At 35.1% G+C, this 105885-nt stretch overlaps 8 protein-coding genes, 2 long non-coding RNA genes and 2 pseudogenes across 14 annotated transcripts; 4 read left to right on the forward strand and 8 right to left on the reverse strand.

Annotated features, from left to right (window-relative positions):
* Positions 1-3952: 3952 nt before the first annotated feature.
* On the reverse strand, positions 3953-4749 carry LOC147490750 (putative ripening-related protein 1). Its single transcript, XM_086565679.1, has one exon. It carries the CDS (start codon positions 4687-4689, stop codon positions 4096-4098), a length of 594 nt encoding a protein of 197 aa, XP_086421805.1. The 5' UTR covers positions 4690-4749; the 3' UTR covers positions 3953-4095.
* A 1773-nt stretch (positions 4750-6522) lies between these two features.
* Positions 6523-8060, forward strand: PSAN (photosystem I reaction center subunit PSI-N, chloroplast, putative / PSI-N, putative (PSAN)). Its single transcript, XM_086566255.1, has 3 exons — positions 6523-7116; positions 7658-7783; positions 7880-8060. Exons 1-3 carry the CDS (start codon positions 6829-6831, stop codon positions 7967-7969), a joined length of 504 nt encoding a protein of 167 aa, XP_086422381.1. The 5' UTR covers positions 6523-6828; the 3' UTR covers positions 7970-8060.
* A 1267-nt stretch (positions 8061-9327) lies between these two features.
* ARP7 (actin-related protein 7) lies at positions 9328-13010 on the forward strand. The gene is made up of 8 exons (XM_086567023.1): positions 9328-9407; positions 9622-9707; positions 9787-9999; positions 10643-10784; positions 11104-11348; positions 11882-12065; positions 12308-12375; positions 12702-13010. The coding sequence occupies exons 2-8, from the start codon at positions 9624-9626 to the stop codon at positions 12852-12854; spliced, it is 1089 nt and encodes a 362-aa protein (XP_086423149.1). The 5' UTR covers positions 9328-9407; positions 9622-9623; the 3' UTR covers positions 12855-13010.
* Positions 13011-14350: 1340 nt separating this feature from the next.
* LOC147490753 (basic blue protein-like) lies at positions 14351-15748 on the reverse strand. Its single transcript, XM_086566599.1, has 2 exons — positions 15369-15748; positions 14351-14683 (listed from the first exon to the last, which is right to left on the reverse strand). The coding sequence occupies exons 1-2, from the start codon at positions 15691-15693 to the stop codon at positions 14484-14486; spliced, it is 525 nt and encodes a 174-aa protein (XP_086422725.1). The 5' UTR covers positions 15694-15748; the 3' UTR covers positions 14351-14483.
* A 16406-nt stretch (positions 15749-32154) lies between these two features.
* On the forward strand, positions 32155-35478 carry LOC147490754 (uncharacterized). Its single transcript, XR_015199115.1, has 2 exons — positions 32155-32398; positions 34765-35478. It is a non-coding gene; the product is annotated as an uncharacterized LOC147490754 (long non-coding RNA).
* Positions 35479-43850: 8372 nt separating this feature from the next.
* Positions 43851-44966, reverse strand: LOC147490755 (basic blue protein pseudogene; annotated as a pseudogene).
* A 1408-nt stretch (positions 44967-46374) lies between these two features.
* On the reverse strand, positions 46375-49123 carry LOC147490756 (carboxyvinyl-carboxyphosphonate phosphorylmutase, chloroplastic-like). Its single transcript, XM_086567838.1, has 7 exons — positions 48751-49123; positions 48585-48658; positions 47981-48063; positions 47872-47896; positions 47652-47671; positions 47412-47567; positions 46375-46894 (listed from the first exon to the last, which is right to left on the reverse strand). The coding sequence occupies exons 1-7, from the start codon at positions 49011-49013 to the stop codon at positions 46529-46531; spliced, it is 987 nt and encodes a 328-aa protein (XP_086423964.1). The 5' UTR covers positions 49014-49123; the 3' UTR covers positions 46375-46528.
* Positions 49124-49261: 138 nt separating this feature from the next.
* On the reverse strand, positions 49262-51368 carry LOC147490757 (E3 ubiquitin-protein ligase RZF1-like). Of its 5 annotated transcripts, none has more exons than XR_015199501.1 (3): positions 50066-51368; positions 49658-49763; positions 49262-49533 (listed from the first exon to the last, which is right to left on the reverse strand). XR_015199501.1 is itself a non-coding variant. In XM_086567837.1 (3 exons), exons 1-3 carry the CDS (start codon positions 50962-50964, stop codon positions 49419-49421), a joined length of 1164 nt encoding a protein of 387 aa, XP_086423963.1. In that variant the 5' UTR covers positions 50965-51368; the 3' UTR covers positions 49265-49418. The 5 variants fall into 5 exon arrangements, 3 of the variants coding, with proteins under 3 accessions (XP_086423963.1, XP_086423962.1, XP_086423961.1); XM_086567837.1 differs by having other exon boundaries at positions 49265-49533; positions 50022-51368; XM_086567836.1 differs by having other exon boundaries at positions 49265-49533; positions 50019-51368.
* A 2064-nt stretch (positions 51369-53432) lies between these two features.
* LOC147490758 (uncharacterized) lies at positions 53433-54446 on the forward strand. The gene is made up of 2 exons (XR_015198134.1): positions 53433-54267; positions 54321-54446. It is a non-coding gene; the product is annotated as an uncharacterized LOC147490758 (long non-coding RNA).
* A 4571-nt stretch (positions 54447-59017) lies between these two features.
* LOC147490759 (heat shock protein 90-3 pseudogene) lies at positions 59018-60233 on the reverse strand (annotated as a pseudogene).
* Positions 60234-67765: 7532 nt separating this feature from the next.
* On the reverse strand, positions 67766-68316 carry LOC147490760 (uncharacterized). Its single transcript, XM_086567104.1, has 3 exons — positions 68226-68316; positions 67944-68147; positions 67766-67870 (listed from the first exon to the last, which is right to left on the reverse strand). The coding sequence occupies exons 1-3, from the start codon at positions 68241-68243 to the stop codon at positions 67766-67768; spliced, it is 327 nt and encodes a 108-aa protein (XP_086423230.1). The 5' UTR covers positions 68244-68316.
* Positions 68317-89185: 20869 nt separating this feature from the next.
* Positions 89186-89577, reverse strand: LOC147490761 (histone H2B-like). Its single transcript, XM_086567107.1, has 2 exons — positions 89429-89577; positions 89186-89369 (listed from the first exon to the last, which is right to left on the reverse strand). Exons 1-2 carry the CDS (start codon positions 89575-89577, stop codon positions 89186-89188), a joined length of 333 nt encoding a protein of 110 aa, XP_086423233.1.
* Between the last annotated feature and the right edge of the window lie 16308 nt (positions 89578-105885).

The raw sequence follows: 105885 nt of genomic DNA on the forward strand, positions 1-105885 counted from the left end.
TTTACGAATCACTAATTTTTTAGCAATTTTTTTTTATTTGATCAAATATATAAGAATTGGAAATACTCTCAAACTCTCCAAATATAAGAATTATAAATACACTTAAACTCTTCAAAGAGGTTCATGTAGGTGGGACTATTAGAAAATACTATCTTTCATATTAGAGTGCCACAGGATAGAGAAAAGGCTAACTCTCATATTAGAGTGCCACATAGGAGAGAGAAAATCCTCCTTTAAAGGTCTCTGCTTTAGTATATAGATAGTAGATTTAAGGACAAAAGAAAAAGGCCCCGTGAAGCTCTTAAAAACCCACTATAGTATTATAAACCCAGACAAAAGCCCAAATTTTCAGACTTTGCATTGAGCCCTTTGAAATAAAAGGCCGACCTTGGTGAAAGGGGCGTATTCAATTATGAATAGGAGTAGCTTATGAACTTGCGTGTCTTTGTAATTTTGATTGGAAATGAATCTCACTGGATTCTGTTTGTAATCATCCCAGTGACAGTGTAATCTTTTTGCGGAATCAATCCGTTCTATATTCTGGATGGCAATGCTATTTTTCCAAGGGAGGACAGTGCGACGATAATTAATTTGGAGATTGGTAATTGGATTTATGACGTGATCGGTGTACTAATTCCCAGTATGTGAGGGAAACAAGACATATTTCGTAGGTGTGTTAGAATTGAAGGAAAAGTTACTTTGAGACAAAGTGGTATTCCTAGCTTTTTGTCCTAGAGTAATTTGGATAACTATTACTAGGTCTATTAAGTACTACTAAGAGCATTCCCAATGCAGATGAATATCAAGGGGATGTAATAATATTCATCTCCAAATGGTCAAAAACATTTGTCCAATGCAAAGGTGAATATCAAGATGACTATTTTCCCAAGTCAAAACGAGAGTGAAATCTTCAACCGAGATAGTAGCTGAGTTGTGAATTTCGGACGGGATGTTGGATTCCATCACGTGTTTTTTTTTTAAAAAAAATTGATTTTTTTTCCGGACGGAATGTTTCATTCCAACCGAAAAAAAAGTCGAAAAAACACGTGAGACGGAATGATGGAATGAATTCTAGCTTATATTCCTAGTCTTTTTCACGGCTCTCAAAACCCATTCCGTCTCGCGTGTTTTTTTGACTTTTTTTTTAAATTTCAGATGGGATGTTTCATCAAGTCTGGCGCGTTTTTTCGATTTTTACATTTAGACGAAATTCAATATCCCGTTCGAGATTAATATTCACATTTGCATTTGGCAGCCTCACTTTGCTTTTCACCAAAACGGTGGAAAAGAGGGAAAATTGAGCCTACGTAGAGGTGAATAACATTGACATGCATTGGGAATGCTCTAAGGGTTGCAGTTACCCCTCTAGCTTTGTAGTCCTTGTGATTGTTTACTTTATTATATGTTATACCGATAAAAGAAATAATGGCGATAGAAATGTTGACACATTTGTATTACGTAATGTACGTACTACTTTTCATAATCAAAACATTGTTATTATACACAAGCGAGTATATACACAAAGATACATATGTTTACAATTGAGTGTATTAACTGTTTAACCAGGTGGGAAGAACATGAGCCAAGTCAGCAAGAAGTAGTAGTGGTTGAGAGAAATGGATCAGAGTAGGATTATTGAAATATCTACTCAGGTAAACCATGTTATGCAAGATGTGGTTTTGGGAAACAATATGCCTGGTAAGGAAAGGGGGGTTAGTGCTATGGGGCCTAGTGAAGAGAGTGAAACTCTTTAGGTCGATAGTGCAGTTAATGTTCAAGTTTTGGAACCAAACTTCATGGTTCAAACCACTGACGAGATTGCAATGGCAGAAATAATTGGTCCCCTATCTATAGGGCAAGCTATAGCGGTTTCTCATAAAATACAAAATATGGAGATAGTTGAGTATGTAAACAAAGAACAGAGCTCACGTAATGAAGTGGAAAAACATAATGAAAAACACAATATAACAAATATTCCCGTTAATACTGATCTTGCAAATACTGAAGGGGTTAAGTAGTATTACCACACAATATAACAACCATCCCATCTGAAGTTTAAAAAAAAAAAAGTCGAAAAAACACGTGAGACGGAATGATGGAATGAATTCTAGCTTATATTCCTAGTCTTTTTCACGGCTCTCAAAACCCATTCCGTCTCGCGTGTTTTTTCGACTTTTTTTTTTAAACTTCAGATGGGATGTTTCATTCCGTCTGGTGCGTTTTTTCGATTTTTACATTTAGACGAAATTCAATATCCCGTCCGAGATTAATATTCACATTTGCATTTGGCAGCCTCACCTTGCTTTTCACCAAAACGGTGGAAAAGAAGGAAAATTGAGCCTACGTAGAGGTGAATAACATTGACATGCATTGGAAATGCTCTAAGGGTTGCAGTTACCCCTCTAGCTTTGTAGTCCTTGTGATTGTTTACTTTATTATATGTTATACCGATAAAAGAAATAATGGCGATAGAAATGTTGACACATTTGTATTTCGTAATGTACGTACTACTTTTCATAATCAAAACATTGTTATTATACACAAGCGAGTATATACACAAAGATACATATGTTTACAACCGAAAGTGTATTAAACTGTTTAACCAGTGGGAAGAACATGAGCCAAGTCGCAAGAAGTAGTAGTGGTTGAGAGAAATCGATCAGAGTAGGATTATTGAAATATCTACTCAGGTAAACCATGTTATGCAAGATGTGGTTTTGGGAAACAATATGCCTGGTAAGGAAAGGGGGGTTAGTGCTATGGGGCCTAGTGAAGAGAGTGAAACTCTTTAGGTCGATAGTGCAGTTAATGTTCAAGTTTTGGAACCAAACTTCATGGTTCAAACCACTGACGAGATTGCAATGGCAGAAATAATTGGTCCACTATCTATAGGGCAAGCTATAGTGGTTTCTCATAAAATACAAAATATGGAGATAGTTGAGTATGTAAACAAAGAACAGAGCTCACGTAATGAAGTGGAAAAGCATAACGAAAAACACAATATAACAAATATTCCCGTTAATACTGATCTTGCAAATATTGAAGGGGTTAAGTGGTATTCCACACACACACACACACACACTAGATGAGAAATTATGAATTAGGGTCCCCCCCCCCCCCAAATGTGTCTGTGGAGAGACCCTAATTTCTCACCTAGTGTGTGTGTGTGTGTGTGTGAAGTGGGTGGGTAATACTAGTTAACCCATATTGAAGTGGATGTTGCTTCCAATTCAATCAGGTGGATGATGCTACAAATGTTTTCTAGTTGATTGGTGAGTAGGATTGTGCTCCCATTGAACAAAAGACGAGATATAAAATACAACCTATCTCTCCACCTGGTACAAGGTCTAGAGTTCAAAAGGAATCTCAACCTGAGGAATGGACTACAGTTAGGTCAAAGAGAGCTAACAAAGAACCTTCTCCAAGTGTGGTCAGGGGACGCTTAGCTGGTGAAATTAGTCCTACCTTAGTTATGATTAAGCAAACTTCCAAGGCAAGATATAAAAGTAATAACCTTGATGGATACATCAAGGAAATTTCAGATGATGCTCTTGGTCTAACATATGCTTGCTGTGAATGTGAGACCTTTTTCTACAATTTTGAGAATGCGCAGAAACATCTAAGGAATGATATTTATCCGGTCTTAAGGGATAAATGTTTGTTTGGTGGCAGGCGTTAGATGTTTCTATGTAGTTATTTCTGTGTGTGTACCCGAATTGACTATGTTCATGAGTTTTTTCATGATTGTTAAGGCTTAGAGCCTAGTGTTGTTGTACTGATAATTCTCCCTCTAACGATCATACTCTTAGGGAATGTAACTCTTTGAAGTTTTATCAACATGCCGGTAGGGGTTTGCCTCAACCCCATCACCTTAAAAAAAAAAAAAAAAAAAAAAAAAAAAAAAAAAAAAAAAAAAAAAAAAAAAAAAAAAAACTGTTTAACCAGGTACATGTTTGAGAATTTGATCGACCTTAGCTTATTGTTCATTATTTTGCGCTTTATGTGGCGTAAACTACTCGAACCAGCCTTGTATCTACTGAGGATCTAGGTGCATCATAGTATCAAATTCTGAAGTAAACAAACTTTTGTGACAAATTAAACTTGTAATGTATCATTTGCGGCATCAGACCAAACAACATTCAACTCACCCCAATCACCCTGTTTCACACCCAAGGCTTTCCACACTGCTTTTGAGCCATCAACAATATTGTGTGGACATGGAGGTTGATAGTCATGTTCAGAGTCACACCCTTCTGTAGAATCGCACTCATCAACCACCATAGCATTCACACTCTTTCCATTCGCTCTTATAGTTACATTTTTAAAGCATCTTGATCCTTTATTATACCACCCTGTTGATAGTGCTACAATTGGTATGTCGTCAGAGTGATAGCTATTATCACATTCAGATGGACCGCCACCATCTCTGCCTCTCTCAAAGCTGTTTAATGTTAAGCGTGCGCTGGTGCTGTTAGACACAGTTGGAGAACATTTGTAGACTGTGTATAGTTTTCCTTCTACACAACATTCTGAGTCATTGACAGTGTTGCATTTTCCCGGTGGGGGTTTTTTCCCTCTCACTTTGCCACTCGGGTTGCAAGGCAGTGAAGGCACGGCTTCTATATTTATGGAAAATGCAACAAGAAGCACAAGTGTTAGTAACATACATAACTTTGAATTAGCAACCATTTTCCTCTCTTTCTGAGTACTCTTTTTCTCTCTGTTTCTTTCTGTGGCGAGAATGAGTGTGTGCGCTATGGTGATTATATAGAAGTCAGTTCAAGTTCACAAATGCCGGACTTTGGGCAGGAGATGATTCTTAAGTAGCTCATTCCTTATAAGAATCACATACAAGCTGTAGTATATTGGCGGCTACTGTTTCTTGGTGATTATATTCGTTAGTCATATTTATGGTCGCATTAGTACCTTCGGCCAATGCCTTCGTCACCTACAGGCCACAGCAGCTCGTTTGGATTACACCACAACCAAAAGGGTGAGTTCATATTTTAGTGTTCTTGTCTGCTATCTCCTTGAATCCGAGGTTATTGGGAAATGCTGGCCCAGTGGCTCGCCTAAACAGGAATGGGCCATGGGGGCATGGGCTCTTAGACCTCGGGACTATGGCCGGCAAGGTTATATTGCATTGGAGGTTACATTTTTACGAAGTACCGTCATAGTAAACACCATGCCTAATTTGAGATATGACACGTAGATTAGTAATTGTCATTGCGGTTTATGAGTATGATAGTTTTGGCATATGATTGCAACAGTATTTCCAGTGTAAATTAATTGTTTGTAGCTTGTATCCTTTACAATGAACCCTCTCAATGATACCGAATTAGCTTATTCAGAACCAGCAGCTATAGATGACATTGAGGTGCAAGGATATATGGATCTTAGCTGCTGTATTATCTACGAGGTCTCTATCTTAAGAGCTGTTTATGTTTTGTCTATAATAACAGCCATGGATCTTTCAAGTGTCCTCATCTCAGAAAATTAATACTACTGCAAAGGTTGTGTAAATTCCAAGTCTAATGACGGCACCTAACTGATGTGAGACTAAATTAACCCTTTTTTGTTCTCGACGAATAGACCCTTTCACTACAAGAAAACTCTGAATTTTCTGGCCATGCGCTTTTCATCTCCAGCACTCTTGCCAAACAAACTAAATGTATCGAGCAAGTGAGCAACGCAAATGCATTGTATCTTATTGTATATTTGTATAGAAACAGAAAATTGTTCTTAATTTTGTGCCTCGTAGTCATTCCCATATATACAAGTTTTCTTTATTCATATGAAAGATTTTCTTAGCTAAATGTAATTTTTAGCTCCCAGCATGAGGTGAGGACTGGGGACCTAAACCACGGGTGCTAGAACAGGCCAAGCTGCTTTAGAAACCTTCATTAAGGTGCACAAGGATTCCAACTAGTTTTCTTGATGAAAAGAGAGTTTGAAAGAGCGGAGGGGGGCAATAAAATAAAATCTGCACAACACATGGTTTAAACTTGTAATAAAGAGAAAGAGGTTATCGGCCACTGCATAGAATTGGAAGATAAGAGATCTGAATATCTGATATTGTGGGATTTGTGGCCTTCATTGACAAGCATAGAATACTCCCCAAGAAACTTCTGTTTGAGTGCATCATAACAAAATGGATTTGGTTCAAGACTCTAGACAATATATTTAGGATCAGATTAGGAAATCATTTTCACAAATAGTATAATTTGTTACTGGTTTTTTATCAACCAAGTCCACATCATCATCCAAATAATTTATGAAGAAAAATTTGTTGATTGGTCTCATGGTATGTACAAAAAGAAGAAAGACGCCGCCACACCATGGTGGCCCAAGGTAGACTAGAAGTCGAGGCTTAATAGTCATTGGGCCGAGCTTTAGTTCAGCCTTTTGTATTGTTTTCTTTTTCTTTGTCCACTGGACTGACCTATAGTAGTTTAGCCTTCAAGTAATTGGACGAAGCCTAAGTTTTGCCTTAACACTCACTGACTCGCTCGATGTCTCAATGCCACACACATTTCTGTGTGTTCATAGTTCCAAATTTCCAATTGGTATTGGTGAACCACATAATTTTGTTGTGGGGGCATACTGGCATAGGAAAGAATTTGCTTCCAATAAGCGTGAGGCAATCTCACCTTATCCACACTCCCACCACAACATTTTGTTCACTCATCATCCACATTCTGCCACATCATCAACAGATTCAAAAATACTAAAACCGAACTCAATACTCAATACAACCATACCTCTTTAGTCCATTTTCTGTTTACATTTTCTCCTTAATTTTTCTTTTCAGCTGATTAGATATAGGCAATGGCGGCTGTGAATTCTAGTGTATTGGCTTGCAACTATGCAATCACAGGAGCATCAGATTTAAGTTTCAAACATGCATCTACGGCATCAGTTGCATTGCCAGTTGGAACTAAATTGCCAATGATCAAGGCCCAACAGGCTAGAGTTTCAGAAGGGAAAGGTAGTGATGACGGAAGAAGAGCTGCACTTCTTGGATTGGCAGCTGTTCTTATCGCTTCTACCGTGTCTACCTCCTCTGCCAATGCCGGCGTCATTGATGAGTATCTTGAGAAAAGCAAAGCCAACAAGGTTTGTAGTTTTCATAATATTTTTTTTGTGCGGAATGCTTCATCTATCTACAAAAGAAATTTCGAGGACTCACAGGTCCATTTAGAATAACTTCACTGATGTTGAATAGTTTCAATAGCGTTCATATATAACAACTGCTTTGTAGATATTAGACAAAATGGCTTTGTAAATTCCTTTTGTCAGAGTACATACATGTAACAAAGTCGTATGTATATATTCCATGTGAATTTTTCTTAGGTGAACTGGAAATCATCCTTAAAGCAAGGAATATTTAACTAGAAAAGAAGTATTCTGTTAAATCTTCGTGAAGTCCATTGGCAATTTGGCATGTCTTGTTGCATTTTAAATTCAGGCTACACCCACGTTAATATTTATTTCGAAGAAGTGAATTGAAACATTGATTTCTAAGCATCAATTCTTTTAGTACTTGTTAAATTTTTAAGTATGAGAAACTAATAAGTGATCGGAATTCTTGTTTAGGGATGTTTACAATCTGATAGTTCCTAAATGCTAATTAGCAAACATGATATGTTCTTTATAGGAATTGAATGACAAAAAGAGGTTGGCCACAAGTGGAGCTAACTTCGCACGGGCATACACAGTTCAGTTTGGCACATGCAAGTTCCCTGAGAACTTCACCGGCTGCCAAGATCTCGCCAAACAAAAGGTTTGTCAGCTCAAATAAACTTATGTACCGTTATTGTTGTTGATTATTTAATTTGCTCAAGTTTGTTTAATTTCTTGTTTGGCTTGGGTGATGCAGAAAGTTCCATTCATCAGTGAGGACTTGGCTTTGGAATGTGAAGGGAAGGATAAATTCAAGTGTGGTTCTAATGTTTTCTGGAAATGGTGAACAGTTTAAGAGGAAATTTACCTTTTGTATTTCCGAATTGTATCTAATGAACTCATTATATTTTCCTTTACATAGCTAAATTTTGTTGTAATTGTCTTTCAAGACTGTATAACTCACCGAGTCATTGATCTCTTCATCAAAGTAGCTAATGAGTTAGATATAGGTGCTTATAAACAATAGATCATCAATGAACTGAAGTAGCTATATCCAGGCATCCAGCTATGATTGGAAGGACATTATTCATGTTGCAAGTGAAAATTTCACGGTGCACCCCAGTACTCATTCTTGAGGAAATCAAAAGTGCATCCAAGCAACACGGATTTAGGCTGGAAGTAAATCTTACAAAAGTTAATCCATACAAATAAAAATAGCGACAATGGAAGCAGCGCTTGTCACTTTTCGTGCTATTCAAAAGGGACTCGCCGCACAATTTGGGACTTGCATCGCAATCTATGACTCGCGTCACAGTTTTGAGAAACTACGTAGTAACTAGCGAGTAACACACACTTCAAAAGTTCTTTATTTGCAACTAACGCATAGCAAAATGCAAATCAACGCAGGCCTGTAATTCCAAACAGAGCCGTTACTTGCAGTTAATTTGTTGTGAAATCCAATTGTAGAACTACTACAGGCCTGCTTTGATGCATTTATTGATCAGGGCTAGTTTTTACAAGGATTGCGGCTAGTAACTAGCAAATATTGATTGTGTTATTTCGCTGGCATGTTTCCAGGCTAAAACATTATCTTGAAACAAAATAAAAACTTACACCATTTCTAGGCGGTGGTAGTATACTCTTTAAATTTGAAGAAAATGTTTCGAGAAACTGGTCGCAAATTTTGACCAATTCTAACTGGTCGCAAATATCGACCGCAAATGCGATTATAGACCATACCATGCGCGCCCAGTACTATTGTCGCGCGACATTACCACTGTCGCCCCCAAGTTGAAAAAAAAAAACTCGCGCGACATTTCCACTGTCGCGCCAAATGGAAAAAGTAAAAAAAAAAATAACTCGCACGACATTAATAATGGCGCACGACAGTACCACTGGCGCGTGGTGCTAGTCAAAGTCAAAAAAAAATTGGGGCGACATTTGTAATGGCGCGCGACATTACCAATGTCACTCCGCATCCGTATCCAAATTGACAAATTTGCGAACAAGAATGTGAACGAACATATTATACGACCGAATTTACTATCACCTAAAGTTGGAATTCCGGAAAATTATGAATTATTTCTTCAAATTTCAAGATTTTGACAGGTGATACTACCACCTAGAGATGCTCTTATATGCCAAATGTCACCAGAAAATTTCAAAACTTATCGGCACATTTGATATATATATATATTCCAAATATGCCAATTCGACTTTCAAAACAGTTTTCGCTCTTCAGTCAGAGTTGAGTCTACCTCTCAAAATCCCTCTCTCTTTCTAAGGTAAACGATATTCTCTTACCATTTATTTACTTGTTTAATTAAAGGGTTTAAGGTACAAGATTATTTACATCTTTACTACCTTAAACCCTAAAACCCCATCAGTTTTTTTTTTTTTTTTTTAAAAAAAACTGCACTAATAATAAAACCCCACCATTTGTATCTTTATTATTTGCGATGGAAGCAGTGGTAATTGATGCTGGTATTATTATTGTAGTAATGGCAATGGAAGCAGTGGTAATTGATGCGGGTTCGAGGCTTCTCAAAGCAGGCTTCGCTGTTCCTGATCAAGCTCCCACAATGGTAATGCAACTATTTTTTATAATGCCCGCCATTTTTTATTCGGTATAGTGGTTTATTATATTTGGTAAATGTGGTTTAGATTATCCCTACGCAAATGCAACGGACGCTGGAAGACGGGTTGTCTGATAATACTTCAGTGGAAGAGATATTTGTTGATCCAGTTGTAAGGGGTTTTATTAAAGATTGGGATGCTATGGAAGACTTGTTGAGTCATGTGTTGTATACTGGTCTTGGATGGGAGATTGGTAATGAAGGACAAATTCTATTCACAGACCCACTTTCAACTCCCAAGGTTAACAGAATCTTTTACTTGTATTCATTGAAAAGCATGATTTTTAGGTCTTTTAGATATGTATGTTGTGATTGTTCTGTTCTGTTGTAAGTTTTGTTAAATGAAGATGACCTAATGACTGTGACTCAATAAGACGGGTTTGAGTTTTTATGAGATATGATTATACATAAGATTCTATTAGAAGTCCTTGGGGCGTTTTAATAGTTTGGTAAAATATGGTTGTAATAGAAGGCGAACTCTTATTTCTATCAACTCACTATAGCTAGCTGCTCATCTACTTTTAGGAGTGTTATGTTCTTGCTGTAGTTAGGCACTCTATTTTGAGGTCTAGTTTTACATTGTCCTGTATTCACGAATTGTCTTCTACGCTACAACACTATAATTAGAATGGACATGGTCGGCATGACTGCTGGGGGATGGATAACTAGTTCCTGATCACCTGGGCCAAGTGGAAGGCATGAGGGTAGGAGTGCTGTGTGTGGTAGATTAAAAGAGGGTAATTAAACCTTTGGGAGTAAATCTTTACCCAACATTTAACCCTATTTCAAAATTGTTTGCTGCAAGTTAATTTCACCAAGATGATATCTTTAGATTTTGCTACATGAAAGGCTTACTCGTTTTTTTCTCTTAATTGGTCTCACAGGCAGTAAGAGAACGTTTGGTACAATTGATGTTCGAAACATTTAATGTCTCGGGCTTCTATGCTTCTGAACAAGCAGTACTGTCTCTTTATGCAGTAGGACGCATCTCAGGCTGCACGGTTGACATCGGGCATGGAAAGATAGGTATTGATTCCTACATACAGTATTTCTGGTTTTGAGTCCCCCATATTCGCTCAACAGTTACCTCTGGTTTAGAATGTTTAAAGGTATTGAATGGACAGCATGGAACTTTTTTTAACTTCTGATGACTGTCTATTTAAGTTTCTAGGCTATTTGGTTTGTCTGGTGCAGTAGTTACCGCTAGGTGTTTCAGAGGGTCAACTTAAAAAAAATAAATTTATCGCCTACCAAAGTGCTTAACTAGGCATGGACTTTAATGTTAAGTATCTTCATCTAGGTGAAATGTTAGCTAAACATTAGATGCTTCATTATCTTGTACCAGATATTGCACCAGTATATGAAGGTGCAGTTCAGCACATTGCCTCAAAGAGATTTGAAATAGGAGGTATTGACTTGACTAACTTACTAGCTCGGGAGCTCCAAAGTTCTAATCCACTTGCAAATCTCTCCACCTCTGATGTTGAGATATTAAAAGAGCAATATGCATGCTGTGCTGAAGATCCAGCTGATTTTGAGGAGACCATATCATCATGTCAAACAGAGCAACATACACTTCCAGATGGACAGGTTTTTTCTTCTATTGCAATTTTAGGTTTTGTATTGTGATTTAGAAACTTCAGTATATTGGAGTAGGCTAATGCTAGTGATGATTGTCATTGTTGTTTGGGAATCACTTGGTAGCGGCGCCTATTGTGGACCCTCCAGCATTTGAGCCAGACAGGGTTTAGTAGAGTTTTTAATCATATCTGGGAAGTGCACCTGCACCTTTCTTCTCTTCCCTCTTAGCCACGAAGTTTCCTTAATCTGTTACAGTAATCATCATTCATCTTGTATTCTATTGGATATCTGAAGAGAGATATAGAATATGCTATGGATAAGAAATTGATAGCTGAATAATGGGATAGAAATATAGAATGTTTATGTTGATCTGGCGTAGAAGATCACTTAGGTTAGGATCCATATCAATGCTATTTATTCTTAGACTGTACATCGTCTCACTTAACTTACTTGATATTAGTCATTGGATTTACTGCTTACCTTGTGTTGAGTTTTCTCTTTGAGCATGCAGCATGCTTAATGTTGTGTGTTGCATTGTTCAGGTTATAACCATTGGGAGAGAAAGGTATGTTGTTGGCGAGGCTTTATTCCAGCCATCTATATTGGGGTTGGAAGAGCATGGGATTGTTGAGCAGCTTGTACGAAGTATCTCAAGTGTGTCATCTGAGAACCACCGACAGCTATTGGAAAACACAGTGCTTTGTGGTGGTACAGCATCCATGATCGGTATGTCTCCTGTCAGAAGCTTGATTGATATTTTCTATTTGATGGAGCATTGACATGGTTTGGCCAATGTCCATGCATTTTGATATCAACCACTGTCCATATCAAAATTCTGAAATCTATAGAATGGATGCTTAGTAATAAGATTCAAGTGGAACAATATGATCTAGAAAATTTTGATGGGTTTACTTAAACAGGTCACGGAAGTTTAGCTGCTGACTCCAATTTATTGGGTTGCTGTGTAGGTTTTGAAGAAAGGTTTCAGAAAGAATCGAATCTGTGCTCATCTTCCATCCGACCTTGTCTTGTTAAGGTATCTGATTTAGTCTTCAGGAAATGATATTAGTACTGTTTAAACTAAACTGAACCCGTTTCCTATCTATCCAGTTGATAGTCAGCTCAGAATTGGTCCATTAGAAAACTGTAACATCAACTACCGAGACCTGTTGCAACGAATACATGTTTCCCTGCATTTGATTTCACTATTAAAGAGTACTGATGTAGAATCTTGATCATAAGTTATCTCTTGTTCAGAAGAGAAATGCATTTGATACATTTGGAAACAAAGAATAGTTTTTTTTTTTTTTTTTTTTTTTTTTTTTTTTTCATTTTTGTGCTCTGGATTATATCTTGTTGCAGGCTCCAGAGTATATGCCAGAGAATATGACAAAGAACTCAGCATGGATGGGAGGTGCCATACTTGCCAAGGTGGTCTTCCCACAAAACCAGCACGTGACTAAAGCAGACTATGACGAAACAGGACCATCAATTGTTCACAGGAAGTGCTTCTGAAAGATGGTCTTTATAGCTTATTCATGCCTTTTACTTGTCATATATCTGATGGCTTCAAACAAACCAATTTAGGCTTTTGGATGTGGAGGATCGTACATGCCTCCAACTTGTACTGTAACCAAACTTCTATATGAAAAATTGCCACAGTTCATGTAATCTTTTTGTACTTTGGTGTTGTATAACTGTTTATTTCTGTGAAATTCATGGCGAACTGATAAAGCATAGTGTGTGTTTCAAATCATGCATAGATTGCAAAAGTGAACCAGTATAAGGTCCTAGTATCATCCATTTAGAAGAATGTAGGAACATGGCGTACTTTGACACTGTCTAATATGAGCATACTTTGAATCTTTGGTTCAAACCTTGTCGAAGCGTCGGACGCTATTTCTTTTTCCTTTTACTGTTGAAATTCACATTAGGAAGCATAGCAGACCTATAGTCCTATATCCACTAACATTTGGTTGAATAAAAGTAAAGGAAAAGGAAGAAAATAGAACTCATCTTCCATCAGTTCCATGGAACCCAAAAATTCCAATAAGGAGAATGAATATAACACGCAATTGGTTTTAAAAGTGGTGCAGTTACCAGTCCATGGGAAGTTTCTGATTAAGAAAACAATGGTGGTCTGGATAGGCTCCTAGGCCTATAACCAACCAATCAACCATACATCATCCTTGAGACCTTGATACACGTCACAAGGTAAAGATACTACAACGTATCAGATCCCACGATTCAAGGGAAATCAGATGTTGACTAATATACTCACATGGGTTATGAATTAGAAGTTCTTATGATAGAGGGGGGTTTGTGAAAACTATCACCTAGTTGGGTCCAAAAGCACTGTGCAATGCAGGGTGATAAACTCGGTGATAGTTTTTCCCAGTTCAAAACAAAGTGAAATCTTCCACTGAGTTTTTCACTGACTTGTTAACTTCGGACGGGATGTTGGATTCCCTCTCGTGTGTTTTTTTTTTTTTAAAAATGGGTTTTTTTTTCGGACGGGATGTTAGATTCCGTCTTGCATGATTTTTCGATTTTTTTTTCGGTTTTTTTTAAATTTCAGACGGGATGTTTCATTCCGTCCGGAGTGTTTTTTCAATTTTTACGTCCAGACGGAATCCAACATCCCGTCCGAGATATTTTTTTTATCACCAGATTGATTGACGGAACAGCCTTCACCTTGTTTTTCACCGGGTTAGTGAAAAGAGGGTGAATAAGTGATGAGGTGGCGGTGATAAAGAGGGGGAAAACTATCACCTGCATTGCAAATGCTCTTATATGTGCTCTTGCATAGTCGTATATACTCGGCACAACATTGAAGTCGCATAAAGAAAATGTAAGATTACATTATTGCCGCGTAGTATTTTATAACAGTAGCCGTTGAATTATATCTAGTTTCTTCATTTTTCTCTTTTCACTGTTGAGGTGTGGATAGCCACATTTTACCAGAAGTTTTTCTTTCACAGGTGATACGAAAGTGCAGTACCATGGAAAAATGATAGAAGCTCTAATTTATTTACTTTATAGTCACTCCTGTTACATCAGTCTCATTCTATGAAAACTCAGGGTGCTTGTTCCAGTAGTAATAATAACTAATAGAGCTATATAAAGTACAGCTTGAAACTTCACTCATATTGCATTAACAGTGATCTTCATCCCAGACTCACAGTGCCCAGTATAATTGCAGATAAAAGAGTTGAGACCCTTTGCCAATCTGATCCGATCAGTCCCACTCTTAAGCACTTTTGCACCCCTTGGAGTCCGGCATGTGTTGTAGCTCCTCGGGTCAACGACAACCACGTTATGGAATGAAGGGTTGTACTTGAAAACTACACCATGAACACACGCTTTAGCATGTATGTGAATTTTAATCTAAATGAGTCAAGACACACAAAAGAGCATTTTCAGAATGCAGTTCCCCCTAATTACGTTTGATTTCATCTTATTATAATAATAATATTAAAGTGCTAAAAAACAAAAAACAAAAATGTTTTTATGTGAATATGGTCAATACCTATCCATTTTCATTTATATTTTTTCAGATATGCTTTTCATTTTTCTATTTAGCTAAAACACTTTTGCCCAGTACTTATAGTATGGCAGTTGTGGCTCGCTCTTGTTTACTATTTAATTTTTCACAATAAGGCCCTAAGTCTATCAACGCTAGCTCCACTGGGTAATCGAACAATGCAAGGTGCCAGTACTGGCTACTGGGAGACTTGGCATAAGGCTCATCAGTTGTGATTGAGCACTTGGTTGTAAGAATCCGGAATCTCAATGCATATACTCCAATAATGTATTTCAATGAGAGTCAGATCCTCCAGCGCATCACCAATAAAGCCCTCACTACTAAGGTACTACCTAGTGGGCATTGTGGGCAAAATTTCTATTTGGAAGAAATCTATCGAATGACATATTTCACATATTTTGGCAGGGGACAAACATAATGCCGGGTGGTGCTACAAGTTTTGGGAGACTCAGCTGGATCGTTTAGCTACCAAAGATCAAACTTACCAAGTACATCACCAGCCCTGAACGTCTTTCCCGTAGGCCAGCTTACAGTGTTAAAGGTCCAGCCACGAGCATCTCCAACTGTGTAGATTGCTGCATGAGCAATTTCACAATGAACCAGTAGGACTAGTAGTGTGACTGCAATGGTCACAGCATGATTTGCACTGCCTGTTCCCTGCACCATCTTAAGAAAAACAACAACTATAAGTGAAAGATGAAAACTGAAAACTGAGAAACTTGAGGTTTTGTGGTGATGGACTTCAACTGAGGAGATCAACTTATATAGTGGTAGTATGATAACTTTGAAGGGGGTAGGGGCCCTATACATTGAAAATGGAGGAAGCTGAGGGAGTCCAAAGTCATCCCTCAGTGAAGACTTTACTGGAGTAGTGACAGAAAAGAATTAAAGCCCATTAAAATGGGCTAGCCAACAACCCACAGAAGACATTAATTTTGACCATCAAAGTTAGCATAGGTCGCACTAAGCTTTAGTGGAGGAGTGCTATCTGAATCTAACTATATAGAAAGAAAATCGAGTGTACCCTTTACTCCTTTAGGGTATATATTAATCAAGCAACTGTGTATTCACTCCTTGTGACATTTGGCACATATATTGTGTATCGATGTTGGTAGGTGGGATGGCTTTCTTGTGTGTGTTCGTTTGTTTTCTGAAATAATTTCATAATCTACATTTTTAGTTTATCAATGCCTGGGATGCCCATGGCTATTTTGTGCATCCATGGACCATGGTTACTGGTCCTAGACTTTATCTAATTATCTGGGTAAATGGACTCCAAAATAAAGTTCCGGTGACTATACATATTTTAGTTGTAGTTGAATACTTGGATGACAGGAAGGCCGAAGGTACAGTAATATTGGAAGTGCCACAATACTAAGAGCATGGCCAGAAGGTCAGCTGGCGAGAGTGCGAGACCTTTGAAGGTTGGTCCGAGTGACGTAGCTATAGGTTTTCAGTTTGAGCTCATATAAATGAATCGGAAAGGAATAAAATACGAAAAACAAATGTTAGAAAAAGAGAGTGAAGATAATGAATCTGCTTTGATATACATGTGCTGATTTAACGAAAATCAAGTTTGGATTAAGGGGATATATATGGTCTCAAACTCAATCATCTCTAATCTAACGCAATCTATTTTAGGTCCTGTGCCTGACAATTGGATAAGCTTCCATACAACAGCAAGCCTGATTCTAGAGCTTGAGAATAAGTTGAGTGCTGCCAGTGTTCAAGATTCCGAACGGAATGTTGGAATTTCAGAGGATATTTCGATTTTTTTAAAAACCGAAAATACAACATAGGGTCGAAATATTAATTATTTTGAAATTTTATCGAAATCAAAATATAACATAGGTTGAAATATTATCAATTTCGGTTTTTGGATTTGTCGGAATTCTGAGAATTCTGAAATCCCAAACTATGAGTGTTGTACATAGTTCAAGATTTCGAAATTACAGGAATTCCGAGTTTTTCAAAAGCCGGAATTCCATAGGGTATTTGGAGTATATTCCTAGCATATTTTGAAATTCTCAATATTTCAACCCCTCATATATAATTTTAAATTTATTTAAAACCAAAATATTCGACGGAATTCTTAAATTGCGATGCGATGGAAATCACAAACTATGGTGTTTTATCTTAACATCAAAGGAACTTATTGTTGCTACATACTTATACAGTTTCACATGTATAATAAATTGCTCATAACAATCCTAAATAGGAACTGAAAAGTGAAAATCACCAATATCATTAATTTATCAAGAAATTGGTCCAAATCCCATTTTCGGGTGAAAATTACTCTCAGAATCAACGTTTTTTTTTAATCACTCTCAAAGACAATTTTCGGGTGAAAATAACCTGGAAAACCAATTTTCGAATAAAAATAACCCGTAAAGATAAATATCCCAGATTTAAAATAAATATTTTTCAATTTTACCCTTTTTATCGTTTTGGTATGATTGTTTATACCTTACGCTGTTATATGAACAATGACAACGATTGTTCATACCTAAATAGGTGAACATAATTCATACACTATGTTAATGTATGAACAATGATTGTTCCTAGCTCATGTTGAGGTATAAACAACCTCAAATATGTATGAACAGGGGCGGATGCAGGATTCAACAATAGGGGGGGCTACTAACACTAATTCTCACTTTTTTTTTTTTTTTTTTGGAGTGAATAGTTACCACTGTACTTTTGGGTTTTGAGCAAAGTTAGGGGGGGCTACAGCCCGGGTCAGCCAACTCATAGATCCGCCCCTGTGTATGAACAATTAATACTCCAATATGTGTTCTTACTGATTATACATTATGTTAAGGTATAAACTTATGAACAATGATTGTTCATACCCCAAATAGGTATGAACAATGATTGTTCATACCTCCATAAGTGTTCTTACTGACCATACATTATGTTGCATACAATGAGTGTTCATAACTCAAGTTGAGGTGTACAACCCCCCCCCCCCCCCCAAAAAAAGTATGAACAATCAGTATAGGTTTATATATGTACGCACAAAAATCTAAGCAATTGATTTTATAGTCGCCACTAGTTTTATTAAGGAAAAGTTGAGTAAAACATAAGTAAATGACTAGTCCCTCGAACTAGATGATTATTGGGTTCGGGAGTCAATTCAAAATACTGACCATACATTATGTTAAGGTATGAACAATGAGTGTTCATAACTCAGGTTGAGGTATATACCCCTCCCCCCCCCCCCCCCAAATAGGTATGAACAATCAGTATAGTATAGGTTTGTATATGTACGCACAAAAATGTGTACCTAGATCTAAGTAATTGATTTTATAGTCGTCACTAACTTTATTAAAGAAAAGTTGAGTAAAACATATATGAAGGATTAGTCCCTCGAACTAGATGATTATTGGATTTGGGAGTCAAGGTACGATGTGGAAAGGTGTTAGGCACTCCACACTCGTCTGGTGAAACCAGCCTTATTTCTATTGAGGTGTAAAGTTTTGAGATAGGCGAATAAAGAAAACTTGAAATTTAACTACCAAGTTGGATGATCTTCGCTAAATTATTTAAAGACTAATAACTATATGTTATGATAAAACTAAAAAATGATCTTAATTAACATACAATGCTAATTAAAATAAAAGAGAAAAGAAAGATGTCACCTTGTTTAGAATGTTGTTTCATACTTGATTGTCGATTGATGATTCATTGATAATCTTGATTGATTGTTGATGAATGATGATGATGAACTTGATCTTGAATTGATAACCTTGATTTTTGGATTGAAACAAGTGATTTGGGAGAAAAAACAACTTTTAGTGAAAAGAAATTTCTACTCAAAATCGAAAGAGGAGGAAAAAAAAACTAAAGACGAAGAACACAAAGAACTTGATTAGAACAAACTCAAAGTCGAAATTTTACCTTCAACTCAAGATTAAACTAAAGAAACTCTACCCTATAATGATAAACTAGAAAAGAAAAATGAAGAACACTCAAGAAATTAAAGAAGGCTACTAGGCTATTAGCTCTCTGAATAACTAGTTGAAGATTATTAGCTTTGAATAACTAGTTGAAGATGTCTTTTGGTGGGCGAATGAGACCCCTATTTATAGTGTTTAGGCATAGATTTTAATATGGTAATGGAAAATATCAAATGGATGAGTATTTATTAAGAAAAATCCAATGGCTTAATATATTTCTGAATGCACCTCCCTCAAATAAAGCAAATTTAGCCTTTGATTCAAGAGGTGGGATAAAGGGTGAAATCTTGACCGGTGATTTTTAGGTTTTTGTAGATAGATTAGGTCAAAAAACAAACCTTGAACGTCCACAATATGCCCACAATCTAGAGTTTCCAAATATGGCTCTGAAATGGCATATTCTCTGGAATATTCTTGATTTTATGGATCAAATCAAATAAAACAATTATGGAAGGTTTTTTAGGGTTTTGAAGGCTTGAAAATAGGCTAAAAACCCTAATGAAAAGGTCATGAGCACAGGTCCAAATCTAACAAAAAAGGCTCGTTTTGACTATTTCTTTAACACTACAAATTCCTTTTGACCGGGTCAAAATTAGGCAAACTCTCCTTCACAAAAATTGATCCTTAGCATGTTAGGAAGATCCATGAACTCTTAAAAATACTCTTGGATCGAAATCTTGCTCCAAAAATGTATTGCACTTAACAGCGTGCACAACGGGCTGAAACTGGATAGGACAAGATTAGGGTTTCTGAAATCCAAATGGAACCTAGGAAAGTTTGTACTCATTTCGAAGGATTTTTTTAGGGGAATCCATATATGAAATAATATCATCCACAGAAAGAGCGTAAAATTCGAAATTTGGGGTCCAAGGGTTATAAGGGTATTTTGGTCATTTCAGTTCAAAATTCATAAAACAATGAAACTTCAGCCATAGCTAGAACATGATGAGGAGAGTCTAAAGACGCTAATAGAATATTGAAAAGAAGAAGTTTGATGTAGAAATGAATACTCGAGAATGAAAATCACCATATATGATCAAATTTAATTCAAATCAAAATTGTGAATGAATTATGCCTGGAGTGCAAAAATAGGGTGTCTACATTATCATACGAACAATGATTATTCATAGCTTATTTTGATGTATGTACAGTGATTGTTCATAGCTCATGTTGAGATATGAACAATGATTGTTCATACTATATACACTGAATTGTTTCAGTTGGGCCGGATCGTTTATTATTTCGTGTTAGGAGTGTACTTGACTTTTCATCTACCTCGTCTTTGTGAGTGATTAAAAAAAAATTGGTTTTGACTTTTGAGAGTTATTTTTTGAGTCCGAATTTGTGGACAGACTTGTCCACAAACATCAAATTTCTATTGGTTAAATCCATTTTCGGTCAGTTTAACAGTGTTTTTGGGCAGTAACACAGTTTTTTTGGGTAGCCACTCCACCAGTTAGAAACTGAGGTCTTGTGGACAGCAAACAGTTGTTTGTCTACAAACTTATTCTGTTATTTTTTCTCCAATCTGTCCTGGAGAATCACTCCCTATTAATTTATATATTCAGTAGTATTTCGATTACATATCATTCTTCATTTTTTTTTTTTACACGAGGTTCATGTAAGTAGTCATAAAATTATGTTACATTTAGAGCATGGCCCAAAATATCATCGAGATATCCGATATCTCGCCGATATATCTCGGTAAATTAGTACACCGATATCGATATTTCCGACATATATCTACTGAATATTGAATCCCTTTTTTTCCGAGATATATCGGAATTTCCGATATGAAACTTTATATTGCCGATATAATCGATATTTCCAATATAATCGATATATATTGGTTGACTTTTTGACCATTTTTAAATATAAATCCGATATTTCCAATATATTTTCGATATTATATGTCTGATATTTTAAATAGTTTAGACTGGTCACCAAAAAAACCGATATATCTGATATATCTCATTTTTGGATACACCGATATATTAACCGATATCAAAATTTTGGGACTTGATTTAGCAGGATTTGAGTTTAATCTCCCTAGTTAACAATTGGGTCCATTAAAACCCCCTCAATTCGTAACAACTCACAAAATCTCCCTCCTTTTTATAAAATATAAAACTGACAAAAATACCCCCACTTAACAGACCCGTGATTCATTCTATTTTCTCTCTTCCTTCTCACTTTCTTCTTTCTAGCTTTTTATATCTAAAATATCTTCTCCTGCCAGTCTAAATTCACGTAGTACATGACAATAAAGTGGACGAATCATCAACAAAAAATATGAAAGCAACAACAGAGAAAAAGAAGAACTCGATCTACAATTTCGAAAAAACTGAAAATCCAAACAAAAAAATCAAATATTTAAGTTCTAAACGAGATGGAGATGAAATTGAGAAGATGGCTGTTCCAAAAACTACAATGAACAAACCAAATCTGGTGAGAATCTTCAACCTTTAATAATATTTTTATAAATTTGTATGAAAAATTAAAATAAATTTTCATGAGTTAGTTTGTAAATATGAATTTACATTTGTTTAGTGATTTTACTATTTGTTTAGTGATTTTACTATGTATTTTATAGTTTTCATAGTTTTGCAATTTCAGGTTTGGATTTATTAAACATTTTTAAGTTTGTGTATGTAGTAGTTTTAGTATGCATTTTTATATTTTTGTAGTAGTTTTTATTCTGCATTTGTAAATTTGCGTAGTATTTTTACTATGCTTTTTTATGTTTATGTAATGTATGGTGATAGTTTTACTCTGTATTCTTTTAAATTTGTGTAATAGTTTTACTATGCATTCTTAAATTTGCGTAGTAGTTTTACTTTGCATTTTCATGTTTGTGTTGTAGTTTTACTCTGCAATTTTAGATTTGTATAGTACGTATAGTAGTTTTATTATGCATTCTTATATCTGCGTAGTAGTTTTACTGTGCATTTTTAAATTTGCGTAGTAGTTTTACTTTACATTTTCATGTTTGTGTTGTAGTTTTACTCTGCAATTTTAGATTTGTATAGTACTTATAGTAGTTTTACTCGATCTGCATTTTTAAATTTGTATAATAGTTTTACTCTGCACTTTTAAATTTGTATGGTAATTTATTTATGCATTTTAAAGTTTGCATAGATAATCTTTGTTATTAATTGGTTTTTTCTCATTGTAACAGAATGTAAACGAGCAGAAGTCATACAAGACCTTTAGAGCTTCCGCATTACCTACGGTTGGTCTTGTGGCAGATTTTGAAAAAAGGCTTGGAGTTGATTATATATATATCACAACAAAGAAAATGAGATCCAAAAGAAGAATGCAAGAAATGAGGAGTTGATTTTTGTTTAATCAGTTCTTGGTGGATTTGTTAGATCTTTGATATAATAACTACAATTGTTAGAATTATGGATGTAAAAAGGCTAATTTGGCTTAATGTGTGTTGGTAGATTATGTAATGGGAATCTGTTTTATCTTTTTAGTTGGTAAAATAGTTGGGTTTGTTCTGTTTAAGAAATATATACCGTGTAAAAATAATTTTGCAAATGTTATAATCGATCTGTTTTCTCTATGAAAATATAACTTTTCATAGGTCAAGTTACTGTGTAAATTTAAATTTACATAGATCAGTTCTGTCGGATATCAGTTGTAGTAATCTACTGTGTAAAAATACATTTTAACATGTCGTATAAAATTACATGAGTTCATTATATCAGATGTTAGATTAGTCAATTTCAAAGAAATGTTATGTGAAAACAATTTATCATGCATAGTTTCTTATTTGTTTGCAGACTTGTAAACACACTCTTCTAAATTTAAATTTTTATAGATCAAGTTACTATGTAAATTTAAGTTTTCATAGCTCCAGTGACTATGTAAATATAGTTTTACATATATATGACTATGTAAAAATACATTTGCATATATTCTGTTAGGCGTCGGAAAATTTTCAATTCCAAAAGTTACTATGTAAATTTAAGTTTTCATAACTCCAACGACTATGTAAATATAGTTTTACATATATATGACTATGCAAAAATACATTTATATATATTATGTCAGGTGCCAACTGGTGTTCCCAATTCATTCTCTATAAAAGCTCGGCTTTTAGGTAAAAAAAGGGGACTCTATCCTGCAATATCATATGAAAACCACTTCAAATTACTTGAACAAAATCACGATAAGACATACCAGTAATTTAACTACAAATGATTGTGGTTCATACAATTGTATTCCACATGAGCATTTCCACAAATACACTACCAGCAATAAGTAGATTCAACTTCTCCTCCAAAGTCCCCACTTAATTTTGTATCTATAAAATGGTTATCTATAAACCATTTTTTGTCACAATGAAATCGGTGTTCTTTTTAGTGTAAGGATGAAGAATCTTTGTTGTTTGTCTGCTTTATCAGAGAGGTGTTCTTCAATGTAAGGATCTCCAGTTAATTTAAGGGTTTGATTTAATGAAAAGGGTAGAATGGGAAATAGAAAATTTCAGGAGATAAGAATTAGACCGCAAATTGCTCATAATCTGAAAAACAGGGAGGTTAATTAGCAAGGTGTAAATAATCTTTATATATATATTATAGCTCTACCCTTTTCAATTGAGGAAGCGTTTCTAGAGTGTCCACGTGTCATGGCTAATTAAGAAAAAATAGGAGATAAAATATGAAACAAATATTTATCTTTATCTTTAGATATATATTATAACTATACCCTCATAGAGACTCCAGTTTTTCCTAAACTCTATTACTAAATATAAAAAAGTATGATATAAACAAGGAAACAATCTCATCTAGAGTTTCACTGACTCTTCAACTTTTCCTAAACACTATAGCAGCTATACCCTCATAGAGACTCCAGTTTTTCCTAAACTCTATTACTAAATATAAAAAAGTATGATATAAATAAGGAAACAATCTCATCTAGAGTTTCACTGACTCTTCAACTTTTCCTAAACACTATAGCTAATTACGAAAAAACAATCTCATCTAGAGTTTCACAGAATCTCCAACTTTTCTTAAACAATATTACTAATATAATTACGAAAAAAAAATAGGAGACAAAAAACTAAATTGCTAAAAACAATAATTTCCACTGAAAACGATTTTCCTAAAACCCTTTCGATTTGATGCGTCATCCACTGTGTGATTTAGACATTTATTCAGTTAAGGATTCAAAAAATCACAATTACGACCACAATAATTATGACATATTTCAATTCCTTAGATATATATTATAGTTATACCCTCACCAATCTATTTTTTGGAACACTTGTAGGGACTCCAGTTTTTTCTAAACTCTATTGCTACTTATAAAAAAGTATGATATAAATAAGAAAACAATTCCATCTAAAGTTTCAGAAAGTCTCTAACTTTTTCTAAACACTATAACTAATTATGAAAAAAAAAATCTCGTCTAGAGTTTCACAGAGTTTCCAACTTTTCCTACACAATATAGCTAATTATGGAAAAAAAAATAAGATAAAAAACTAAATTACTAAAAGCAATAGTTTCCACCGAAAACGATTTTCTTAAAACCCTTTCAATTTGATGTGTCATCCACAATGGGATTTAAACAATTATTCATAGTTAAAGATTCCAAAAATCACAATTCTTGCCACAATAATTACGATATATTCCAATTAAATTTATAAATTTATAAATATATATATATATATATATATATATATAGGCGAAATAATGAGATTCAGTTAAAGTGGACGTTGGGCTTAAATAAATTATATATCAAACCAAAACAAATTACATGTGGAAAATTAAATTATACAAAAAATAACATCACAAAATATATAATAGAAAAAAAAAATAATGGCAAAGCAATAATGACAAATATTTTAAAACATATATAATACTGAATAAAACTAACGTCAAAGATCGAACAATTAATGGGGAACCAAAAATTGGATGCATTTGCATCCATCAAACTAACCTCAAATAATATTTAGCAGAAAATCGGAAACTGGATACAAATGCAAGCATTAAACTAATCTTAAAAATTAATTAATAGAAAATCAGAATATGGATACAACTGCATTAAACTAACCTCAAAAAATAATTAACGGAAAATCAAATCAAAAGGATGTGCCAGTGTGCCACATTCTGCCTCCATTTTAATTAGGTTAGGTTAATTCTACGATGAATAAAAACGGAGGTATATACTGGGCTGTTCGGTTTTTGGAATCCTTAACTATGAATAAATGTTTAAATTCCATTGTGGATGATGCATCAAATCGAAAGGGTTTTAAGAAAATCGTTTTCGGTGGAAACTATTGTTTTTAGCAATTTCGTTTTTTGTCTCATATTTTTTTTTTGTAATTAGCTATATTGTTTAGGAAAAGTTGGAGACTGTGAAACTCTAGATGAGATTATTTTTTTGTAATTAGTTATAATATTTAGAAAAAGTTAGAGACTCTCTGAAACTTTAGATGTGACTGTTTTCTTATTTATATCTTATTTTTTTCTAAGTAGTAATAGAGTTTAGAAAAAATTGGAGTCCTTGTTCCAAAAAATAGATTGGTGAGGGTATAACTATAATATATATCTAAGGAATTAGAATATGTCGTAATTATTGTGACCGTAATTGTGATTTTTTGAATCCTTAAATGAATAAATGTCTAAATCACACAATAGATGACGCAGCAAATCGAAAGGGTTTTAGGAAAATCGTTTTCGGTGAAAATTATTGTTTTAGCAATTTAATTTTTTGTCTCCTATTTTTTTTTTTTTTTTCGTAATTAGCTATATTGTTTAGGAAAAATTGGAGATTCTGTGAAACTCTAGATGAGATTGTTTTTTTTCGTAATTAGCTATAATGTTTAGGAAAAGTTGGAGAGCGAGTCTATGAAACTCGAGATGGGATTGTTTCCTTATTTATATATTACTTTTTTATATTTAGTAATAGAGTTTAGAAAGAACTGGAGTCTCTATGAGGATATAACTATATATAATATATATCTAAGGATAAAGATAAATATTTATTTCCTATTTTATCTCCTATTTTTTCTTAATTAGCCATGACACGTGGACACTCTAAAAACGCTTCCTCAATTGAAGAAGGTATAGCTATAATTCATTATTTATATATTACTTTTTTATATTTAGTAATAGAGTTTAGAAAGAACTGGAGTCTCTATGAGGATATAACTATATATAATATATATCTAAGGATAAAGATAAATATTTATTTCCTATTTTATCTCCTATTTTTTTTTAATTAGCCATGACACGTGGACACTCTAAAAACGCTTCCTCAATTGAAGAAGGTATAACTAGATGAACAACCAACAGTCATAATCATAAGGTGAGTATCAACATAATTTACTCAGCAGGTGCAGATAGAAAAAAACAAAATGATAAAACAAATCCTAAGACCTCAATAATTCTAATCAGTATCTAAGCCAAGCAACAATTACATGCTTTTGCATCAAATCCCAACCCAAGTAATACACAAATTTTACAGATACACTTTCAAGAATTCTCAAAAGTCAAATATGAAGTCGTCACCATGTTGTGAATGTTGTCCTTCCATTGTTGATCCAAGTACCGTTTTATTTTTCCCCACATAATCATATGTTTTGCATTGAGTTTTACAGTTTTACACAAAGGCAGAGGACAAACACCATCACCGTAAAGCGTGATGCATTAAAAAACACGGACTCAACATCCCCAGAGACCCAAAAAACAACACCACCACATGCTACAAATGCTAAGCAAAAATGTAAATGAATATTAAAAGAAAGAAGAACCAACCTGAAGAATGAATGTTTCCGACTTTTATTCTCTAGTAGTAATTTCAGATTCTACACCTGTAAAATAAATTAAAAGAACCAACCAGAAAAATTAACCCAAAAAGAATCCAGAACTAAAACCAATTAACCCCGAAAAGAGTAGCAACCAAAAACTCGAAGCTTCGCCGGTTGATTGGCACTTAGTCAAATTGAAGTGAAAGTGTAGGGCGCTAAGAAATATATGCAATTGAATCTTTATTCTAATGGTTTTTCTTTTGGGTTTTCTTTCCGTCCTTATGCTCAATCGCCCCGCCTTTTGCCTGGTGTTCATGACGCGCTACAGATAACAAGGCCACCTTCACAACCTATTATTGACAGAGAGTACAACGTACTATGAACACCAACAAAATTCAAAAGGCTCTTTTACTATCTCTGTTAACTGGGTTTTCAATATGGTGGGCGGCAAAGAAGAGAAAAAGATGAGAAAAATAAACCCAATTTAGGTTTTGGATTTTACTTTTTTATTTTTGGTTTTTTTGGGAGCCAAACAAAAAAAATAGGCCCCCATAAAAAACCTTTAGAAGAAATTAACTCCCGCCCATAAAAAGCCCAATAGCAACACTTCTCTAGCTGCAACACATACTACATCCAATAAGACATGGACATTTACAAAAGGTTTTTACAACGAAAGTGGCGTCACAAATGATTGAGTTAACTTTAACAGCAACAATGGCGTGGTAAATGATAAAGCCCTCTATAAAAATTGCATTTTCTGTTTTTTGAAAAAAAAAATTATAACTATTTGCCACGCAAGAGGTGTCACAATAAATAAATTTATGCACAGTTAAGCTAATAGCACAACAAACCTTTAGCAGCCCCATATGGCGTTGCAATAGGTGACCTTTAACAACAATTTTTTGGCGTTGCAAAAGAGTGCGCTGCAAAAGACCCCTTTTGTTGTAGTGTATGGGCCTAAACAAATAAAGTTTGATAGATTTAATGCATCATCCACTTTGGAATTTAGACATTTAGTTATCGTTAAATATTTCAAAAACCACAAAAATTACGACATATTCCAATTAAATTTCAGAATTTATAATTTTTTTTTTGTCAACATCGATATATATATATATATATATATATATATATATATATATATATATATATATATATATATATATATATATATCTATTAGTATAGTATACCATAATTAACATGGACCTTTAAATTAGACCAAACCCTTTTTCTACCATAAAATGCCCTTAATAAAAAATTAAAATCAATTATTCAATGCCTTTAAGAAGGACTACTTCGTCATTTCAAAATTTCATACCATTTATACCCTTAAAATTACATAGTACTTTAAGGACGTATATGTAAATTTAAGTTGGAAATCAACTACACGCCACTATGGAATTGTTCGCGACTTAACATTACATTAACTACCAAATTATTACCAATTTATACCGAATTTAAATGAAAAGAAACCAACCGTCTCTCTCTTCATCTTCTTCTCTTATTATGCACCCATTTCTCTCTCTCTCTCTTAAAAGCTAAAATCCAAAAAAACTAAAAAAACATATCACAGACGTCTTTCTCTTTTCTCTTTTATGAGTTTTATCTCTCTCAAATCTCCCCTCATTCAGTTATCAAAAAAGAAATCTCCCCTCATTCTCTCTCTTAAACCGGAGATCCCCTCTCTACTCCACTGCTGATTGTTTGTAAACAGGAATGGTTAAAGGCTTAAAGCAAGTGGGTGCGAGATATAATAGTAGTTGACTGTGAGTGTTGCACAACATTTGCCATCGAATTATCCAAAGCCCAATAAAATCAGCGGCTGTTTGCGCCCAAGAATGCACCCAACTCACTCACCAGTCAGTCAGCACTCATGTGTGGAATCAATTAACAAAGGTTGTTTTCTACTACAATGAAGCCGATTCCCTCTCCACTGGACACTGCATCATCGAAAGCGGCTTGCTCACCAAATTAAAGTGTACGTACTCTGTTGCATACTGTTTTATGGAATTTATATTAATTCATACCAAAGCAAATACTCTCCTTCCTTATTCATCTGCTTCTTAATTGGTTATATCTCTTTGTTTTGTCTGCATTCTAATCTTCTTCACTTGGACTAGCAAGTGGACTGGTAGCCCATGTTGAGCACAAAATCTTCACTCTCTTTTCTGCATCAGAGTAATAGCTCTTGAAACTTGATCTGGAAGAGTTATGGGTGAAATGATGGCAGAGACTCTCAGAAACGAATTTGAGGTAAACCCATATCTCCTTTGTATGATATATGCAATACCTTTGTTTAATTTGATCTCAGTATTATTTTCTGAACTTTCTTCATTTTTCATACTACCTGCATGAGTTTTGATTCATGATTGTTGAATTCTTATATTGTCATTCTCAATTGAATTTTTAGATGATGTTCATTGTTTTTGAAAATTGTTGATGGGTTTTGCACTGAAAATGATATAAGCAGATAGAAAAACCAATTGCCTTTGATCCTAGATTCAAGTAATCGGTTTCATTTGGAAGATTTGATAACGATTTATTATCTTGGGAAAGATGGTCATCGTTTTCACAAAACAAGTACTTGGAAGAAGTTGAGAAGTGTTCAACCCCTGGATCAGTAGCTATGAAAAAAGCTTACTTTGAAGCCCATTACAAGAACATTGCTGCTCGAAAGGTGGAGATCATGGAAGAAAAGCAGAGAATGGGAGAAGATTTATTCAGATCGGATACTCCATGTAAGTAAAATTCCATTAACAATGATTATGGCACGAAAGTTGAATTCGGTACATTGGGCGTCAATGGAATTACTTGCTCAATGGAATTTACTATTTCTTACTTATAAACAAAAAGCTTTTGATTAATGTATCCAGTGTAAACGCCTTTATAAAAAACATATAAATTGTCCGTGGTATAAGAAGGATATTGCATAATTGGAATTGACATGACATGGTAAATTAGCAAATGATCTTGACTGTTTATGTGCTATGACAGCATGATGGGCATATATTCTTGATTGCCTTCAATTGCTTACGAACTTTAGAGTCGCATGTGTTTTTACTTACCCATATGATCACCCCTCAAGTGGGTACAAACTGCCTGGTAATTGAAACATTGAATTGATTTCTTCAATTCGTAAATTCGTAGAAGGAGAGAAAAAAGCTTTGGCCTGCATGGAAAGTTGAAAAATGCTTCAATTCCACCGTCGGTCAGTTCTATTATCTTATTTATTACTTTGTTGTTTCGGGTTTCTAATGTCAAGAGAATCCTCACGGTTTCTCGATTTTTAGGCGATGTGTAATCTTCTCTTCTTAAGGTATGTGATTTTAATTAGTGTTTGGTATTTTTTTAGTTACATATTGTTTGATGAAATGCCTCTAAAGATTATCACTCATTCTCAGTTTTTCCAATGGTGTTTATGGAGCTTTTTATCATTAGGTTTTTCCTTCAATCCAGTCCAATGTTAGTTAATGTTGTTTTATATCCTCTACGAGACTATAATTAGCACTATTACATTTTTCTTTAGCATTATGGAAATGCAATTCTCAATATTTTTTCCATCAGTACATATTTCCATTGCAAAATATGGAACTGAACGTCCATGGAATTTATCAAGTTTTGCTAACAAATGTGTTGCACTTAAAGTTAACATCATATAAAGAGGGTCACTGACCATTAGTGTATTTGAAGTTCACGCGGAGATTTGTTGTTACGTATGAATTTGACAATCCCCAGTCAACTTTGCCCAAAACTCCTTAGATTCGAAAACCAGTGGACAAGAAAAGTGTTATATATAATAGAATCTCAACTGGATTGAGTTACTTGAACATTTATGTAGCAGACCAGTTAGTGGTGGCTGCTTGGAATTGTTTATTTTAAGAAATTAATGGTGTCAACATTGTTGTTAGGAACTCCAAGTAACACCACAAGCATAATTAGTGCATCGTAATGTGTTTATCAACGCATGTTCGTGGGCAGTTATATTATGATTAGTTATCCATGGTTGATTTATTCCATGTTATTTTAATTGTAACATATATTCAGTAATCATTGCACTGAGGTTACAGTTGTGAAGCTTCATGGATTGACTATTGTTTATAATTTCATGGCAAAGTGCACAAAATCTAGGCTATTGAAATGGCTATTATATTGTTAATTCATCGACTACATCACCTGCTTTCAGGACGATGTTTCCAAGAAACTAAAAGGGATGCGACTTTGACGGCATGGAGGACTCTATCCTACTGATTTTGTTACATATATCAAAGAGACTTGGTCTGGTGCTATAAGTAGATCCGATACTATTGGTATGAACAACTTTTTCTTACGAGCTTTAGGTTATTGGAATAGAATCCGAGTTTTACAGTTTGTGACTGTGTTGTAATGGTGCTAAATAACTTGAGCATACTTCTCTAAAATTTATCTCATGGTGCTTGATATAGATTCAAATAACTTTAGTCTATGGAGTTCTACTAATCTGATGGAATATTCGCGCTAATGATCGTTTCGAGGGTACTCTTCCAGCTGATATTTGTAATGCAGTAAGCCTACGGAGGCTTATTCTTAGTAACAATCAGTTATATGGGACCTTACCCAAGGAGTTTGAGAAGCTCACTTCACTTTCAGATCGTCGTTGAGTTCGAATTCTTTCGAAGGGGTGATTGGTGATACAAGCTGAGCTTACTGATTGCATTGCTTTGACACACTGGATCTTGGAAATAATCATATGAATGGTTTAATTCCACCGGGACTAGGTGAGCTTGCCAAATAAAATACAAGTGAGTAGGTATCTTAGTTGGAATAAAAGAATTTTGGGGATTTTTTATGGTCGATCTGATTCGTGTATATTGAAGAGTGTATAACATATGAAAATTTCAAATGTTATGATTATTGTTTTTTATGCTACTCACGTAGCAAGTACCGAGTCCAGGGAGACTTCATGCTCTCAATCACACAATCTACGGGTAAGCTCATAGTCTTTGTTTGTTCGTTACTTCTCTAATTTTCAAAACTTCAGTTGGCTTTTGGAATAGTTGTAATCATAGGAAATTATTAAACTTGGTTTTTATTGATTATTAGATTGTTGAATTATAAGTTTTATCAAATCTAAGAATTGTTTACTATCCCAATGCTCTTGTAGGAGAAGGTTCTTTATGTGACTAAGTCAGAGAAAAGAAATGTCCTGTCTAAAGAGATCTTATATTGGAAATTCTGCGCAAAGAGGAAACATTGTTGGGTTGTGCTTTAGTTGGTTCTAACGGTATTACTCCAAGTGAATTTGCTTTTTGGATGCTATTGTATTTACCATTCAACAAGTGAGAAGATATGTATGCATCTCATATCACTATAGTTGTGTTCTAAATTTTGACGAGTATTTTGTTAAAGAACCAATTGCTTAGAAACTAATATCAAACTTTGAATTTCATAGGCAATCACAAGACTTTCCCCTTCTATTTTAGAATCGCATTCGACATTAAGGCCGCCCAGATAATGTTTTGCTTAAATGCCCCTCTCTTATGAGCGCTCATTGTTAGTGTTTTGGATGGTCTTATGGAGCTTTTTATTTATTTTGTTAAGTCCCTTAAACACTTTCAAACACATTTAATTTTATATTCTCTTTGTTTAAATTAGTTTCGTTGGATGTGATTTGAAACTGCTTTTTCTTCTTGAGCATTTTTGGTCTATCAGTACTTGGAGACATAAAGTGCAAGCTTGGGTTGTTCGGAATAATGTTTCATCAACACTAATGCTCTTACGCTAAGGCGAGGGTTCCCATCCTACAATAATTAAATGGTATGTGTTGGTTAATTAGTTTGTTATCCTAATAATTATGTATTACTTGGTTAATCAAATTGGTTATGCAAATAATATTATGGATTCATAATGTTATACTATCATATGTATACTGCCATATAGAATATTGTAATACTTCACATTTGACAAACTTCTATACCTCTGTTGGTTTTCATTTCCTATGGAAATTTTATCTGACATTATTTGTCCAATCAAAATGCATCCAAGTCAATATGGACTATTTAGTAACTGATTGGATGTTAGGAGACTTTCTAGCAAGTCTTTATGCCAAATTTGTAGAGTAAATCCAAACCATTACTATGTTTATTGAACTTAGTTTTCATGCAATTATTATTGTTTTCATTAAATTTCTTAGTTTGTTTTCGTTGTGTAAAATAAGAAGTTTTATCTCATATCTATCACAAATTTGACAAGTTTGTCAAACCGTTGGTTTATCTACATTTTTTGTATTGATTTATAGGAAGTTTATGGGGACATGTATCATGGTTTCAATTATCCATATATGACATATTTGTCGGGGATCTCCACTTCCTACTATTGATGTGATGGTCGAGTTATATGGACCTTCGGCAGCACCAACATACCTATTACCTATGGCCATCCCCTCCTAATGAGCTTTGCAATCCTAATCAAGCCCCCACTATGCAAAGTATTCTATCCACTTCCATCATTGCTGATAAGTCGACTTAGTCAAATTGAAGTGCCTAATGAAATTATGGAAATGCCAAAGGAAGTGCGAGTGGAATCAGTATTGGGTTAATACCACTGAATTCAAGCCAGCCAAACTCATCTCTGAACTGAAATGGTTTGTACGGGTGATGGGGTTTGAATTATGAAGGCATCCCTGCCTGTTTCTGGCTATTAAGACCCACAATTTAGTTTTGATAGGGTGAAGTCGCGTGTATACCTCAGTTAGATGGCCCAGCTTATATTGATTGGGAAACGTAGACCATGTCACATATGACACCTATTTTATGTAGTATCACATGCCAACAACATTTAGGCTTGAAGAAATCAGAATCTTCGCTTGCTTCTGAATCTTAAGGTAACCATTACTTCTCCGCCATATTTTTTTTATGTTAACTTTAATGTGAGAGTTGAGATTTTGTGCGCATTTGTTATGTGGGATGCTCCATTTTTTGTCATTCTACCTGTTGGTTGGGTGTTTTAGGGATAGCTTAGATTATGTGTTTGAAGTATATTTGTGAATTTGAGTGGTTTGATTCGGAAGTTGGGTTTTCGTTGAGATATATATTTACCAGTAGAATATAGATGTAAAAATATGACTCATTAGTATTGGCTGCCTATCGTTGATTATAGAATGTATTCTTGGCTCAAGGGATGCAGCCAATATGTTAAAACACTCATTTTTTTTATGAATGATGTAGTTATGAATGTATGCAAGACACAACCCAATATGTAAGAGAAGATAGTTATTAATGGTGATATATGTCATTGGGTTATAACTTGTGGTATTGAGTTATGTGAGCATCACTAACAGTCCCCTACGGCCCTACTCCTAGAGGATACAAACGTCACCTTTCTTTGAGTTTGGTCATGATGTTCTCTATAGAGCATCCTTCCGAAAACACAGGTCTTAGAGGCTTCGCTAAACCAACCATCTACAGTTGGGTTGCTACATAAGGGGTTACCTTCCTTGACCGTTACGGACTGAAATTTTACGTCCTTCATTCGTCTTACCTTTTGATGGCTAATAGTACGGTTTCCCATGTCGGTAACCATGGTAGTCGTCATGAAGAATTTTATCATCAACAAGGGCAGAGTCAAGGGGCGTCAAGAGTGTGCAGTTGCTTAAACTGAAGTTTAAAAGTACAAAAATCTATGGGTCTACCTTTTTAGTTGCACACGTGCACACCCATGAATCCTAGCTTCCTTTTCTATTCTTTATTAATGTAAATTGGCATATTTAAGTAAGCTTTTTTCTCATTCATGAAAGGGTGTCTTTACTTGAAAGATCAAAAAATTTCCAACTAGAACAAGAAAGACTGTTTGACTCTCACGCCTTGCTAAATAGGAGAGAGAAGTGCACGAGCGGAAAACATGAATGCTTGAGTAGGTTAATTTAAGAAAGAGTCGCCGGATTCAAAACCCAAGATTGACAAGGAAGAAACAAATTAGAACTTAAATTTGGCCACCCTTTCAACTAGGTAAGAGGTGTTGGTTTCTATTTCTACGTGCACTTAGGATAGCAATTGTGGGTGTTTGAATATCACTAACACTTGCAGAGGTGCCCCGACAAGCTATCTCCTCTTTTATTTTTTGTTAATTGGATTATTGTTCTATTTGGAAGCATATTTACACAGTGAATCCTTCCTTGCTATTAGGCTATTAGTATAAAGGAAGCAATGCTTGATAAAAAAAACAGGAGTTACTTTGCGTGCAGGAAAAGCTTGCTAAATAGCAAGGAGCTTGTAAGTGATTCTTTTTAGGTTAACAATAATATAGTCACATTGTTTTACTGTATCCCATTGATACTTATGTTTTGATAATTCAAACCCTGGGAAATATTGTGGTTAATGATAAGCCACACAAGTTGAGGTTCAAAGTTGATGGCTAAGCATGAGAGATGAACAAATTTGAACTAGAAGCAGAGATGGAGCAGAAACTCATATCAATGAAGGATGAGACGGAGAAGAAAAGACGGGGTTGTTAGCTAAAGGCCGGGAGGTTGATCCTTGATTCCGGAAATGGAGCAGGAGACCGATTTACAATTAAGAGCTCTATCTGAGAAGGAGATGGACATAACTGACAAACTAAATTCGCTCCAAGAAATAGAGAAGAACCTCCCTGCAGCCAAAGAACCTATTGAACTAGAGAAGCTTGATTTGAAAATTGTCTAATGCGTGCAAACACTCAGATAGAAGAGTTCAACTTCTTATTTTTTTTTATCATATTCTCCTTTGATTATTTAATTTCTTCAACAATCTTTTATATTTTTATTCTTATGTGTATATTCCACCAACACCATTGGATTTGTATATATATTCATGTAATAAATTTTAAGTTGGCTAGGTTAATGGAAACCAAACTTTTCTTGATATATTTTCTCAAAACTGGTACATATCAACGGCAAAAGATTGTTGTTGGTTTTTTTTCCTAATGTCTAATATTATCACATTGCGAATCTTTTATGCTTTGCGTTATTAACTTTTAAATGTCATTGTTTAATCTTTGTTGTCAATTTGTTGAGTTATTGTTCCCAGTTACTTCATGTTTTGTTTATTTTGAAATCTACTAAATCACAAATAGGATGCCCCTCTCACAAATGTTGAAACACAGGGAGGCATGGAAGGAATCTCTGAATTTCTTTGGTTCTAGATACACTCATTCTGTCTAAAAGTTTACTAGATTCTTAACAATTTGTTGTCTTTGGGGCAGAGGTATTACAAAAAAAATTCTTTATAATAATTTTTCATGCGAATGTATTGGTTGTCTTGATTGTCTTGAGGCCACTATTGCATGATGGACTCGGAACCTCTTCTTAGTCTGTAGTGTTCATGTAGCACTTAAGAAAAAAAGAAGTATGTAGTGTTCACGGAGATCCAACACATATTGTGGTTGCAACCTTTGATGGTGACATATACGTGAATGACCGAATTTCTGGTGATATATATATAAGTAGGAATCCATTTAAAGGAATATGTATTACTGCTTGGATTGCAATTTGTGTTTGCTGATCATGTAAACCTTTGGTAATCCACAGTTTTATTTACACCGTCAATTTTTTTAATTACAACTTGATATCGGTGGTCTATCTATACGGATTTGCATAATCTTTTACATGTGCAGAGCACGTGCATTTTAGCTAGTATATATATATTATACCAAGCCAAAACAAATTACAGTAGAAAAATAAATTATACAAAAAATAACATCACAAAATATATAATAGAAAATTTTACATTCATTATAATGCAAGCTCGCATGTATAATAAAAAATAACAACAACCAATAATGACAAATATTTTAAAATATATATAATACTAAATGAAACTAAGCTCAACGAACAATTAATGGGAAACCGAAAATTGGTTGCAAATGCATTGAACTAACCTCAAATAATATTTAACGGGAAATCGAAAACTTGATGCAAATGCAAACATTAAACTAATCTAAAAAAGTAATTAATAGGAAATCGGACTATGGATACAACTACATTAAACTAACCTCAAAGAATAATTAACGGAAAATCAAAACTTTGATGCAAATACATCGAATTAACATAAAAAAAAAATTGTCATGAAATCAAAAACTGGTTGGAAATGCATTGAACTAACCCTCAATGATTAAATTAGTGAGAAATCGGAAACTGAAGGCAACTGCATTGAACTAACATCAAAGAAAATTTAACTATAAATTGGGAACATGATGCAAATGCGTAGAACTAACTTTAAAAAATAATTAATGGGAAATCGGAAATAAGATGCAACTGCATTGAACTAATCTCAAAAAATAAACTGGATGCAAATGCATTGAACTAACCTCAATAATTAATTAATGAAAAATCGGAAATTGTATGCAAATTCATTGAACTAATCTCAAACAATAATTAATGGGAATCGGAAACTAGATGCAAATGCAACATTATCGCGAATAATAAACGAGAAATAAAAAAATGGATGCAAATGCATTAAAATAATCTCAACGAATAATTAACGTGAAATCGGAAATTGGATGCAAATACATTGAACTAACCTCGAAGAACAATTAATAGGAAATTGGCCGGATGCAAATACATTGAACTAACCGCATTGAACTAACCTCAAAAAATAAATAACGGAAAATCGGAAACTAGATGCAACTGCATTGAACTAACATCAAAAAATAAATAACGGAAATGAAAATAAAAAACTGGATGCAAATGCATTAAACTAACCTCAAAACATAGTTGTGTTATATGTTGTGGGAATGTCTTGATAAGTATAGTTTTGTATTTAAAATAATGTTTATTTGATCTCTTTTCGTATGATTGGGAGCGCTTTGCTATTCAAGTAGCTTCAATATGAACTTCGCTTTAAGCAATATCACAAAACTTCAATCAAACTTCTATTATTAAACAACAAAATGAAGTTGAAGGATTTTATCGATCAAGGGTGATTTTTTATTATTTTTTTTTTATTATTATTTTTTTTTATAATGGATAGTGGGATTTCCACATTATAAGAAATTTAGATGAGTGATCATTATAATATTCATATATAATAGTTCTGCACATATAGTTGCAAATATTTTTCAGAATAATTAACATAACATCACACGTTCGTAGATAATTTTTGAAGATCCCACATAGTGAGTCATGTATAATTTAAAGAATAATTAACGGGAAATCGGGAACTGGATAAATTTTTATGATCCCACATAGTAAATCAAATGTAATTTATTTTTATGTCATGTTTTTTGATAATCCCACATAGTTGATATTACACACCACATTAGATAATTAAAAGGAAATTGGAAACTGGATTATGGATTCAAATACATTGAACTGAGCTCAAAAAGTAATTAACAAAAAATTATAAACTTTATGCAAATACAATAAACCGAGCTCAAAAAGTAATTAACTAATTAAAAATCGAAAACTACATTAAACTTACGTCAGAGAATAACTAAAGAGAAATTAGAAATTGAATGCAAATCCTTAAAAAATATTTAACGGAAAATTGGAAATGATATGCAAATACATCAAACAACATTCAAATAATAATTAACGGAAAATCGAAAACTGGTTGCAAATGTATTTAACTAATATAAAAAAATAATTAACAAAAAATAAAAAAAATAGAATGCAACTGCGTTGAACTAACATCATAGAATAATTGGCAGGAAACAGAAACTAGATTCAAATGCATTGAAATAACCTCAAAGAATAGTTAACGAAAAATCAGAAACCATATGTAATTGCATCGAACTAACATCAAAGCATAAATAATCAAAAACTATATGCATATATATTGAACTAACCTCAAAGAGTTATTAACGGGAAGTCAGAAACTGTATGCAAATGCAATGAACTAATCTTAAAGACTAATTAACGAAACATTGAAAAATAGATGCAACTACACTGCACTAATCTCAACGAATAATTAATAGGAAATCATAAATTTGATGCAACTACATTGAACTAACCTTAAAAAATAATTAACGGGAAATCGGAAACTTGATGCAAATGCATTGAACTAACCTCAAAGAACAATTAACTATAAATCAAAAATTGGATGCAACTATATTGAGCTAACCTCAAAGAATAATTAATGGAAAATCAGAAATTTGATGCAACTGCATTAAACTAACTAAAATAAAATATTAACTAATGATAAATTAGAAATTAGATGCAATATCTTGAGGAATATTTAACAGAAAATCAGAAACTTGATACAAATGCATTGAAACAACCTCAAATAATAGTTAACTAGAAATTAGAATCGGATGTAACTGGTCGAACTAACTTCAAAGCATAAATAACAACAAATTTGAAATTAGATGCAAATGCATTGAACACCGAACTAACCTCTACAAATAATTAACTGTAAATCAGAAACTGGATGCAAATGTATCGAACTAATTTGAAAGAGTAATTAATGAGAAATTGGAACCTGGATGGAAATGCAATTAACTAATCTCAAAAACGAATTAATGGAACATCGAAAACTGGATGCAACTACACTAAATTAACCTTAATGAATAACGAGAAATCTTAAACTTGATGCAACTGCACTGAATTAACCTCAAAGAATAATTAATGGAAAATCGAAAACTTGATGCAACTGCATTGAACTAACCTCAAAGAATAATTAATGAAAAATCATAAACTAGATGCAATAACTACATTGAACTAACCTCAATAAATAATTAACAAAAAATCGAAAATTTTATGCAAATACATTAAACTAACCTCGAAACACAGTTGTATTATTTGTAGGGAGAATATAATGTCTCAACAAGTATAGTTTTGTATTTTAAATAGTGTTTATCATAATTATTTTATTATGATTGAGAGTGTCTTGCTATTCAAGTAGTTTCAATATCATTTTCACCACATTGAGCATTCTCATAAAACTTCAATCAAACTTCAATTATTAAACCTAACAACTAAAAGAAGTTGATAGGTTTTATCAAGGTTTGATGTTTTATTTTTATTGAGAGTGGTGTAAAAAATTTGAATGAGTGATTAATATAATTTTTATATATATCTCATAGCTCCACATATTTGCTAATATTTTGTAGAATTATTTAATATAACGGCACCCGTTCAGTAGGGCCGGGTCGAAAAACTAGTTTAAAAAATTGGTAGACCGACTAGGCGGGGCTAGGCGGCCTCTAGGCAGTCTAGTCAAGTTTTTTTTTTTTTTTAATGATTAAATGTCGAAAATTAAAGGCCCGTGTCGACTTGAGATTTGAATGAGTTTAAAAGACTAAAATCTAATGTAAATTATATGTCACTATAACAAATAATACGTTTTTATATAAAGTTGATATTTTTCAACTATTACACATTTTTGTAATAAGTATCTTTGTCTGTGTTTATTTTTTGAGTTATGATAAATGATTTTATTCATTTTTTGTAGTATAGGTGTGTATTACTATAGATATTAGGAAAAAAAAACTGCCCAGTGCCTAGTCCGTCTAGGCACTGCCTATAAGGCTTAGGCGCTAGGCACTCTCCCACCGCCCGACTACTGCTTAGCGTTTTTTAGAACACTGCTCATGCTTAAACAACGACACTCACAGACTGCTTTTCTAGTATACTGCATAGCAGTGGCTAGTGGGGGCGTGAGCGGAGAGGGAGAGAGAGGAGGGCGTGAATATTGGAGAGTGGAGAGGGAGAGGGAGACAAAAAGAAGAAAAATGAAGACAAAAACAAACCAAATCACATTTTGGCTACATACCCCCCTCGGCCGAGAACGTTTGCTCCGCTCAATTGATAAGTTTAATAGTTTTGGACAGAGTATACTTATTTGTTAATGTGAAAATCATTATTTGCAAAAATCCACCCCAATAATATGGTGTGGCATTTCATTTTGATTGATATTTTTTATTCTTCAATAACCTCTATTCGTCGAAGCATATCCAATTTAATCATGTCTATAACATGTTATTGTGATGGAAAGAGCTAAAAGACCAGCTGATCAGACTTCCAGTTAGGGGTGGGAATTTGGCCCTAACGACTCTAACCCGGCCCTGACCGACCCGACCCTAAGCCCTATAAAGCCCTCACAACTAAAGCCCTCACAGAGTTTAGGGCCGGGCCGGCCTGGCCCTAATGCCTTATAGGGCAGGGCTAGGGCTAAGATTCTAAAACATAGGTCCGACCCTAACCAAGCCCTAACCGGCCCTGTTTCATACTTTCACTATAAATACACATTTCGTGAGGGAGGAGTTTATATATAACCGGACTGGATTGAGGGGGCTGACGCCCATTTCTTGCTTGATTTAGAGTGATCTTCGGCCCAGACTCACAGTGGCCAGGGATACCACGTATGAAAGAATTCTGACCCTTTGTCAGTGTAACACGATCATTTCCGCTTTTGTACGTTTTCGCTCCAGGGACGCATGCGTTGTGGCTTTTCTAGTCGACAATAACCACTTTGTGGTTTGCGGGGCTGCAAGCGAACACTACACATTGAAGGTACATATTAGCTGATTTACTCCATGACTTGTGGTATTCAATCGAAACTTAACAAACTAATATCGTGTTTTTTAATCAAAATCCATTTCATCGTACTTACGAAGACATAAACCACAAACACAAAAAATCATGTTTATTTGGTCGAAAAGGGTCGGGTAACAATTTCTCAAGCACCAATTTCGTTCAATTCATTGGAACCTATAGCCACAGATTTTGTTAGAGTAAAAAATTTGTGATTTTTTATCTAATTAGTTCCTTTAACATACCAAATTGGTGCTGAAATTGTTGAACTTCCGTGAAAACTCTGCATTCAGAAGTCAATTTAACTTATCCTCCTAAGTGAAACTTACCAAGTACATCGCCAGCCTTAATGGCCTTGCCATTATAGCATCTTTAATTATGAAAGCTTAAAAACACCAAATTTTTTTTATCAAGCCAAACACTAAATAAAAAACACACCAAACATTTTCGGTCCATAAATCAAAATTTCAACACCAATGTCTTGGAGGGACTACAAAGAAAATGAAAATGAAAATCAATAACACACGTTATTATTAGGTTATTGGCTATTTTGATTTGTTATTTGAGGGAGACCACAAACTATATGGTGGGTGCCTTTGATAAACCACATGGTTTTCGAAAAGTCGTTTCATACATTTTGTTAAACACCAAATTCCTATTGGTATTTGGTTTTCTGACCTCCTCTTTTTCTTTTTCTTTTTTCAATGAATTGGTGTCTCCACTAAAAATAATTTTTAACCAAATTTTTAAGAATTTAGTGTTTTCATATGAATTGGTGTCTCTATTAAAGATGCTCTTAGGCCAAGTATCAACACCAAAGGACCATCTACTAGCGTATTCTGTATTTGTATCCCATCCATTTTTATCTCTCTTAATCTAAGTAAATAACTACTAATATTTCAATTTTTTGAGAAAACCGAAACGGCATCAAAATCGGAATGATCGGAATGTACCATATTGTAATCACATGAAAATATATTGTTTATCAATATTAACCCAGATTTAATTATCTAACTCTGGCTCCAAATTCATTGATCTTGGAGGATATCTGATGAAATTGAATAACAAATAGATGATATAATATGAAATTGAAGAATAATTTAGAAAAAGATGATAAAATTGAAAAAGGTGGAGGGAAAATAGAGATTATCATTCATCATAAATTTCGTCTTCGTCATCACCATTGATCAATTTCACCTTAACATCCACCATTGTTGCTCTACCTAAACAGCCGTCATTGTTATGTTAAGAAACCCTAAGTGGATGGACAGTAATAAGATCTAAAATTTGACGATCAGAACGTGTTCCATTTGTCTTTAATACCTTGCAAATTTTGATACTGCTATTAGAATTCCGAACGAAATTTAGATTTTTCAACATTTCATAATTATGCTAATTTTGAAATTTGTAACTATATACATACCACGCTCATCGAGCATGCACATTTGCTAGTATCAATAAATTTTTTTGAAACCATCCAATTGTACGACTGTACAAGGATGAAAAGTGACAAATTCACGTCCAATGGCCGTTCATTTAATTTACTCTGCGATATTTCAAAAGGCGTACAAAAAATATTGGTGGGGTCAGTACCTTTTGTTGGCTGTGGTAATATATTTTGTAGGGTCTACACATTTTCTAACCATACATTTTGTAGAGTCTAAAAAAAAATGGCATGTACGCCTGTTGAAGTGATTTGTAGATGAGGAATTGAGGATGATGAAATTAGGGGTTGCCTCATATAGCTTTTCCCATTCGTCGATGCCACATCTTGTTGTTCCCCCTGCTATTTTTTTATCCTAAAGATATACTCCTAGTATTGACCAGTTATGGAAAGTAGTAGATAACTAGAGATAATTTTTGAAGTGGGCACGCTTTTTGTTAGGGATGGTAAACAACGAACACGATTCAAAATGCTTTAAGATCACTCCTAAAAAGAGAACTGACAAAGGTGGTGTTTAGAATATTGAGGCTATTGCAACATTAAGATGTTCATCACATCTTTAATATGGTATCAGAGTGTGATATTTCTCAGTTTCAAATGGCCCATGTCACCCATTTAAAAAAAAATAACGTGTAGTTAGACTCAAGACCATTCATAATATTTGATATATTCCCCATATCATAGCCACGATACATAGATCTAAATGTCTAACAAGTGATGATGACACTTCTCTTATCCCAATTGCCAAAGACGAAGAATATTGCAACCAATTGGTTATGTTAAGTCCAAACATAATATTTGCTTATGTTGAGATCTTTAGTCCCATGTGGGATATGTTAAGTCATACATAGAAATATATAAGTCTTGGGGCCTCTCAACTTATCACCAATTAGTTTTAAGCTGGATGTATGTCCATCTTTAATATGGTATCAGATTGGACTATTGTTGTTGGCCCAAAGAGCCTGTTGTTTCCTCCACGTCACTCAAATAAATATAATTGTTCGCGTGTTAGGCTCAAATAATGCCAACTTATCACAAATTGGTTTAAGTTGGATACTCATCTTCAACATGCATAATATATAAGTATTGAACTAAAAGATAAGGACACTCACTATGTTAAGTGAATAACTTTTGACATAAAAAGAATCCCAAATCCATATGCTTCCAAATATACTAATTACATGGTTCCAAATGTACAATAAATTGCTGATACCTGTATGAAATAAGAACATAAATGTCAAATTAATTACCAATATCAATTAGCTTTATTCAGTACCCTTTCTTTTTCAATTTGCAACTTCAACAGAAATGCTAAAATTTTAAGCTGCTTTGAGAGTGATCCTCTGCCCAAGCTGATCGCAGTGGCCAGGGATATCACAGATGAACGAATTCTGGCCCTTGGTCAATGTAATATGATCATTTCCACTTCGATACCTTTTCGAAGCCGCTGGGGCCATGCATTTGTTATAGCCGTTCAAATCGACGGCAATCACATTGTTGTTTTCGGGGAGGTAATTGAAAACTACACGATCAGTGGACAAATATTAGTTTATTTAATCCATGATTTCTGGGCTTAAATCAGAATATAACATATGCATTGCAAGAAATTAACCCTTCTTATCAAAATCGGTATTGTTGGCAAAATGTCACCTAGTCACTATAGTCACAAATGCAAACAATAATGTTGATTTTGTGGCAACAGGAGAAATTTATCAGCTTTTGGAATTGGTGCCTGACATTTTAAAACAATCGTCAAGCCCCAATGTTGTTTAGTTAAAGCAAACACACAACAAAAAATTGGTTTTTAGCCTAACTTATAGAACGAGCCCGTTATATGAACTCCACCTTATATAAACTCTAAATGAATTCCATCACTAAAAGTGGATTTATAAGATGAATTGAGGGCTGATTTTTTGTAAAGATAGTCTTCTCATAATAGAGAATCTCTCTACAAAAAAATCAGCCCAAACGAAAATGTTTAACCTTACCAAAAATTGTTTTGAAATTTGAAAAATCTAGACCATTGGATAATTTTATAACATTGTAAGAAAAATTTGATACGTCTAAACATCTTCAAATGTGCTGATTTTTTCTAAAGATAATCTATATTGTTGGAAGAACATTGCCACCAAAAATCAGTTTCTAATTCATTGTTTTTTTTGGTAGAGTGTTTTTGGAGTTCGTATAAGTGGAATTCATATAACGGGCAAGCTTATACAAATTTCAAAGTTGAAAATTACCAACTTACCAAGTACATCACCAGCCTTAAATGTCTTCCCATTGGGCCATGATTCAAGTTTATAGGCCCACCCACCAAGATCTCCTACTCTAAACTCGGTCGCATTAACAGTTTTACCGTGAACCGCAAGCAACAGCACAAGCAGTGAGATCGCAATGGACATAGCTTGACATGCACTGCCTCTTCCTTGCACCATCTTTACAACAAAAGCTTAAACGAAAAAGGACTTGATCTTTTGTAAATGTCAATTCAATTTGTAATGGCACAAAAATACCATTTGGTTGTGTATATTCTTTTTTAAGGAAATTATTGATTGTAAAATTCTCAACAGATATAATATATCCTGTAAACAATTCTAATGGCTCACAAAAAATTTATCTTAAAGAAAGAAGACGAGATTGGTATTTGTTTAGGAAACGTGGACAAATTATTGAAATATATTACAAAACAAACTTAGCAATTAATCCAATTATGAAAGGCCCTCAATTAGTTTCCTTAATATAGACCCCCATGCACGGTCTAAAATTTCAAAAGGCGTGGAGGATTGCAAGGAATCAATAGGGGGTGCTTCAAATAAAGCGCGAGTAAATTGCACCTGTAGGCTGTAGGTGATTTATGTAATCCTTATAGAGCATTCCCAATGCAAACCACTCTTATTCACCTCCACGTCAGTTCTATTTTTCCTTTTTTCTACTGTTTTGGTAAAAAGCAAAGTGAAGCTGCTCAATGCAAATGTGACTATTATTCTCGGACGAAATGTTTGATTCCGTCTGAATGTAAAAATCGATAAAAACGCGCCGGACGGAATGAAACATCACGTCTGAAGTTTAAAAAAACGAAAAAAAGTCGAAAAAACACGCGAGACGGAATGAAACATTCCATCCGGCCAAAAAAAAAAAAAAAAAAAAAAAAAAAAAAAAAACACGAGACAGAATAAAACATCCTGTCCGATAACATGCGCTTAAAATCTGTTAGAAAATGATTTCAGTACCCTGTGCACCCACGAGAAAGGAAAAGGTGAGTGAGTGCTCGTTGCCCGTGTCCCTTTTTCAGTTACTATCGTTTTCCTTATTTTTGGTAGGAAACCTACCAAGTACCAACTCGTCGATCGCTATCTCAAACCATAACCCGACCAGACAACAAGCACAAGACTTACATTTTGACTTAATATGATCTAAGAGTGATGTAACAATGACATTTCAATTCAGTTTCAAACTTTCTATATGAACACACGTCAATTCTGGGACTTTCGTTTTCGTTTTCTTCTTCTTTGAAAGTCCAATATGCATGACTCACCCGTGTGCACTTGCATTCAAATGAGCTTTCCACTTTCCAGTGTGGGCTCATTGCCTCATTGGGGTATAAATTGTCTGTGTAGATAATTTTGCTTATATACCAGCTTAGTGGGTATGTAACTCCAAATTAGTCTGTGAATTCCACTCATCTTATTTTACTTGCACATTCGTGAATTAAATTTGCCACTGCCTATATATGTATCTTATTACTACATAAACATGTGTCTGCAGAGGTCACTGGTCTAGAGTCTAGACTACTTGCGAATAGTCATCATATAGTTATACTAACAATTAGCTAAGAACCTGACCTGTCGAGAGAACTTTTATATTAGAGAAGCAAATCAACAAATTCAGTTGGTATAAGGTGAAATTTAACTTTAGGATATAGTCTACCTCAACTCATTCAGGCTTCCTTCAGAACTTCGAAACTCTATACGTGGAAGCAGTTGTAATGATTACCCAGTCAAGATCTCCTTATTGCATTAGACCTATTAGTGGAGTATCGAGCCTCAAGATCGAACCACGATTCCAAGTCAACCAACTGATTGAACTCCTCAAAGGTAGCCATCTTGTGCAGGTGTCCTCTGGTGCTCCCAGTCTCTTTCAGAGTCTTTAGAATGTCGATGGTTGCACGAGCTGATGCATAAAGGGTTGTTAAAGGGTGCAGAATAAGGTGAAATCCCATTGCCTTCAGCTCCTCTGGTGTGTGCAAGGGTGTTACCCCTCCTTCAAGCATGTTGCAGACCCTGTAACCCTTAGTCTTACGCCCGATCTCCTTGAGCTCATCATCGTCTCTTGGTGCCTCCACAAAGCAAGCATCGGCACCAGCCTGCATGTGTGTATAAATATATATATGCCACTGTTTAGCTTGATTCACTGAACTATTTGATTATTGCTATTGTTAAACAGCAGTAATTTAGAACCACAAATGCAAATAATGGTTTCTGAGAGGCATTATCCATGTTGAAAGTTCCTAACAAGCATTTGCTTACAAAGAGACGGTCTGCACCTCCTGACCTCCAATCATCTTCTCACCATTATAGCCCAAGCAATTCCTCTCCACATCCAGTTACAATTGGAAGCTACCATGTTATTTCCACCCCTAGTTTTCTAGATTGTTGGTCATCAGGAGTATCATCTCCTTAATGAAGTTCTGGAAAACTAGGCTGATTTCATCAACAATCATACACTCGGCAACTCGGTATTATTTAGAAGGTTAATGGGAAGACCACACACCATATTTACTGACTTAAGAATGATAAAATATGCACCCCAGACAATGAATTTCCACACATTTTTCTAACTGACAGTGAGTCATGAAATGGCTCAATAGATTAAAAGAATACCTCCATGTATAGATTGGCCCGGGAAATGGCATCTGATAGTCCTGTCTTAGCAGATGTCGCACGAGCATCAGTTCGAGCCACAAGAAAAAAGTCAGAGTCCCATATTACATCTCTTGCTGATGCAATTTTGGAGGCATGCTCCTCTGCAGGTATTACCTGAAAAAAGTAAGCAAGACTTAACATATAAACATGTTTATCTTTGAGTCTCCTGAAGAGAGCATAGTATCAGGAATCGCCTACCTGTTTACCACGCATGTGCCCTTGTCAAATGCACAGAAAAGATAAATCAAATATTAATGTAAGAATTGTTACGGTAGGAAATATACATTAATATAAATTAAAGAATAAAATAATTGGCAAACTGGGAATTGAGAACCACCATCAGTTTCTAGCAGAAGGAAAAAAAAATCTTGAAGGACAAGTTCAAATGAGATATTAACAGGAGAGCTTCAGTTCTTACCACACTTCTTTGGCCATGCTTGATCCTGGAATCAGAAGACCATTCCAATTTGGTTTTAGTATACACATCATCTATATTAATCTGGTGCTAAGTACAAATATAACGATACCTCAAGAAAGCAACCAGCGGCACCTGCAGCAATCAAATCCTGAACAGTCCTCTGAACATTGAGAGCATTCCCACCACCGGTATCTAAAATACATTAACATTACCACTTCAAACGCTGGGGTTGATGTGGCTCAAATATAATGATACATAAAACGACTAATATCCCTTCAAGAAATAACCATCAATCCACCATAATGACATATCTTATTGTGGCAAATAACAGGACTTGGACCACCCTCAAAATTGTTGAAAAGCTGCTTACCAACTTATTTCTCCATTCAGTGTAAGCAATCCCAATAACGAAATAGGATTTCTTAGCTGTTTCTAAAGCATGTGTTGGTACTCGATATATACATTGTATACTCCATGTATAATTTCTGAGAAATTATGCATTTGGCCGAAATTAATGTATATGATTTTTTCTTTTCTTTTTTTGATAACCATGTATACGAGTATACGACGATTTTTTAGCATTACTTAAATTTTCGAATATTACAATATGTCACATACAGTCCATTTCATTTAACCAAATTTTGAAATTGATGTCGAAAATTACAACATACACTAATAAAAAACTCACAAAATTAAACAATAACATGCATTACCAGCATCAGCAATTATTGGAATACGAGGCGCAGCCGCACAAACAAACCTTGCTGTTTCAGCCATTTCTGGAGGCCTGAAATCAAAATTGAACAAAAACAAACAATGTTGCTGTCACATTTTTCACAATTAAACAAAAAACAACACAAAATTGAAACAATGTCGTACGTTAACAAACCAAAGTCAGGTTTCCCAAGAAGAGAAGCAGAGAGAGCGTAACCAGAAATGAAACCAGCACTGAACCCAGTTTTTTGTACAATGGCAGCAGTGAGAGCGTCATAGCAGCCAGGCATTAAAACTGTTCCTTGTTCTTCAATCAAACGGTGTATACGTGTTTGTAGTTTTGCAGTTGGGTGCATGGAATGAGTTTTGGGTTTGGAATATAGTTTTGAGGAAGGGTATTGGATTGCAGGTGGTTTCATGGCCAACATTGTCGATATTTACGAGAGATAGTTTTGCAGAGTGAAGTGAGAGTCAGAGTAGGGAGAGAGTGAAGGCTTGAAATGAATTTTGAGACGTGGAGAGTAGAGAGGGAATGTAAACACTTGTCTACTTTCCCAAGTTAAATGCTGGGTCAGTTTTTTTCCAATTTTTCATTTTTTTCTTGAGTTTTCATATTTAGCAAAATCTTGACGTGTACTTCCAAGGAATATTGATTTCTTTCTTGGGACATCAGTTTCAAATTGTCTCTTTCAAATTTAGGATACCATACAACTATACAAGTAGACTTTCATTTACAATGCTTGCTTGGGCAAACTGACTGTATACTTTTTTTTTTGTTAAGGAAACTGACTATATACAAGTCGACGGAAATCAGCTTTTATGTGTTGTACATCTCATATCGGATTCCAATAACTAAACAAGAGCATTGCAAACACATAACACATTGCCAATTTAATTACATTTAAGCAGAACTCGTAGCTTGTATCGTGCTGCTGACCAATGCGATAACTGCAACATATAGATCAAGAGGAAGTGAAAGAAATTAGTGATGAAACACGAAAGGGAAAAAAATGGTCCGGTGTAAATGGGCATGAGACATGGGAGGAAATTAATTAAGGCAAAATAAGTATACCATAAGTTGAGTTTGCTATGGTACCACCATATTACAGGGCTTCGATTCATTTTAAGCACAAAGTATATGCACATTGCTTCTATGAGGAGAAAGATCACGTAAAATGCTACAGAAGAAACGAAGAGCGCCACCATGAGTTAGCTGTCGAAGACAATTGGATATTACTTGAAGAATTCAGTTTAAGCTTAGCTTAAGATTGGAACACTAATATGCTGATTGATATGATCATTTACAACGTTTGTTTTAAGTAAAGTATCATCCAATTTTGAGCACGGATTTTGAACGAAATAAATATGTTGTAATTAGAATATTTTCAACGTTTGAAATTTATATTGCATGAAACTAATTTAAGTGTTACCACCACGAGTAGCAATAACGCCGTCATCCCTAGGACGAAGATGTCGATACCTCCTTCTCCCACGAAATGGCCACATTGAAGACAACCGACCCCATCTCCATCGCCTTCTGTTTCTAATAACCCGTTCTACTTCAGAATCTGGATCATCGTCGTCGCTAACATAAAACCTGACCCTTTGGTTTGTAGAGGCCCTTGTTGATTGAGAATCCTCGGTGGCACTCTCATTAGTAGCAACGGATTCTGGTAATTCAAGTCGACAAACAGGACAAGAATTATGAATCCGCAACCAAGGAACAATGCAGTCGGAATGGTATACATGCTTGCAAGGCATTTCCCTCGCCACAACACCAACTTCAAATTCATCTTTACAAATTGGACACACTGAATCGTCTACCAAGTGCTCGGGTGTGATCTTCACCATTGGCATTGTATCAATTGCTGAAGTTGGCGCAGGTGGTGGACCTGGCCTGTCATCTTGCGTAAGTTCATCTATCAATTGGTTTAGACCGGGCCCAACGAAGAAATTCCTTGGATCAACAGCAGGTGGTACTGGGATTTCATTGGTAGGATGATGAGTTGCGTCAGTAGGTTGGAGGATAACCCAAGGCCACCGACGATTTTCAGGTCTAGTTAATGGTGTGGGCCTTGTTTCGGTCTCCCAGTACCTCCCATTAAAGTTGTGATTTCGCCGACGGGCTGTTGGTTCTAGGAAGAGTGATAAAGCTTCCAATAACCGGCCCTCAGGCGAGGCATCAAGATCAGTGAGGTCAACGACGAATCTTGGTCTTGATACCTCGAGTTCATAGATAAATTGACCAAAACAACGCGGGCATGCATATGGAAATGGATTTGACGAATTAATCCTTACCGTTCTTAGACAATTGTGGCACCAATACAAACGGAAATCTATCATTTCATTGTTTCTAACATGAGGAGGGGATAGAGACATTTTGGCAAGAACTTTGAGGTTTTTCGTTTTTATGAGGAATATGCATAGGAGTAATGGAATGTGTGCTATTTAAACTTATGGAATGAAGAGAGAAAAGAATGACTTTAGAACGATCAGAAAGCAATCCTCTTTTCATAGTGTCTCCTATTGACAAAGTAAAGTATGCGTGGAGAATGAACCATATAGTTTAGTTGTTTACAATTATTATTGAACGCCTTCTTGTTACAAAACTTAAATTGGCACATAAATTCCGACATCAAACTTACCCGCCACGAGAGGAATATAAAATTTTGGATCTTAGTATCTGGGCTTTGATAATAAACTTATGGACAGGTTAATAGTTAATAACCTTTGCTACCATTCTCAGCTTTCAGGCCCATTAATATGTAGGATGGGCCTAATAATCTGAAAACAAAATTGAAATGGTACACTACTGAATTGGGATTCAAGTAATTGGGCAATTTTCAAAAAAAAAATCGCTCTGAGGCTATTTTAATTTCAATTTTAATTTTGACCCAAGTCCAAAAACACATGCCGACATCACTATGTAAATTTAAATTTTCATATGTAAAATACTGTGTAAATTTATATTTCCATATGAAAATCTAATTTTATATATGTAAATTGAAATTTGTATATGAAAATGTAAATTTTTTACATATACAAATTTAAATTTACATAGGTAAAAGAAAACTATGTAAATTTTTAAAAAATATCATATGATGCCGGTTACCCGATTTTTCCTTGAGCTGAAATTATAAATAAAAAATGATGACGTATACATTTTAGAATTATGGGAAAAGTAAAATTGAAATGGACTTATGACAAAATTATTATTGGGCTTTGTCTTTGCGCCATAATTTCTTGTTGTGATTGCGTGTACCACGCCAATACACAAGTGACACTGTGCTAGGGACAAATTTCATGCCAAATCTTTTACAAAGCAATATTAGTGGTGCACGGATGACACAGGGTTATCTTCTAGATATGTGCCAATTAGCTAGATCCATCAAGCTAGTATTGCAGTCAAGTTTCTGCAATATCTGCTCAGCTCTATCTTTTGTATTAGCCATAAATCCTTTCACGCTTGACTTGCATTGCGATACAGAGTTACAGACGTGCTCAAACGAGGTAGAGACGAGAAGAGCTCTAGTACAGGCTGTACAGTAGTACCTCATGTGTTTTGCATTGCGCCATAAGAAGTTGACTATTTAGTATTTAGTATTTACCCATTCGAGATGCTTGCTCAGTTGCTCTACAATACGCGTACGAGAATAAAAAATGGACTTGAGAACAAAATGGACTCACACGTCTCCTAACATAAAACCAACTATGCGTGGGTCCACGTCTCTTCAAGTACTGCTTTCAAAGTTTCAAGGTCCAAAGTCCAAAGAATCAAGAATTCTTTAACAGCTTCAAAATTGTGTGACTTTTACGTGTCCAGCTTTTAAGAAAGTGACACTATCCTTGCAAGACAGATATATTGTAACGTCATACTTAAATTTTCAACTGTTAGATTAAATTGGTTTTACATGAATCAAGGGTACAAATTAGTTTCCAGAACATAGTTTTCACGTGGAATAGAAATCTTTTCAACGTTCAATATTGTCAACTTTTTTATCTACACGTAATACAACCAATCATATGGTGCCACGTCTCTAATTAGTTGAAAATGAGTAACGGGCAAAGGTGAATATTTGGATGATATTCTAATTCGGATAGGATTTATGGCATGAACTAGAACGATAGTTATTAGAAATAAAATCTTGTCATAAGTGTATGAAAAGTCTTAATTTTGAATATTCTAATTTCAAAGGATATAGTTTTACTTCCCATTTTTCATATTTCACATAATTTTGTTACTCTTAAGATAAAAAAAAACAATAGAAATTCATTACTTTTCAGTAAATTTGGTACTTGTTGGAATACACAGTTTCGATATGTAATGTAGCGTTTTCATTGGATCAAAATATTCGTAAAACTATGAGACTTTTTGACGAAACTATTTTGTCTATAGTTTAAGACTTTTAGCATGGTTATTTCAATATGAGTAGTGATACACGGACCTACTTTTTAGACCTACTATTTCGACTCACTATTTGGATAATATTGGTTTGCAATATACACGGACTTTTGACACATCATTATGTCCAAAGAATAGGTCAAATGAGTAAGTCGGTCTAGCATTAACGTTTTAATACTACATTTTCAATTATAATTTTGATTATAATATTTTTATTAGAGTGTACAAGTCCACCATGAAGCACACCATGTTACCATATAAAAAAAACTTATCCAAAGAGTCACAGCTAGCTGTTTGAATATGAATCAAATTCGACTATCCTTATTAGCTATCACTTAGCAGGACACAAATTCCGTGTATGAGCAATTTCTATGAAGCGCAACGCCTTGTCCATTACAAACACTTCTTCATTAAGCAATTAACTTTTTTTTCCTTCTCTATATATAAGTCCCAAAACCATTAACCTTCTCTTCCATATCTAACCATTCACTTTCATCTTCTCCACTCGTCCAATACAAACTAACAGTACCGCTTCTTCAAGATGGCTATACAAGATACTCTCAACACTCTAGACACACTAGATTTTGCTTTAGATGACTTGGAAGACTTAGAAACTGAAACAACTCCACGTTTCATCAACTCAAGTTTAATGGATTTTGAACCACTTTGTATACCAAACGACCCAATAGAAGAGATAGGGTTATGGTTCGTTCCCAACTTTAGTGATGATTCTATTTCTTTGGAAAGTGAGAGTTTTTCGACAACCCCTTCTTGTGAAAACCCTTCTTTAGTTAGTTTTTCCCCAACCGCTTCTTGTGAAAGCCCTTCTTTTGTTAGTTTTCCAACAACACCAGAACAGGACATAGAGTCTAATGCGAAGAAGCGCAGTTTTGGCGAAGATCTGCATGAAGTTCTAGTACAAGAAAATCATGTGTTAATGAAGAAGCAAAGGAGCAAAAGAAGTCCTAAGCGTGTTGGGCCTTTCAAGGTTAAGGTACTGCCTCCTAAGAGAAGAAGTTGCACACATTGTGGTACGGAGGAAACACCACAATGGAGAGTGGGACCAAGTGGGCCGAAAACATTATGCAATGCATGTGGTGTGAGGTATAAGTCAGGGAGATTGGTTCCTGAATATAGGCCAGCAGCCAGTCCAACTTTCAATAGTGAGATGCACTCCAATAGTCACAAGCAGATTGTAAAAATGCGGCTCACAAGAGATGTGTAGGAAATTTTGTACCATGTACATAGTCCTTTGTTTTTTTTTCCTTAAAAGTTTATAGGTTAGCTAGGTTAGGTTATTCTTTATTCAATTCGAGTTAGTTTTTCTTAAAAGGTTAGCTAGGTTAGGTTATTCTTTATTCAATTCGAGTTAGTTTTTCTTAAAAGGTTAGCTAGGTTAGGTTATTCTTTATTCAATTCGAGTTAGTTTTTCAATAATAACAGATATTACTTTAATTTATTTCTTTTACTAATGTTCTTCAACCTAGCCAAATAGAAAGATTTTTTTTGCTAAGTGAGCATTGAGTTTATATTAAAAGAATAAGAAAGTTACACTAACATTTACATAGGTTGGAAGAAAAAAAAAATGCAACAAGAGAATTTGTAACAAATTGGCGATGTAACAACCCTACTAGGTATGCCTCTTACATTACACCAATTTGTCCAAACCCTAGTCAAATATAATATAGATGTTTGTGTTTGCCTCCTACTTATAAATCCTTGATGGCTTGTTTGCCATAGTGGCCCGGTAGTTTTTTTGGCCCGGGTAGTTTTTTTGGCAACTTGGTCTGCAAAGAAATTAGCCTCCCTCAGGTACTTTCTCATAGTACAAAATATCGGGATATGAGTATTTATCGATACTTTTTGGGGAGATTTACATTGTGTTCACATGTAAATATCGTAGATTTATCCAAAAGATCGACAAATATCGTATATATTATGGATATTTTTTTGATATATCACGATATATTTTGTATTTATTTGAAATATAATGTAAATATTAAATAAAATTGTTACTTATACAAAATATTGCCAAATATCCTCAAATATCTCAAAATATCATTGAAATTGTCGAAATATCATTGATATTTGCAATTTCATATATCTCTACTCATATTACGATATTTTTGTATCATTTGTTGAAATCTTGATAAATATCACAATATTTCGCGATATTTTGTACTATGGTTCCTTTTACCCAAAAGCCAGGATTGCCGTTGGAATCAAACTCTACCCAAATATCCCTCCAATTTTTTGAATGGCACTTTCCACACTTTTTAGAATGGCTAAACACTCAGCCAAATAGAAAGATTATTGTGCGCACAAACTCAAAATAGTTTTTCACTAATTGCCACTTTTGAGTTGCATACATGCTGTAGAGGAGTAGTATTTTGGGTTTACGACCTGATGGGAATGGTTGCACTCTTTCTTGGGATAAGAGTTGCATACGTATTGTAACGTCCGTATTTAAAATACGTATTTATTTATTTATTTATTTATTTATTTAAAATTTGTTAGATTGGATTTGGGATATGTGGGCCTGATTTCTGGGCCCGAGTCTGTGTTGGGTTTAGGTTTCAAACTCAGGTATGTATTCATATTTTTCCAGAGAATAGGATTTTTAGATAAAAAAAATAAAATAAAATGGAGGCGGCTCGCTTGCTAGAAAGTTGAAGCGCAACGATTCGGACGATGATGGATTCGTGGAGTTTTTAATACAGGTGAGTAGATATTTAATGGATTTTTATTTTATAAAATTCTTGTTACCGTCGATTTCTTTTCTGTTCACATACTGTATTAGGATTCTGTTTTGGTGTGTTATGGTTCTGTTTTAGTACGGCATGTTATTTCGGGTTAACTACGTTTACCATATTGATTATTGTTTGAAGAACCAACTCTGTCTCCGAAACTCTGTCTCCGGAAAACTTGTCCAGAGCTATTGATAAAATGTGAGACAGTGAAGTCGTCCCTATATACTGTTTTAACTTTTATTATGTTTTGGATGTGGTGTGTTGGTTGGACGTCGGGATTGAAATTGGGTGGGTTGTTGGAGCTTGAAAGGCCGGTAATGGCGTCGCAAGAAATCATCTGAATTATGATTTGAACTCCTTTTTTTGTTGTGATGTTGGTTATGGGTTGGTTATTGGTTGTTGAGGCTTGATTGGGGGCTGGACAGTAGGGCAGATTGAAGCTTTGAGTCCGGCGTTAATGGTGGCACGAAACCAGATCTAGATTTGATGAAGGGGGATCGAAGTAATGAATCGACTTTTTGTGTGTATTAAAGTGGTAAGGTTTTTCATGAGGGATAAAACCGGTGGAATGAGGAAGTGGGTAGAGGAGGAGAAGAATCGATGGTGGCGGGATTAAGCCGGGCTACCGGTTTGGGTTTGAGATCGCGAGAGATCAATGACCAGTGCACCGATCTCCTCACTTCCAATTTTCGGTGTCTTTTGGTTGGTTTTTCCTCCTGAGTGGTTTCGGTTAGTTGGAGTGCCGGTGGGTGGTGGTGGTGGTGGGTGGTGGAGGAGACTCACCGGGTACCGGTGAGGGAGGGAGACAACTGTTTGGCTGGTTAGGCCTTGGGCCGAAATCTATTTGGTTTGGGCCGGTTTCAGTTTTAGTTGTTAAGCTGGACCAGTTTAGTTAAGTTTTGGACCAGTTTTAGTTTAAGTTGTTTTGGGCCAAGTTTCTTTTGAGTTTGGACTAGTTTGGTTTAGTTCTTTGGGCCCGATTCTATTTGGTTTGATTGGGCCAGTTCTATTTTGTTTGGTTGGGCCGAAATAACTTAGTTGTTTGGGACTTTTCAGTTTAGTCTTTGGGACAAAATTTCATGTATTCTTTGGGCCAGTTTCTAATTTTATGTGGGCTGGTCCTAATGTCCCTAATTGGGTCAGGTCGAATAAATAAGTTGGTTTTAGACTTTTGGGCTTGGGCCAAAACTAACTAGTGCTTTCTTTGGGCCAGTTTCTAAGTTTGTTTTGGGGCCGGTTCAAATAACTTAATATAGATCCAAATGGGGTCTTTAAATATTTAGATTTTTGGGCTTTGATTGTGGACAGAGGAATGTTTAATTGTGCTACATTTTATGTTGTAAATTGTATGGACAAAACAAATGCTAAAATGTTATGGAAACATGCAAAAATTGGTTTGTCATTATCTAATTGAGATTTGACGTGAGTAGTGTGTAAAACATATAATATTGGCACGTAACAAGAGGGAAATTTTTATAAGACTTAGATATATACGTTTTTATGAGAATTAAATTATATACGGACTTAGATTCATGGACTTTAGTATTGGGCTTTGATGGTGAATTGAGTTCACATAAATATATTGAACGAATAAATTACATGATTGATTACTTTTATGAGTTATTACTTAAATGAATTGTAGTATTTTTGAAGGCTTGAGATATTCCGTATGGTGTAGTGCAATATATGATTGGCACATGAAATAATAAGTTTCGAGATTTGATATAGAGATACTTAGATATCGTACAATGAATAGTATTGGCATGTGATAATGTGGATTATATTATAACGAGAAACGTTGAACTTCAGTACAATTAAGTATACTGACATTAGATAGAACAAAAATTATTATTTTGATTTTCCAAATATGGTGGTATAGTGCAATAATTTATTTGGCACGTGATAAAGTGAAATGGTTATGAGATACTAAGGTATGATACCTGAATAAATTACGTAACAAAAATCCTAAAACCTAGCTACCACAACTCATGTGATTTGGCCCTAGTGATGGGCGTATGTGATATGATTGGCCCTTCTGGCGTTTCAGTGAATCTGAATGGCCCTTCTGGTGTAGCCGAATAGTGGCTTGATTATTCCGTTCACAAAATTAGAACGAGACGCGCGATATTTTATGCCGAATAATGGCAATACTCACATAACGGCTTTCGTGTGAGGGTTACCGTGTATGCGATATCCCACTTAGGGTAGCTACGCACGGAGTGGTTCATTATGTGAGGGGAGGCATGTGGATATACATGTTCGGCGTTGGGTAGCGATTGTGGTAGCCAGGGAAACTAGGTATGACATAGATACGACGTGATTTTAGGGACACGCAAAGAAAGCCTTAAATAATATAATTATGGTAATATGTTGGTTAATGATATATCTTTAAATATATGATTGTATATGGTTTTGCAGAATGGTGGGTCAACCTAATTACTTGTGCAGAGACGACCCACTCTGTAATTGAGCATGAAATATGGAAGTATAGAATATGCTTGGCTGGTTAGTAGTTTAGTTATAACCTAAGGCACCTCGGTGGAGGAACTAAATGCCTTTGAATTATTGTTGGGAAGCTAAGGCGCCTCAGTGGATGAACTACCTGCCTTAATTATTGTACTTAAAGATGTTGTATTATTCGTTGGAGGTTAAGGCGCCTCGGTCACTACAACAGAAAAGACATTTAAAATCACTCCATAAGTGATGTCAAAAATATACGACGTCACTTTTGCAAGTGATGTAACTGGTGGCGACGTGAAAAGTCAGGGTTTTCCACATCACTTTTTAAACGATGTCCACAAGTGATGTTACTTCACATCACTTTTTAATTGATGTCCACAAGTGATGTTATAACTTTGCATCACTTTTTAAACGATGTCCACAAGTGATGTTACTTCACATCATTTTTAATTGATGTCCACAAGTGATGTTATAACTTTGTATCACTTTTAATCGATGTCCACAAGTGATGTTATAACGTTACATCACTTTTTAATTGATGTCCACAAGTGATGTCATAACGTTTAACATCACTTTTTAAGTGAAATCAATAAGGCCGATTAACATCACTTAGGAAGTGACGTCTCATTCAGATTCTAAATTACTTGTAAAGTGATGTGAAATAACTCTATACATCACTTTAAAAGTGATGTCCCATTTATCAAAATAATTAAAAAATAAATAAATAAAATAAAATTGCCAATAGTATATAAATGAGCCTGCAAGGTAAAGTTGTAGCAAATTTGGTTATGAACTTGAACTCTCATAGATATAAGATAGATTTTAGACAAACACTGTATACTAGCATATAAAATTGTCAGAGTAGCAAAATAACCATCCAAAACCTACAACCGACATGATGAAACAACTTACAGACCATCCAAAATCACTACCATTGAGACTATTGTTTCAAGTTTCAACACTCAACATAAATAAAAACACTACCAACCCCAAATATACTAAATGTCAAGTACTAGAATGAGATAGGTGAAGACTTAATCAACTTCCTCCATCTTGCTTCCCTCGGCATCAACATCCTCCAATGGTGGGCATGTCGTTGTGGAAACCAAGATCGACGACTATCCTCGTCAATGCTCGGACCCAACTTTAGCATCCCGTGAATCCTGTTGCGAAAGTATGGGGTCATCATCAAGATTGAACCCGAAGTGAGAAGGGCAGTTTCAAAAAAGAATGTAACCAAATCTTTAATCGACTTGTCATTCTTATCGACATCGACCCTCTTCCCTCACTCTTCCATGATAGAATTTTGGGGTTGATCTCCATGGTCTTCTTGCTAGACATGTAGCCACCATGCTTGAATCCCCGAGAGCCTGAGCCTTCATGATCCTCTCCATGTTAGCTGTCCAGCCATACTCACAGTCACCAAACAAAGCGGGGAGAATCCACAACACGGTCGAGACAATCACCTTCTCGACCTTGTCACCTAGAACATCCTTGATCACCTTGCGAGACCCTCAAACTTTTCCTTTAGTTCCTCTTTCTTCTTTTTTCGCCCTCACTCTCATCTAGCTTCGGACCTTCCTTTGTGGAGAGACAAGCTTTTTGCCTTCAAATTTCTTTTAACTGACCCACAAAGATACTCATCAATAGCATCAACCATGTACAAGACCTCAATACCCTTCTTCTTGAGCTTCTTAAGGAAAGGAGAGTTCTCCACGACCTTCTTGCTTTCACCCGGTGATGTAATAGATGTCATTCTGGCCTTCCTTCATCCTAGTCACATAATCCTTCAAACTAGTCAACTCATCACCACTCTTGGTCGAAAGTGATACGAGCAATTCAAAGAACCTTGGTTACGTTGCGGGAGTCCTCATGGATGCCAAGTTTCGTGTTCTTGGAGAAAGCCTCATAGAACTTGTTGTAAGCCTCATAGAACTCTCATAGATATAGCTAGATCTAAGAACTCAAAACTCTATTATACGGATAACTAGATCGGTGAACACAAAAGTCACTACAAGACAAACATGAGATAACATTGTTCATACCCTGCGTCAAGAGCAATAGGCACGCCAAGGTGGTCCATCTCAGATTCAAGTTCATCAATGGTTTTGTTAATCAAGGATGTGATATTTGGTATCGTGCCCTAATAACTGCCTCCAAGTCTTTGCAAAACATAAAAGTACAAAAATGAGTTTCCATATTCATGATACCATCCAAGTGTATCATATCCTTTCTAATGAGAACCATATAATCGATAAAGGGAAACAAAACTTATTAGTATCTTACCTTTGTGAAGTTTTTATGAGATATTCTGGACCCATTTTACTTGCTAAGTGTCTGTTATCAGGACTACTTGCAAAGTATTCGCGCTCCCTACTCCGTGGAGCAATCATGTCCACATTTCTATTGATATCGGCCTGAGAACGATTCACAACTCCTACCCAAGGATGTTGCAGCCTATATGCTCTTCCTTCAAGAACCTTTTTGGTTTCACCAATAAAACAAACAAATACATATGTTTCTGAGTCAATCCAACAAAGTAGAAGCACCCCAAGCAAGGTAATAGGAGAGGAGCAAAATAAGCTAAAACAAATATGAATCTGACAAGTGTTGTATCTTTAATCAAAGATATATTAAAATCCAAGAGATAAAGAAATTATTCTTCACCAGTAACTTCAACAAATCTGAAGTGTTGGGAGAAACTTCACCAATAACTTCAACAAATATGAAGTCTTTGGGAGAAAGAATTTTAGTGAAAAATTCAAAATATGACCAAAAGAGTTCTACTTTGTGCGGTTAATGGACGTTCACAATGAAAAGGATCTTAATACTTACATCAACAAGCATTTGTTCCCTTATCCATCAAATCTAGCTTTGTCAACACAAAGAAAAGTCCTTTCACCGAAGCAGACGAGAAAGTATATTCACAATTTCAAAAATAGTACATTGACATTGTGGTAAAGATTACAAAGACAACTTGTATAAAACAAAGACCGCATTACACATTTGCAACTTGTATAATGAGTCTCCATTCACATTTGAGATATATCACATGCAGTGTGTCCGTGCCGTGCTCGACATGGACACGTAGATATGTATCTGACACGGACGATACATGGACGGATAATTTTTAAAGTAATGTCCAGGTAAAATAGCTCTTACCATATCAATCAAAATAAAAGAGGGCTCACTAAAACAAGCTCGAACCTTAGAAATTTCAGCAGAAAAAAGTGTTCATAAGAGAGTAATCTATCACAACCTACGACCACAAAACACACAGTAGCAACAACTCCATATTTTCTTTTTCTTTTTTCTCTAAGCACATTAAGATGGTCATTACCAAGGCTTCAGCCATGGTGAACCAAGATGACATCAACGTATCACCAAAGAAATTAGTAGAAGATTAACAGGGAGAAAGCAGATTCGAGAACAACGGATCATGCCGACAAAATCCCATGATAATTGTAAACCAACATCAATCAAAACATGTTGCCAAGGTGGCAAGGTGTGCAGACTTTAGACCACAAGAAGCAAAAAAGACAAAACCACGGCACCAAAACCATCGGAGAAATATAACCCTAATAGACCGACCAGAAAATTGTGATCACCAATCGGGTTGCCGGATTTGTCTACGCCAATGACCGAAAACATGAATCCCCAACCTGTAACCCTAGGACACCGATACCAAGTTAAAATCTACATAGGGTAAATAATTACATGGGACTCACTCTGCTAATATATGAGAGTAGACATACTACAATTATTACCTACTCAATGTGGGACTAAAACCTGCACTATATCATACTACTCCTATTCCTCAACAACGACAATAGTCAAGCGCATCTTCATGCCATCGATCCAACTCAAAGATTCTCCATTCATCAACAAAACCTGTACTTGTAAGCATCAAAAATATTCTCTATCGTATGGTCTTTTAAACGCATTAAGCCGAAACCGGGTAGATCAAAGTTCGGGTGGTGACCGGTGCATTCTTGGGGCGGGGGCGGGCGACGGATGATGAGCCTTAGGGTTGGGGTGGTGGGACTGTTCGGGGAGAATCGGTTGTCTATGCTAAGAGTCTAGGTGGGGTTTTCTTTTTGAGTGTATCCGGTTTCCGCCTTTTGTTTTAGCAGCTTGCTAATGTTCACGCAATTGATGTAATATTCTAGGTTATATGACTTATATCAATAAATTTATCTTTTATGAAACGAAAAGAAAATAAATAATATTATAGGGCTTGGAACGGTAGGCATTCTTAGCATAAATGTAATTACGTGCCTACCTTTAAGATGAACCGATCCACCATGAATACCGGAGCATCGCTCAAGGTCAAGATTTCTCAAGCTCGATAGGTTTCCCAAGGCACGCATACTTCGAAAGCGTTGATGGCATTGTTCTTTTTAAAGGACAAAGAAGTCAAATTTGACAAACACGAAAACATAAGATCACTTGTCACACTTCATATTCAGCAGAGAAGTTTCCACTTCCAAGTGCCTTAAATCCAAAACAATAAAATTGTTATTACAAAGATATTTTCAAAACAAGAAAAGTTGCAAGTGGAGCAAACTAAAGCAACAAAAAATTTGTCAAAAATTGTTGAGAACCAACTCAAATGTTATCGTTTTAGCATGAAAATCATTCACCTATTACATGCTTACCTTGGCATTGGAAACTTCAATATAGGACCTAAAAGTTGCATTTACACATCATTTACCCTCATTTGTTAATCCACCATTTTATATAATCTTCTCAAAAAAAAATGCAACCCACGCTTATATATAATTTGCCACTCGTTTTTATATAGATTAGTCAAAATTAAGTAGGAGGTACATTTCCAGACCAAGACAACAAATACTGCACCATTTCCTTAAGCTAGGAGCCTAATGAAGCTCAAATGGATTGGTGGTTAATTTGCACCCCATCTATGCTAAGGCACCATCAAAGCATTGAAACCCATTTTTTTCGAACACCAACGTCACCAACGTCCCGACAAAGTTCCAAGATAGTATATAAATGAGCCTGCAAGGTAAAGTTGTAGCAAATTTGGTTATGAACTTGAACTCTCATAGATATAGCTAGATCTAAGAACTCAAAACTCTATTATACGAGATAGCTAGATCAGTGAGCATAAAAGTCACTACAAGACAAACATGAGATAACATTGTTCATACCCCTGCGTCCAAGAGCAATAGGCTGCAGAGTTGTGTGGAATGGAGTCTTCTTTCCGAGTTGTGTGGAATCAGATCCTTGAAATTGATAATGCAGTTTCTATCTTTGGCGGTTTCAAAACAATAAAGGTATCCTTACTTTCCTTCCCAATTGAAACCTTGACTGCATTATTGAAATCTTTGGTCATGGACAAACTATGGAGATTAAACATACTAAATGGAATCCTTATTGATAACAAAGTAGCTAATTTTTGTTTCTTAAGATGATAGCCTCACCACTAGTATAATCAAGATCAGTTCCTGAATGTTATTGGTTAATAAAATACTATTTATAGCCATCCTCAACCCAATGTTTGAAAAATCTAAAGGCTTCGAGGCAGTATGAGGCATAAGCCTCATCTTTGGAATAAATATGCTCATTTCTCTATTTAAATTTAATCACAAACAATAAATCAATCAAAATCCATGAAGTACAAAGCTAATAAAAAAAAGAAAAAAGAACATGAAAGAAACAACGATGAAAAAAAGGTCGCATTCGATTCCTGCCAAGAAGGGGCAAGTCGGACTTCGTCAACAAGATCTGAGAAGCACGGCGGGGCAGTAAACAAAATACTAGCAAAGATATCTTGCATCCCTTCAAAAGGTACCTTAGACCCAAAGAAAAACAACCCTTTATTGACATGATTAAAGTGCACGCTATTCCTCTCCAACCATAGGGCTGCATAATTACATAATCATACTCCAACTCTCCAAGTGCAAATACCCATTCGTGGAGTAAACCCTTAAGTTCCATAAGGCTAGAATCCCCTTCATCAACCACGGACCCCATAGACCCACGACAACATAATGATGGTATTCCGGAACCGCCAAGAGAAACGCATAAATAATGAGGCCGGTATAACTTATGGACTATCATCGGACAAACACAACGGATGAAAATTGAGAATTGCTTCTTGAAATCTCTCTTTAAGGTTGTGCGTGGTGAAAACACGGTCTAAGAGCACATGCCAAACGGAAAAAAAAAATGCAGCAATTTCTTAAGGAACTTTCGAACCTTAAATGACTAGACAAGGGACATCGAGGGGAATAGGTAGGGGAATAAGAGCTCGAGGAGGAGATACAAAGATCTGAGACAATTTTAAGCTTTTCAACACATCCTACCCGTTTATCTCATGCGGTCTCACGAGAACAAACAAAATTCAACTTTTCTATGAGGAGAACAACACTCACAATGTTCATAAAACAGAGTAGTAGAAATCCCTAAATCCCAAGCAATAACACCACTAATTTTTTGAATCAATGAGAAACTGGGTAAGTTTTAAAGTCATATAATAACCTTGGGAAAACTTCGATGAATCCGGTCAACGATATAAACAAGATGACTCAAATATGAATTGTCCTCGACTCCTCATTGTATTAGTCTATATCTTAAGGAAGTTCCCTTTGAATGCATGAGACTTGCACCTTATTCAAGCTAAATACTTATTAATGATCGAGTATTCGAGTATTGCATAGATTATAATCAAACTGCCTTTTGTGATATGAATCTTCATCAAAAGAGTGAAAAAATGAAATTTGAAAAACATTAACTAAAAAAGAAAACATCTAATGCAATCCCCAAAATCTAGACTCTTGTCTAAAAGCAAATTCATAGAGAAGTGAATCCATGGTTAATATATTGTATTTGATGAATTTATCTTAGAGCCTTCCGATGACACCAAGTCAAATCCATGAATTATATAATCCTAGTCATAAGGCAAAACACGATATAGAAGATGTGTGGTTAATTCAAGAAATGATTGTCTTAAATACATGGCATAGCCTCAAAATAGCTAGCCTTGAGTTGGGTCATCTTCACCCTAGCTCATCATTTTTTTCTTTATCGAAAGTAAAGTTTTTTTCATAATAGTATAATATGGTTAACCAAGGAGAATTAAATTCCCCAAATTTTTTTAGGAAGGAAGATGGGTATAGTATTGCATTCTCGCTTCAACTGAAAATTAAATATTCTGCTTCTCTTAAAATGAAATATAGATAATGGAGAGAGAAACTCGAGAAATACACAGATCTTCAAATGCACATACTAGCTTGCTACTAATAATTTTTTCTCCCGAGGAAAAGAGGATACTAGCTTCGTACTAACTAACTTCGACTTTTTTTGAGTTCCAAGTAGTGTTCGTGTTTACCTTTTTGTCTTTCGTTTCATTTGGAGATGGGCGATCTTTGGTCTCGGATGTACATAATCCGGAGCAGAAATTTTAAGGCTGAGAAGACTTGTCCCTTTGTTCAAGGAATCAAAAGTGAAAGCCTCGGAGATTCTTCATACCACAAACTGTTGTTAAAGGTAAAAAGGTATACAACAAAACAGGGAAAAAGAAAGATAAAGCAATAACATCAACGATTGTGAGTTCTAAATTTGGTGTATTCTTGTTTAGCAATGCGATACCAACAAAGTTTACATAAATAGAGTTATGAACAAGAACAAAAGCAATGCGGAATAAATCAAGAACAAAAAAGAGGTGAAGTAAATACCGTGTTACAAAGATAGATCATCTGCTTCACTCCCAAATTTTGATATATTTTAAAAAGTGAAAATTTTAATTGCAATACCCTATACTCTTCCCTTTCCCCTCCTCCTTTATCCGGGCTTGGGACCGGCATTGTAAAGCTAGCGACAACTTTACAAAGGCGGAGTTAAAAAGTGTTGGCCTGCAAGAAGCAATAGAGAACAATCAGTATGGATATATGAATAATGATCAGTTCTAAAATCTGCAAACGGATCAATAACAAAGCAAAGAATAATAAAGAAAACAGATACATATAGCACCAAGTAGAAGAATCTAAACCATTCACCATTCATTGAGTCCAATTCCAACTAACACAACTGCCCAAACACGCATAATTAAAAGGTCTTCAAAATTTAAGTGTTTTCAAACAACAAAAGACTAGCTCTTAAAATGGAGTGCACATCACAACTTAATTATGGAATTGGTTGGCCAAGCCACAAAACTAGAGACAGCATCTTCTATCGTCTTCAAAGCGTTATTCCCCCTAACAAGCAGCATTCTTTTTGAATTGCAACTTCAAGAAACCTTTGAATAACCCGGGCCTAAAGGCTTAGTATGCCTTGAGCTCTTTGGATCATCAAGATACCACAATCCTTCGCCACAACATCTTCGGGGAACAAGTCTAAACAACTTGCACTTCACAACTTTGGATTTAGTACCCTGTATGAAAACAAAAAGATATACATACATGACTCTAGAAATTCACATGTTAAATGAAATAGCATTTAGCAAGGATAACATACGGAAATCAGATTTTGATTGCTTTGGGCAGATGGACTTTGATGGTCACGTTGAGCCTGATGAGTAGGTCTTTGCATAGATACAACTTTGGATTTAGCCCCACCCTTTACGAAAACATGAAAGGAAAAATAAAAAGCAATGAAAATTTCAAATTTAATGAAATAGGATTTAACATGGAAAACTTCTTGAATTTTGATTGCTTGGGGCGGATGGACTTTGGTGGTCACGCGTCGACCCTCAAGAGATCTTTTCAAGAGACACATCTTTTCGATTTAGTCCGTCCCCTGCGAAAACATATAAGGAAACAATAATATAAATGTAAATCTAGGAATTTGAAATTTAAAAAAAAAAAAAAAAAATAGAATCCAACATTGTATGCATACGAATTCAGATTGTGATTGCTTTGGGAAGATGGACTTTGAGGGTTCATTGCCACCTCCGGAGAAGGTTGAACGCATCGAATGGTTTGGCTGAAAATAATTTTGATGTTAGTAAATCAAAACAAAAGTATATATGGAATCCCCAAACAAATTGGAATACCTCTTCACTATTCAATAGTTTGGCAACAAGTTTCTTGATAGAAGACATTTCTTCCAATACATCATCATATTTCTCCTGCAATTCACTCATCCTCCCATTGCATTGTTGGATACCATACAAAGTAGATGGAGTAACTCCATATCCCACTCCACGCGCACGCCCATTAGGATCAGGACCTAAAACTTGTGAGAGGGCATCTCCTCTTCCACATTCTATATCACAGTCTATTTCATTCAACTTATCCTACTTGGCAACAACAACAACAACAAGAATAAATAATATAACTAGAGTCGCATGGAAATCGAATAAGCATGCCTTTTATCTTAGAAAATATTTTATGAACAGTGAACGACATACTATTTTCTCTTTAGCAAACTCATTTACTGGTTCTCCATTTTTCCTCTTGTGGCCTGCAACCCATACAGATTACCTCTTGTAACAGGGCTTACCAATCTTACCCTTTTACGCCTCTACAAAACAAGTATATAAAACATTTCACATATATATATTAAGTACTCTTAAGGGGAAAAATCTTCACAAGTCAAAAATAGATCATTCAATTACCAACTCATCTTCCAATCTTGCATAACCTTTACGACTACAAGTATGGGGCATCTTGTGGTGTTGAACTGCCTTCTTCCCATTTTCCCTTAGTTTCTACAAAAAAAATAATATATGAGTCTTGATATGCAAAATGGATTTTATAACCCATATAATGTATGATGAATACCTTGTATCCTTCACGTGAACAATTTGCAACAAATGCTTTCCAATCAGGTAGTTTTACATCAGTTGGGCAATGTGCAATTCTAGCTTGGTCAGTATCATATGCATCATAAATTCTTGATCTCAATTTTGTTTTGAACCCACGCCAGAGCTTCCCAATAGACTTAAAAGTCTGTTTTCTAGCACGTTCTGGTGCTACAAAATGTTGCTGTAAAAAGATGCATAAACAAATATTACTATATTTCTTTAATAATATATAACTTGCCATGTAAATAAAGAAATTTACCTTTATAACAGTCCACATTTTGTCCTTAATCTCAGGTGTTACTTTATGCCAAGTAGGATAGCCAATTGGAGCGCGATCCCTTGCTACTTTGCCCAAGTAACTCTTTGTATAAGTTCAATTAGGACCTATAGGTAGACCTTTTTCATTAAAGTCAAGCACAAGTTTTTTGAGCTTTTTGGATCCAATTGATTCAGTTTTGTCGGCCCCGGTATTGGTTGGTGAAGATCATTCGAACCTTCTCGATGCATTACCTTCTCCTTCAGTAGTCATTTTCATAGTGGTTTTCCAACCATTCATCATCTTCCATTTCGGTCATGATTTCCATTTTGTTGCTCACTTGGTAGCTTTTCCATATCCCTTGGCAACCTTTCCACTTCTTGAACTTTCTTACCATAAACTTTATTTGGACTTTTGGAACCTTGTACATGACAAAATAAATTGGTTTAATATACTTACAACCACACCTTAATGACACAATCACAACCGAAGCATAATTATTTTTCTAAGTGGAAATTAACAATATACACAAACCTGAATGTGCACGTCCACTTTTCTTAGATGCTTCTACAAGTGCTCTTTTAAACTTTTGAACCTTAGCTCTTGCCGCTTTTTGGTACTAGAAAATCAAAACAAACAGAAGAAAACAAAATTAAATTACTACAAATACAAAGGCGAATAAAAAATTGAGAGAGAATCAAAATATCTATCTTACGGGGTTAGTTCTCTAGTCTTTTCCTTTGCCATTCTTCACATGCATTGAAAAGATTAGAAAATACGTCTGACAAAAACAAAACAATCATATACATGGCACTTAGGTAAAATAAAGTACATAATTTGATCATGACCATAACACAACATGCCTTGCACCATTATAAGAAGCACTCACAAAACATAATAAAGTCAATAACTAAATAGACAAAACAAAACCACATAATAATCAGTCTAAATGGACAAAATGAAAACAAACGGACCCAATTACACTCTATTTCTTCTTTTTTTAGCACCCAAGTTCCCTCACAATCTTGACGCTTATAGACTTAGCCTTCTACATCACCTTCGATGTCATTAACTAGCTCCACACTTGCAAAAGGTGGTGGTGCAGCACATTGCTAAGGTCCTCCTCCGTACTACATTCAAAAATCACGGAATCCATGAGAAGGTGCTTTCAAAACCACAAACCAACTGCTGTCATGTGATTCTCGTGAGTAGAAAACTGGTTGACTTGGGATGCAAGGATAAAAAGGGTCTTGCTTGTGTGTTAAACTTTGATGCAGATTAACTAATGTGAATCCCTCTTCTACTTTGATCCCACTTCCCACGTTTGCCCAATCACAATTAAATAATGGGTATTGAAAAACACCATAATCTAGCAAAATTATCTGTTTTATCACACCATAATATGTCACATCTTCCTCGATTTGTCCGGTGTCTTTAGCACTTGCCCTACACAAGCTACTAGTGACAATGACACTCGAGTTTTGAGTTCCTTTTTCTCCATCCTTTATGTGGAAGCGGTAGCCATTTATCAAATAACCTTTATAGCTCCAAGCATCGCAACAAGGTCCATCCGAGAGCCAATCCAACATATCAGATACATGTTTGGTTTTTTTTCTCATTTTCAATCTAAAGACAAACAAAAATTGAAAGTCAAAATCTTACATCGATTAAAACTTCTATAAATTTAGATAACAAAACCTGCTTCTTCACCTCAAGCTTAAACCACTCATTGAGCGTTTCAAAGATGCTTTGCTCCTAAAGCACCTTCATTTCTTCCTAAAAGCGAGGTTCCTTGCGGATGAGCATTTTTTGTGTCTTTCATTTTTAAAAGGTGTTCATTAATATATATATATATATATATATATATATATATATATATATATATATATATATATATATATATATATATATAAGTTTTCACATTAAACATATTAACTTACTCAATGTACGGCTGAACTTCCTCGAAATTGAACAAAATGCAACGATGTGCTGCTTCAACCATGTCTCTTGTTAATGTAATAATTGTCCCCTTCAATAGTGGCTTACCTTCAAGAATACTGGATTTTGTGGACTCATCATTATAGTCTCCATTTCTACTTGGTTGGTCATTATTAATATCAACTCGCTTCATATGCTCGGAAAAAAATGTTACACTCTCTTCAACCAAGTTACATTCTGCCATGCACCCCTCGGGCCTTGCATGATTCCTTACACTTGCTTTCAAATCCTTCATATACCTATACTCGATGAATAATCAAATGTTTATAATGCAACACTCTACAAACTAAAAGGTGTATCTTTTAGCTAAAATATATTGTAGTAATAACAGGGAAATAAAAAAAATAATACCTTTCAAAGGGATACATCCAACGAAATTGCACCGGTCCTCCAAGGCACACCTCCCGCACAAGATGAAGCGTCAAGTGTACCATAATGTCAAAGAAAGATGGAGGAAAATATCTTTCTAGTAAGCACATTGTCACTACAACTTCATCCTCCATTTGTTCCCATTTTTTCCTTATCAATAGTCCTTTGACATAGTTCATTAAAGAATGAACAGAGTCGGAAAATTGCATTCCTAGGCCCTTTTGGTAAGAGATTCCGCAAGGCCAAAGGCAACAGTTGTTGCATTAATACATGGTAATCATGAGACTTCAAGTCATATATAGCATAGTCAGACAAGGAAACACGGTATGATATATTGGAACTATACCCATCAGGCAACTTCAGCGCTTTCAACCTTTCACAAAAAATTTGCTTCTCACTCTTTAACAAGGTGCATTGTGATGCAGGAAGTAAAGTTCTACTCCCATTCTGTATAGGGTGTAAGTCAGGTCTTAATCCCATTTCTTCCAAGTCTTTCCTAGATTTAAGGTTATCCTTTGATTTTTTTTTTCAGATTCAACAAAGTTCCGAGCAAACTTTCACAAATGTTTTTCTCTATATGCATAACATCTAGATTATGAGTTAACAAAAGAAATCTCCAGTATGGCAAATCAAAAAATACAGATTGTTTCTTCCACAATTTTGCACCTCTAGTTTTTTTTTGCTTACCTTGTATGCCCTTTCCACGTTTTCTTTTTTTCTTTCCTATAGGTTTTCCCCAATCATCTCTCAAATTCTTTTCCGGATCTTTCCCCCAATCATTTTCTATAGATTTTACCTGAGTAAAAATCTCATCAGACTTCAAAGGAACTGGCTTAGCCCCGTGTTCTTGCTTCCCATTAAACCAACTTTTCTTCAAACGATATGGATGATCATCTGGAAGGAACCTACGACTTCCCATGTAAGAGAATTTCCTGCTATGCTTTAGCCAATATGCACATGTATTAACGCCACACCTAGGACATGCTAATCGCCCTTTCGTTGCACATCCAAACTAGGTTTCCAAATCTTTGGAAAATCATTAATGGTCCACATTAAAACAGACCTTAATGTGAAGGTGGATTTTCGGTATGCGTCATACGTTTCCACACCATCTGTCCACAAAAGTAGCAGGTCATCAATCAATGGCTTTAAATAAACATCTATGTCATTACCTGGCTGGCTGGGGGGATTATTATCAATGTCAACATCAAATACTTCTTTTCGCATGCACATCCAAGGAGGTAAGTTATATATTGCCAAAATGACTGGCCAACAACTATACCTCGAGCTAAGAGTGCGATGAGGATTGACACCATCAGCAGACAATGCCAGTCGAAGATTTCGTGCTTCATCACCGAAAGAGGGCCAACTGCTATCAATATGTTTCCATGCGGGACTATCAACCGGATGACGATGTTTCCATCAAGATTCTCTCATTGGATGCATGCCACGTCAACTGTTTTTCCATTTCGACAGACTGAAACATCCTCTTGAACCTTGGAATAATAGGAAAGTACCTCAAAACCTTTGCTGGAACCTTCTCGTGTACTTTTTTTGTATGAGGATCAGTTTTCCATCGTGTAGTCTTGCACTTTCGACAGCTCACATCATTTTTAAAATCACCAGTGTATAACATGCAATCATTTACACATGCGTCGATTTGCTTATAATCCAGGTCAAACTTCCTTAACAGCGCCCTTGCTGAATTATTTGACTTTGGAATAACATTACCCTCCGGAAACATATCCTTCAACACCTCTAAAAACTCTGTAAAACCTCTATTAGACAAACCATGTTTAGCTTTTATGCTATACAGCGTAACAACTGCTTCCAACTTCGTATACTTGCTACAACCTTCATACAATGGCCTTTCAGACTCCTCAACTGCCTTTTGGAATTTGGCCTCTTTTTTTGGATCACCAGAAAACTCTTCTTTCTTATTACTCTCATTTGTCGCTTTAAGCATCTCATAAGTCTCAGTGAGGTTAAAGTCCGTAGTTTCAACTCCTTCATCTACTACATGCACTTGCCCTTCTTCTCCATGCAAAACGAAAGGATCATAAGTCATATCAATACCCTCAATGATCAAATGGTCTTTTTACAATATCGGGACTCAAATGGTTAAAGTTTTTGCAACTAATGCACGGACATCTAATGCTTGTTTTATCCATCAAAGGAGCCAAAGCTTAATGCGATGAATTCATCAACAAAGATCTTCAGATCGATCACTAGCTCGAAAATTTCAGCATAGTCAATGATATATGTACATAGTAATAAGCACTTGTTTCAAATAAAGCAATAGAAGTGTAAACTATTTAACCTATTTAAAGTTCTCCAAGTCTTGTCCATAACGTTGCTTATATTGAACCTACTATATCGAAGAGGAGCACCTAGATGTATAAGAATCGAACAACATTAGCGAAGAGTCAATCCTAACAAATCGGTGAGAAATTAAGTGATGCAATCGTGGGATGCAGTTCCCACAAATATGTAGATCTCAAATGTCTACACACTCTTGACTCTTGAGTGTACCCGGTTAAGAGGTATATTACATTTGAGATGTTGTTGCATAAATCTTAAGATATAGTTACAACTAAAACTGGATCTATTGACAAATACCGTGTGATGACTGGTCATGGTGAATGTGTCACTTAATGGTAGGAATTCTATCAAATTATACTACCATTCAACCAAAATCAATGACCGTAACTTAAGGCACAGAGCCACATTTCAAAGAAAAAAAAAAAGAATACGAAAAAAAAATGTAGTACTACAAAAACTTATGAAGTAGAAAGTGTTAAACATCCATAAGTTTGTTTGGTACGTATGAACACAAGGCAAGCCCCACCATACTTGAGGTCTTGATATTCTACTAATTTTGAAGTTTCACCTATTATAGTCAAGAATCTTCAACCAACGAGAAATTACCTGGGAATTTCAGCAATTCAAGGCGACTTGGTAATTTAAAATAGAAGGAGCATACAATGGCACATTCTATAACCACTAACAGTTACACCTTTGTTCTTATGTAGCGACCGGCCTCCTCATTACGTAGAAGATCTATCTTATTGGTATTACATTAATGTGAATTGAATCTTGAGAAATGCTATATTTTATAATTCTTTGACGTCGAATTTTCTTAAACTTCTAAATTCCTAGTATTTAATGATCATGTTCTTATTTATAAGTTCCACTTTCCTATAGAACTGCAGTGTCCAAAATTCTATCTCCACTCATCCTATTTCTCAGACTTATCCAGATAGGTAGGCTGATTTTATTTTTTTATTTTGTTTTATTGGGTAAAATATCTGTGGTTTGTGAAAAGGCTAATGAAAGGTTTAGTGGGGCAACTAGCGGAAAATATACTTAAGTCAGAATTTATGGATATATCGATCCAAAGAGGGCCTAAATTCTCGCTTAGGATATGGTATAGTGATCAAGCAAGTGGATGTGTGATTTTCTACTTTCGGATTTTATTTCTCTCTTGTGTCATCACTCGATATTTCACTCTTATCTTTGGGTAGTTTAAAGCCTATTAATCGCCGCTTAATTGGAGCATAAAGCGCTATCTACCTCGACTGATCTGAACAAAAAATAAAATAAATAGAGGCCTGAGCGGGTGCCACAAATCGGGAGATTTGTTCCGCTTAATCGGCCGATTTCCAAGAAATCGGCATAACAAAAGCGCCGCTTAATAGTTCTGCCAGTTTTGTATGTTTGTTTTTTAAATTTAAGTCCACAAAAAAACCCAAAACAGAAAAACCCACGAATCCGTTTTGAAAATGGAGGGGGATCATGCTTAACTAATCTCTCAGCTAATGATAAACTCTCACAGTTCTCATGTTAGGAAGCGGGATCATACAAAGGCTATGATATCAGTTTATTTTATGAGATAAAATTCCTGTGTCAATGATATTTATCATTGCAGTATAAATTCATTAAGTGGTATGCTGAACGATGAACGAAGGGGAAAAAAATTCAACAAATTAATCTTGTCCAAATATTTGATAATTGGAAAAATTGAACAAAATTATCTTGTTCAACAACCTCATACATTAAACGGTTTACGAGCTATTCACTTTGTTGTATTAAGATTATGCGACATATGTATTATAGATTAACTAAAGGCGATTAATTACGATTAATCGCTATAAGCTCTTGGAGTGACTTGCTCGATTAGCTTAAAACGCACAAAGAATCAACATTTGAATTATCGAGAAAAAAAATATGATCAACATTTGAAATAGTACATAAATTTTACAGTTTTTGTTCCTCCGGGTCCAGCGATTACTATGGCCTAAACTTTAGCCAATCATTAGATTTTTTAGTTTTTGCCTCATCAAAACATAGTTGCATCTGTAATAACATGCCAAATGAGGTGCAATTCTTGTGATGCAGTGGTTTCGGGCATTTAGTCTCCCACTTTGGTCTGTCCTAATCTTTGCGGCATTTATAGGCATTCATCGATCACCCACATTGGTGTGTCCTAATCTTGCAGCGTTTTTTAAACTTTGGTGCGCCCTAAACTCCTAATTGAGCATTTTAGGCATTCAGTGGATCACCCATTTTTCTCACTAATAAGAGAGACAATAGGCTTCCCGGTTAAAGCAAATTTTGCTACGTAAATGTCAAAGATAGTCAGTTTTAATTAACCGCCAGAGCCAAAATTAATGGCATTTGATGTTCGCATTATAATGAGGTGAATTAACCGTAACAAGGCCGGTCAATAACACCGGGCGGGTGGACAGAAAACCGTGGTCCGACAAAATCATCTTTGGCATTTCTATTAGCAAATTTGCCGTTGTTTACGATAGGAATTAGGATACCCATGATTTCAGGTTGCACTCCATTAAAAATAGCTTTTCATCCCAACTGCAATTTATACGGATTGCATTTGCCGCACCATTATAATCCCTCAAGCCAATTATAATAAGCACAAAGCTTTGGGCATGATGAATATATCAGCCCTCACTAAAGAATTCAACCTAACCTCGAAAGCACTTAATTACCAACGGGAAGATCACTAGTAACTACTTGAAAAGCTCTTTATGATGTCGACATTCAAAACATTTGCCCGGACCTTAATACGGGGAGCCATAGGCACGAAGTTAAATGTATTTGTCAAAATGTTGCCACATCTTTGTTTAGCATAAAGTCCCATTATTGGAATTTGAAGTAGCCCATCTAACCACTTAGCTAATTACCCAAAAGGGCACGAAGTCCGCGACCACCGCATCTTCACGTAAATAGATTACGGTCTTTGAAAATAAACTGAACCAACACAAAACCGAAAAGAAAGCAAACAAACTTATCTTTTGTAGTGTAAAACAAATATACCCAAGCATGTATGCCCAACCATAGAGCTGAAATTTCACATTGCACCAGACATGCTTTTGATTGTGGTGTTTGAGATGATCGTAGGCAGAAACAAGATGTCTATCGAGGAGGCATTTTCGGAGATATGTGAAGTAGGCATTAGCTCACTCACTTCAATTGCCACTTAGCCCTTTTTCCCCTACCGAATCGGGGATTTACATCTTTGTTAAATTAAGCTAAGAACATAAATAAGGGCATAAAGGTTCTAACAAAGGAGCAGAGATCCCAAAAGCATAGTTTCTCCTCCAAAAATGACCTCTGCAGATGAGAACGTCATAGTCGTGTAATTAACACTTGGGCAGATATCATCAACCGCTTAACCCACCATAAACCACGGTATATGCAATTAAGACTTTCACAAGGTCACATTCTCTTATTCCAAAAGTCCGCCACATAAATAAGAGTTTAAAGGTTCTAACCAAGGAGGCGGAGATCCCAAAACACATAGTTTCTCCTCCAAAATGACCTCTGTAGTTGAACGTCATAGTCGTGTAATTAACACTTGGGGCAGATATCATCAACCGCCGCTAACCCACCATAAAACCGAGAGTATATGTAATTAAGACCTTCACAAGGTCACATTCTCTTATTCCAAAGTGTGGCCACATCAATAAGAGCTTAAAGGTTCAAACCAAGGAAATGGAGATCCCAAAAGTGCATGGTTTCTCCTCCAAAATGACCTCTGTAGTTGATAGTCGAGGTCGTGTAATTAACACTAGAGCAGATATCATCAACCGCACTAAGCCATAAACCGAGTATATGCAATTATCACAAGGTCACAATCGTTTATTCCAAAGTTTAGGCCAAGAGAAATGGAGTTGCTTTTCCATTCAATTCCAACTAATCCCGCTTCAATGTCGAGGAACTTGCTCTACTACCCCCATCTCATAGTATAAAATATTCAAAAACAAAGACCATGGATAGTGCTATCAACATTTTCCAAACATACGACCAACAACTTACTCAAATTACGGATGGCTTAACACCCAATGAAGATACATCTCAAGATTACAAATTATAACGTTCCAAAGACCCATAAGGAAATTGTACTAAATCAGCTATTTTATCCGAATAATTTACAAGAGACAAAATAATAGATGCATCCTATGACAACCTTAAGTTTCTAATGTTGATATGTAATACAAAAACTGTTTTATGTAGCCTGGTCCCAAGTGACTTGCGGAATATTGAACTTCAAACAACAAGTAAAATCTGGAAGCCAAAATGTACAAGCAACCTTTTCTCCTAACTATATAACGAGGGGATTTGCTCCAAAACTTGTTACTAGAGAAGAAAAGAAACTCGATTTCGACATGAAAGGAATGGTGATTTCAAAGAGATCACTTTTAAAGGCTTAAACTACCTTTGCATTCAAAGCATTAAAAATCAATAAATACTTGCCTCACTAATGTAGTAAGACATTATAATGACTTATGTCCGGTAAGTTTAGTTACATGTAGGCCTTTTGAATACACACCATGAGTTATCTTGTAACTTGTAAAACCGGATTCCATGACTACCATCTAGACATCAAGTATCACCATTGCAGTATCATCATGCCCAATTCCACACACACAAAAAAAACTACTTAATGACACAAAAAAATATCGGAAATCGAAAGTATGGAGAGAGGGAGAGAAAAAAAAATAGGAACCTGTTTGCGTTCTTCCTTTACTCACGTGTAACTGAAAAAGAAGATTCTTTTTTTTGAAGAAATCATGAAAACAAGGTATAAATTAGTTAATTTCAAACTGGTATATGAGAAGAAAATCAAGAGGGGAGGAAGAAAGGAGGAAGAAACAAACCTGCTTCGCAATAATTTTCAGCCGACTTTCTGATTTTTCCCATAATAGTTTGCCCTAAGTATAACTTATACCAAGTTCTAGCGCGAAACCAAAATTTTCAGTATCGAATTGGCGGTTTTTTTTTTCTAATTTTGGTTTAAGGGTAGTCGAGCAAACCAGTGGCTGTTTAATTTCTATTTAAATTAATTTTTCGATGGTTTTTCTATTCAAAAGGGAAACCAAAATATATTAACTAGAAAAAACCGCGGTCTCTTTATTTTTTTTATTTCTCGGCTAGGACAATGCCCAAAATATCGCCCATATATCGGAGATATATCCGATATATCTCGTTTTTTTGGTACACCGATATAGAAATATTCGATATATCTCAACCGAATATTGAATTATTTTTTTCCCAATATATATCGCAATTTCCGATATAATGATATATATCGACCGATATATACGATATTTCCGATATAAAGTATTGACTTTGACCGATATATTGTGACGGTATTTCCGATATAATCGACGATATTTTCGATATATCAACATACAAAACAAAATTTTGACTGGTCAACAAAAAAATAGATATCTCTGATATTTCTGATATATTCGATATATATCGATTTTTAGGTACATCGAAATATTCACCGAATTCAATATTTTGGACCTTGGTCTAGCAAACCAATCACGCGCCTATTTCATTTCTATTTAACCTAATTTTTTTTTCGATTGTTTTTCTAACTAATTAACTTAATAATTAATAGGTATATCATTAATAACACTTCTGGAAGTCACATCACAAGTGATTTCAAAAACTTGGCAAAATCACTCTTAAAGTGATGTTGAATACATAGATATTACATCACTTTATAAGTGACACGGTGAGTAACAACACTTTTAAAGTGATGTTGAATACATAGATATTACATCACTTTATAAGTGATACGGCGAGTGACGTAAAAAAGTGTTACTATATCACTATCATGACATCACTTATTAAAATGATGTTGTACAACTCTACTAAATCAGTCTTTTAAATAAGTGATGTTAAAAAAAGATTGTAATAATTATTACATCACATGTTGAGAAAAGTGATGTCATAGTTTTCATATGACATCACTTCACTGAAAGTGATCTAAAATTAGTGATGTCATATGTCATATTTGTTGTAGTGGGTGGAGGAACCAACTGCCTTATTTAGTGTGTAAATATATGTATAAGTATATATTATATTTTAGGGCTACTCACACCCACATTGTTTATAATGCTGTCCCGATTTGCATGTTTGCTTATCGGGTGTGTTCATTAAATGAACATAGTTGATAAGCCTTAACAGGTTTAGTGTTGAAGAAGGTTACTTACTGCTTGTGGTTTGCATTAGCGTCGCATTCAGGATATGTTTGTTTTCCCTTAAGGTGTAATAGATTTTAGTTGAGACAAATGTAATTTGTATTTTTAGTTGTAATGATAATTAAAGAGTTGTTGAAAGGAGATTTGTAAGTTAATCAGATTTGTGAATTTTTGAAATGAATAGGACTTTAGTTTATTTGAAATTTTTATTGGTTTTTAATTATCCGCATATTTAAACTGATTATGGGTTTTTAGAAGTTGAGAGTGCATCACACCTCGAAAATCGAAGAGTCGGGAACAAATATTGTTTTTCCGAATTCTGTCGAAATTCGGGGTGTAACAGTTTGGTATAAGAGCATTTGGTTAGCTTAGACTTGGGTGAGTCTAAGTGATTCTCAGATCGTGGTTTATGGGTAGTGTTTAGGAAGTATTATTTTCAAAATTATTTTCGCTAGTCGTTTTATTTTTACAAAGAAAATAAAAGAGATACAGAAATAAAGCGAGTCAATATTTTTCTTGATTTGTTTGTATGTGTAATGTGTATATTTATATTAGTTACTTTTGTGGGGTGCATATAAAATGCTTTTCATTTTCCTTGTCATATGCGGAGTGGTTATATGTGTAATATGTTAATTATTAACGAAATTGATCAAAATGATGTGTGCTACTATAATATTGTTTTATTGTTGGTGTTCATTTTCACATGGAGTATAGATTAAGTACGACAACATGTCTGTGAACTTTGTATTTGAGTGTTATGTTATTATTCAAGAAACAATGAGATATTTTAATCTATATTGAGTGTGCTGCATTAACTGATGACTTTGTGACGTACTAAATAATGAACTAATTGCTTCTGTGTTGGAGAAACTATCTCGCGTCACTCGTACACTTTAATGAATGAATAATATTTTAAAGTATAAGAGATTAATTTGTTAGAGGTGATTAGTTAGAAATAGACAGAATAATAAATAAAATATATGTGCATTCCTTTTGAGATGTGTATACTTGTGTATGCACGCTTTCTTATATTGTTGTGTATAGATGAACTATTACCGTGTATATATATATATGATGATAATATTGTTTCACTAATAAGACATGCATGTGTAGGTTGTTTTCCTAATGTTGCGTTATTAATGATTAATTAAAATAATTGTGATAATTGGTAGGCGTAAACCATATTGGAATTTATGTAGAGGATGTCTTAATATAATGATGATCTTACTTCAACAGCAAACAAATGTTTATTTTGTCTTATAAGTGTATTTCATGTTTATAAATTATGACAGGATTGATTAATATTGTTAAATTAGTTTCACATTGATTTTTGCATATTCGAGTATTTCTTCTTACTTGTTTGGTTTCAGTCTATATAATTTTGATGGAGGGATATGAAAAAAAAAAAAAATTTTAAATATGAGTTATATTTGATCTAGTTGCATTCCTGAATTAGGATTCAATGGTTGTTCTCATGTTCATGATTTGTATAGTTTTAAATGATTCATTTTTGTTTGCTGAAATGAGAGTATGATATATTTGATTGTTTATCTTCCTCTCATGTTGATAAATAATAATTGCATAAACTTGAGTTAGAGTTCCTTAATATGTTGGTTGACAATGCAAATAAATAATATTTGTGGATACAATAAAATAATAAAATAAAAAGGTTTCTGAGAGCATGACTAAAGTAAATATAAAGTTTTATTGTTTGAGGTTGTTACTATCCTGTGACATTTCAATAGATTTCACATGCGTAATAATTAGTGTAATTCATCCGTTCTCTATAACTTTTGCCGATTAATTAATTTTATTCTTGTGTGATTAAAATGTGTTAGTGTGTCAAAGTTTTATTATACTTTTAGATCCATGGGTTATCATAGTGAGTAGTCGATCATGAAACAACCTACAAATTTTATGCATTTTGTTGTTTCAATTTTCTTATGAAATGCGTAGCATGTCCGTTGCTTAGATTGTCATCCATGATAATAAGAGAAACTTTATTTGTTTGTTTAGTAAGAAAAAAAAAATAGTTTACTAGTAAAAGAAAATAAATTTTGATATATGCATGAAAAGAAATTGATATAAAAAATTAAATAAGAGTGTTTTAATGCGTTATTGATGATGATACATTGGTGTTTAGAGTAGTGAACTTAACATTATTGATTCATATTATTGTTTGTATTTTTAATTTGATGGTTCCCTTTCGAATTGACTCATATGAAACGGGAGTACACTTAATTAAAATATTTGAGATTTTTATTGTAGTTTCAATAACATAAGTAATTTTTGTTTTAAGTGTATTAGGGCATTAATATTCTTTTGTGCATGATAATGAAAAAAAACTCCATAATATTTTATGCAGGGATGAACTTATTCCATATTATTGATTAGTTTAAGTAAAATATTATTTTTCGTAGAGGCTGTTACGTGTCAAGAAACTGCATGCTAATGAGAAATGATATATTTATATGGTGTTTAAGTGACAGTAATAATTTGTTTTAATATAGACAGTTAAACTATAATAGATTTTGTAATGGCATGAGGACATATATTCTTGAATTATTTAAAATAATTAATATCAACGTTATCTTGTTTAAGTTTAATCTCTGTACATTCTTATGTAGGTTCTAAGTTAATAATCAACGTTATTTGTTCGTATAGATTTACTTCCGAATCTTGGGACGAGATTCTTTTGAGATGTATATAGATGTAACGCTCGTATTTAAAATAAGTATTTATTTATTTATTAATTAATTGATTAATTTTTTAAAAATTTGTTGGATTGGATTTGGGATATGTGGGCCTGATTTCTGGGCCCGAGTCTATGTTGGGCTTAGGTTTCAAACCCAGGTGTATATTCATATTTTTCCAGAGAATAAGGTTTTTAGATAAAAAAAATAAAATAAAATGGAGGCGGTTCGCTTGCTAGAGAGTTGGAGCGCAACGATTCGGACGATGAGGGATTCGTGGAGTTTTTAATACAGGTGAGTAGATATTTTATGGATTTTTATTTTATAAAATTCTTGTTACCTTCGATTTCTTTTCTATTCATATACTGTATTAGGATTCTGTTTTGGTGTGTTATGGTTCTGTTTTAGTAAGGCATGTTATTTCGGGTTAACTATGTTTACCATATTGATTATTGTTTGAAGAACCAACTCTGTCTCCGGAAAACTTGTCCAAAGCTATTGATAAAATGAGAGACAGAGAAGTCGTCCCTATATACTGTTTGAACTTTTATATATTATGTTTTGGATGTGGTGTGTTGGTTGGACGTCGGGATTGAAATTGGGTGGGCTATTGGAGCTTGAAAGGCCAGTAATGGCGTCGCAAGAAATCGTCTAAATTATGATTTGAACTTCTTTTTTTGTTGTGATGTTGGTTATGGGTTGGTTATTAGTTGTTGAGGGTTGATTGGGGGCTGGACAATATGTCGGATTGAAGCTTTGAGTCCGGCGTTAATGGTGGCACGAAACCAGATCTAGATTTGATGAAGGGGGATCGAAGTAATGAATCGAGTTTTTGTGTGTATTAAAGTGGTAAGGTTTTTCATGGGGGATAAAACCGGTGGAATGAGGAAGTGAGCTGAGTAGAGGAGGAGAAGAATCGATGGTGGCGGGATTGAGCTGGTGCGCTGGTTTGGGTGACCGAGATCGCGACCCAGTGCACTTAGTCTCACTTCCAATTTTTGGTGTCTTTTGGTTGGGTTTTTCCTCCTGAGTGGTTTCAGTTAGTTGGAGTGCCGGTGGGTGGTCAGTGGTGGCTGGTGGAGGAGAGGAGAGCTGGCTAGACCGGGCGGCCGTGAGGTGAGGGAGACTACATTGTTTATTGGTTGGGCCTTGGGCCGTATTCTATTTGGTTTGGGCCGGTTTCAGTTTTAGTTGTTAGGCCAAACCAGTTTAGTTAAGTTTTGGACCAATTTTAGTTTAAGTTGTTTTAGGCCAAGTTTCTTTTGAGTTTGGACCAGTTTGGTTTAGTTCTTTGGGCCCGATTCTATTTGGTTTGGTTGGGCCACTTCTATTTTGTTTGGTTGGGCCGAAATAACTTAGTTGTTTGGGCCTTTTTAGTTTAGTCTTTGGGACAAAATTTCATGTATTCTTTGGGCCGGTTTCTAATTTTATGTAGGCTGGTCCTTATGTCCCCAATTGGGTCAGGTCGAATAAATAAGTTGGTTTTAGACTTTTGGGCTTGGGCCAAAACTAACTAGTGCTTTCTTTGGGCCAGTTTCTAAGTTTGTTTTGGGGCCGGTTCATATAACTTAATATAGATCCAAATGGGGTCTTTAAATATTTAGATTTTTGGGCTTTGATTGTGATGGTGGAATGCTTAATTGTGCTACATTTTATGTTGTAAATTGTATGGACAAAGCAAATGCTAAAATGTTATGGAAGCATGCAAAAATTGGTTTGTCATTATCTAATTGAGATTTGACGTGAGTAGTGTGTAAAGCATATAAATATTAGCACGTAACAAGAGTGAAATTCTTATAAGACTTAGATATATACATTTTTATGAGAATTAAATTATATACGGACTTAGGTTCATGGACTTTACTATTGGGCTTTAATGGTGAATTGAGTTCACATAAATATATTGAACGAATACAGTACATGATTGATTACTTTTATGAGTTGTTACTTAAATGAATTGTAGTATTTTTGAAGGCTTGAGATATTCTATATGGTGTAGTGCAATATATGATTGGCACGTGAAATTATAAGTTTCGAGATTTGATACAGAGATACTTGGATATCGTACAATGAATAGTATTGGCACGTGATAATGTGGATTGTATTATAACGAGAAACGTTGAACTTCAGTACAATTAAGTATACTGACTTGAGGTAGAACAAAAATTATTATTGAGATTTTTCAAATATGGTGGTATAGTGCAATAATTTATTTGGCACGTGATAGAGTGAAATGGTTATGAGATATTAAGGTATGACACCTGAATAAATTACGTAATGAAAATCCTAGAACCTAGCTACCACAACTCATGTGATTTGGCCCTAGTGATGGGCGTATGTGATATGATTGGCCCTTCTGGCATTTTAGTGAATCTGAATGGCCCTTCGGGCATAAGTAATTTGATTGGCCCTTCTGGCGTTTCAGTGAATCTGAATGGCCCTTCTGGCGTAGCCGAATAGTGGCTTGATTATTCCGTTCGCAAAATTAGAGCGAGACGCGTGATATTTTATGCCGAATAGTGGCAATACTCACATAATTACTTTCGTGTGAGGGTTACCTGGTATGTGATATCCCGCTTAGGATAGCTACGCACGGAGTGGTTCATTATGTGAGGGGAGGCATGTGGATATACATGTTCAGCGTTGGGTAGCGATTGTGGTAGCCAGGGAAACTAGGTAAGACATAGATACGACGTGATTTTAGGGACATGCAAAGAAAGCCTTAAATAATATAATTATGGTAATATGTTGGTTAATGATATATCTTTAAATATATGATTGTATATGGTTTTGCAGAATGGTGGGTCAACCTAATTACTTGTGCAGAGACAACCCACTCTGTAATTGAGCATGAAATGCGGTAAGTATAGAATATGTTTAGCTGGTTAGTAGTTTAGTTAGAACCTAAGGCGCCTCGGTAGAGGAACTAAATGCCTTTGTATTATTGTTGGGAAGCTAAGGCACCTCAATGGAGGAATTACCTGCCTTAATTATTGTACTTAAGGATGTTGTATTATTCGTTGGAGGTTACGGCACCTCGGTGGAGGAACTAACTGCCTTATTTAGTGTGTAAATATATGTACAAGTATATATTATATTTTAGGGCTACTCACAACAACATTGTTTATATATAATGCTGACCTGATTTGCATGTTTGCTTATCGGGTGTGTTCATTAAATGAACATAGTTGATAAGTCTTGACAGGTTTAGTGTTGAAGAAAGTTAGTTGCTGCTTGTGGTTTGCATTAGCGTCGCATTCAGAATATGTTTGTTTTCCCTGAAGGTGTTATAGATTTTAGTTGAGACAAATGTAATTTGTATTTTCAGTTATAATGATAATTAAAGAGTTGTTGAAAGGAGATTTGTAAGTTAATCAGATTTGTGAATTTTTGAAATGAATAGGACTTTAGTTTCTTTGAAATTTTTATTGGTTTTTAATTATCCGCATATTTAAACTGATTATGGGTTTTTGGAAGTTGAGAGTGCATCACACCTCGAAAATCGAAGAGTCGGGAGCAAATATTGTTTTTCCGAATTCTGTCGAAATTCGGGGTGTGACACGTATCAAGTTCCTTGGGTCAAACTTGAATCAAGCCTCACGTAGTTTATCTCTTTCTACTTATAGATGTTTGAGTTGACCTTCCTTATTTGCTCCAGGCTGTTGTCAAGTGTAGATCCATATTTTGTGCTATCATGATGATTCGTTATTACACTAGCAGACTAGCTTGATGTTACAAAGTAAATGTTTCCTTGATTGGTGCGTTGACTGAGCTCCTGGATCGCGCTAGATCATTTGATTCTATATATGGCTATAACTGATGATTGGGACGACCTGAGTCTAGGTTGTTATTACCTCATGGTGGCATGGTATGAGCTGGTGATGTACGAGTTGTGAAGATACGACCTGGATTGTGGACATGTGTGCTGTAGTAATATGCTTGAGAACGGAGGGTACTTACACATGCCTATGACAAATATGTGCCTTTTAATGTAGATGATGTATGTAACTTACAAGGTGTCTTGCCTGCTGCTAGCAATCCTCTTGCGCATTCTTCTGTTCGCCTTGTGATTCTTATGCAGATCAGCAGATGTATAGTAATATGATAGCCGGGTCTTTAGGAGGCACACTTCTCAACCGAACAGTGTATTTCTAATCTCTCTATTTTAAGATTTTAGAACCACCTCCCTTAATTACTCTAATCAGTTCCCTCCTTTTTAAACAATTTACAAAAAGCTCCCTCACTTTATTGAAATTAGAAATAGCTTCATATTATTTAAAATAATTTTGAAAACCTCATTCACGTCACTAAAATTATATTCAACCCCTCCTAATGTTTTTATATTATTTTTTAGATTAGAACTAAAATTCAAAAAATCATAATATCCAAAAGATGTTAGAGCGACAGATTTAAAGACTTGAAAAAACACCGATGCTTAGCACGATTCGCATACTTGTGTATAGTAATAGTAGCGGCTAGTAGGTGTGCATGTACTACGTTGTACTTTTTCGTACATATAACTGTGCGAATAACTTCTAAGGAGATGATCTCATCCATGAGGTTTGATATCAAACTTTTGGGTTATTAGCACAAATAAGGAATTAATTTTGTGACATGACAAAATTAAAGCACTATAACTTGTAAAGATTGAGACAGTAGGAATTTACTCAGATTTGGTAGGCATTTTGGGCTTTTGATTAATTGAGATGTTTATTGAAAAAAAGATTACTCAAGATGTAAAATGATTTTAAGGATCTTAGGATTTAATACATTCTGGAAGAACAGATTAAAAAAAATGAAGTTAAATTCTTGCAATCATCTACCTAATAGGGAGAGGTGGTGGTGTAGCCCACATTGCCCACCTCCCTCCTAATCCATGGCCCTTCAACCAATTCCTAACTTAGATCCTCTAGGTAAAGAATGTAAGACGGAGAATAAAGGATTAGGGGTGTTAAAAGGGCCGGGTCGGTGTCACCCCGATTTTCGACAAAATTGGAAAAATAATATTTGTTCTCGACTCTTCGACTTTCGAGGTGTGATGCACTCTCAACTTCCAAAAACCCATTATCCATTTAACTATTCCAATAATTGGAAACCGATAAAAAATTTTAAATAAACAAAAGTTCACTTCATTACAAAAATTCACAAATCTGATTAAGTTATAAATCTCCTTTCAATAACCCTTTAATTATAACATAAAACTAGGTTCAAAACCCTGATTCCGGTCTTTATTAGCCTAAAGCCCGTTGACTTTTTGAATTATGTCTAAAGCCCACCCGGTTTGTAAAAGTGCGAAATAAAGGTTTCGTTTTCGATGAGTTTGTGAGAAAAAACCAACCGCACCTTTATTGTTTTTTCAAAATACCTTACATACCCTTTTATATGAAAGTTGTTACTTAATTTCTTTCTTCCTCAATTAGCAATGGTGATTTCTCATATCGTGATTGGACTGAAATTGAGACCATCTTTTCTCTTTTCTTCTTTGTTCTCCTTTTGCTGGACTTTCTGGAACTGTCACCACTAAGGTACATTTATTTACACCTACACTTCTATTATTATGTTATCTAGGGCAAGCAAAAGATGGAAATTGACTCATCGATAATTTAACTCATCATCATCTCTCAGATTTGATCATTTTTTCATTGAATAATATAACCTGCACTCTTTTGAGATAATGGAATTGTTGTAATTTTTAGTTTTATTTCAATTTTGTGTTGTAGGATGGATTTTACTGTTCTTGGAGTTATATCCTACAAAAATTTGACTCTCGCGAGTCGTATTGGTCCGTCTTCTTCAATTATCGATGTCAAAAATGAGATTTCGACGAATTTCCCTTGCATACATGCTATTGCCTGTATTGGTAGTAAGGGTGATTCCTTTTATGGCTACATTGATGAAGGATATACGGTGATTGCGTTCAGGCAATGCTACTCACATTCTATCAAGCCAGTTCCGAATGGTTTTATGCTAAGATGCATGCCTGATTCTCCTGCGGTTTATCCGTGTAGTCCGAAGATTGGTCCTGGTAGACCCAAGAAGAAAAGAATTGAAAGCACCAGTGTGATTCGTTAGTCTATGATCAGTTTTGATGTTCTCGGCAAACCATATGTTTTTAGTTGTCTTAATTGAGATTTTTATGTTTGGTCTTTTGACATTTATTAATGAGAAATTGATATTCATTGTATACTTTTATGGAATGTTGATACTCATTTGAGATTATTCGCTAGTCGGTTTGTTTTATTTTTCATTTGTTATAATGAAATTTATAGTCTGTAAAATTATTCATGTTGCAGGCGTAATTGACAGTGCAACATTCATATTGCAGTCTGTTGCAGTCGTAATTGAGAGTGCAACATTCATGTTGCAGTTGTAATTGATAGTGCAGCATTCATGTTGCAGTCGTAATTGAGAGTGCAACATTCTTGTTGCAGTTGTAATTGATAGTGCACCACTCATGTTGCAGTCTGTTGCAGTCGTAATTGAGAGTGAAACATTCATGTTGCAGTTGTAATTGAGAGTGCAACATTCATGTTGTAGTCTGTTGTAGTTGTAATTGAGAGTGAAACATTCATATTGCATATTGCATGCGAATGCGTAATTTTTACTTCGAACCCATCTCTTTTAAAGGAGACTTCTCCATTTTACAGGTGTCATGCTATGTACTGCAACTACATAGTTTGATGCTTCCTTTTAAACTTGGTGTTTTTGTCTTTGGAATCATGTACTCATAATGTAGACATTAGAAACTTGGAATTTAGGAAGCAACTGGTTGATGAGGCATTCAACGTCTACTGATACAAATTGCAGGGATTGTAGGTCATCCTATATAGGGTGAACTTTACTGCACATTCACTATGATGCCCACCAACACAACAAAACATTGCAACCCCTATTGGACAAGGATACCATTCATAACAACAATCACAATTCACAAGAATGAACCTAAGCACAAAATGGGATTTATGAAGTACCAAATTCTCAAGAAATGACGAAACAGAAGCCTCAGTACCACAACCTTTCATCAATTTAGGCATAAAAAAGTAACCAAACTTTACAATTATGCTAACATTTTCTTAACTGCCATCATTCCAATTCAAGATCCATAACCATCATCAATTATAACTGGTTATAGAAATTTACGCCAATAACACCAGATTGGCATTGTAATCAAACCATCTCAGATCTGAACTAGGTAAAACGAATGAAGAAATCAACCAAAATAGAGAACACCATAAACCCTAATTTCATTCACAAAAGATCTAACTCTGATTCATAGGTTCCAAATCAACTATATATTACATCGACACCACTAACATTGAAACATTCTAATACTAAATACTAAAGATAGAAACATTGAAACATTGAAACAAACCCTAAACAAACATCTTCAAGAACTAGTAAATTTGGTAACTGCCTTGGTGCCTTCAGAAACGGCATGCTTAGCCAATTCAATAAGAAGAACAAGATGAACAGTAGTCTGAATCTCCCGAGAAGTGATGGTGGGCTTCTTGTTGTACCTTGCAAGCCTTGAAGATTCCTGAGCCAGCTTCTCAAAGATAGCATTAATGAAACTGATGAGGTATCAAACTGATAGCACTAATAATGAATTTTGTATGCCTTCAAAACTGACCAAACATCAATATTTGCTTTTATTGTGGTCTTAACATTCACCCTATTTTCAATAAAGACACTAAAAAGATTTGCAAACGGTGTATCCATCATTTTTTCCTTATGTACTTCCGTTATATCAGCTCTAATCAAATCCATAATAGCAATCATTGACTTTAAACTGGACCTATAATTCAACAACTCGCTTTTCACCAAATTTTCTTTACTTTTCTCCTCTATCTTTTCTTTGCCTTTCGTTTTTGGGTTTTGCTCGTTGAGGTAGTTGCATCTTTATTTTGTTTCGGAAGGCTAAGTTTAGATTTAGCGGCCTTCCCTTGCTGCGTAACTTGAAAGAAAACTAATGAATTAGTAGCTTGTTTCAACCAATTACGACTGCAACATGAATGTTTCAGTGTGCTTTTTTATACTACAACATGGATGTTTCAGTGGAAAACACGCCTCAAAACTCAAACAAACATCACCAATTTAAACCTCAAACAACACTCATGTTGCATTTGACCCAAAATACTCATGTTAAAGTGGGATTTGACACTGCAACATCCATGTTGCATTGGGATTTGACAGTGCAACATCCATATTGCAGTGGTAAGTGATAGTGCAAATGAAAATCCAAGTATATTCGATGCAACACTCATGTTGCAGTGAATACATTCAACACACTTTAACCAATTTTTCATAAAATGAAAATCCTAATATATCAAAATTGTGAAACTATCAATGAAATTTGGTATCTAACCTTTTTGCCCTCTTGTTCTCTCTTTTTTGTAGTAGATCTTGTGTTTGCTTACACATTATCGTTTGAATCTTTTATTTTTTCTTCATTAGGGTTCTTAATTTCGAAATTTGGGTTTAATTTGGAGAACTAGGGTTTTGAAATTTGGGTTTAATTTGGGGAACTAGGGTTAGGGTTTCGAAATTTGGATTTAATTTGGGGAACTAGGGTTTCGAAATTTGCATATGTTATTGATTGCAACATGAATGTTGCATATTTGTCTACTTTTGATTTCTGTTTAAGGGACAATTGTGTAATATTGCCAGCAAATGGACCGGATGGGCTTTTGATATAATTAGAAAAAGTTGTGTCTTTTTTACGTAATTAAATTGAAACACTGGGCTTCAAGCCCATTCTCTGTAATTATAATTATAACTGAAAATACAAAAATATTGTCTCAATTAGAAATCTATTACACCTCAAAGGAAAACAAAATATATCATATAATGAGACGCTAGCGCAAACCACAAGCAGCAATCAACCTTCTTCAACACTAATCCTGTCAAGACTTATCAACTGAGTTCATTTTATAAACACACCCGATAAACAAACGTGCAAATCGGGTCAGTATTATAAACAATGCTGGTATGAGTAGCTCTAAAATACAAAATATATTTATACATATGCATACACAATTAATAAGGCAGTTAGTTCCTCCACCGAGGTACCTTAACTTCCAACGACTAATACAACATTCTTAATTACAATAATTAAGACAGGTAGTTCCTCCACTGAGGCGCCTTTGCTTCCAATTCAAAAATACTAAGGCATTTAGTTCTCCATCGAGGCGCCTTAGCTTTAAACCGTACAACATCAACTACATCTAATAATAAAATAACAAAACATAAACTTACTCTATACTTACACTGGTATAGGCCTAATCACAGAGTGGGTCACACCTGCATAAATAATCAATCCAACCCACCCTTCTGCAGGACCGTTGTAAATGCAACATAACTTATAATAAATAATTTATTATAGATTTAACATACACTTTGATATATTATCACCATTATTGTTTAAAGTTTCTTCAAGTGTCTCTAAAATCACGTCGTCTCTATGTCTTACCTAATTTCCCTGGTTACCACAATCGCTTCCAAATGCCAAACATGTACATCAACATGCCTCCCCTCACATAATGCACCACTCCGTGCGTAGTTACCCTAAGCGGGATATCGCATACCAGGTAACCCTCACACGAACGACATTATGTGAGTAATGCCACTATTCGGCATAAAAATATCGCGCATCTCGTTCTAATTTTGCAAACAGAATAATCAAACCACTATTCGGCTACGCCAGAAGGGTCAATCAAATCACATACGCCCTTTACATGGGCCAATCACCTGAGTTATGGTAGCTAGGTTCCAGAATTTTCGTTACGTAATTTATTCATGTATCATACGTATATATCTCATAATCATTTCACTTTATCCCGTGCATGTCAAATATATTATTGCACTAAGCCACAATATTTAGAAATATCTCAATACATCTCATAACCACTTTCATTCTATCACGTGCCAAATAAATTATTGCACTAAGCCACAATCCCGTGGGAAATATCCACAAATATTATACTACCTCATAGTAGCATCTCACAGATATAATGGTGGAGCGTTTATATTTATTTCTCCAAAAAATATTGCATTTAATTGATATCCTAACATATGATATCATTTAACAGAACAACAATTCCAACATACCACATAATGTCACAATTGCTCAAAACGTACCGCATAACATTTTTATAGCATTTTAGGAATATTATGTCTCCTAAAATTTCACTCTTGTCACGTGTCAAAAATACACCATTTCAATGTCAAATCTCTCTTAGATAATGACCATCCAGTTTATACAGGCTTCCACAACATTCTACCATTTGATTAGTCTATAAATTTTAATATATAAAAATGTAGCACAATTAAACAGTCAACAATCAAAAGGTCAAACCCAACAGTCACCAGTCCCAAACCGGTGTTCATCTAAACGGGTCCTGACGCAAACTCGTATGTAAAACACTTTAACCCATGGTCCTAATCCAACTAAACAAACAAAACCCCAAAACCAAGGCCCAAAAGTCTAAACAACTAAAGACTCAAACTGACCCATCTTATTAAGTCATATGGACATAACCTAAACAGAATAGAAACTGCCCAAAGCTTTAATTGGTTCAGTCCAAAGAAATAAAAGAAATTGGCTCCAAAGACTAAACTGAAAATGGCTCATAGAACTTAAACTGAACTGGCCCAAAACAAACCAACTTAGTTGTTCGGGCTCAAGCCCAAGCAGAACATAAAATCAGTTTCGGCCCAACCAACAAAACAAATCAATTTCGGCCTAAAGAAACAATCAAACTTAGCTACGGCCCATGACCAAGCCCAAGCCCAACAGAGTCATCTTCCTCACCTCGCCAGCTACTCCATCTCCTCCACCACGGGCCCTCCACTCTTCACTTCCTCATTCCCACGGTTGGACTCCTTGCAAAAAACCCTAACACTTTAACAAAAGCAAAAACCTCAATTCATTACTTCAAAAATCATTCATGAAAACTGGATCGATGTCTCGACCTCCATTAACGCCTGTTCCCAAGCTTCAACCTCACACTCTCCAACACCCAATCAAACATCAACAACAAATCACAATAAAAAAAGTTCAAACCAAACAATCAGGACGTTTTCTCTATTTAGGCTTTGCGACGCCATTAATGCCTGATTCAAAGCTTCGACAGCCACACCCAATTTCAATCCCGACAGCACCCAACAACCGATTCTAAACTCGACATCCCCCATAAACCAACAATCCACGATCAATCAAAAACCACAACCACCAAAATTCAAATCATATAATAAAATAATTATATTGGGCGATTTCGGGGGCTTTAGTGATAGGATTATATACTAAAAGCATTACTTTTGTATTAACTCTAATTCTTTATATTTTGAATGAGAATCATATGGGCAAATGTTATGCATATTATATATGTTATTAGTTATATGTATGCATCTAATACTTTATGTTGTAGATGATATGGTGTGTGGTGACACACAGAAGATCATATCATCAGTACCTTATAAAGTATAAGTAAACGTTCACAACCTAGATGGATTTGGACAAACCATTGGTACGGTTGTAGTGTAATCTAGTATTAGTCTATCTTGACTATAGGATTATACTAGTACACTTTGTGTGTATTGAACAGGACCAAGTGAGGTTATTTCTCTTTATACTGACTATATAAGAGAACAAACACTTCTGTTATTATGGATGTTTGTCCTCTTAATCCGGATATAATAACGGGCACTTACATGCATTGTACATTGCTTTAAATCATCAATGAGTGAGATTCATTTGTGAATCAACAAACTCGATGGATTGGGTAATGACATTGTATGTAAGGTGTGCTGTTGATTATAGAAGGAATCTGTGACCCGCAGGAAGTCGGGCTGATGATGTCCCCTTGAGGAGCTCATAAGAATTGTCATGTAAACTCTGCAAGTGAATTTAATCCGACATGACAATAAGGTTGAGTGGTACTACTCAAGGACATAAGAAGTTGATTAATGTAGTTGTCAGTAACTTGACTTAATCAACGGGCATTCGATATCTTAAACATGGGGAGATCAACAAGCATATAATATGGAGCCCATAAACGTAACACGTAATTTGGGATTAGGGCGGTAGTGCAACAATGGCCTTTAGTGGAATAAGTCATTTGTTGATAGACTTAGGCCGTGTGTTCTGGGCGAACATGGGAAGCCCAAGCCCGTCAGGAGGCCTAATCCTAATTTCTCCACACGGTCTCTATTGTAGCCTATAAATAGAAACTCTTCTCTCCTGGTCAGATTCACTATTCATTTTTTGGAAAAGAGATGCAAGAAAAGAGAGAAAGAAAGGGTTGGTAGATCGTTGCCCACACAACGTCCAATCTAAGGATAGGAATACAACAGAAGATCAAGAGGTTGCTGATTCATATATCTTGTATTCTCATAGTTATCTTAGCCGATCTAAAGGTATAAATTTCTAACCAAATCGCGAGAACCCCTTATTCCGCTGCACGTGGGTTTTCGCGGTTCGTAGTAAATCATTCGGTGAAACCATAACGGTTCCTATATTTAGCCGCCATTGACTGCCCATAAAACTTTCGACAGTTCAATTTCAATTTTAGAGTTTCAACAGAGTTTAATTAACAATACAACAGGACACCGAATAATAACAGGAGAATGAGCAGTAAAAATGGACGAAACCTTGGACAGATATTAAAATTGTCTATATACACAAAACTGTAAAACTATAGATTCGATGAAATAGCAACTTAACTACTCACCGATATTGCGAAGAAGTATCTAGAAAATGAAATAGAAAACCAATCCCAAGCAAGCTATAAGACGCACGAATCCGCCCCTTCTCTTTCTTCTTTGTTTTAGCTAAAATAGTTTAATTCTTAAGAAAATTTTGTTTTTCTGAAAACCTTGAATTTATGATAAATCCTTCCATTCTTAAGAATTTATATATTGTTTAACATTTTAGAAACTTCCTATTTTACCAAATATTTCTATTCCTAATATAGAATATTATTTCTTATTAAAAATATTTTATTTATTACATACCTTATATTAACATCTCTTTTGAAAACTTTTCAACTATTAAAAATCTCTACACAAAAAAATTCAAAATTCAAAATTCAAAATACTTGTTTTCCCTATTTTCCTTTTCTATCAAAAAGTCAAGCCCACATTTAATAACCCGTTGACTAAGAAATAATATCAAAATTTTGAAATGTTAAATATTATTACGAAATAATGGAAAAATAATTTGGGGTCTTACAGTCGGGCTAGCCCGGCCCTTAAATCATAAAAGCCTTCATGACTAAGGGCCAGGTCAGCCTGCCCCTAATATGTGTTGAGGGACGGGTCGAGTAGGGTCAGGACAAAAATACACAAGCACTTACCCTCCCCTCAGCCTTCAATTTTGAGGGCCAAATGAGGGTCGGGCCGAGCCCAATCAAATTATACACTACTAATTTACTTAATTTTTTTTTAGTAGTTTTAATTTTTTTTATTATACTTTTAATTATATATATATCAATTTTAACTAAAGATATAAAACTTATTTTTATATATTTAGAAAATGAGATATAGAGATGGTAGAAGAGATGAGATCGAGTCTTACACTTTCAATATTGAACTATATTTACTACATTAGAATTGTATGTTAACTTTGTCTTTATATAACGTTTATCTCTCTCTTTCATTTAATTATAAAAAATGTATATATTATGTTCTAATCTACTCCTTATTTAATACTAATTGTAGCGAAAAAAGTTGATATAACCTAGATAATTGATTTAGAATACACATGCAATGTAAAACAACAACAACAAATTATGAGAGCCAAGCGAGGGCTGGTGAGGGCCTAATGAGGGTCGGGCTCATATTTCAGAACCTAAGCCCTAACCCGCCCATAATAGGCATGAGGGTCGGGCCGGCCCGCCTCTCAAATCTATGAGGGCCAGCTTTTAAAGGCTTTTACAAGTATTTTGAGGGTCGGGTTGAGGGCCTGAGGGCTGAATTATCACCCCTTAAAAACATGTGGCAATTAGCCCAACTTAATCTTGGGTCTCACGGCGGGCGTAGTACTAAAATCATGCCCATCAACCCATGTGCAACAATATTGCGGTTTTGGGTGAAACTCATGTAAGGGTGGAATTCGAGCTAAACAAGCCGAGCTTTACCATGCTCAAGCTCGGCTCGCTAATTACACGAGCTTTAAATTGAGCTCGGGCTCGGCTCATATAGTTAAACGAGCGAGCTCGAGCCGAGCTTAAACGAGCCAAGCCCAAGCCGAGCCCGAGCCGCTCGGTTATTTTACACTATAACTATGCTATTTGAGCTAAACGAGCCAAGCATCATCAAGCTCATTTGTTACACGAGCTTTAATTTGAGCTCAAGCTCGACTCATATAGTAAACGAGCGAGCTCGAGCCGAGCTTAAAAGAGCCAAGCCCAAGCCGAGCTTTGAGCCCTCGACTCAAATTCCACCCTTAAACTCATGGCCCTCATTTCAGGTTCGTCGTACCATTGGCATATGGTACCCACGCCACAACTCACAATAAATATATTTTTTTTCGCTCATCACTCACAATAGCGACAGCTAGTGTGAATCTATTCTATCTATGTTGGAATGAGGCGTAGGTGAGTGAGCTGGAGAGCTGTGGCAAATCCGTTCGAACAAAAAGACAACTTCATTTAAATAGAGACAGTTTTGTCCCAGTTTTCATCTAAAATTACAATAGAGACAGTTAAATATTACTGTAATATTAAAGAGATTGTAAGGGCTAAAGGGTAAATATAAAGGCTGACGAGATGATTGGCGTAGGCAAATGTATTACTTGAGTTGTCTCAATCAAGATAATCCCTTAAGACTATTCTGTCCCTATTTGTCATCTTAAATTACAAAATAAATATTTGGATATCAATCTAATAATTGATATATTTTCTATCTATGTTGGAATGAGGCGTAGGTGAGTGAGCTGGAGAGCTGTGGCAAATCCGTTTGAACAAAATGGCAACTTCATTTAGATAGAGACAGTTTTGTCCCAATTTTCATCTAAAATTACAATAGAGACAGTTAAATATTACTGTAATATTAAAGAGATTGTAAGGGCTAAAGGGTAAATATAAAGGCTGACGAGATGATTGGCGTAGGCAAATGTATTACTTGAGTTGTCTCAATCAAGATAATCCCTTTAGACTATTATGTCCCTATTTGCCATCTTAAATTACAAAATAAATATTTGGATATCAATCTAATAATTGATATATTTTAAGGGTAAAAACGTCTTAAGATTTTTGAGAAAAAGTGAATAAAACAAACGAATTGTATCACAGACAGGTGGCGTAGGAATCTCTAATTCTACACGTGAACAGAGTCAACAGACAAGTGGTAACACAACTGGTCGGCCAGTCAAAAATCTAAAGCCTGATTTCTTATCGCAACTCATATGAATGGCAGAATGAGATAACGAGGGTTTGATTGATAACATAAAATTTCATTCATGGATTACACCGTGCGTATGACGTTGCCTTGTTATCCACTAATGACATCAGTCGAGCTCAGGGCATGAATTGGTAATGGGGTTTTTTAACCCTATATCTGATCCGATCCAAATATGAATTTATTACCTTTACATGTTACACTTCTATCTATGTTGGAATGAGGCGTAGGTGAGTGAGCTGGAGAGCTGTGGCAAATCCGTTCGAACAAAAAGACAACTTCATTTAAATAGAGACAGTTTTGTCCCAGTTTTCATCTAAAATTATAATAGAGACAGTTAAATATTACTGTAATATTAAAGAGATTCTAAGGGCTAAAGGGTAAATATAAAGGCTGACGAGATGATTGACGTAGGCAAATATATTACTTGAGTTGTCTCAATCAAGATAATCCCTTAAGACTATTCTGTCCCTATTTGTCATCTTAAATTACAAAATAAATATTTGGATATCAATCTAATAATTGATATATTTTCTATCTATGTTGGAATGAGGCGTAGGTGAGTGAGCTGGAGAGCTGTGGCAAATCCGTTCGAACAAAAAGACAACTTCATTTAGATAGAGATAGTTTTGTCCCAGTTTTCATCTAAAATTACAATAGAGACAGTTAAATATTACTGTAATATTAAAGAGATTGTAAGGGCTAAAGGGTAAATATAAAGGCTGACGAGATGATTGGCGTAGGCAAATGTATTACTTGAGTTGTCTCAATCAAGATAATCCCTTTAGACTATTATGTCCCTATTTGCCATCTTAAATTACAAAATAAATATTTGGATATCAATCTAATAATTGATATATTTTAAGGGTAAAAACGTCTTAAGATTTTTGAGAAAAAGTGAATAAAACAAACGAATTGTATCACAGACAGGTGGCGTAGGAATCTCTAATTCTACACGTGAACAGAGTCAACAGACAAGTGGTAACACAACTGGTCGGCCAGTCATAAATCTAAAGCTTGATTTCTTATCGCAACTCATATGAATGGCAGAATGAGATAACGAGGGTTTGATTGATAACAAAAAATTTCATTCATGGATTACACCGTGCGTTATGACGTTGCCTTGTTATCCACTAATGACATCAGTCGAGCTCAGGGCATGAATTGGTAATGGGGTTTTTTAACCCTATATCTGATCCGATCCAAATATGAATTTATTACCTTTACATGTTACACTTCTATCTATGTTGGAATGAGGCGTAGGTGAGTGAGCTGGAGAGTAGTGGCAAATCCGTTCGAACAAAAAGACAACTTCATTTAAATAGAGACAGTTTTGTCCCAGTTTTCATCTAAAATTACAATAGAGACGTACAGTTAAATATTACTGTAATATTAAAGAGATTGTAAGGGCTAAAGGGTAAATATAAAGGCTGACGAGATGATTGGCGTAGGCAAATGTATTACTTGAGTTGTCTCAATCAAGATAATCCCTTAAGACTATTCTGTCCCTATTTGTCATCTTAAATTACAAAATAAATATTTGGATATCAATCTAATAATTGATATATTTTCTATCTATGTTGGAATGAGGCGTAGGTGAGTGAGCTGGAGAGCTGTGGCAAATCCGTTCGAACAAAATGACAACTTCATTTAGATAGAGACAGTTTTGTCCCAGTTTTCATCTAAAATTACAATAGAGTCAGTTAAATATTACTGTAATATTAAAGAGATTGTAAGGGCTAAAGGGTAAATATAAAGGCTGACGAGATGATTGGCGTAGGCAAATGTATTACTTGAATTGTCTCAATCAAGATAATCCCTTTAGACTATTCTGTCCCTATTTACCATCTTAAATTACAAAATAAATATTTGGATATCAATCTAATAATTGGTATATTTTAAGGGTAAAAACGTCTTAAGATTTTTGAGAAAAAGTGAATAAAACAAACGAATTGTATCACAGACAGGTGGCGTAGGAATCTCTAATTCTACACGTGAACAGAGTCAACAGACAAGTGGTAACACAACTGGTCGGTCAGTCATAAATCTAAAGCCTGATTTCTTATCGCAACTCATATGAGAGCCAAGTGAGGGCTGGTGAGGGCCTAATGAGGGTTGGGCTCATGTTCCAGAACCTGAACCCTAACCCGCCCCTAATAGGCATGAGGACCAGGCAGGCCCGCCTCTCAAATCTATGAGGGCCAGCTTTTAAAGGCTTTTGCAAGTATTTTTGAGGGCCGGGTTGAGCGCTGAATTATCACCCCTTAAAAACATGTGGCAATAAGCCCAACTTAATCTTGGGTCTCACGGCGGGCGTAGTACTAAAATCATGCCCATCAGTCCATGTGCAACAATATTGCGGTTTTGGGTGAAACTCATGGCGCCCCTCACTTCAGGTTCGTCGTACCATTGGCATATGGTACCCACGCCACAACTCACAATAAATATATTTTTTTTTCGCTCATCACTCACAATAGCGACAGCTAGTGTGAATACATTGAATCTCTAATTCTACACGTGAGCAGAGTCAACAGACAAGTGGGAACACAACTGGTCGATCAGTCATAAATCTAAAGCCTGATTTCTTGTCGCAACTCATATGAATGGCAGAATGAGATAACGAGGGTTTGATTGATAACATAAAATTTCATTCATGGATTACACCGTGCGTCATGACGTTGCCTTTGTTATCCACTAATGACATCAGTCGAGCTCAGGGCATGAATTGGTAATGGGGTTTTTTAATCCTATATCTGATCCGATCCAAATATGAATTTATTACCTTTACATGTTACAAAGAATCAAATATAATCGTTCATAATTAGGATTTGAAATGAATCAAAGTTTCGTTTAATTAGTTTCATATCCAACCAAAATTTTAATTGCACGTTCAATTTCAAGATTTTTTATCTGGCGGCTAGGCCATTTGTAGAGTGGGGGTCAGTCACTGACAAGTCACAACATGAGACTGATGACTGATCATATGTTAAGACCTTTAACTGTACTAGCCTCTTTGTACGTGTCTCCGCCGCGTTAACAATTTCCAATTTTATTTTATTTTTCATTAATTTATGGACTGTTGAAGTCTTCGTCGTGCCCTCTATAAAAGGCTTCAAATTATTCTTAGAGAACGGCTTCTCTCACCACTACTCTACTCATCAACGAGTCACCAGTTCAATTTGAGAGAGAAAGAATAGGGGGGAGGAGGATCCGAGGAAAGCCGGCAATCAGATGGATGATAATGGTAGGAGAAACCCGTCAAGTAGGCCAAGCCAAACGATGGCTCAACCAAGGGGCCCGGTTGTACCACCAAGGAGAGGGGAGATTTTTAAGAAGATCGTTTCAGATCTAACTCCAAAAAAGCCTTCATCGTCTCCTCATCCCAATACGTACAACTAAAGTCCTCTTCTTATAATTGTTAATGTATGGGTTATGGGTATAGTTATGATGGGGATGGTTTCGTGTACATAAAGGCTAGATGATCATGTTGCATGTGTAATAAATTCATGCTCTGTTTCTATTCCTGTTCTGTAACTTGTAGGTATGGAGTTGTGAGATGCAATGTTGTATATCCTCGTCTTAATTCTAATGGTGTGTTTAAACTTTAAATAACACATTTTATTCTCTTTTCGTGTATATTTTTGAATCAGGCTGCACCATTGTTACTGTACACTTGCACCAGTTAACACTTAACAGTACTATCTCCTACTACTCCCACTAGTGTTCATACGTGCATACAACATATATCAGTTTCGAAAGAGGGATAAGGAGAGCAATTGACACGGGCTGGACTAATATTTAGGTGGAGTCAGACTCCTCGGCAGCCGTCAAGGCTTTTCAAAATGGGAAAGTTCATTGGTCAATCAAAGCTAAATGGAACAAGGTTGAGCAACAGGCTAGGCTAATTGGATTAATGTAACAAGTACATTGCGGGAGTCGAATTTTAGCGCGGATTGTTGTGCTACAAAATGGAATTGAACAATGGTGGGGTAGCAAACCGGACTTTCTAAATAGGATAGAAAACCCTGATCTAACTTACTTTAGATTTACGCACTGAGGAGGTTTGGAAGAGTCTTTTTGTACCAGTTCTAATAGACCACGTGACATGGTCGCTCAACAGAACACACTATTGTGTTAATCTGCAGCAACCAGTTCCCACTTTGAATGAACAACACTTGAGAAAGACATTGTCGAAATCTGTAAAAGTATGAAAATATAATTATTTCGTATTTATTAAACACATAATTAACTAAAATACAATGTCCATATTATATAACAATTTAAGAGATAATTCCTAAATATTCAGAGATTGTTTTTGTATGGACATTGTATTTTAGTTAATAATGTGTTTAATAAATGTAAAATAATTATATTTTCATGTTTTTAAAGATTTCGGCAATTAACATTCAAATTTCAACATAACTGTATTTTAACATATAATAATGTCAACATATTGCTTGGAGATAAAGTATTCCTATTTGATGCATTGGAAGCTCACAAGGACTAACTAAAGTCTATTGGACTTTGGGTTTATTTGTTGGGTTTGTCCATTTTCAAAGCCCATGAAACAAGTCAAAGACAAATTAACACAAAATATGGACCATAAAACATAGAGCAAATTATGGCACAAAACATAGAACACAAATCAATGAAAAAAATTAAGAAAAACAAGTTTGACAATTATGTGTAAAGATTCCCCCTTTGTTTTGTTTTTAAGTCAAGTATAGGAAGCAATTTGATAATTCTCATTTTTCTTAGTTATGTTATAGTTTTAGTTTTAATATAGGACTAGGAGGACTAGCCTCTATTAATGTAATTCTCAACTTTTAGTAATAAAAATCACTTCTTTCTTCTTCCATTTTTATTCTTCTTTCATGATTACTTCTTTGTTACTGTATAACTTCCAATGACATTGAGGTAACACTCTCAATTGGAGAGTTAAACGAAACCTCAAGAGAAAATTTGATGTAATAAATTTAAAAATGACCAATTGAAACCAAGAGAGCATAAAAGGAGATAGAGAGTTCGATTCTTGAATTTTTTGGGTTTTTTTGGAACAAAGTCAAAATTTCTTTATCGACTTTTTATTCGATATTTAGAAGAAATATATAATAAAGAAATTGGGAAGTGATAGAACCGATAGACAGCTAAAACGACTAGCATGACACGTGTAGCTAAAGTAAGGATGGTCGTAACCGATAGACAACTTACTTGACTAGCTGGCCCTCGCCGTTTAATTAAGAAGTATCGAATTAGAGATTCATATCAAATCGTCTCAAGTGGACTATTGCAACCATCCTATTCTATCAATCTGCACGTACAATACATTTTGGTCCAGAGAATTTTAGTATTCGTTAGATTTCTTGTGCCTTGAAAGAGACTCAACACAGAGGAAATAACGTGTTTGTGTTTACATCAATCTTCAAGTGGGTTGTTATCAGAATTTTAGTATCTCGCCGTTTAATTAAGAAGTATCGAATTAGAGATTCATATCAAATCGTCTCAAGTGGACTATTGCGACCATCCTATTCCATCAATCTGCACATACAATACATTTTGGTCCAAAGAATTTTAGTATTCGTTAGATTTCTTGTGCCTTGAAAGAGACTCAACACAGAGGAAAGAACGCGTTTGTGTTTACATCAATCTTCAAGTGGGTTGTTATCAGAATTTTAGTATTCGTTAGATTTCTTGTCCGCTTTAATGAACATCCATAGTTAATGATTTCAAAATTATCAGAATTCCAAATGTTTGGAAAATTGGAATTCCATTCGATAATTCAACAACAGTGTCGAAATCAACAAGGTTCCAAAATACATTTGAGCTGTTGGATTCTGCAGATCTTGTTAATATCTCTGTCGGGGCAAAAAGTTAACCCGATACTCCCAATGTGATGGTGTTTCTGAAAGCTCGAAAGAGATGGGGATTGGGATTTTTGAGAAAGAGAGATTGTACCAACGTTCTGGTTGCCTACGTACCCAGTGGAGAATTCGGGATCATGTCTCTTCAAACGTAGTTCTTGAGGCTGCAGAAGCCTCCGTATATATAGCAATCTCCTGTCTTGGCGGCCAAGAAAGGGATTCTCGGAGATTGCCTTCCTTGATGAATCCTAGTATGATCATATCTAAAATAGGATCATTCCCCAAGATTTCATTCTTTCCTTGTGCAAGATCTTATCAGATTGCACTAGGATTTTTTACTTCCGCGGATCAGATTATTGGATCAGAATCATCTTAACGGATTGGAGCTATGGATTTGGGCCACCCGGATAGGCCCTGGACCTGTTCTGAACTTTGACAGATTAGAAGACCGAATGATCCAAAAATGTTTATTTGGACAACCACTAGACTGGTCCGCCGCTGATCCCATATCCGGTCTATGGTTGTATGGTACACACAATCTCATCAACACTTTTAATTAGGTTATAACTAATCTTCATAAATTCAATAATGATACACAGACTTACTAATTTGACCTACTTAACCGAACCACTAATGGTAATTATTGATTTACATAAATTCAATAATTAATTATTATTAAAAAGACAATTATATTGTCCGAGAATGCTGAGATGATATATTTTCAATCCAATTTAACTAGATTGTTGTACGTTTTAATAGTTTTATATCAGCTTCGAGAGTTTGAAATGTGAGGGAGTGCATGCATGTCACAGTCAATATGGTATACTGCCTCCCAACAGATTCATCAGTCTGAGAGTTGATAGAGCTATATTAAATTAGTAAGGACGTCTCCAATTGGGGGGGGGGGGTGTATTTTTACAAAAATGGGCCAGACGTTACTTTAAGTGTCGTTCGATTTTTTTTTTATTCGACATAGCTTTGTGTCACCCGAGTCTACTCTCTATATCAATTAATAGCCTTTTACCTATGATCTACACCCCTCATTTTGGAAATATTTTTCTGTAATTGAAGGTGTAAACAGTGTAAAGTTTACACTCTTATTGGAGATGCCCTCCCAAACCTCTTACCTTCAAGGTTAAGGAAATTAAAAGCCCCATCAAATCAATGTTGTCACGAATGACATCAAATCCAGCTCCTCGTTAGCAATGTTTGCCAATAAATTTTAAAAAAAATGTCAAATCGAGCTTGAATCATGATCCCACAGTCTTAGGAGCTATTTTGCTACAAATCTCCTATTCTGTTCTAGTGTTAGAAAGTCAATTTCTCATCATTTGCAGTATTAGCAAGATAGTTTTACACTTTAACCTATCCATTGTTTTGAAAATTGGTATTAAAATCTAGTAAGAGATTAAACCAATCTCTATACTTTGTTTAGGGTAAATTCCCCAATCGCTCATAATAATGTCATTTTGTTTCCAATTCGGCCATTGTCAGCAACTCAACACAAAACGTTGCTGATATTATCCAACTAGTTATTGATAAAATCCTGGATATGTGCTGACATAGAGATACGTATTCGTGTGTATTGTAATGCAAATTAACGTTATTCAAATAGTGACTCACAATAATAGGTCTAAAATGTAAGTCCGTGTAGGACTACTCGTTTTTTCTTCAACAAAACAACGGTGGCGGCTGGATAGAACACTACTACTATGGATTCTCTTATGGATCAAAATGGGGAAGATGGATAGTTGGAGATAGTCTAGTTGGAAAAGACGATGAAAAACAAAATGATGGTGAAACACGAAGTCCACTAAATTTCTAATTTTCCATAGCATATTTCTTAAAAATCATCATTTTTTTTTTGCAATTTCATTGTCTATCACTAATTTTTCTTCATTTTCATTGCATTTCTGATAGGATATTTAACCAAATTAACTTAAGAACCCTATATTGATTTTTTGATTAGAGACCAAACTTCCTTAAACTCTTCATATTATTTATGAACTCCCAACTAAATTACAATCATTCTCTTTAACTTGCGTTTGATCGCATCGACGGCACGTTTGTTAACCTCCTTAACAGTAACTTGCCCTATTGTTTGGAAGAGGAAAAAAAATTGTACCAAAAAAAGACTGACGTAACTTTGTTTCTTTGTTGTGAACAATAACTACGATGAACAACGACGTGCACAATAACCCTCTGACGTGAACAATAATTTCAGATAGTAACTTCGGTAAATAGTGACGTGAACAGTAACTCAATAAATAAATTAGTAATTCCAGTGAACATAACCCGATGAACTACATGTATGATACTTGATGAAGATGATGATACGACCGATCGCTCTAATACCAGATGATAGAATCCTTAACCAAATTAACTAAGAAACCTAAATTAATCTTTTGAATTTGAAATCAAACATCAATTAATATTTTGATTAGAAACCAAACTACTTTAAACTCTTAATATTATTGTGATCTCCCAACTAAAGTACAATTATTCTCTTTAAATAGAGAAGCATTGCCGACTTCTACCTAGACTCAACTTCCTAAATCAATTACGACTCTTAATAGAAATAACCATAGTTTCCTAATAACAACAATGGACTAGTTTCCTAACAATTTCCATGAAAATCAGTGGAATTTGGGGTTTATATTTAAGGTTTGGTTTGAGGTTTAAAGCTAGGGTTAGGGATTTAGATATGTTTGATTAGTTGTTAAACCATGATTAACAGTTAATTACAATAATACTCCCGCAAAACATACCAAATATTTCAATTCCATTTTGCAAAAAATCAAAATATCCTGCAAATTCCAATGTTTCGTTC

Source organism: Coptis chinensis, chromosome 6 (assembly GCF_015680905.1).
Source record: "Coptis chinensis isolate HL-2020 chromosome 6, ASM1568090v1, whole genome shotgun sequence".
Lineage (NCBI taxonomy): Eukaryota > Viridiplantae > Streptophyta > Magnoliopsida > Ranunculales > Ranunculaceae > Coptis > Coptis chinensis.

Bases quoted from the DNA above. Each gene is read 5' to 3' on its own strand.
- LOC147490756 (XM_086567838.1), bottom strand. From the start codon at position 49,013: ATGTTGGCCATGAAACCACCTGCAATCCAATACCCTTCCTCAAAACTA. The intron at 48,659-48,750 runs GTACGACATTGT...TTTTGATTTCAG, and splicing joins CCTGACTTTGGTTTGTTAAC to GCCTCCAGAAATGGCTGAAA. The intron at 47,672-47,871 runs GTAAGAACTGAA...GCATTTGACAAG, and splicing joins AGCATGGCCAAAGAAGTGTG to GGCACATGCGTGGTAAACAG.
- PSAN (XM_086566255.1), top strand. From the start codon at position 6,829: ATGGCGGCTGTGAATTCTAGTGTATTGGCTTGCAACTATGCAATCACA. The intron at 7,117-7,657 runs GTTTGTAGTTTT...TGTTCTTTATAG, and splicing joins AGAAAAGCAAAGCCAACAAG to GAATTGAATGACAAAAAGAG. The intron at 7,784-7,879 runs GTTTGTCAGCTC...TGGGTGATGCAG, and splicing joins AAGATCTCGCCAAACAAAAG to AAAGTTCCATTCATCAGTGA.
- LOC147490760 (XM_086567104.1), bottom strand. The intron at 67,871-67,943 runs GTATTCATCATA...TTTTTTTTGTAG, and splicing joins GTTCACGTGAAGGATACAAG to AAACTAAGGGAAAATGGGAA.
- ARP7 (XM_086567023.1), top strand. From the start codon at position 9,624: ATGGCAATGGAAGCAGTGGTAATTGATGCGGGTTCGAGGCTTCTCAAA. The intron at 11,349-11,881 runs GTTTTTTCTTCT...TGCATTGTTCAG, and splicing joins ATACACTTCCAGATGGACAG to GTTATAACCATTGGGAGAGA. The intron at 12,376-12,701 runs GTATCTGATTTA...ATCTTGTTGCAG, and splicing joins TCCGACCTTGTCTTGTTAAG to GCTCCAGAGTATATGCCAGA.
- LOC147490757 (XM_086567835.1), bottom strand. From the start codon at position 50,964: ATGTCTCTATCCCCTCCTCATGTTAGAAACAATGAAATGATAGATTTC. The intron at 49,764-50,015 runs GTAACACTTAAA...TTTCTTCTGTAG, and splicing joins CGTTATTGCTACTCGTGGTG to CATTTTACGTGATCTTTCTC. The intron at 49,534-49,657 runs GTATACTTATTT...TATATGTTGCAG, and splicing joins CATAGCAAACTCAACTTATG to TTATCGCATTGGTCAGCAGC.
- LOC147490750 (XM_086565679.1), bottom strand. From the start codon at position 4,689: ATGGTTGCTAATTCAAAGTTATGTATGTTACTAACACTTGTGCTTCTT.
- LOC147490753 (XM_086566599.1), bottom strand. From the start codon at position 15,693: ATGTATAGGGCCCCTACCCCCTTCAAAGTTATCATACTACCACTATAT. The intron at 14,684-15,368 runs GTAAGTTTGATC...TTCATGGTGTAG, and splicing joins CAGGGCTGGTGATGTACTTG to TTTTCAAGTACAACCCTTCA.
- LOC147490761 (XM_086567107.1), bottom strand. From the start codon at position 89,577: ATGATTGCTATTATGGATTTGATTAGAGCTGATATAACGGAAGTACAT. The intron at 89,370-89,428 runs GTCAGTTTTGAA...ATACCTCATCAG, and splicing joins AAAGCAAATATTGATGTTTG to TTTCATTAATGCTATCTTTG.